Source organism: Leucoraja erinacea, chromosome 1 (assembly GCF_028641065.1).
Source record: "Leucoraja erinacea ecotype New England chromosome 1, Leri_hhj_1, whole genome shotgun sequence".
Taxonomy (NCBI): domain Eukaryota; kingdom Metazoa; phylum Chordata; class Chondrichthyes; order Rajiformes; family Rajidae; genus Leucoraja; species Leucoraja erinaceus.
Genome location: NC_073377.1, coordinates 96,330,181 through 96,455,684, shown reverse-complemented (window position 1 = coordinate 96,455,684; position 125,504 = coordinate 96,330,181). Strand labels below are relative to the sequence as shown.

Sequence of the window (125,504 nt, the reverse complement as noted above, 5' to 3'; positions counted from 1 at the left end):
TCTCGTGTGCAGCTGCTGATTCCCATGCTGATGGCTTCTGCAATGGGTTTGAGAACCTAGTCGTCACACCAGGTGTACCGGCCCTGCCCAAGTGCCTTTGGGCAACAGCTCAGGATGTGTTCCAACGTCCCCTTGCCTGAGCATTGCGGGCAATCTGGAGATTCCGCTTTGCCCCAGATGAAGAGGTTCGATGGGCTGGGCAGGACATCATACACTGCCTGGACCAGGAACGTGATGCGCTGTGGTTCAGCCTGCCAGAGCTCAGTCCATGTGACTTTTCAGTCCATGGCCTGCTCCCACCTTGTCCAGGCTCCCTGCTGCCTCAATCCAACTGCTCTGGTACACCTCTCCTCCTCCTCTGCTGCCCTCACTTCCTCCTGGACCAGCCTGCGCCTCTCCTCCCCCTTTGCCTTGTCAAACTGGGGAGTTGGGAAGATTCCCAGACTAGCTCTTCCCCGAGTCACTGCTCCCACGAGGACTCTGTGGCGTATCCGAGACTCTGCTTGCCTGCTCTCCACAAAGCACGGCTTCACTGGCTCTCCACTTCCTCCCAGTTTTCACCTCCACCCCTGCTTGAGCCACCTTGGGGTCGCTGGAGTCCCTGTACATCATCACCTCTCTGGCCCGAGTCACCTTGATCTCCTCCTCCAGGGACTTCAGGGGCAGCTGGAGCTTGGTGTTATTTCCATAAAGGGCGACGCTGCTAAGGCTCCTGGGCAGTCCCATCCACCTCCTGAGGAAGCTGCTGACTTTCCTCTCCAATCTCTCTACGATGGGGATTGGGACTGTAGACAAGCAGTGGCCAGAGTATCATTGGCAGGATACCATGCTGGTAAATCCATGCCTTGAACTTGCCGGGAAGCCCCGACTGGTCCACTGCTCTCAACCAGCTCCTGACAGGTTGCCTGGACAGATGCTGTATCGTTCAGGCTGCTGTTAAACACCTTGCCAAGACTCTTCACTGGCCTTTCGGAGACAGTTGGGATTGGTGTCCCTTCAATGCTGAAGCGGAACCTGTCCATGACTTTGCCCTTCTTCAGCACCAGTGACCTTGATTTTCCTGGCTTAAACCTCATCCTTGCCCATCCAATCAGCTTCTCCAACCCCTGCAGGATCCACCTGCCTCCTGGCACTGACTCAGTGGTGACAGTCAGACAGTTGGCACATTCCTGACTTGGTCCGAGGGCCCCGGCACTCTGGCTCAGCAGACTTGACGATCATGTTCATCGCCAAGGCAAAAAGGATCACAGAGATGGTGCAGCCTGTGATGATCCCAACCTCCAGTCTGTGCCACTCTGATGTTACTGACCCTGATGAGACTCTCATGCTGAACTGGTTGTAATAGTCCAGGATGAGATCTGCCACTTGGCCCGGCACATGATGCTTGGCCATGACTGTCTGGATCAGCTTGTGCGGGATGGAGCCATAGACGTTGGCCAGGTCAACCCAGAGCACTGTCAGGTCTCCCTTGTTCTCTCTGGCTTCTCTGATGAGCTGGGTCACCACTCCCGTGTGCTCTGGACACCCTGGCACTCCAGATAAGCCTCACTTTTGCACTGAGCTGTCGATGTAGCCATTGCTGGAGAGGAAGTTGGTCAGCCGCCTCGCCACTATGCTGAAGAAGATCTTGCCTTCAACGCTTAGCAAAGAGATGATCCTGAAGTGATCGATTTTCTTGGAATCTTCTTCCTTTGGGATCCAGGCTCCTTCAGCAAATCGCCACTGCTGCGCCACTTTCCCTCTCCTCCAGATGACTTTCAGGATCTTCCACAGCCATTTCAGTAACAAGGGGCAGTTCTTGTAGACCCTGTAGGGGACTCTGCTCGGGCCAGGGGCTGAGCCAGCTCTTGCTCTCTTCACAACGTCCTGGACCTCTTTCAGGATTGGCTCTCTACTATCAAACTCCATGATGGGTGGAGGTGGTTTTATCAGGATGTTGCACTGACCCAGCTCCTGCTGCCTGACTGGGTCACTGTAGGTCGTCTGGATGTGCCGGTCGATCTCCTCCTTAGAGCAAGCCAAACTCCCACTGCGCTTCTGCCCGAGTAGTTGTTTGGTGAAGCCGAAGGGGTTGGCTATGAATGATGCTCCTCGCTTCCTGGCTCTTTCCATCCGGCGTCTTTGGTGCCACTCAGCTCTACGGAGGGTCATCAGCTTCTTCCTCAGGATGGTTCGCAGCTCAACCAAGCGGGGAAGTTGTTCTTCCCTGGCCTCTTTACACGGCTTCTTGAGGGACTTCAGCTCCTGCCGGATCTTGTAGATCTTTGTTGCTCGTTGGTTCATGGTGAAAGGTGTTCTGGCCGGCTTCTTCTCCACTGCTCCAAACCTTTACACAGCTAGGCTGATGATGACTGTCGTCATCGTTCGCAGCCTTCGGTCCACGTCTCCCTTCGCAGTGGCAAAACGTTAGTGAATAACTTGCAAGTTTTCAACAAAGTAACTGACAATATTCGTTGTTCCTGGTAAAGACATACAAGGAAAATGTGAGAGAGCGATTTTAGTTAACAAAGATCTTGAAGAAATACAAAACATAGCTAAAGTTGTCAAAGGTAGTTGTAATGCACAAGATATCGACATGAATATAGAGTGTGTAGTTTGCTTTGGGTATGTGACAGTGACCTCAGCTGAGGTAGAAAGAAGGCTTTCACAACTGAAGCATATTGTCTGACAGACGGCATAGTTTAACACCAGATAATTTGGAAAAAATTATAGTAATTATGTGCAACTAGGCAACTTTGGTAATTTAAAGTAGTATACCTTTAGTATCATTTTAACCATATTTTGGTGGTAGAAATACATGCCTTGTTATGCCTTTTTTGTCAATAAATGCCTTTTTCATGCCTTTTTTGTAATTTTATTTTGCCTTTTTGCCTGCCTATTTCAGAGTTTTTTTAGTGCCTAAACATCCTGGCTCTAATTATTATATTTAACTTGGGGATTTAGTTACCAATTTTCCTAAACTGGATTGGTATTTGACTGCAGTGCAGCAGATAACGTAGAGGTAAATGCTCTGCAAATGTGCAACAAATTATTATTTGGCCTTTTTTTAAAACAAATTGTGTGATTTCCACGTGCCTATAAGAATGGCAGAAATTAGTGGCTATGTGCACTCTGTTTTGTCATGCAAATGAACAACTAATTAGTAGATTAATTCACAAAAATGCCTTTCCCTTCATCCATTTACACCCGTTTTAATCTGAACCTGGTGAAACTTCAACAGGTTGAACGTTCAATGTTTGTCACTTGTAATATTCAAACTAAACCAATGTTTGATGTTGTTGCATGTGGTTTGCTGGAAGGTTATGTGGACTTTACTGGGACAAATCACATCGTACATCTGCTTAAAATCTAGAAGGAACCGGTATCATGACTTTGTTTTGCAGAAGATGATGGCTGTGATAAATCTGCTCATGCTATATACAGTAATTTCAATTCTCCTTTCTCTGTATGAGACACTCCTGATGTTATTTTAGCCCACGCAGCCCACGCAGTACAATAACTCTGACAAACGCAAGTCAAGTCAAGTCACTTTATTTCTATAGCACATTTAAAAAACAACTCTCGTTGGCCAAAGTGCTTCACATTGGTGGAGGTACTAACATTATACAACATTGGTGCATAGGTTACGTACATACATGAATACATACATATTAGCCCTCAGTCAGAGGACGTCAAAAAAGGCTTGAGAGTGAAGATGAGTTTTAAGTCTCGACTTAAAGGAGTCGATGGAGGGGGCAGTTCTGATGGGAAGAGGGATGCTGTTCCACAGCCTAGGAGCTGCAACCGCAAAGGCGCGGTCACCCCTGAGCTTATGCCTAGACCGCGGGATGTTCAGTAACCCCAAGTCGGCTGATCTGAGGGACCTGGACGTGGAGTGGTGGGTTAGCAGACTATTGATGTAGGTGGGGGCAAGCCCGTTAAGGGCTTTGTAGACATAAAGGAGGATCTTGAAATTTATTCGGAACTGCACAGGGAGCCAGTGGAGAGGGGCCAGGTTCGGGGTGATGTGGTCCCTTTTTCGGGTGCCCGTCAGGAGTCTCGCTGCGGCGTTTTGGACCAGTTGCAGGCTGGACAGGGAAGATTGGCAGCCAGTGTAAAGGGAGTTGCAGTAATTGAGGAGGGAGGAGATAAATGTGTGGATGATCTCTTCAAGGTCATCAAACTGGAGGAATTGTTTTATTTTAGCTATCGTCCAAAGCTGGAAGAAGTTAGCTTTCACCACGGCATTGACTTGTTTGTCAAATTTCAGTGCTGAGTCAAATATCACAACAAAGTTTTTGATGTGAGGTTTGAGTAGTGGGCTAAGGCTTCCAAGGCTGCCTGCTATCATTTTGATTGAGTCCGAGGGGCCGAGAAGGATGACCTCAGACTTACTCTCATTCAGTTGGAGGAAGTTCTGGGCCATCCAACACTTTATATCCTCGAGGCAACGGATAAGGTTAAGCAGATTTGATTGGTTTTTGGGTTTCAGGGGGAGATAGAGTTGGGTATCGTCTGCGTAGCAATGGAAGGAAATGCCGTGCCTTTGAATAACTTGGCCTAAGGGGAGCATATACAGGGAGAGGAGAATGGAACCTTGTGGAACCCCGCAGCAGAGGCCAGCTGGGGGGGAGAAAGAGTTGCCTATGTTGATAAACTCCTACCTTTGAGGGAGGAGATGAACCAGCTCAGGGCCGTGCCATCAATACCAACCCCGTACTGGAGACGGTCAATTAGGATGGTGTGGTCGACAGTATCAAATGCTGCACTGAGGTCGAGAAGGAGCAGGAGGTGCAAGGGCACGACCTTCTCCTGCAAAGGCTTGTTGGAGAGGTTGATGATACTGGCTGCCATCCTTGGTGGTAGTATCACCCGGCCGTCGGGGCACCTGCGTACGATGACTGACCAACACCCAGCAGCACTTCTTCCTCCAGCACGCACGGCAACTAGTGCTGTCATGTTTGTGATAGGCCAATTTCTGTCCCTCGAGAAGGGAACAGAAGGGTTTTTGGAGGAAAAGCCCGTCCTCCTTGGTTTGCCTATCGCATTCCTCGTCGAGCATTGCAGCAGCTGCCTCATGTGATGCGGCTGTCTCCCCGTTTCGCCGGTGCGTTCAGGTCGAGATCACCGGCTTTGATTTGCGTGTTGCTTTCAATGGTGGCTGCCGCCCAAATATTGACCCCTCCTCGGGTGGAGTTGGGCAGGCAGTCCTTCTTGCTGGTCGCTTTCGGGAAGCCATTCTATTCCTCCGTTTAGCGACTCTGTAAACACAAAAGACACTTACCTGGAGTCTGGTCTTTATGCTGCCGCTGGAGAGCCTGGCTCCAGCTGCTGCCGCTGTTGCGCTGCTGACGTAATGCCGCGCCTGCGCGCTGGGTGGGTTCTTCACGTAGTCACTCACGTGACTCCGAAGTAAAATCACAACAGGAAGATTGCAATTTAAAAATATAGTTAGAAAGAATATGCAAAAAAAAATTAGACCTCAACTTTACTTACAAAAATCGAATTCATGGTGGTGAGCGAATCACTGTCCCGTATTCATAGGGCACATTAATGGGACTGTTCCACTAACCGTGATCCTGGAATATATGTCATTTTTGAAAACATTACCAGTGATTTCATATTTTTTGCCCGTACTAAATAAGCACAACCTAGAATAGATTTCACAGACACAACAGATGGGCGGCATGGTAGCGAAGCAGTGGAGTTGCTGCCTTACAGTGCCACGGACCCAGGTTCAATCCTGACTACAGGTGCTGTCTCTATAGAGTTTGTATGTTCTCCCCGTGATCTGCATGGATTTTTCTCTGGGTGCTCCGGTTTCCTCCCACCCTTCAAAGACGTACAGGTTTATAGGTAAATCAGCTTTGGTAAAAATGGCAAGTTGTCCATCGTGTGCTAGGATAGTGTTAGTGTATGGGGTGATCGCTGGTCGGCATTGTCTCGTTGGATCAAAGGGCCTGTTTTTGCACTGTATCAAAGTCTAAAGTAAAATAGTAAGATTAAACGAGAACTTACCAGTTTGAAGTTTGATCTGTATTTTATGAGGAGTTACGATGAGGGATTACGTGAAGAACCCGCCCCAGGACGCATGTGCGGCATACTTCAAAGCAGCGGTGTGGAATCACAGATAGACACAAGTATTTGAAGTAACATAGTAAAGAAAATAGAGACATCAATTTATCAGTTTGATCCATATAATGAGGGTGGGAGCGGAGGGCACGTAATCCCTCATCGTAACTCCTCATAAAATACAGATCAAACTTCAAACTGGTAAGTTCTCGTTTAATCTTACTATTTTACTTCGGAGTCACGTGAGTGACTACGTGAAGATTTCAAAGCTCTGTGATTTCAAACCGTGTAACAGCTATTACTACCACCACTGCCGAAGTCTTTGAGGGAGAAAGTGTGTTATCGTAATCAACCAATGAATCTGTTTATAGAAAAACACAATGGTATTTTTACAATAACAATGAAGAAATTTAAATGCTCCCCTGGGCTAATTTAAATATTTGCAGATCGGAATCTTTCCTGCAAATAAAAACAGGTTTTGTCAACAGTTTATAATAAATTCTTACTCTGAACGTTTTACCCCCACCATTCTGCTGTAGCCAGGATGTGGTTTATAGGCACGTCCATTCTTTTGCCGTTGACGTGGAAGCTTGTCCTGTGGAATGAAAACTTTGTACATGTTAGTTTTATCCCAGGAGCTTTAGTACCTGCTTGAGCCATCCCAAAAAAGGCTCGTTACCCGACCACAAGGTTATTTGTGACCAACCCACAAGGCTTTTCATCTCCCTCGAATATTTAGGTTGTGTCTATGTAAGGTAATAGGGTCATGGCACATTACCGTGTTTTCTGGCGGGTAAGCCCGGATTTTATGACTGGATTAGGTGTTCCTGGTCTGGTTTGACCATTCCCTGGCCAAAGATAGAGATCTGGTCTGAAGCTATGAGCATGGTGTCCAGTTGCAATAGGAGTAGTGACTGGACCCTCTGTGCTGCTCCGAGTGCCCTCAACATATGTGTTTAGAGCATAGATGGTTCAGGTTGAGGGATCTGGCTGGTGGGTATCCCCTGAGGTATGGCAGTACCACTGTGACATCCCATATATGGGTGTACCTGGTCTAGGGGTTTAGAGTTGTATACCCTTCATAGATTTACCACCAGCCAGTGTGACCCCATGGCCTGTTGTCCTGTAGCTGTTTTGAAAAAACAGGCAGGGCAATTCTAGCTGTGTTGATGATACTGTAGCCGAATCCTTCATCATGTGAAGGTTCACCAGGAATTCCAGTTCGTAGTACCTGTATCGGTTGAGTAGGTTTTCCCTGTATCCTTGCAGTACTTCTCTTGATGCTGGACAAGTGCTGTAGTCCAGTGGATGTTCAGAGGGATGCTGACATGGTGTCGACGGTTCGGTATAACAATCCCAGTCCCAGATGTGGCTTGTGCAGAATCTGCAACCCAGGAGCTTGAATTTCCCATGGCACAGATGACTTGTGCCCGGCTCCGAGTGTTAATAATTCTGGGTCACTGGGGAATACCATCGAAGTTTCAACAACCATGTCATGGAGTATTGGGAACCATGGCTGCGTAAGTCCGTCAGGTACTATCAAAATACCTGAAGCAGAGTCCTTTTGTACTGTGCGTAGTCCTCGACTGATGAGGCAGAAGGGAAGAAATACATAGAAATAATTTCACCAATCCAGCGCGAACGCATTTGCTGCCCCAGGGTCTGGTTCCCACGCGACATACATAGGACATCACCCAAACACCTGGTGATTTAGCGTTGATGCAGATAATCGATATCTGGCGTGTCATATAGCTTGATAGTTTTATTAAAACTTTTTTATAAAAAACATCTAATCGATGTTGTCATTAAATTTATGTGACCTGGTGTCTGTCACTGTATTTAGCTTACCTGGCAGGTAAGTTGCTGATAGTCAAATACATCTTTGGACACACCATACCAAATTGTTTTGACCAACTTGTCGCATGATACCGACTTTATGCCGCCCATATGGTTAATGTAGGCCACCACCGTAGTGTAGTCTATTTATAACCGTACATGCAAGTGCTTTAAATCCATAAAATTCACCCAAACATTTTTAGATAATTAATGCCCAGTATAAGTGTTAACCCCACCACTGTCTTTCTGATATTACTTCAGTGGGTAACTTCATGAGACGCTCAATGACAACCTATATGTCGTTTTTTGATACCAAGGTCTGAATCATGTAGACAGAAATGCTACCATTTTCCCAATTACTCTGTTACTTGTCGAGTAGTTGGTAGTTTGTTGACCATTAATTTGTTGCATGTTTGTGCCAATTCAACTATGTTGTCTCTTGGCAACATTATAGTCACGTAGACTGAATTAATATGAAACCCAAGATAGTCCAGGAAAGAGCTCTATATGCTGGTAGGAACCAGACCCACCTACCTCCATGGTTATTGGCGGTTTTGTCTTTTCTGTTTTCTGAGTGCTTTGTTCTGACGACGTGCTGGCGACGTTGGGGGGAGGCGCATTTTCCAGGGGGTCCGCGGCGGGCCCTGATCTAAAAGATCTTTGGGGATAATGCGGCCCCAAGCGTTCACCAGTCCCATATTCTAGACGTCGACTGGTGGATGCCGTGGGGTGCTGCTGCTTGGGTATCGGAGGTCGTGGTTTGCTCGTCCCGGGGCCTGCCCTCATGATGCCGAAGGTTTTTGATGCCTCTTCCATCTCCTTCAGCTTTTTGTTCAGATCTCTCCCAAATAGCAGTGAGTCTGCCTCCGCAGCTGGGGCTTTACACAAGCCTGCAAATTTTGGGATTGAGGGCAGGTCTTATATTTCCCTCCGGAGATTGTTTAGTTCGAATTGTGTGGTACACCTTAATACCAGCACTTCCTGCTGGTATGTGTTCATCTTCGTTGTCTCCACAGAACGAGCATAGGCTGCGATAGCTGACGTCAGGAGCCTTAGGATCCGCTGTAGCTTGAGTTTTTGTGCCCGCATAAGGGCCCCCACATTTTTCCAGATTTTGCTGTTGAGGCTTTTTTCCCTTAAGGGCCTCACAGTTCTCTGGTGCTGTATGTTCTTGCAGCACCTCGGCGAGCACCTTCTTCAGTAGAGGTTTGTTGGATAGGTGATTAATACTGGCTGCCATTTTTTGGCTCCGGCCTGTGCTCCAGCCCGTGGGGTTGCTACGAAGCGGTCCACCACACCCAACAGCTGTTCCTGATCCTGCACCCCATGCATACTCCCGATTTCGTCCGCCTGCCCCATTTCCCGACCAGCCCTGCCCTGGTCACCAATGCTAGCCTCCTGCTCCAGCCCGTGGTATGAGGTAGCAAAGGGCAGTGCCTGACACGACACTATGGAGGAGGTACCTGTCCTGTCTCGCCGGGAGCGCTGCTGTTCCCGGTGGACCATCTCCTCCAGGAGCTGCTAAATGCAGCTCAGGCGGCTGTCTCTCTTCTGCTTTGGTGGAGACATGTCCCCCTCCGACGAATTGGAGACGACCGGCCGTTTGGCTTCCTGGCCGCTTTCCCAGTCCGCCGTGCAGGCTCTGGCGAGACTGGGCTTGGCTCGGTCTCAGGGATAGCGAAACCGCTCTGAGAGCGACGCTGCCGCCGGTTGCTGCCCCGCTGGTAGAGTTGGAGCGGGGCAGTTTTTCTTTGAGAGTTTTCTGCGTTGTGTTCCTGAAAAGCCTGCAAAAAACACAACTGCAACTCACCTCTCCAATGCCCAAGAGCCGCTCCTGCAGCTCAGGCGGCTGTCTCTCCCCCTCCTGGGTGGAGAGACGTCCCCGTCCGATGTTGGAAACCACCGGCCGGTTTTGCATACATCCAGCCCGCTGCTCAGGCGCTAGCGGGCTGGGCTCGGTCGCGGTGTCGGGTTAGCGGACCGCCCGCTAAGCGGTCCTACCGCCTGTTGCTGTCCCCGCAATGAGACGCTCCTCCGTCGAGCAGGCAGGTGCAGCGTTTTCCCCAGCCCGCTGCTGAAGTGCTGACGGGCTTGGTGCAGTGTCGGGAGCGGGGCGCTGGTTAGCGGTCCTGCCGCGGTGCGCTCTCTCTCTCCTGCACTCGGGCTGCTGTTAGAGTGCAGCGCACTCCATGCCAACACTGCGTAGTGGGTCCCCCCTTCATCGGCTCCGAATGGTCGGAAGCCGCCGCCCGCCCGCCTGCCTGCCTCACCTGGCCAGCTACTCAAAGGGCGAGCGAGGACTGAGGGGAACCTCCAACGAGTGCAAGCGCCGTCTTCTCCGTTGTCGCCCCTGTGGAGTGGTACCGGCACCGGCACAGCTCCCAGTCCATGGTCCGCCGTGTGTGCGGTCCTGGTGGCGTCTTTCCCCCCCCTCCCGCGAACGGAACACTCCTTCCCCGGAGTCCAAGGGGGCCGCTTGCATGCCCTACGGGGAACAAGCAGACACGAGGGGCTGTTAAAATAAAGGTAAGTACTTACCTAAAGCTTAGTTTTTCAGATTGTAGCGGGAGCCCTGTCTCCCGCCTGCCGCTGTTGCCTGCTGAAACGTAATGCCGCACATGCGTCCTGAGGCGGGTTCTTCATGTAGTCACTCACGTGACTCCGAAGTAAAATCTAAAGACAGGGTCTCAGCAGTGAATATATAAGGTTTATGCTGAACCTATCTCACATATGCCATGTTTGTAGAAACTTACAAAATTCTTAAGGGGTTGGACAGGCTAGATGCAGGAAGATTATTCCCGATGTTGGTGAAGTCTGGCTGGCAAACAGGAAGCAAAGAGTAGGGGTAAACGGGTCCTTTTCACAATGGCAGGCAGTGACTAGTGGCGTACTGCAAGGCTCAGTGCTGGGACCCCAGCTATTTACAATATATATTAATGATCTGGATGAGGGAATTGAAGGCAACATCTCCAAGTTTGCGGATGGCACTAAGCTGGGGGGCAATGTTAGCTGTGAGGAGGATGCTAGGAGACTGCAAGGTGACTTGGATAGGTTGGGTGAGTGGGCAAATGTTTGGCAGATGCAGTATAATGTGGATAAATGTGAGGTTATCCACTTTGGTGGCAAAAACAGGAAAGCAGACTATTATCTAAATGGTGGCCGATTAGGAAAAGGTGAGATGCAACGAGACCTGGGTGTCATGGTACACCAGTCATTGAAAGTAGGCATGCAGGTGCAGCAGGCAGTGAAGAAAGCGAATGGTATGTTAGCTTTCATAGCAAAAGGATTTGAGTATAGGAGCAGGGAGGTTCTACTGCAGTTGTACAGGGTCTTGATGAGACCACACCTGGAGTATTGCGTACAGTTTTAGTCTCCAAATCTGAGGAAGGACATTATTACCATAGAGGGAGTGCAGAGAAGGTTTACCAGACTGATTCCTGGGATGTCAGGACTTTCATATGAAGAAAGACTGGATAGACTCGGCTTATACTCGCTAGAATTTAGGAGATTGAGGGGGGATCTTATAGAAACTAACAAAATTCTTAAGGGTTTGGACAGGCTAGATGCAGGAAGATTGTTCCCAATGTTGGGGAAGTCCAGGACAAGGGGTCACAGCTTAAGGATAAGGGGGAAATTCTTTAAGACCGAGATGAGAAAAACATGTTTCACACAGAGAGTGGTGAATCTCTGGAACTCTCTGCCACAGAGAGTAGTTGTGGGCAGTTCATTGGCTATATTTAAGAGGGAGTTAGATGTGGCCCTTGTGGCTAAAGGGATCAGGGGGCATGGGGAGAAGGCAGGTACGGGATACTGAGTTGAATGATCAGCGATGATCATATTGAATGGTGGTGCAGGCTCGAAGGGCCGAATGGCCTACTCCTGCACCTATTTTCTATGTTCAATGCTGTGCAGAATTGGTTTCATGGGAGTGTGTTTTTCAGACTGGAGCCCTGTGACTAGTGGTGTTCCTCGGGGATCGGCGCTGGGCCCATTGCTGCTTGTGGTTTATGTGAACAATATTGATGAGAAGTTACAAGGCATGATTAGTAAGTTTGCAGATGACTCTAAAGTGTATGGTATAGTAGAATGGTCCCGACCCGAAACATCACCTGTCCATTTCCCCTCACAGATTCTGCCTGACCCACTGAGTTATTCCAAAGATTTGTCTGAATCGTCTTGGGAAACCATTGATGACGGTGCAATGTTCCTGCTTTGATCTGGCCCACAATTGTGTTCAGCCCCTTGTGAATTCAGCATGAGTAGGCTGGGCTTCCAGGCTTGGGACCCGGTAGTTATCCTATTTAAGGGCAGACCGTGCAGTGTTTGTTGCAGCGGCCGCTGAGCAAGATGCCCGCGATACGGCTGCTGGTGTTGTTGGGCTTGTTGGCGGCGGCAGCACAGGGCGACTGGTCTCCCCCGCTTTTCAACCTGAGCCTGGATACGCCGCCCTCCCAACGCTGGGAACCGCTGCTCAACAAATACAGCCCCGCACGTCTGAAGCACGATATGGATCAAGTGGTCCGGTGGGTAAGCAGTTCACGCTCCGCTGGCACAGACAGATCGAACCCTAACTAATACTTAGTTGGAGGGACAAGCGAAATATAATGCTGATAGGTCTAAGGTGTCCCACTTTAGGAGGGCTGATACATTAGGATATGTGCAATGAGTGGTAGCAACATTGGCAATATCGTATCCACAAGGAACGTTGTTGTACAAGTGGAAAAACTCGCTTGAATGCAACATCGCAGCTGGATAAAAGATAGACACAACGTGCCGGAGTAACTCAGTGGGTCGGGCAGCAGATGTGGAGAAAAAGGATGGTGTCATTTCGTTAGAAGGGTCCCGATCCGAACCATCTCTCCAGAAATGCTGCCTGATCCGCTGAGTTACTCCGGCACTTTGTGTCTATCTTTGGTATGAACTAGCATCTGCAGTTATTTGTTTTTACTTAGCACAGCTAGATGTAGTGGTTAGGAAGATGGTGATACAAGAAGCTGCAACTGTTGTCATCTTGGGCAAAACACGAAGCGCTGGAGGAACTCAGAGGGTCAGGCAGCTTCCGTGGAGGGAATGGAGGGGGGACGTTTCCTATTGGGACCCTTCTTCAGACCGATGATGAAGAATGGCCATTCCAAAGGAGGGTCGCGGCCTGAAATGTCGCAGTCCATTGCCTGACCCACCGAGCTCTTACCCACCGACCACTTGATGATTAGATCAGCCTCAAGGTGGGTTGCAACGTGGACTGAATCCTTGCTTTCATTAACCGAGGCTTAGAAGAGTCGCCAGGTTATGGTAAACCGTTCTAAAGCATTGCAGTAAAACCACATTGATCCAACATTCTTGAGACTTCAGTGGCACCCGAACAAGCAGATTTTCCGGAACGGACACAAAACTGCTGGAGTAACTCAGCGAGCCAGGCTGCATGTCCGGAGAACGTGGATAGGTGGTGTTTCGGGTCGGGGGCCCATCTTCAGGATAAGGGTGAAATCTTTTAGGACCGAGATGAGAAAAACATTTTTCACACAGAGAGTGGTGAATCTGTGGAATTCTCTGCCACAGAAGGTAGTTGAGGCCAGTTCTTTGGCTATATTTAAGAGAGAATTAGATGTGGCCCTTGTGACTAAAGGGATCAGGGGGTATGGAGAGAAGGCAGGTACAGGATACTGAGTTGGATGATCAGCCATGATCATATTGAATGGCGGTGCAGGCTCGAAGGGCCGAATGGCCTACTCCTGCACCTATTTTCTATGTTTCCATGTTTCAGAGTCTGAGCCGTGCTACCGGAGAGTACGAGTTTCTGGATGCCTGACCCGCTGAGTTACTCCATCACTTTGTGTCCTTTTGTCTAAACCAGCATCTGCAGTTCCTTAGAAACATAGAAATTAGGTGCAGGAGTAGGCCATTCGGCCCTTCGAGCCTGCACCGCCATTCAATATGATCATGGCTGATCATCCAACTCAGTATCCCGTACCTGCCTTCTCTCCATACCCTCTGATCCCCTTAGCCATAAGGGCCACATCTAACTCCCTCTTAAATATAGCCAATGAACTGGCCCCAAGGAAGACCCTCTGTGGCAGAGGGGAGTTTCCAGAGATTCATAACACTCTCTGTGACCCCGTGTCCTGGACTTCCCTAACATCGGGAACAATCTTCCTGCATCTAGCCTGTCCAACCCCTTAAGAATTTTGTAAGTTTCTATAAGATCCCCTCTCAATCTTCTAAATTCTAGAGAGTATAAACCAAAGTCTATCCTGTCTATGGTCGCTTCATAAGACAGTCCCGGTGGCATGGTGACCCAGGACATCAAGTCTGGTGAACTGGAAAACGGGATTAGTTGGCATGGACAGTGTTGACTGAAGGGCCTGTCTCTGCAGTATGAAGCAATAATGAAAACATAACATACAGAAGAGCCAGGGTGTGCAGGGAGCACAGGCAGAACATGGGGCAGAGGCTGTATGTGTGGGGAACTAGTGCTACTTCCCCAACTCTACCCCCACTCTATATCTCCGTCTCACCACACAGACCAAACTCTCCACCATTGACTACAACTCCCGGGCCATTCCTTCCTCTCCCCGCTCCCATCGGAAGAAGAACCAGAAGCTTAAAAGCGCGCATCAGCAGAATCAGGAATGCATCCTTTCCCCGTGTTATCAGGTTTCTGAATGTCCCTTCCATAAGCTGGGAGGCCGACCGATTCTCCTCTACCTCATGTGTTTAAGAAGGAACTGCAGATGCTGGAGAATCGAAGGTTACACAAAAAAGCTGGAGAAACTCAGCGGGTGCAGCAGCATCTATGGAGCGAAGGAAATAGGCAACGTTTCGGGACGAAACGTTGCCTATTTCCTTCGCTCCATAGATGCTGCTGCACCCGCTGAGTTTCTCCAGCTTTTTTGTGTAACTTCCTCTACTTCATTGTGGCCATTGGACTTTGTCTCTGGAATTCAGCGCTAAAAATGTTGAGAACGACAAGCTCTGCATTACGTTTCTGTCCCGATCTATGTACTTGAGTTTGGTTTACTTCCTAAACCTAATGTTGTTTGTATCGGGCAGTTAGTTGTGCATCGTCGTGGCGAGTTTGTCGGCAGCAAGCATCTTACTGACGCTTACCGGAACGCTCGTAGTTTAATTTAAAATTGTGAAATGAAAGCGAGAAGATAAACTGAGCAGTTGAAGAAGGGTCTCGACCCGAAACGTCACCCATTCCTTCTATCCAGAGATGCTGCCTGTCCTGCTGAGTTACTCCAGCACTTTTGTATCTGTCTTCGGTGTAATCCAGCATCTGCAGTTCCTTCCTACACGAATTGGTATTTACACTAATTAGTGAATTTATTAAAAGGGAACATAAATGTAGCATGAGAATTTGAATAATTTACCTACATCGAAATGAATTCTTCAAGATGGTTAATTCATGGTCAGTATTTTTATGTTAGAAAGGAAGGATGGCGCCACCACATCGCTCTGGCAATGTTTCAGAACCTATTCACATTTATAATCTGTACTACAACGTCCTGCAAGATGCTGATTGCTCTGAATGAGTTCAGAGTTTGTGATCAATCATTTGTAATTGTTCACCATATTCCCCCAACTCCTTGCATCACATCTAAAATACGGGTTTAATTACCTACATGCCAGCCAATAGAAATAAACATTTCCTATTTATTCACTTTTATTGATCATGTTGAACAGTCCCAGAAAGATGGATTGAAAATATTATCATTCCCAGGTGATCATCGCTGTAGTTTATTCTGTCAATATAATATTTTCTGCTTCTAGACTTGTTTAGTAAATTCACACTGCTTCATTTCAATATATGGTCTAAAATGGCACACAAACATTCACCAACTTTAACAAATTCACCATCATCACTTTACTTTTATATTCAGTGCCCTATATCTAAAATTCACAATAAGTATTCACATATTATGACTTGTCACCTGAATCCTGCTTTTAAAGACCAGTGCAACCATAGTTCTTTATCTACTCCTTAACCGTGCTGGAGACTATGGGACCCATTTGTCCGCTTTTCATTTGTTTCATTAAACAGCTCTTGATCCACCTAGTTTAGTTTATTAGTTTTGTTATTGTCACGTGTACCGGGGTGCAGCTGTTGTTGAGTGCTAACCAGTCAATGGAAAGACAATACATGATTATAATCGGGCTAAATTCTATCTATTTTAGTCATAAGTGATAGGAGTAGAATTAGGCCATTCTGCCCATCAAGTTAACCCTGCCATTCAATTATGGCTGGTCTATCTCTCCCTCCTAGCCCCATTCTCCTGCCTTCTCCCCATAGCCTCAGACACCTGTACTAATCAAGAATGTGTCTATCTCTGCCTTAAAAATATCCACTGACTGGGCCTCCACCGTCATCTGTGGCAAAGAATTCCACAGATTCACCACCCACTAAATAAAGAAATTCCTCCTCATCTCCTTCCTAAAAGAATGTCCTTTAAGTCTGAGGATATGACCTCTAGTCCTCGACTCTCCCACATGCACTCTATCCAAGCCTTTCACTATTCTGTATGTTTCAATGAAGTCCTCCCTCATTCTTCTAAACTCCAGCTAGTACAGGCACAGTGCAGACAAACGCTCATCATATGGTAACCTACTCATTATTGTACACCTACCCTGGACCCTCACCAGAGCCAGCACATCCTTCCTCAGATATTGTGCCCAAAATGGCTCACAATATTCCAAATGTGGCCTGACCAGCGCCTTATAGAGTCTGTGCTTTATTTTGTTTTGAAGGCAACATCAACACACTAACGATATAACATTGTGTGTAGACTAATCTACCCCATGCTGTGCACGGTTTATGTGATTAGACCGAAGAAAACCTCTTGTTTCTTGTTATTTTCATAAATAGCATCTAGTGACCAATCTGTTAAGTTTCATTTACTTGAGTTTTCATTTATTAGGCTATTTTAAGAAAAAGAATGAAAATATGCTTAAATTAATTATATACAATTGCATTACAGCACTGTTGCTCCAATGTGGGCGGTTACAATTATTAATATGTTAGCACCTGTGCTGAGCTACATGTTGCCACAGCCCTATGGCGAAGAAATTGAAGGAATATGTAAATTTCTTGGAGTCACCCTCGGAGAAGGACTTCTTATCAATTATGCCTATGAAGCTCTTGGGTATGTGATCTTTGATATGTTAACGTTAAATAAATACAAGAGAATGAAGTGTGTTTAATTGTCATGCATACGTACTGACAACGGAACAGTGATTTTTTTGCTTGCACCAGCATAGCAGGCCTGTATCACAACACACATAGTTAATATATAATAAACATATCCAATCAATTATTTAACTATTTCTCTTTATCTTTTGAGGATAGTCACACAGTTAATATACTGCTATCAAAATAGATCACAGTATAAACATTTAGGCTCAATTTAGTTTGAATAACTTTTTTGTGTTAACATAAAAACACGATACCATTGTTAGATAATATTAATGGCCTGGGATAAAGTATACTGCAATGTAAATGTTAGGAGAAAAGTGTATTATGAACAAGTAGAGTTTTGGGTTGACCTAGATTTCCAATTAGTATTATATTAACACCAGTATTAACCTATTTCGTATAACTGGATTAACAGCAGTGCTCAGGCAATATTGAATTGAACAATTAAACACCTAATACGTTCTCCCCTCATACTTGCATTTTCATGTTTGCAGGAAAATAATTCAGAGTTTTCAAAATAAAATGAGATCTAGAGCACTCTGAATAAAATGGACACTAAGCTTCCCTGGACAACCTGGTGCACATTTTGCTCTCCCGTCCCAGCATTAGTTGGGCTTGTGTCCCACCTTCTATCCAAACATTTAAAGGTCCCAACATCCTTTGATATCTTTTAATAAAACCCATCGCTTTTGATGTGTTTCCGACTAGTCGTCCTCCTATCTCCTTGTGTTCATGTGCTAAGTGTTATTGCACCCCAAAGAAGGGGTTTAGACATCCCACTAGTGATAAGGGCAACCCTTGATGGCTATGGTCTGAGTTCCAAAGGCAACCACCTTAAGTTTGCTCCAAAGAGCATGTCCGTTTGCTCTGAAATTGTCCAGGACTATCAGGTGTCAGGGGTTATGGGGTGAATGCAGGAAAATGGGGTTAGGGGGGAGAAATAGATCAGCCATGATTGAATGGCGGAGTAGACATGATGGGCCAAATGGCCTAATACGACTCCTATCCCTTATGATCATATTGAGCAACATATGCTACACGTCAGTCACTGTGCCCCGTCAATGGTTTCAGCTTGAAGTCTATTTTTGCTGCGACTACTTGGAGATAAGCAAGGGAACGCCCTTCTCCAAACCTGTTAGGCCTGGCTTGGTGGCCCATGCTTGAAATCTCATGCTTTCTCCACCCATATATTGCACTCACCTCCAACTGGGACAGCTGAATAAGGAAGTCAAGTTTCACTTCTAAATATTTCATTTAGTTTAACATTTTCAATGATATGTTGATCATTTAATGTTTTAATACTGTATATATTTATTCTTAACAGATTTAACTGACTTTGAGTCTCTCTTAATATCAGAGACAAAATATTATTGTTAACTTCGTTAAAAACAGTTCTGACAGGTGATGAGGCAAACCTCCGTCTTCTGTCAAACCCTGTCAGAGTTCTGGAGGCAAGGCTTCAACTATGTGTTGCCTGAGGCCTAGTCACCATTGATGACGTGCAACAGTGGCACAGCAGTAGAGCTGCTGCCTTACCATGCCAGAGACACGAGCAGGGCCGGATTTATGCATAAGCTAGACAAGCTTAAGCTTAGGGCCTCAAGATCTAGGGGGGCATCAGGCCACTGCAGAAAGGTGTAGAAAACCTTTGACATGGTCGTATTTTCTGAGTCTTGTCCTTTTAACAGTCAGGTGTGTTGGAGTCGGTGAGCGGCTGCAAGTTTAACAATGTCAGAACCAGCTCCGACTGTGCCCGACTTGCCTGCTTCAGGGAAGAGATCAGGCTCTGGGCGGGGTAAAGGGTGGGTGGGAATGAGCAGCCACCCGCTACGTGGGCAGAATGGTCCTTTCTATAGTTACCTGATGGGGCCGGTTTCTGATGGGGCCGGTTTCCTGCCCACCGGGATCTCCCGCTGACCCTCGCCACTCCACCGCCCTCCAGCAGGCCGCAGTCGTCGCCTTACCTGCAGCCTGGACTCAGCACCGGGCCTGAAGTTTCCACGCTGCAGACTCCAACTCCTCTGAGTTTGACTGCGCTGGGTCCTGATGCTAGTCCCCCCAACTCTGGTAACCTTAGTAGGATACAGTAGAATCTAAACGTGTCACACTGTCACTGTCGGGTAGTCATGGTCCTCTAGTCATGGGGGTGGGGGATTGGGATGGGGAAACCTCACAAATGAAATAGGGCCTCTCTTCATCTAAATCCAGCTCTGGACACGAGTTTGATTCTGACCGCTGGTGCTTTCTGTGCGGAGTTTGTATGTTCTTTCAGTGATCTCATGGGTTTCCTTGGGGTGGTCCGGTTTCCACCCGTATTCCAAAGATGTGCACGCTTGTAGGTTAATTGGCCCGTAAAAATTGCCCCTAGTGTGTGGGATATAGAAGTAGTGTATGGGTGATCGTTAGTCGGTGTGGACCCGGTGGGCTGACATGCATGCATCTCTAAACTAAATTAAATTAAACTAAACTCTCCAGGGTTCCATCAGTGTGTAAGCAACAAGTGTAGCTGCAGGCCCAATTCTATGATGATACAATAAATCCTCACTTTAATGGACCCCTTTATAATGGATTATAGCGGACGTACTGCCTCGGGGACGGACTGCCTCACGAAGGAATGCACCAGGGAGACCTTCTTCACTCATCGCATGGTCCAGTTGAGGCGACTGTTGTTGCAGCTTGCATTATAACCCCCCCCCCCCCCCCCCCCCCCCCCCAGCCCCCCCCCCTCCACCACCTAGGCACCTAGTTTTAAGGTGAAACAACTCAAATTGCTAGTGCAATTTAGCAGATTGAATCAGTTTGAAGAAGGATCCCGATGTCACCTATCTGTGTTCTCCAGAGATGCTGCCTGAAGAAGGGTCTCGATCCAAATGTCATCCATTCTTTCTCTCCAGAGATGCTGCCTTGACCCGCTGAGTTACTCCAGCATTTTGGGTCTATCTTGTTCTGCCTGACCCACTGATTTACTCCAGCAATTTGCGGCTCTTTTGTGCATTAACCATCATCTGCAGTCCTTTGTTTCAATTACATACAATAATCATACCGTACTTGATTATAATGGACAATCAGTAAAAACGGATATGATTTCCCCCGGGCCCGCGATGGTCCGTTATAATGAGGGTTTACTGTACTGATAGATATGGTCATTTAACTGATGCATTACTCGTGTCACTGTTCTCAGAGCTTGCACTAGCATTGTTGTACAAGACTCAAGAGGAATGATTATCCACAGTAGAAATATGGACTTCCCATTCACTGACATTTTAAGGAATGTCACAATTGACATACAATTTGTAAAGAATGGTCAGGTAAGCGACATATTAAAATTACAACATGTGGCACTTAATACAAATAACAAAATAAATGTTTTAAATTGCCAGAATATCTAGATGTTCTGTGTGGCACCTGCACATTCTCCTGTAAGAAGACTTTGAATATTGTATACCCTCATAATAGGGGCTGCGGGAAACCACCCCAACTCTTCTAAATACATGTTTCCAATTTTCCAATGTTCTGAATATTTCTGTGTTCATCAATAGAAAAGTTAGTTTTTTTTTCAAAAATAAGACATTGGGAAATATAGATTTGTTTTCTTCAAACCTAGAAAGTCAAAAGGTGATCTATAAGAGATCACCAAATTGATGAAGTGGGAAATGCTGTTATGACATGGTGGTCTTTGTAAAAGGTAGCAACACAATACAAATGAAAAACACAATCTATTGCAGGTTGGGAGAAAAATGTTCCTTTGTCTGGGACTTTTGCCAAGTTCTTGAATGTGTCCCGCATTAAAACCAGAGCTTCTTGGTATATTTAAAAGGCAATTATTTGGGTTCTTGAGATAGAAAAATATTTGGAGATTAGAAGTCGTCAAGGTTATTCGTCAGATACACATACGAGATGTGCAGTGAAATGAAAAGTTGATATGGTAGAAGGGGGAGCACTGGTTCTGATCTGAGAGTCTGAATGGTATATTTCTATGCTGATACAAATGTAATTGTATGGTTAATGTTTGAGCTGGGCAGTAATGAGGCTTGGTGGATAAAGCTCTTCCCAGCTTTGTCTCGCAAGATGCCCAAGGTCAAAGTTTGAAGAAATATTCCATGTGAAGCTATTCTTGTCCTTTACAAAACATCTTACAAGCTGCTGATAGAGCTTGACATTTCGCTGCCAGACTCCAGTGAATTTGGGAAAACTTTGCCGCTGAAGACCATCAACAACTGAGAACATCCATTGGGTCCCAGAAGAGTTGGGGTGGTTTCCCGCAGCCCCTATTATGAGGGTGTACAAGTCTTCTTACAGGAGAATGTGCAGGTGCCACACAGACTTCCCCAGAGTTCATGATTGTTACCGGGTTCCTAAAGATGTGAGACGGCAGTACTACCTGCCGTGCAGCTAACATGTAGATTAAGCTCATTTTGAATAGCCTTGATGATATTGATAAGCTTCAGTCAGAAAATTGAAATTTTATATGTGTCTGTGTACAAATTTGTGCAGTCTGAGAAAATGAACACTGTCATTTTATTTAATCTGATCAATTGGTGCACAGTGTTGCTCATTGGGTAATCTGTAAAACCCATGGTCATCTCAGGTTTATTTGTTTGGCATGGCTACCACAAAAATATATAGAAATAAAATGCCCTTTTATGTTGTGAAATTACTTTCACTCGAAAATGGTGTATTAACAGTTTCATAGTAGCAGATTGAGATGGAAATAAAGAAATACCAGGACATTGTGAAACCTAATGTTAACATAAATACCATCTCCCGTGATAATCATTTAAACTACAGTATATGAATATATAATGAATAACTACAGTATATGAATATATTCCTTCGTGCTAATGTTCTGTTTGGCTTTTTGGAATAGCTGATTGCTTGTATCCTACAATTTAACGCTGCCCAAGTGATAACTGTGTGCCCAATTTGTTTTATTTATGCTTTCATTCAGATTGTCTACAAAGGAACAACATTCCTTGGTTTTGTAGGTTTATGGACTGGCCAAAAAGCAAACAAGTTTGCAATTACTGGAAATGACAGAGGTTTGTTGAACTTTGTTATGCTTTCTTGATAAACCTACTCATCAAAATTAGTGTCAGCTTCCTTTGATACATTTGTGGTAACTTGTGTAACAAATGGTGTTAACTTTAAAATGTTTTGGAGTTGCACAAGTTACCCCCTCAAATGCTCAATAGATTTCATTCCATTATATTCTCAAGAGACCATCACACTTTGGACAGGTTGTAAGGATTTCTATTAGTTATAACTAATGGCATTACTCAAAATAAAAATGATGGACTATTTCCAGATACTACAAAGTTTGATCAGATAAACACTGAAACATTGAAAGAGAATGTTCTCTCAAGATTTCCCATCATGAATATAAGCAGCTTTGTGGTGGGGGCTAATGTATTATATCTGAATAAACAAGGTCTGTCTATCTACTATTTAAATACTTCATCATTTAAAAATTAGAGTGATCCTCTTTAACTATTTTATTAACATTAGCTGATAGGTAGGTTTTCCCTATATGTTTCCTTATGTCATTGAAACCATCATAAATCATAACGTTAGATTGTAACCCAGGTCAGTGGTCAATGTATAACATTTCATTGCAACTATTCGGCTGACTGAATCATTATTCTAATGTTAATACTGTAATTGTGTGCATAGATCCACTGTAAACAAAGATATACTCTAATTATGGCTTGAAAATCTATAGTTAGATTTATAATAAATCTATACTTCAATGGCCCAGATGGATTTATGTTCTGTGACATTCTGGGAAATTATTAAAGGTTTGAAGAATACAACAATGTCCCGGCACGCAAATTCTGGGTAATTGTTCTTCTGTAAAACCCCATAGTTTGGTGAGCACAAACTGAATCTCCACAATGTAAGAAAATGTGACAGATATGTCCCAATCAGAACAGGGTTTTTTTGAAAAACTTTGACAGTGGATGGAAGCAAATAAGAACCTTCACTATCCAACAAATGACCAGGATTCTGCTCGGCATCCAAACAAGTTTTATTCATATATTTCTAGTCCTAATAATCCTTTAGGAGACTATGTGTTTTTCAAAGTAGAGTCACACATACATGTTGTGGAAGCCCTAAAAGCAGGATCTCTTTGCAATGCACATGGGTTGCCATATGCAGAAGGTAATTTTTACATTTTGTTATGTAATTTTGCAGCAATATTTTTATTTAAATCGTAATTCAGGGGAACCACATAGTTTGAGTTAATAAACATTATTTTCTTTATTTTTTTATTTTTTTCCATTCTGATGTTTATTGTTGAGACCATGCTAGGTTTTGTATAATTGTGTCCAGTTGATTGGCAAATGCAACAAAAAACGCCTATGCTCCCCAAGCTGTTTAGGTCCAATGTGCTCAGCCTGTTCCCATAACTCCTTATTTCTTGATCTTTGATTTACTTTTCCTTAGATTTGTATTCTGTGATGTAATTTGTACTGTATCCTCCCAATTCAAAATCATTTCAGCAATGTTGATCTGTATTTAGTAATCTATTGTAGTCTTACTTAAGTTTACTTACTAATGAATTCACCATGCATGCCGCCATTTCTCTTCTGTACCTCTTTGCTTAGAAGTACTTGGTAATTCCATTTCTTTATGAAGCATAATATACACAAAATATAAAACTTACAATGATTTAGTAATTTCTGGAGCTTGATTTAGTCATTTCTACAAAATGTAGTAATTTTGCAATTAATTTAATGGAGCTTTAATTTTGTTAGTTTAGTTTAGAGATGCAACGCGGAAACAGGCCTTCAGCCCACCGAGTCCGCACGGACCAGCGATCCCTGCACACTACCGCTATCCTACACACACTAGGGACACTAGGGACAATTTACAATTTTACCAAGGCAATTAACCTACAAACCTGTACGTTTTTGTAGTGTGGGAGGAAACCCACGCAAGTCATGGGGAGAACGTACAAACTCCGTACCGACTGCACCCGTAGTCAGGATTGAACCCAGTTCTCTGGCACTGTAAGACAGCAACTCTATCGCTGCGCCACCGTGCTGTGCCGCTGTGCCAAAATTATCAACAAATTATTAAGTGTTTTAACCAGAATTTTATGCAGAATTATATTGATGTATCCTGATCTACAAGATACCAGTTGATTTAGTTAAATGCTGATTGAGATACTGCTTTGCTTGTCTTCAGAACTAGGTGTCCAGAATAGAATATAGAACAGTATAGTGCAGGAACAGGCTCGTCAGCCCACCATGTCTGCAACGACTATGCTTCCAATCTAATCGTGTTTGCTTTTGCTACTTGCCAGTATTTCATGATGCACAGTCTGGCTGAATTTTCAAACAAGTCTCTGTTTACGTGAAATCTAGAGTCATTGTCGAATAAATTAATTTAGAGGGAAATTAAAGGAAAAAAAGAAAAATTACAGACTTGGCAGGTTTGCTTCAAGAGACTTTATTGCATGATATCATGGAGAGATGGCAGCAGTAAACTACCCACCACTCTGACCACAAGTTCTCAGACCACAGCAGAATTAGCTGACAGTTATACTGTGCAGAGACAAACTTTTGTTTACTTTTGTTAGATACTTTTCTACGAAAATCAACTACATAGTACCAATTATTTCATTTCATTTAATGTTTTATTCAAGCTCAATATCATTGGTGGAACATTGCAATTGCTGTACTTTTAAAGCATTATCCTTCTCCAAGCTGGCTGATTAGAGATGTAAGTAATTTTGTTGCTCTTTGAACATACCTTTTACGTATCTGGCAAAGAGTCATCACACTTTAGTATCATTTGTAATCAAGTGAGAGGACAAACAGGGTCTTAGTTTAACATTTCACCTGAAAGGTGGTACCATGGAGATAAGAAGAGGCCAGGACAAAGCAGGACCTGCAACTGATGACCAAGGAAGAGTGGAGCCCATAATGGCCCGTTATTTGCTGGAGAAGGGGTGATTATGGAAGGATACACAAATGCGAACAGTGGAACTGATTGAAATGAGAGAAATCAATATTCTTACTGTAGGGTTGTAAGCTGCCCAAGCGAAATATGAGATGCCATTCTCCAACTTGCATGTGGCCTCACTCTGTCAATAGAGAAAGGTCAGTATGGGTATAGGATGGTGAGTTAAAAAGTTTGGTTACTGGGGAATCATGTAGGCCAAGGTATACTGAGCATACGTGTTCAATGGAACGGCCGCCCAGTCTATGCTTGGTCTCGCTGATATAAAGGAGTCCACACCGGATATAGTAGATGAGGTTGGAGGAGTTGCAAGTCAACCTCTGCCTAACCAGAAAGGATTGTTGGGGACCCTGGTTGGAGTCGGGGGAGGAGATATAAGGACATTTTTTGGCAGAGTAGACTTGATAGGCCGAATGGCCTAATACTGCTCCTATCACTTATGAGATGTAAAGCTAGAATGGGTAGAGAGAAGATACACGAGGATGTTGCCAGGACTCGAGGGTATGAGCTACAGGAAGATGTTGAGCAGGCTGGGACTCTATTCCTTGTAGCGCAAAGCATGAGGGGTGATCTTACAGAGGAGCTTAAAATCATGATAGGAATAGATCGGGTAAAGGTACAGAGTCTCTTGCCCAGAGTAAGGAAATCGAGTACCAGAGGATATAGGCTTAAGGTGAAGGGGAATAGATATAATAGCAAATTAATTGGTAACTTTTCCACACGAATGGGCAGTGGGTGCATGGAATGATCTACCAGAGGAGATAGTTGAGGCAGGGACTATTGTAATGTTTAGAAATATTTAGACGGGTACATGGATAGGACAGGTTTGGAGAGATAAGGACCAAATGCAAGCAGGTGGGACATGTTGGTCAGTGTGGGTAAGTTCCACGCTGTTTGACTCTGTGACTCTATGACTCTATGAATAATAACAAAGAGTTTATGTTTCTTGTTTGTTCAGACTCTCGCACAAGCTGCGGACTTCCAAGAAGCTTTGGAGATGTTGGCGTACACTCCGATCACTTCAAATGTGTACTTCATTTTAAGTGGGGTGAAACCAGATGAAGGCACCATTATTACAAGAAACATCAAAGGTCCTGCTAACATCTGGCCTTTGATGTCTTCCAAAGGAGAGTAAGTGACCAATACAAACAAAACATGCCGAGATAGTCCGCAGGTCAAGTCGTGTGTGTGGAGAAAGACAAAATACAAAGAACATCCAGAGAATCCTCTTCCTGCATGGTTTAGAGAGCACAGCTTAAGGTGCAAGGAGCAAAGTTTAAAGGAGATGTGTGGATGAACTTTTTTACAGAGGGTTGTAAACACCTGGAATACACTGCCAGGGACAATTGTTGAGGCTGAGACGACAGCGGCATTCAAGAGACTTTGGACAGGGTTAAGGAGATGCTGGGAATGGAGGGATATAGATTATTTGCAGGGAGTTTAGAGTTTTTCGTGTCATTATGCTCAGAGCAGACATTGTGAGCCACAGAGGTTACACAAAAAAGCTGGAGAAACTCAGCGGGTGCAGCAGCATCTATGGATCCTGTTTGGGTTAGTTTTTATTTTAGTTTAGAGATACAGCGCGGAAACAGGCCCTTCAGGGCACCGAGTCCGCACCGACCAGAAATCCCCGCACACTAATGCTACCCCACACGTACTCGTTACAATTAACTTACAAACCTGGACGTCTTTGGAGTGTTGGGGGATACCACAGATCCCGGAGAAAACCCACGTAGGTCACCGGGAGAACGTACAAACTCCGTATAGATTGCACCCGTGATCAGGATCAAACCCAGGTCGCTGGTGCTGTACGGCATACCACCATGCCATCTTGTTCCTGTGCTGTACTCTTTTTTAATAAGTATTGATAAAGAACCACCAGCAAGATGTAATATTTTGGCCTGGAATAGCTTCTGAAAGTATGTGTTGATTCTTGCCAAGAAATCCCTTCACAAGACTCTACAATAAACAGGACCCGTAAAATTCAAATTGAGCAGAACCCACTGCAATTTCACACACATCTCTATGTGTCAGTAAACCTACCTGTAACTTCAGCTCCTGACCCTTTTCACAATGACATTTGGACAGGTGCATGGATATGATAGATTTAGACGGATATGGGGCCAAACATGGGCAGGCGGGACCAGTATAGATGGGGCATCTTAAGTCATATGGTCATAAGTGATAGGAGCAGAATTAGACCATTCGGCCCATCAACTCTACTCTGCCATTCAATCATGGCTGATTTATCTCTCCCTCCTAACCCCATTCTCCTGCCTTCTCCCCATAACCCCTGACACCCGTACAAATCCAGAATCTATTTATCTCTGCTTTAAAAAATTGACTTGGCTTCCACAGCCTTCTGTGGCAAAGAATTCCACAGATTCACCACCGGACTAGGCCAAAGGGCCTGTTTCCATGCCGTTTGACTCTATGACTTTAGGTATGTTTGTATGTACGTAGGTATGTATGTATGTATGACTCAATGATCTGAAAAAAAGTTCTTATTCACACTCTGTGCCACCCAATTTTACTGCTCTTGTTTGCCATATCACTCTGCTGTTTGAAGTACCACCAATCAAATTTTTGCTCTGTAAGATCTCCAGGGGCTTCAGATACTGTCACATGCGCTCCTCTTTGGTTCTGCCATTGTAAGTCATGATCACAGTCAGATCAGTTTTCTTAGCTCAGGGTCATGCCAGGCTGCTTCTGATCTCTCCTGCCATCCCAATGTCACTGCTCACTGCTGCATTTGTAGCTACCCCAGGCTGTTCATGCAAGGAGCCAAAGTTCCAGTTGTTCCTTATGAAGCTTAAGTTTGAAGGTTCAAATAAGGAGAATTTAATGATCAAATTCTGTCTCCCAGCAGGTTAACAGAAATGTAGCTTTGAGTTTTGAAAGATTGAACGATCCAACGGGGTAACAAGCTCTTCGATTCACACTAGTTCCAGTTCCAGGTTATCCCACTTTATCATCCACTTCCTGCACACCGGGTGCAATTTACAGAGGCCAATTCACCTACAAACCCGCACCCGCACAAGAAAAACAGAGCACCTGGGGGAAATCCACTTGGACATAGGGAGAACAGGCATGCAAACTCCACACAGACAGCATGTGAGGTCAGGATCCAGCCTGGGTCTCTGGAGCTGTGAGTCAGCAGCTCTAACCACTGCAACATTGTATTGCCCACTGTTTTCATTCACCTAATCCTGAATGCATCTCACAGTGAAATGATGCTTGCTCCTCCCTCACACAGGTGGTACAGAGTGCAGACAAACTACGACCACTGGAAAGCTCCACCTCCATGGGATGACCGAAGGTGACCATTCCTGTGCCTTTAAACTTACGAAACATTTCAACATTATTTCTCATGCCAGTTTTGATTTAACGTGTTGTGTTGTTTTCTTAAGAACACCCACCATCCATGCTCTCGAAAATACAACACAAAAGAACATCAGTCTCGATACAATGTTCAAGGTGAGTGCCTGTGGAATCTAATTATTTCATCAGTTCCCCTCAACTAACCCTCTGCTCCATCTGTCACAACTTATCCTCACCCGTAACGACTCTTTTAACTCCATTCTATTCAAGTCAAAGGTGTAGCGAGCCATGTGTATTGACATGCGCCTCAGCTAGATCTGCCTCTTTGTTGGTTACATGGAACAGAGAGACATAGAGTCTTCCAGCGTGGAAACGGGTCCTTTGGCCCAACCTGCCCACACCAACCAGCACTAGTCCCACCTACTTGCATTTGGCACATATCCCTCTAAACCCATCCTATCCATGAACCTGCCTATGTTACACTTACACAGATGGTACAGAGTGCAAACAAAAAACCATGACCCAAGGTGAACTGTGCCTTTAAACTTATGAAACATTACGTGTCATTTTTCTTTTAAAATGTGTTGTTTTCTTAAGAACACCACAGATACACTGAGTCTCTTGCCCAGAGCAGGGGAATCGAGGTGAAGGTGGAAATATATAATAGGAAACTAAATGGTAACGCAGCCAGGTTGGACTAGTGTAGATAGGTCATGCTGGTCGGTGTGGGCAAGTTGGGCCGATGGGTCTGTTTCCACGCTCTATGGCACTATGACTAATTCAACGGGCCTGGCAACATCTCTGGATGAGATTGTTAGTCGATGTTTTATGATGGGACTCTTCTTCAGAGTTATTCAGATGCAGCCTGATTTGCTGATTTACTCCAGCACGTAGTGTTCAAAGTAAGATTCCACCGTTCCTGTCTCGCCATTTCAGGGAAGTCTTTCGTGATAGGTTATTGACATGAAACATTGATGTTGCCTGACCTGCTGAGCAATTCTAGCAGTTTATGTTTTCAGTTTAGTTTGCAATCACCTGCAGATAATTTTTCTTTCTGTTTTCCATTCTTTTCCTTACATGATATCTTCCTGCCCCTAGTATAATATTATTAATATGCTTATGCTTACTCACTTCTTATTTATCAGTTCTGAAGAATCTATATGTAAACCTTACTGTAACTTGGTTCATTTAGAGATGATGCCTTATTCTTTGTGTAAGGTTTTCAGCATCTTCAACATTTAATTTTAATTTTAAATGTAACTAGACCAGGTGCAGACCCGTTGGGTCTGTTCCCCCAATGCAGGTTCGCGCGGGGGGGGTGGGTGGCATGCGGCGTCACACACACTAACCACCCCCACACACACACTAACCACCCCCACACACACACTAACTACCCCCCTTTATATTATATTAATATTATTAATTTGCTCCTTTTACCCCATGAGAGCCCTATCCACTGACGCGTAGTCCCCAACTCGCAAGCACGTCTGGGGAGGGGGAAGGGTGAGGGCAGAGACACAATGGGGAGAGACAGAGAGAGAGGCAGAGACAGAAGGGCAGAGAGAGAAAGAGCGAGACACGTAGGGAGAGATAGGCAGATGGGAAAGAGACAAAGAGTGAGAGATAGAGAGACAGGGAGAAAGAAAGAAGAGAGAGAGATGGAGAGAGAGAGGGGGGGGAGGGGAGGGGGAGGTGGAGGGGAGGGGGGGGGGGGAGGAAGGGTAGGGGGAGAAGGAGTGAGGGGGAGAGGGGGAGAGGGGAGGGGGAGAGAGAGAGAGGGGGGAGGAGGAGGGAGAGAGGGGGTAAGAGGAGGGGGGAAGGGGTGTGGAGAGGTGGGGAGGGTGGGAGAGGGGGAGGTAGGGGAGGGGGGGGAGAGAGGAGGGAGGGGGGAGAGGAGAGGAGGGGAGAAGGAGTGGATTTCTGAACTCATGTTAAGTCCCTACCGAAATTGTGAAAATCTTCGCGTTTTTGCGTCTGGTTTTCGATAAGAGACGTTTCATAGCAAAATAACAGACAGACACACACACACACACACACACACACACACACACAGATACACACACACACACACACCACACACACACAGACAGGAATAGATACTAGACCAAGTGGGGAGTTGGGTCCTAGCATCACACAGGAGGGGGGTCACACAACGAATGGAGAGGGGGTACCAATTCCAATATTGAGGAGAGTGGGGGGGGGGGGATTTCTGTTGCGCTAGTACTATTTGTTATTTGATTTCTGAACACACCCTCCACCACACCACACACACTACTCACACACAGAACACACAAACTCTTCGCACACACACACACACACACACTCATTTTCGAGGACATAACGTTTCATATGCAAATTCACTCACACACACACACACACACACACACACACACACACACACACACACACACACACACACACACACACACACACACACACACACACACACACACACACACACACACACACACACACACACACACACACACACACACACACACACACACACACACACACACACACACACACAGTTTTAATAGATACTAGACCAAGTGGGACCCGTTGGGTCCTAGCATCACACGGGAGGGCTGGTCACACAACGCAATATTCCACCTCTCCACCAATTCCAATATTGCTGGCCAGTGGGGGGGGGGGGGAGGTAAGCTGCGCTAGTTTGTACTAGTTCATACACAGACTCTCTCTCTCACACACACACACACACACACACACACACCCACCGACACACCCACACACACACACTCACACACACACACAGATCACTCACACACACTCACCCAATACTAAAATGGCAATTCACTCACACACACACACACACACACACACACACACACACACACACACACACACACACACACACACACACACACACACACACACACACACACACACACACACACACACACACACTCACACACACACACACACACACACACACACACACACACACACACACACACACACACACACACACACACACACAAACACACACACACACTCATTCACTCACACACACTCACCCAATACTAAAATGGCAAGTAACCTCAGAACGTGTTGAATATACAGTGTGTAAAACAAATGTTTAAAGCCTCCTGTAGAGGCTGCTGGTGCTGAAGCAAAAACATGCTTTAAATATCATCCAACAAACACACTCACCATAGACAGAGCAGTCAGCTCTCTTGAATTATTCAACGCCGCCTGCTTTCGTCACCATCTCGCTTCTTGCCACGAACCGGAAATTACGCACTCAGCACCAGCATGCCGCTAACCGGAAATTACGTAATCGGCGCCATCTTGCAACTAAGCGAAAATCATAGCGCCAATTTTGAAATTAAACACAGTCCTGATCTAATAAAATGTTTATTCATGCTTTATCCATCCGAAAACTGTTGCAAGCAAGCCCTTTAAAAACAAAGCCAATTGGACAAAAATATTTTGCAAGCCAACAAAACACGTTTGCTGAAAGCCCTGTAAAAAAGCCAACCCAATTGGGCAAAAACATTTTGTAAGCCAACAAAACACATTTGCTGAAAGCCCTTTAAAAAGCCAACCCAATTGGGCAAACACTTTGCAAACAACAAACACATTTGCTGAAAACCACATCCCGGGGACTCACCGTGGAGTAGACGTGCGTTCAGTATTATTCGCAGCTCAGAGAGCTGTGACCCTCTTGCTTCCATCGTCTGGCAGAGACTGAGTGAGCCACGGCACCTCCTGGTTTTATAGTCCCTCCCTCCTGCCGCCAGCGGGGGCAGCAGAGAGAATGGCGAATTTTTAAAAAACATTAATATCTCTCTGATTTTTCATCGATGGGAAAAATCCTCTGGTCCAGCCTGGCAGAGGGGGGTTCTGAGCAAGGTGGCCAAAAATGACGGCCATAAGTGGTGGCGTTCTCTCGTAAATCACATCACAGTAGTCAAAAGCGGTCGACATCTTGGTTTTTAGTAATATAGATATGATATTATATGATTTTATGTTTTCTAATGGCGGCATTTTTTAATTGTAGATTCTTTCTACCAGACCCATGTTAAATAGGTGAGTATTCTCTTTAAACCCCCTTGGAAAATGTTGAAAGAGATTTTTTTGCTCCGTTACCTGTATATTTGACAATTACACTTTCCTGATTCTCTTGACTCCTGAGATGCTGATGAGTGATGTTTGGAACATTGCAACAAACTAGAGCCACACCAACCCCTCCCCCTGCCTCTAACCTTCTAACCTTCAGCGTAGATACCTTTATCATAAAATAGGGATGTGGCATTGTGTCATTGCCTGATTTTCTTAGCTGTTTTATAAAGCTCCATAAACTATGACTTTCATAAAAAGACCTGTGTAGCATTGTATTAGAGTGATCATCTTGCTAGACCACTTTCCCTCTCCAGTGTGGTCTTTCCACATTACATCACAGTCCACCACTGCTGCTTTGGTCCATTCTGTACGGAGACTATTTAATTTAACCTGCAGAAAATCTTTTCTGAAGTTCCCAACAAACAGATCTTCAAGATTGTATGAACTTGCTATCATATAACAATTAGAACACTATCATACAACTTCACAATTGAAGGTTTGACCAGTGATTGAAAAATATGCTGGTTATTGTTTAGTTTAGTTTAGAGATACAGCTCAGAAACAGGCCCTTCATCCCACTGGGTCTGTGCTGACCAGCGATCCCCGCACATCAACACTATCCTACACACACTGGAAACAATTTACAATTTTACCAAAGCCAAACCTGTAAGTCTTTGGAGTGTGGGAGGAAACTGGAGCACCCGGAGAAAACTCACGGGGAGATCGTACAAACTCCATACAGACACCACCTGTAGTCAGGATTGGACCTTGGGTCCATGGCACTGTAAGGCAGCAACTCTACTGTTTCGTCACCATGCCGTCCATCTGTTGTGTCTGTTCTAGATTGTACTTATTTAGTACGGGCATAAAAGATGAAATCACTGGTAATGTTTTCAAAAACGTCACATGTATTCCAGGATCACGGTTTATACAACATTGATGTGCGCTGCAGAGCCCTATGAATACAGAACAGTGATTCGCTCACCACTTCCAATGGTAGAATACATTATTGGTAGGAAAAGTTGAGATCTAATTTTATTATGCATTTTCTTACTAGCTATATTTTATTTTTATTTTTTTAATTATTATTATTTTTTAAATTTAAGATTGTAATTTAAAAAAAAAAATTTTAGTTGCTATTGCTATTGGTTTATTCAATAAAATTGGTTCAGTCACACTGGTTCAGGAACCCCAACAGTTTTGAACATATTGCATATGAGAGTATGAATTCAATGCATGTGAACAGAGCACCCAGAATAATTTGCATGTGACCCTTTCCACCATAAATCTCAAATTGTGGAGTACAGAGGCAAACTATATTTTAAATCGTAATCTTCCTGTTGTGATTAATGAGCAGAAGTCATTGAACAAGAAAAAATTATACTGCTGCGCTGAAGTGGAAGAGAAAGCTTTCAAGGAATATCAAGATGCTCTTTATTAAACTTTCTGCGTAACGCGACTTTCTTTTATAGATGCGGCACGTATTTCATATTGGTGCAGTTTGGATTACAGTGCTCAACTCCAAATGTTTTACACAGCTTTTCATTTGAAAAATCAACCCACCTGCTCACATCTAGTTAAGACATTTTTATGTACTTTCTTCAATATAAATTAAACATTCAAAAATAACATGGTTTTTTGGGGCTAATTAACAGATGTTTACAGAGGTAGATTTGGAATAACAAAAATGATCGCAGCTAGGTCATTGACAGCATTTCACAGAATTAACAAAGCCAAATCAGCTGGAAGATACGGAATTTCTATGAACAATTTTATTAAATCTGAATGTGTAAAGAATGTTTGAATAAAGGAAGTTGGGTCCCGCAATATCCACAGGGAGATGTAGGTAACAAGTTTCAGGTCATAAGACTACCAAGGCCTGAAACCACCAAGTTTGAGAGGGCAAATAAAATGTAAATGTTGTTTTTTTAAATATCTATATTTTTCTAGGTGATTTGCAAGAAATGATTTACAAGAATGCTACAATGACATAGTTATCGATCGTTATTATCAGGATATGAAGATACTGGACATGAACGTATAGAGACTCGTCACTCTAATTTGTCAAAACTCTTTCTCAACCAATGTCGGGTCGACGTACCGGTTCATTTTATGAAATTTGCCCATTTGATAATTGTTGAAAAGGTATCTGTCTAAAATAATAAAGATGAGTTTAAAAGAATATCTTCAAGGCACAGAGGTTGGTGAAGTTACATGCATTTCACATGGATGCAGTTGGGGTAGGTAAAGTGCTGAAATCCAAACGGATAGAATTTCAGTGTGCATGAAGGAACTGCAGACACTGGTTTCAACCGAAGATAGACACAAAAAAACTGGATCGACTCCTTCTCTCCAGAGATGCTGCCTGTCCCGCTGAGTTACTCCAGCTTTTTGTGTCTATCTTCGATAGAATTTCAGAACAGCATGCCTGGAGAGTTCAAGGATGGTGGAAAGATAAGAAGAAACATGGAGGAAGGTTTCTGCAGCAGTTGAGCCTGAGGTTGGGGGCAGAGAAAAGGCTCTTGCAGCTGCAGATTCAATTCCAGTAACAAATATTAATTTCCTGAACAATTTGTAAATATGTTTTGAAATTAGTCTGAAAGATTATAGACAAGTTTAAAAATTGCAGTGTTATAATGGGCAGGCATTATATGTATCAGCAAAAATGTATCCCACTGATGAAAATCATGTAATTATGTTTTCTTTTCCCTTTCATAAGTATGTGCCTGATTTTATATTTTTCTGATGATGCTTAATAAACATTTTCTCAAGCATTTGACTGAAGTTCAATAAATGACATTCCTTTATTTTACAAAAGATCTTTGAATTTTTTCATTGCAGATGTTTTTTTCCTGGTAAAATTAGGCAATTAGAAAGCTGATTTTGAAATCAAGCCCTGGTGAGTTGTCCAAACAACTGACCATTACCTCTGCAGTCGTGTGACAAAACAACCAATTGTAAATCTGAGAGGTCAGCATATGCAGAAGTTCTACTTCTTGTGAAACATTTGATCTCAAAAGGAATTTCATTTCTGAAGTGGCCAAGAGGTTGCGGCAATGAGCAGGTGAAGCAGAGATGTTGGAGATGAGGGGGAGGTGGGCTGTGTTGGTGGCGTAAAATGAAACATCACTTTGACACCCTGTGGACATTGGGAAGCTCTGCAATTTTTTAAGTCAGCACTATGAGACTCTCAAGGTCCATCAAATGAAATGCACAAAACCCTCGCCTCATCCAAAGGAGAAAGCATTCAGGGATGTATATCCTGTGATAATGCATGAATACAAGACAGAAACAGCAGCAGGAATAGCCCATCCAGTCACTTGAGAATGTTCTTCGGGTCGAGACCCTTCTTCAGACTGGGTCTCAACCCGAACTGTTACCCATTCCTTCTCCTCAGAGATGCTGCCTGTCCTGCTCCAGCATTTTGTTAAGGTAAAGACAAAAGTGCTGGAGCAACTCAGCAGGTGAGGCAGCATCTATGGAACGAAGGAAAGAGGCAACGTTTCGGGTCGAGACCCTTCTTCAGACTCATTTTGGCATTTCGTTTCTATCTTCGATGTAAACCAACATCTGCAGTTCCTTCCTGAACCGTGTAAACTTTGATTCCCCTGATTGAACATCTGTCCATCCCAGCCACAACCATTTCCAATGATTCAGCCTCCACACATCTCTCAGCCGTAGAAAATTCCAAATGTACTCAACCTTTTAAGAAAAGAAAAACCTCCTTCATCTCCTTCTTAATCTGAGACGCACCCCAGTTTTGGAATTCCTCCTAAGGTGAACATCATCTCTGCATTTAACTATTAACCTCCTCATAGAACATAGAACATAGAGTGGTACTGGGTCATTTTGCCCACTATAGCTCCACCCACCCGAATTAATCTCATCTGCCTGCATTTGGTCCATGTACCTCTATTCACTGCCTGTTCACCTTCCTGTCTAAATACCTCTTCAATGCTGCAATCATAACTGCTTCCATGATCTTTCCTGGCAGAATGTTACAGGTACCTACAAATCTCTGTAAAAAATCTTACTTTGCACATTGCCACGAAATTTCCCCCCTCACCTTAAACTTATGCCGCCTGTTATTTAACATTTCCACTTTGAGGAAAAACTCTGACTTTCTACCTATTCCTCACAATTTTATGCACTTCTATCAGGTCATTGCTCAGCCTCCAGACTTTCCATGGAGGTAATATTCTCTAATCCAAGCAACCTTCTTGTGTACCTCTTCTGCACACTCTCCAAAGCCTCCACATCCTGTCTGCAGTGGTACAACTGGAACTGCATGCTATAATAGTAAGATTAAACGAGAACTTACCAGTTTGAAGCGCAGGTGCGGCATGCTTCCAAGCAGCGGTGTGGAATCACAGACAGACACGTATTTGAAGTAACATAGTAAAGAACAAAGAGACATCAGTTTATCGGTTTGATCCATGTAATGAGGGTGGGAGCGGAGGGCATGTAATCCCTCATCGTAACTCCTCATAAAATACAGATCAAACTTCAAACTGGTAAGTTCTCGTTTAATCTTACTATTTTACTTCGGAGTCACGTGAGTGACTTCGTGAAGATTTCAAAGCTCTGTGATTTCAAACCGTGTAACAGTTTTACTCACTCACTACCGAAAGCTCTTGAGGAAGGAAGTGTTATTGTAATCAACCAATGAATCTGTTTTGAAAACAAAACGGTATTTATTAACAATAACAAAAGAAAAATAGCTCCCCCGGGCTTTAAATTAAACATTTGCAGTTTCTAAAATGCTGACTGCAAATATATCAGGTTCCACCAACGGCTTATTATAAAATGTTCGGAATGTGGCTTCCCGTGACCATCCTGCTTTGTTGAGGATTAAGTCCACAGGCACATCCATTCTGGCTGCCGATGATGTGGATGCTGCCCTGGTGGAATGAGATTTAAATAGATTAATGTTAATTCCAGCAGCTTCCAAAACCTGTTTCAACCACCTTGAAATGGTTTGACTTGTTACCCTGCCATGTGGTTTCCTGTGGCTGACCCATAAGGCTCTCTCACTTCCTCTGATGTTATGGGTTGTGTCTATGTAAATATTTATGTGGGTCACCACACACAATCGTGGCTCTAGTGGGTATGCCCGGAATGCCACTAGCGTGTTGGATGTTCCTGGCCTGGACTGTTTTATCAGACCTTGAATAGTGAATGTGATCTGATCCGATGTAGTGTCCATGTTGTCCAGTCGAAGTTTATGTAAGGACTGGACCCTCTGTGCAGATACTAGCGCCATGAGCATGAGTGTTTTTAAAGTCAACTGCTCTAAGCTGAGAGATCTAGCTGGTGGTCTGTCCCGAAGGTATGTGAGTACAATACTGACATCCCAGATTTTTGTATATCTAGGGGTGGGGGGCTTGCTGTTAAATATGCCCCTCATCAGTTTTACCACCAGCGGATGGGCTCCCATGGCCTGATGTCCCGCAGGTTTGAGGTAATTTGAAAGAGCACTACGTGCCGTGTTGATGGCACTGTAGCTCAAATCTTCACGATGATGTAAGTCTGCCAGGAATTCCAGAACATCCGCTACTGTGGCTGTTTTATAAGCAATCCCGGTTTTCTGGCAGTACGTTTCCCATTTCCTGATGCAGGTTAGGTACTGCCTCTTCGTGGATATCCGTAGGGATGCTGACATGGTGGCGATGGTTTGTTCCGATAGCCCCAGATCCAGGTAAGGTCGGTCTAAAATCTGCAACCCAGGAGATTCATATCTTTGTGGCATGGGTGGCTGATGCCTGATACTGGGTGAGTCAGTAACCCTGGATGACTGGGGAATACCATAGGTGTTTCCACCACCATGTCCTGGAGAATTGGGAACCATGGCTGTGTAGGCCAGTCGGGCACCACCAAAAGTCCAGACGCTGAATCCGTCTGGATTTTTCGAAGCACCCGACTAATGAGGCAGAAGGGGGGAAAGCATAAAACACAAACTTTCCCCAATCTAACGTAAAAGCGTCTACCGCTGCTGCCTCCGGATCTGGTTCCCACGCGACATAGACTGGTAGTTGGTGATTCAGTCTTGATGCAAATAAATCTATATCTGGCTTCCCATATTGCTTTACAATTTTAGCAAATGTTTTAGGATTTAACATCCATTCGATGTTATCATTGAATTTCCGTGACCTGGTGTCCGCCACTATGTTTAGCTTACCTGGTAGATAGGTAGCTGAAAGCCAAATATGTCTTTCGACACACCATTGCCAAATCATATTAACCAATTTGTCGCATGATAAAGATTTGATGCCGCCCATATGGTTAATATAAGCCACCACCGTTGTATTATCTATTTCTAATCTAACATGCAAGTGACGCATATCAGACGCATATGCTTTCAAACCATAAAAGGCGCCCAACATTTCCAAAGTGTTAATGCCCAGTGTAGATAGTAATGAGGATTCTGAGTTAGTCCATCTACCACCTGTGCTGGATATGGAGTTAGTTGCTCCCCAGCCTTGAGCACTAGCATCGGTTTGGAGTACTAACGTAGGATTAGTGATAACTATAGGACTATAACCGTGCCAAATATATTGAATCCACCACTGTAGCTCTGCTATTGCTTCAGGGGGTATAGTCATGATCCGATCATAATGACCTCTGTGCCATTTTAATGCTATTATCTTTGCTCTTTGCAAATTTTGATAGTGCAAAGGTCCAAATTGGATAGCTGGAAATGCTGCTACCATTTTGCCAATTACTGCTGCCACTTGTCGAATAGTTGGCTTTTTCTTTATTTTTAAGTTTTCACATGATTGTGTTAATGCAATCATTTTTTCCCTTGGCATGGTAATCGTCATTTGGACTGAGTTAATTGTGAACCCCAAGTAGTCCATAATTGTGGATGGATTTAACTTGGATTTATCTGGATGTAAGACAAAGCCTAGAGTTTCTAGGAGCTGTTTTGTAGCTGATACTGCTGCTACAGCCAATTCCATAGTTTTCCCAACTATGAGGATGTCGTCCAAATATGCCATGACTATATGGTTTTGTTTCCTTAACATTGCCATGGCTGGCTTCAATATTTTAGTGAATAGTCTTGGAGCTGAAGTAAGCCCATTAGGCAGTGCTTTATACTGCCAAAGCTCCCCCATCCAGATAAATTTAAGATATCTGCTATAATCTTTATGTATCGGTACTAGATAGTAAGCATCTTTGAGATCGATGCTGGCCATATAGTATCCTTTGAAAATCAATTGTCTAGCAGTCGCAAATGTTTCCATTTTGAAATGTATATACTTAACAAATACATTCAAGGATGTTAAGTCAATGATGATGCGACATCCACCATCCTTTTTACATTTAGTAAATATGTTGGAAACAAATTCCAAGGGCTCATGAATAGTTTTTCCTATGACCCCTTTGTTTATAAGCCTTACCAGTTCAGCTTGTCCCTCCAGTTGTTGTTTGTTGGAGAGTACAAATGTCCTCTTAGGCATGTGTTGAACTGGCGGTATATTCGAAATAAACTCTATTTTATAACCTTGAATACTATTAAGTATATATTTATCATCTGTGATCCTCCCCCATGCTTTTTTAAATAAGTGTAACCTTCCCCCTGTTAGTAATTCACCCTTATTCACAATATGCGGGTAGGAACCAGATCCACCTACCTCCATGGTTATTGGCGGGGTTGAGGTTTTCTCTTTTTGGATGTTTTCTGTCGACGAGCTGGCGATGTTGGGGGGAGGCGCATTTTCCAGGGGGTCCGCTGCAGGCCCTGACCTAAAAAAGGTTTCTGGGAATAGTGCGGCCCCAAGCTTTGACCAGTCGCATATGGATGATGCCGACTGGTGGATGCAGCGGTGTGCTGCCGCCTTGGTGTTATGAAGAGCTTCGGTATAGGTGCTGGAGGTGTTGCCCTCATGAGGCTAAAGGTTTTTGAAGCCTCCTCCATTTCTTTCAGTTGCTTATTTAAGTCTTTCCCAAAAAGAAATGAGTCGGTCTCTACAGTGGGAGCTTTGCACAATCCTGCAAATTTAGGATTCAGTGCCGGCCTAATGTTATCTCTCCTGAGATTGTTCAGCTCGTATTGCGTCGTGCACATGAGTGCCAAGACATCCTGTTGATGAGCTGTCATTTCTGTGGTCTCGACTCCCCGTGCGTATGCTGTTATCGCCGCCGTCAGGAGGCGCAGTACGCGCTGGAGTTTGACCTCCTGTGTGCGAATAGGTCCACCCACGTTACCCCATATCTGAGGGTTGAGGCTCTTGACCTTCAGGGCTTCACAGTTATCCGGGGCGATGTGCTCGTCCAGCACTTGGGCGAGCACCTTTTCCTGCAGTGGCTTGTTGGATAGATGATTTATACTTGCAGCCATTCTTGGCTGCAGTGGTGCTCCAACCCGTGGGGTAGCAACGAATCGGGTTACTACCCCTAGCAGCTCTTCCTGCACACCCTGCTCTTTCTCGGTACCTTCCGCCTGCCCCATATTCAGACCAGCCTGCTCCTGGTCACCGATGCTGACCTCCCAGTCCTGGTCCGAGGTCGCAAAGGCGGGTGCCGGACTCAGCACCATGGAGGGGGCGCCTGTCCTCTCTGACCGAGAGCGCTGCTGCTCCCGGTAGACTATCCCCTCCAGCAGCTGCATGATGCAGCTTAAGCGGCTGTCTCTCCCCCGCTTCGGGGTGGACACGTCCTCCTCCGACGAATCGGAATCGACCGGCCGGTTAGTTTTACGGGTGGCTTTCCCAGCCCGCCGTGTAGGCTCTGGCGTGACTGGGCCCGGCTCGGTCTGAGGAATCTCAAACCGCTGTTCCAGCGGTAGTGCCGCTGGCTGCTGCCCCGCTGGAATAGACTCCTCTGGCGGAGTTAAAGCTCGGGCAGCTCTAGTCGCGAGTTTCTTACGTTGGGACATGTTTTCCAAAAACAAAACCAACTCCTACTCGCTCCGTTCCCAACGCACCCTTCACTTACCTGAAAGTGCGCTTTTAAAGTGCAGCTGGAGAGCCTGACTCCAGCTGCCGCCGCTGTTGCACTTGCTGGCGTAATGCCGCACCTGCGCCCTGAGCGGGCTTCTTCACGAAGTCACTATGTTTGAAATACCCTGGGATTCTCTTCAATCCTACTTGCCAAGACATTTCATGGCCCCTTTTAGTCTTCCTAATTCCATGCTTAATGTCTTTCCCGTTTCTTTAATATTCCTCGAGGGCCTTGTCCAATTTCAGATCCTAAAGCTTGCATGTGCTTCCTTGTTCTTTTTGACTAAACTAGCAATATCTCTAGTTATCCATAGTTCCCAAACCTGTCCATCCTTATCATTCATTCAAGTTCCTGAGGGCTTATTTGTCATATGGACTAGATATGAATGTGAACAATGACATTGATATTTGCTGGAGCTATACATGCACCTTAAATGCAACAGCATTAATTCCCTAACAGAAAGAGCAGATGAGACGGAATCATTACACATATACAAGGTATTAGATCAAGTTCAAATGGTTAAAGAGATCAAGGGATATGGAGACAAAGCAGGAACTGGTTGTTCGGCTACACATGGCGACTGAATGGCGGGTTGGGCTTGGAGCCCAGAATGATTTTCATTCTGCGGATGTGGAATGAGCTGCCTGTGGGTGTGATGGAGGCAGGTGATGTGGTGCACTGTGCGATGCCTATAATGGAGAAAGTTTTGTGAGATTACACACTAAGGACAGATGTGTAAAGAGTAGCCCTGCCACCTATAGCTGCCATGAACACGATGGGCTGAATGGTTTTCTTCTACATTGTGACCATTCTACCATGGACTCCCCAGCCAGGGGAATTATTCTTTAGAAACATAGAAACATAGAAAGTAGGTGCGAGAGCAGACCATCAGGTCCATCGAGCCCGCACCGCCACTCGCTCATGGCTGAACACTAAACAGACACACTTACCCACAAACAGTAGACACAAGACACAGAACACAAGACACTGCCCTCCCCTTTATACCGCTATCACCCCTCTCCACCCCAAGAACCTCGTGATCTCCTGGGGGAGGCAAAAAACCGGATAAAAACCCAGGTCCAATTCGGGAAAAAAATCCGGGAAATTCCTCTCCGACCCCAATCTAGGCGATCGACACTTGTCCAGGAGATCACTCAGGTCTTACTATACTAACCATACCTAGGTCCATATCCCTGCCCTCTCCCCGTAGCCCCTTATCCCCTTGGCAGCTAAAAAACCATCTATTTTAGTCTTAAATATATTTAAAGTTTCTGCTTCCACTGCTCCCTGGGGCAGTGAATTCCATAAATTAACCACCCTCTGGGTGAAGAAGTTCTTCCTCATCTCAGTTTTAAAAGAGCCCCCCCTTATTCTGCAACTATGTCCCCTAGTTCTAGTTTCCCCGATCATTGGGAACATCCTCGGGGCATCCACCCAATCAAGGCCCCTCACGATCTTATATGTTTCAATGAGATCGCCTCTCATTCTTCTAAACTCCAAAGAGTAGAGTTCCAGCCTACTTAACCTTTCCTCATATGTCAATCCCCTCATTGCAGGAATTAATCTTGTAAACCTTCGCTGTACTGCCTCCAGGGCTAGTACATCCTTTCTTAAGTATGGACCCCAGAACTGTACACAGTATTCCAAATGTGGTCTCACTAATACTGTGTACAGCTGCAGCAAGACCTCCGTGTTTTTATACTCAATCCCCCTAGCAATAAAGGCCAAAACTCCATTGGCCTTCCTGATTGCTTGCTGCACCTGCATACTAACTTTCAGTGATTCATGTACTAATACCCCTAGATCCCTTTGCGTTGCATTACAACGCAGCTCCTCCTCATTTAGAAAATAACTTGCCCTATCATTTTTTTTTCCCAAAGTGAATGACTTCACATTTATTAGTATTAAATTTCATCTGCCAAGTTGTTGCCCACTCACCTAGCTTATCTATATCCTTTTGCAGACTCTTCCTATCCTCCTCATCCCCTACTTTTCCTCCCATTTTTGTATCGTCCGCAAATTTTGATATATTACACTTGGTTCCCTCCTCCAAATCATTTATATAAATTGTGAACAACTGGGGTCCCAGCACCGACCCTTGCGGAACCCCGCTAGTTACCGGTTGCCATCCCGAGTATGAACCATTTATCCCCACTCTCTGCTTCCTATTTGTTAGCCAATCCTCTACCCATGCTAATATATTACCCCCAATCCCATAATTTTTTATTTTTAGCAATAGTCTCTTATGTGGCACCTTGTCAAAAGCCTTTTGGAAGTCCAAGTATACCACATCCACCGGTTCCCCTTTATCCACCCGGGTTGTTACTTCCTCAAAGAATTCGAGCAGATTCGTTAAACAGGACTTCCCCTTCACAAAACCATGCTGGTTCTGTCCGATGAAGTCATGTTTATCCAAGTGTCCCGTTAGTGTTTCTTTAATAATTGTCTCTAACATTTTACCCACCACCGATGTTAGACTAACCGGTCTATAGTTACCCGCCTTCTGTTTACTTCCTTTTTTAAATATAGGTGTTACATTGGCCATTTTCCAATCCACTGGGACCGTTCCTGCCTCCAGGGAGTTTTGGAAAATTATCACCAATGCATCCACAATCCCCACCGCTATCTCCCTCAAGACCCTTGGATGTAATCCATCAGGCCCAGGGGATTTATCCTCCTTCAGTCTCATTAATTTCCCTAATACCACCTCCTTGGTGATCTTAATAGTATTTAGCTCCTCCATTCCTACCGCCCCCTGTTTATCCAGCGTTGGAATATTTTTTGTGTCTTCTATGGTGAAGACTGATACAAAATACTCGTTTAATGCCTTTGCCATTTCCATGTTCCCCACCAACAACTCTCCAGCCTCCCCCTCCAATGGACCAACGTTCACCTTAGCCACCCTTTTTCTTTTTATATAGCTATAAAAACTCTTACTATTAGTTTTTATGTTGTTCGCTAAATTCCTTTCATAGTCTATTTTCCCCGTCTTAATTAATCTCTTAGTTACTTTTTGCTGACCTTTAAATGCTTCCCAATCCTCTACCCTCCCACTATCTCTGGCTACCTTATATGCCCTTGCCTTCAGCCGAATACTATCCTTTATAGTTTTACTGAGCCATGGCTGACTGTTCTTACCCTTACCCCTTTTTTTCTTCATAGGAATAAATTTTTCTTGAAGGTTATACAGTATACCCTTAAACGTACACCACTGCTCATGTACCGTCTTATTCTTGAGTCTGCTATCCCAGTCAACTTTGATCAGCTCAGTCCTCATACCTTCATAATCCCCCTTATTTAGACTAAGCACCCTAGCCTGAGTTTCAACCTGCTCCCCTTCTATTTGAATATGGAATTCGACCATATTGTGGTCACTTGTTCCCAACGAGTCCCTAACTATGACATTTTTAATTAATCCTGCTTCATTACACAGGACCAGATCCAAGATTGCCTCCCCCCTTGTCGGTTCTGTGACATACTGTTCTAGGAACCCGTCTCTAATACATTCTATAAACGCTTCCTCTAGTCTACCCTGCCCAGTTTGGTTTGCCCAATTAATATGAAAATTGAAGTCCCCCATGATTACAGCAGTTCCCTTTTTACATGCGTCAACTATTTGCAGATTTATGTTCTGACTAACAGCATCACAGCTATTTGGAGGTCTATAAATTACACCCACTAGTGTTTTTTTTCCCCTTATTATTCTCTATCTGTACCCAAGCTGTTTCACTATCCTGATCCTTCAACGCAATATCCTTCCTCTCTATTGCCGTTATTCCCTCCCTTATTAAAAGGGCCACCCCTCCTCCCTTTCTTTCCTGTCTATCTTTCCTAATTGTCGAGTACCCCTCTATATTTAACTCCCAGTCCTGATCCCCTTGCAGCCATGTCTCCGTAATGGCCACGATATCATAACTATATATACTTAATTGCACCGTTAATTCATTTATCTTATTACGAATACTCCGTGCATTTAGATAAAGCACTTTCAGATGATTTTTACTACCCTTCCTTTCCGTTTTTGCCCCTTTTACATCTAAAGCTTTATCTTCACACATTCTGTCTCCTGTCACATTTTGACTTTCCGCTTCCCCACTGATACCCTGCTCTATTTCCTCTACCCCTGCCGTTATTACCCCCCTTGATACCTCCCCCCCGCTACTTAGTTTAAAGACCTCTCTACTGCCCTAGTTATATGATTTGCCAGGACCCCAGTCCCAGCACCGTTCAGGTGAAGTCCGTCCTTACAGAACAGATCCCCCCTGTCCCAGTACTGGTGCCAGTGGCCCAAGAAACCAAACCCATTATTCCCACACCAGTCTTTGAGCCACGCATTTAGCTTTTTAATTTTACGTACCCTCGCCGATTTGGCCCGTGGCTCAGGTAGCAATCCGGAGATCAGTACCCTCGAGGTTCTGCTTTTTAATTTATTCCCTAACTGCTCAAACTCCTTCAGCAGATCCTCCTTCCTCGTCCTTCCTATGTCATTGGTCCCCACATGGACCACGACCACTGGATCCTCCCCCTCCCTCTGCAAATTTCTCTCCAGCATCGCAGAGATATCCTTAACCCTAGCACCGGGTAGGCAACACAGCCTTCGGGACATGTTCTGCTGGCCGCAGAGAACCTTATCTACCCCCCGAATAATACTATCCCCTATCACTACGGCATTTCTTCTAACTCCCCCCTCTTGAATGGCCTCCTGATCCACGGTGCTGCAGCCAGGTTGCTCATCCCTCCCACAGCCCCTGATCCCGTCCTTACATTGAGTAAGAGCCTCGGTCATGCTCGTCAGGGACAAGGGCTGTGGTTCCTGCCGCATCTCCTCCTGGTTCCCCCTACCTGCCTCGCTTATGGCCACACCTTCCTTTCCTTGCTCACTGCCTACTGAATTAGTTAAACTGGTCGGTGTGACCATCCCCTGGCACAAAACATCCAGGTAATACTCCCCCTCCCTGATGTACCGCAGCGTATGAAGTTGGGTCTCCAGCTCATCAATGCGGAGCTGGAGTTCCTCTAGCCTCAAACACTTACTGCAGCTGTAGGGATCTTCTACATCAATGGTGTCGACAAATTCCCACATCTCGCAGTATTGGCACATCTCCTGACCGCCCATCTTATATAAGTAATTAACTGGTCCTATTTAAGAATCCCCTACTGTATTGATACACCCCTTATTTATATAATCCTACCTCCTATAAATGGGAAAGTACTCACCCCAGCCGTAAATTACCTACTGGTTTGGCTGTCTAGTGGTAATTCCGTCCGCTCTTCCTGTCTGGTCCACTGCTCCCTTGCAGTGCGTGGCAAACCTCTTTGCCTCTCCCAGAATCCTTAGCCTCTCAAGCGTATTGCGTGGTCTCCTCTCCTCAGCCTCCTCTCCGAAGACTCTCGAGCCAAAGACTCACACTTTTCTCACAGGGCACTTTCCTCACTAGGCCGCTCACTCACTGCCGCTCGCAAAGAGCTGTCCTGTTTCTGTAGACACAAGGAACTGCAGATGCTAGTTGGCAAAAAAAAAGACACAAGTGCTGGAGTAAGTCAACAGTTCAGTCAGCACCTGTGGGAAACATGGATAGGTGACGTTTCGAATCGGGACTCTTCTTCAGATTCTGCAGAAGAGTTCCCACCCGAAACATCGCCTCTCCATGTTTTCAACAGATGCTGCCTGACCTGCTGAGTTACTCCAACACTTTGAATGATTCTTCCTCTTGAGCTCTGCAACAAAGGCCAACACAACTTTAGCATCCCTTTTCACTTGCTACCACTGCATGTTGGCATTCTGAGACCAGTGTACAAAACTAACTCTCTTCTCAATAACTCGTCTGTCATAAAACACTCTGCCCTTGTGCAGCAAGGAGACTAACAACATTTTTCATGAGCCACACAGCTTCCTAAATGCTGAAGTGAGATGAAAGAAATCTCTGAGGTTGAACAGCTGTTGTAAAGTTATGAGAGGAAAATCTAAAACGGATGGGGTGAGGGTGGTGATGACGAGGGTTCAATGCAAGAAATGACATGAGATGAAGAGAGACAGGAATTAAAAAGACTGCCTTGCATTGGCCGGGAATCGAACCCGAGCCTCCCGCGTGGCAGGCGAGAATTCTACCACTGAACCACCAATGCAACAGGATAGAAACTACTCATTGCCTCCTTATTCAACATTTGTATACACGATCTCAACAGTTAAGAGAAACCTGAACTTGAATCCCCCAGACATTGATGGCTACGGCCACGTGATAGTAAATGGAATTAGCAAAGGTGGGTTCTTGATGATCGGCATGAAGATGTTGGGTTGCAGGACGTGTCCCTGTGCTGTGTGACTCGATATCCCGCCGACTCTGTGACTAAAACCCTCTCATAACGAACGCCAACTCACTGACCTCTAACATTTGCAGTTTCAGTCATATTCAGTGAGGGGTTTGCAGCAAAAAAGAAAGCTTTACTCATGAATGCAAATATTGAATAAGGAGGCAGTGAGCAGTTTCTATCCTGTTGCATTGGTGGTTTTCGGGTGGTAGAATTTGCGCCCGCCACGGTTCAATGGTAGAATTCTCTTCCTGGTCCCGGAATGCTGAGACCCTGTACAAGAAGGGACAGAGCCGGCTGTACTATCTGAGAAGGCTCCGCTCCTTCCTTCAGCGTCTGCAACAAGATGCTGCAGATGTTCTACCAATCGCTGGTAGCCAGTACCATCTTCGCTGTCGAGCGCTGGGGCAGCAGGGCGAAGGCTGCAGACGCCCATAGGGTTGACAAGCTCAACAGGAAGGCTGGCTCCGTCTGGGGGGTGCAGTGGGATTCATGGGAGGTGACCTTGGAGGGGAGGATGCTCCTCAAACTGTGGAGCATCTAGGACAATACAGCTCACCCCTCCATGACGCACTGGTCAACTTGAGGAGTACCTTCTGCAACAGACTGGTTCCACCAAGGTGCAGTATAGAATGCAACAAGAGACCCTTCTTCCCTGTGACAATCAAACTGTACAACAACTCCCCCTTCTGTCGTGGGGTAGACTGACCTTATTTCCCCCCCTTCCCCCTCCCCAAATCTTTGCACATCCCACGCGTCACTTTAATTTCATGTTTCATGTATCTTGTATTTTACGACTGTTGGCAGATCGACTTCCCACCCGGGATAAATAAAGTTCTATTGTATCGTATCGTATGATGTGCTGAATGCAGAGGCTGGTGGCAGCGATTTGTTTCTGATGAAGTGAGATGAAAGAAAAATGTGAGGTTTAGCTGCTGTTTTAAATCTGCAAGAAGAAAACGTAAAACAGATGGGGTGAGGGTGGGGATGAAGAGTGTAAAATGCAAGAAAGGACATGGGATGATTACAGGCAGAAATGAAAAATAATGTTTTGCATTGGCCAGGAATCGAACCCGGGCCTCCCGCGTGGCAGGCGAGAATTCTACCACTGAACCACCAATGCAACAGGATAGAATCCATTCACTGTCTCCTTGTTCAATATACACATTCACATGTAAGGCCATTTTTTTTAATGAATGAATGAATAAATATATAAATACATTTTATTAGTCTAGTATGTATAGATACAAGGGATTTACCTTGGTGCTTTGCTTGCAAGTAACAACACAATATACAGTAGACAATTAAAAATAAAACATTATTATTTATGTGAAGAATGAAAAAAAACGCCAGAGCACTAGGAGGCTACACACTTTTGGCTGTGTAGGCTGGGAAAGCACATCGCGGTCCCGCTGACACTCAGCATAGGAGCACCGCAAGGCTGCGTACTCTCCCCTCTCCTCTACTCTCTCTACATCAACGACTGCACCTCCACATACTCCTCTGTCAAGCTTCTCAAGTTTGCAGACGACACAACCCTGTCAGGTCCCCACTTTCCCAGCCTCACATGCTGCTTCCTGTCTGTCAGGAAGTTGGTGATCCACTGACAGAGGGGTTTAGGCACAGTCAACTGGGAGAGTTTGGAGTGTAATAGCTCTGGCACAATGGTGTTGAATGCAGAGCTAAAATCCACAAACAAAATCCTTGCATAGGTCCAGTGGCGGTCTAGGTGCCGGAGGATGAAATGCAGGCCCAGGTTGACTGCGTCATCCACTGATCTACTGGCCCGGTTTGCAAACTGCAGGGGGTCCAGCAGGGGGTTTGTGATATTTTTCAGGTGGACCAGCACAAGTCTTTCAATGGTCTTCATGATTACAGTGCGACAGGCCTGTCGTCATTAAGAACAGTAATTCGTGGCTTTTGGTTACGGGAACAATAGTGGAGGCTTTGAAACAGGCAGGGACAGTACAGGTTTGCAGGGACTGGTTGAAAATGTCTGTGTAGACTGGTGCCAGTTGTTCAGCACAGTGCTTGAGGCCTGCATCCCCGCTCCTGTAGGCCTCATCTTTACACTGGTGGAGCCGTCTGAGTTCTGCTGTAAACCAGGGCTTGCCGTTGTTGAACCTGATCCTAGTGGGAATGCAACTGTCCTCACAAAAGCTGAATATGATGTCACAGTGTCTGTATATTCATCGAGGCATGTGGTTGCTTCCCTGAACACATTCCCTGAACACATCCGTGCAGTCAAAGCAGGATTGTAGGCTCTCAATGCCCTCGCTTGTCCACCTTTTCGTTGTTCTGACCACAGGCTTAGCAGCTTTTAGTTTCTGCCTGTAGGTCGGAATAAGGTGAACTAGACAATGATCAGAGAGTTCCAGAGTTACACGGGGAACAGAGCGATATGCGTTCTTGATTGTACTTTAACAATGATCGAGTGTTCTCTTCCCTCTGGTGGAGCAGGTAACGTGATGTCTGTATTTTGGAAGCTCTCAGCTGAGGTTAGCCTTGTTAAAATCCCCCAAAACAATGACCATGGACTCCAGGAAGTCGCTCTCTACTCTCATTACCTGGTCAGCGAGTTGCGTTTGCGCCTCACGTTCGTAGGCTTGGGGAGGATGTAAACTCCACCAAGAATAAAAGAGGTCAATTCCCTCAGAGAATAAAAGGGTTTGCAATTTAGAGGAGAACAGAAGTTAGACACTGTACAATGATGTCTCTGGACCAGCCCTGGTTAGTATAGAAGCGTATAAGATGCTGGAAAGACTTAATAAGTCAGGCAGCATCTGCGAAGGAAACTGGACATTAGGCATTTGCACCTCCTCTCACTCCATCTACTGCATTTGGTGATCATATTATGGCCTCCTTTCACGGCGAGACCAAGCGTAGGCCAGGCAACCATTTCACCACTCGATCCTGGTGGATCTCCCGGTTGTTAGCCATTTTAACTCTCCCTCCTATTCCCACACTGACATTTCTGTCCTGAGCCTCCTCCATTGCCAGATTGAGGCGACATACAAAATGGAGGTATAGCACCTCATAGTCTTCTTGGATATCTTACAACCCAATAATATGAATACATTTTAGGTAACTAACCTATAAACAACCTTCTTAAACATAGAAACATAGAAATTAGGTGCAGGAGTAGGCAATTTGGCCCTACAAACCAGCACCGTCATTCAATATGATCATGGCTGATCATCCAAAATCAGTACCCCGTTCCTGCTTTCTCCCTATATCCATTGATTCCGTTAGTACTAAGAGCAATATCTAACTCTCTTGAAAACATCCAGTGAATTGTCATCCACTGCCTACTGTGGCATAGAATTCCACAGATTCACAACTCTCTAGGAGAAATAGTTTTTCCTCATCTCAGTCTTAAATGACTTACCCCTTATTCTTAAACTGTGACCTCCCTGTTCTGGACTCCCCCCACATCGACAACATTTTTCCTGCATCTAGCCTGACGAATCCCTTAATAAGTTTATGTTTCTATAAGATGCCCTTTCATCCTTCAAAATTCCAGTGATTATAACTATTATTTCATCATACGTCAGATACCTTTTCTCCTTTTCTGCCCTGTGTCCCACCTGGTTGCGCCTCCATTTCTCCTTTTTCCCTTCACCTTGTCCCTTTCCCCCTATATTCCTTTCTCTGGCTTCACGTTTCACTCCTATACTCTCCTTGTCTCCTTATCTCAGTTCCTTTTGGCTTTTCATCTCTGGCCTCCAACCATTGCCAAACAAACCCCCCTCACCTGTATCCACCTATCACTTGCCAGGCTTTTTCCCGCCCACACCTCTGTTCCAGCTTTTTCTCTCTCCCCCACCCCCCATCTGAAGAAGGGCCCAAACCTGAAACGTCACCTATCCATGTTCTCCTGAGATGCTGCCTGACCTACTGAGTTACTCCTGCACTTTGTGCCATTTTTTGTAAACCAGCATCTGCAGTTTCTTGTGTCTAAAGTAGACATTTCAGGTCAGGACCCAGTATCTGGACTGCTTTTGTGCTTTATGACGGAACCAACTAGTACAGCTACTGCTGACTTGTAGTTCACAGTCAGTTCATCTTCTTCAATTACACTACACCCCTATCCCTTGAACTGTAGACAGGGTAAGCAATAAGAAACGTTCACCATGATCTGGGTATTCAAGACCAGAGGACATAGGTTAAAGGTGAAGAGTAAAATATTTAGAGAGGAGCTGAGGAGGGTTTTTTCACGCAGAGGGTGGTTGCAATGTGGACAAACCGCCTGCGAAATTACTGGAGGCAGAGTCTCGCTCAACATTCAAGGGGAATCTGAACAAACACTCATGAGCCAGCGCTGTTTCCTGAATGCTGAAATGAGATGATAGAAAACTGATGTTGAGCAGCTGATTTAAAGTTGCAAGATGTAAACGTTAAACAGATGGGGTGAGGGAGGGGGTGAAGAGGTTTAAAAGCAAGAAAGGACATGGGATGACCACAGGCAGGAATGAAAAAGAATGTTTTGCATTGGCCGGGAATCGAACCCGGGCCTCCCGCGTGGCAGGCGAGAATTCTACCACTGAACCACCAATGCAACAGGATGGAAACTGCTCATTACCTCCTTATTCAATAACTGCATTCACAAGGAAGGTTATTTATTTACAGAAACAAACTGCTAGGAAAACATAGCAAGCCAGGCAGCATCTGTAAAGGGAACTGGACATTAGACATTTGCACCTCCTCCCACCTCATCGACTGCATTTGGTGCTCCAAATGTGGTCTCCTTTACATCAGCAAGATCAAGTGTGGCTATGGCGACCATTTCACTGATCACATCACATTCACCAAGGCCTACTGGATCTCCCGGTTGCTAACTATATTAACTCCCCTTCCCATTCCAACACTGACCTTTCTATCCTGGGCCTCCTTCATTACCAGAATGAGGCTACACGCAAACTAGAGGAACCGCACATCACATTCCCTTAGAATAGCTTGCAACCTAATGGTATGAATATTGACCTCTTGCTTTAGGTAACTAACATACAAACATCCCCATAAGATCATAAGACAATGTCATAGGAGCAGAATTAGGCCATTCAGCCCATCGAGTCTACTCTGCCATTCAATCATGGCTGTTCTATTTTTCATCCCATTCCCATTCCCCTGCCTACTCCCCATAACCTTTGACACCCTTCCCCACTTTGTGGTCCCATGTTGCCATTTCCCCCACTGTGCACCACCTGGATGCGCATCCATTTCTCCTTTAACCCTTCACCCTGTCTCCTTCCAGGTAAGTACCATTCTCTGGCTTTGTGTTTCATACCTCTTCTCTCCTTATCTCACTACCTTCTGTCTTTTCACTGCTGGTCTTTGTTAAAAAGAACATTTTGCATTGGCCGGGAATCGAACCCGGGCCTCCCGCGTGGCAGGCGAGAATTCTACCACTGAACCACCAATGCAACAGATGAAAGAATTTACTCACTGCCTCCGTATTCAATATTCAACATTCACAACTAAGGCTATTACTTTATAGACAGCAAACTGCTGGAAATAACTAGCAAGCCAGGCAGCACCTAGAAAGGACAGTAGGCATTTCAGGGCTACGTTTTTTGATCAGAGGGCATAGGTTTTTGTCACTCAGATGGTGGTTGCAATCTGGCCACACCGCCTGAGAAAGTACTGGAGGCAAACATTTAAGAGAAACTTGAATAAACACTTGAATCCCCCATATATTGAAGGCCACGGCCACGTGACAGTAAATGGAATTAGTAAAGATAGGTTCTTGATGGTCGGCATGAAGATGTTGGACTGCAGGACGTGTCTCTGTGCTGTGTGACTCGATATGTCAAGTCAACCCGCCAACCCTATGACTCGGTCCCTACTCCTGAACTGAAATCCTCTCGTAACAAACGCCAACGCACCTTTTGCCTCCCATCCAACTGACTAACATATATATTAGCTTGAGGCCAGTGCACGAAGACAGCTTGACCTCTGAAGACCAACTGCATTTATTTACCACTCCAGCAATAAAATCCATTTTTTGCAGCAAGGTGACTAACTTCACATTTTTCACGTGTTGGTGGCTTGTGATTGTGGACTTTGGAAGGGGTAGGATAGGGACCCAAAATCCCGTTTATATCAACAGTGCAAAGAATCGTGCAAAGGATCAAAAACTTCAAATTCCTGGGCGTGCACATTTCTGAATATCTTTCCTGGTCCAAGCACACTGATGCAATTATAAAGAAAGCACATTAGTGCCCCTACTTCTTGAGAAGATTACAGAGAGTCCTCTTCAATAATAGTGGATATGGATGGCAGATATATAATAGTGGTTGGAGAGTTAAACGGAGAAAAAGTGATCCTCCTAAATGTTTATGGGCCTAACTTCGATAACCCTACTTTTTTCAACAAAACATTTAATAAAATTCCTGAATTTGCACAATACAAATTAATAATTGGAGGAGACTTCAATTGTACATTAGACCCATACTTAGATAGATCATCAAGGCAAAAAAAAACAAAATCCAATTCAAGTGTATTTTTAAATTCATTTATTAATACCACTAATATTAAGGATATCTGGAGAATAGAAAACCCAACCGGACGGGAATATTCATTTTATTCACCAGTACACAAATCATACTCAAGAATAGATTACTTTTTAGTTGACTCTACGTTTATTCCATTTATTTATAATTCAAAATATCACAACATCATAATTTCAGATCACGCACCAGTAACATTTATGATTAAATTAAATGGAATGTCCGAGAAACAAACATATTGGAGACTTAACCCACAAATCTTGAACGAAAGATCATGCCAGGAATATATTACTAAACAAATCCAAATATTTTTTGAGGTAAATGACAACCCTGACACACCTGCTTCCCTTATGTGGGAGACGTTTAAAGCGTATGCGCGAGGTACATTAATCTCTGCACAAGCATTTTATAATAAAGATAACAGGATTAAACAACAAGCACTGGAAAGTGAAATTAAGTTACTAGATATAGAAAACGCGAGAACGCCATCTACGTTAAAACATAATAAAATTGCTGTACTGAAATATAAATTAAATAAAATGTACTCAGAACAAGTAATAAAACTTTACCAAAAAACTAAACAATTACAGTTTGAATTTGGAGACAAGCCACAAAAACTATTAGCACGCCAGTTGCGAAAAATGGAAGGGGAAAAAATAATTCATAAAATTAGAACAGAGACAGGAGAATTATTAAAAATGCCCAAAGATATAAATGATAGATTTCTACAATACTATCATGACCTTTATTCAACTAAAACGGTAGCACAACCAGAAGGAATAGCAGATTTTTTAATAAAATGTAATTTAAAAGGTTTAGATGTAAATGATAGAGAATTATTAGAAAGGGAAATTACGATAAAGGATATTGAGGAGTCTATTGGCTCTCTAAAAAATGGTAAGGCAATAGGGCCAGACGGTTTAGGTTCAGAATTTTACAAAAAATTTCATGATCTGCTGAGCCCACGCTTGCAAAGACTATATGATTACATTTACACTCAACAGAAACTCCCAGACACCTTAAATGAGTCTATAATAACGCTTATTCCTAAAGCCGACAAAGATCCGGAAGATCCGGGATCATACAGAGCAATTGCACTTCTGAACACAGACCAGAAAATACTAACTAAAATACTAGCACGTAGATTAAGTACAGTGATAAATAAAATTAATACACCCTGACCAAACAGGTTTTATTCAGAAACGGTATTCATATTATAATCTAAGAAGATTATTTAATATTATATATACCAAGAGAATTATTAATGAAGATTTAGCAATAATCTCACTTGACGCTGAAAAAGCATTTGATCAGGTCGAATGGCCTTATTTATTTTCGGTGATGGAAAAGATGCAGCTAGGGGAGAAATTTTGCACATGGATAAAACTACTATACACAAATCCTACGGCTAGAATACTTACCAACCAAAGACTTTCATCTAAATTCAGTCTATCTAGAGGTTGTAGACAAGGATGCCCGTTATCTCCATTACTATTTGCACTTGCAATTGAGCCACTTGCAGAAAGAATTAGGGGGCATCCGGAAATATATGGGTATAACACTAAAGACACAGTGAATAAAATTTCTTTATATGCAGATGACGTATTAATTTACATCACTAAACCAGAAATTAGTATCCCAAACCTATTAAAACTAATAAACCAATTTGGTGCACTTTCAGGATACAAAATAAATTGGAATAAAAGTGAAATTATGCCAATAAGGGAACATAACAAACAGATAATACAACAATTCCCATTTAAAGTAGTAAATGAAAAATTTAAATATCTAGGTATCTACGTAACTAAGATATATACATCATTATTTAAAGCGAATTTCCCTCCATTATTGAATAAATTACATAAGAATATCCAATACTGGAAAACATTACCTATCTCAATGGTTGGCAAAATTAATGCCATAAAAATGATTTTTTTACCACAAATATTATACCTTTTTCAGACGATTCCGATATACCTGGCAAAAAACTTCTTTAAAAAATTGGACTCTATTGTTAATGATTTTATCTGGGATTATAAGAATCATAGGATAAGCAAAAGACACTTGTGTAAATCAAAAAATAATGGAGGCTTGGTTTTACCTAACTTTTTGTTTTATTTCTGGGCAGTTAATATTAAAAATATGAACTTCTGGTTGGGAAAAATAGACCAGCAACCAGACTGGTTAAAAATGGAAAAGGAAGATTGTATGCCTTATGACATTGGTTCGATATTATTTGCTACGTCCAAATTAAACAAGAAAATTTACAGGGAAAACCCTATAATATTTAGTGCTATAAAAATTTGGAAACAATTAAAAAATACATTAAAATTAGATAACTTATCTCTTTCTCTTCCAATCGTGAATAATTCATTGTTTAAGCTTCATGTTTAGACGGGGGTTTTACACAATGGAAGAATAATGGAATTAAAAATATGGGACACCTTTACAAGGAAGGCTCTTTTTTGACATTTCAGGAGTTGCAACAGGTTTATGGACTTCGAGGGAATGATTATTTCAGATATCTTCAACTTAGAAATTATGTTAAATCAAATTCTAAAAACTTTCGAAATAGAAACCCAGAGATTCTTGACGAATGTTGGAATAAGCATCCTAATACAGAAAAATTAATATCTTTTATATATAATATCTTATTAGACAGTGACATCCCTATGACGGACTTACATAGACAAGCATGGGAAAAAGAATTAAATCAGGTAATAACGAAAGACACTTGGGAAGAAAGTTTACAACACATACATCAGTGTTCATTAAACGCCAGACACTCTCTAATACAATTTAAAGTAATACATAGGTTACATTACGCCAAAACAAAATTACATAAAATTTTTCAACATATCTCACCTATATGTGATAAATGTCAACATTCAGAAGCTACGTTATCGCACATGTTTACAAGCTGTACAAAAATTAAAAATTTTTGGGTAAATATTTTTAGTATAATATCCAAAGTAACCAAAACACAACTGGAACCAAACTCAAAATTAATAATACTCGGAATATTAGAATTAAATCAAACACTTAGAATAACACAAAGAAACTTTATCGATTACAGTTTAATAACAGGAAAAAAATTAATCCTAAAATTTTGGAAAGGCCCTACGGCCCCCACAATCAGAATGTGGATTATAGAAATGACGGAGACCTTAAACGTGGAAAGAATTAGACTTGCCCTGTTGGACAAACAGGAATTATTCGTTGGAACATGGTCTCCTTTTATTGAGTACTTAAAGGGTCAGAATAGTTCAGCACAGGAACCTGACTAGCACCCGGACTAAAGATTGGATGAAATACTACACTTTGAAATATACGAACATATCTCGAATGATGTCTTTAAACTTAAACAAACTTTTCCATTCTTCCTTAATTACCTTTTTCACACCTCTCTCCTTTTTTTTTTTTTTTTTTTTTTTTATTTTTTTTTCCCTTCCCTTTTTTTTTTTTCCTTTTATTTTCCCCCTCTTTTTCCCTCTTCTTTCCCTCTATTTCACCTATCCTTTTAGTTCTATCTAGTTATAAAAAAAAAAACGAAGAAAAATGTAAAAAATATTGGAGACAATGTAATAATAACTGTCAATGTTATCATTTTAAAAATGTAAGACAGTAATGATGTAATAGACTATGTACTTATCTCCAATAATAATAAAAATATAAATAAAAAAATAAAAAAAGATTACAGAGAGTCGCTATGTCAAGGAGGACTCGAACTTCTACAGATGCACCTTAGAGAGCATGTTGACCAGTTGCATCGTGGCTTGGTTCGGCAACTTGAGCGCCCAGGAGCGGAAAAGAATGCAGAAAGTTGTGACCACTGCCCAGTCCATCACCGGCTTTGACCTCCCCACCACTGAAGGGATCTATCGCAGTCGCTGTCTCGAAAGGGGAAGAAGGTACAGGAGCCTGAAACCTGGTACATCCAGCTTCAGGAACAACTTCTTCCCCACAGCCATCAGGCTATTAAACACAACATCAAATAAGCTCTGACAATAACAGTCTATTATTATTATTATTGCACTATATCTGTTTATTTATTGTGTATCTATGGTCTATAGACACACTGAACTTTTATCTTCCGTTTTGTATTATGTTTACATATTCTGTTGTGCTGCAGCAAGTAAGAAATTCATTGTCCTATCTGGGGCACATGACAATAAAACTCTCTAGACTTGACTTGGCTCTTGACTCTTCCTAAATGCTGATGTGAGGTGAAAGAAAGCTGTGAAGTTGAAGAGCTGTCATAATGTGACAAGAGGAAAACACAGAGAAACCAGGCAACAGATGGGGTGAGGGTGTGGATGAAGAGGGTTAAATGCAAGAAAGAACATGGGATGAATACAGGCAGGAATGCAAAGTAATGTTTTGCATTGGCCGGGAATCAAACCCGGGCCTCCCACGTGGCAGGCGAGAATTCTACCATCAATGCAACAGGAGAACCACCAATGCAACAGGAGAGCAACTATTCACTGGCTCCTTATTCCATACTTGCATACAATAGTAAAGGGCCTGTCCCACTTGGGCGTCATTTGCGCATAATTTACGCGACATCATTTACGGGTCGCGAAGCACGACGTGCGTGTCATGCCGCGCACGTGATGCGCGTCTGGTGCGTGGTGATGTAGGCAGTGACGCGCGGTTGCGCGCGACGATCCAGGATTTTGTGATGTACAAAACCTTCGCTCGCCATTTGGGTGATGCGCAAATGACACCCAAGTGGGACAGGCCCTTAAGGACTTTAATTCCCAGAAAATGCACCTCTGATGGGGACTCAAGAAACTGCAGATCTTTGAAACTTGAGTAGAACATAGATGCAGTACTAGATGAGACGTTGTTCCTCAAGCTTGTGCTTGTCCCCATTGTAACAGCGCTGGAGGCAACAGACCAGTGGCTCAGTGTGGGCTGTGAGGGAGAGATGCAGTGGAGGGCAGAGGGAGGCTTCTGCAAAACAATCTCCAAACTACATTTTGTAGTCGAAGTATCTGAATCACCAAGACATAGCGGCCTTGCAGATCAAGAGCGGATTAATCAGATTAGTGTAGATAGGGCTTGAAGGTTGGCATGTATATGGGTGAGTCAAAGGGCCTGTCACTGATCTGTATGATTGTATAACCCTGTGACATGGTCTCCACTCCTGAACTCATATCCTCACTAACACACCTTTTGCCTCCCTTCCCACCTTGTGTATTTGCAAGGTGGCTTTCCCACACCAGTGTGCAATGACAACTAGATTCCTGTAAAGATCAACAATACCCACTCGCTCACCTTGCATAAAGTACTCTGTACTCTGCAGCAAAGTGCCTAACGATATTTTTTATGTGTTGGTGCTGCAATGATGAGGTGAGATGAATGAAAGTTGTGAGATTGAGCTGCTGTTTCAAAGTTGTAGAAGGAAAAGATTAAGCAGATGGGGTGAGCGTGGGACAAAGAGGGTTAAAAGCAAAGAAGATGGGATGAACTCAGGCAGGAATTTAAAATAATGTTTTGCATTGGCCATGAATTGAACCCGGGCCTCCACGTGTGGCAGGCGAGAATTCGATCATGGAACCACCAATGCAACAGCATAGAAACTACTCACTTTCTTCTTATTCTATATTTTCTTTCATAAGTAACGCCATTTCTTTGGCAAAAACAAACTGCTGGAAAAACTGAGCAAGCCTTGCAGCATCTATGAAGGAAACTGGACATTAGATATTTGCATCTCCTCTTGCCTCATCTACTGCATTCAGTGCTCCTAATATGGCGTCCTTACATCGGCGAGACCAAATGTAGACCAAGCAATCATTCAATGATCTCTCACGCTACGTCCGTCAAGGCCTACTGGTTCCCCAGTTACTAACCATTTTAACTCCCCTTCCCATTCCAATACCAATCATTCACTCCATTGCCAGAATGAGGCCATACACAAACTGGAGAAACAATACCTCATATTCAGCTTGGGTAGCTTACAATCCAATGGCATGAACGCTGACCTCCTATTTTAGGTAACTAACCTACAAAAAAACTCATAAGACCACAAGATATAGGAACATACGCCATTCAGCTTGTAAATACTGTCGTCTAAAGCTTACCCCCCTAGTCTAGTTCATTGAAAAACACTGACTCAAGCACTGGACCAACTAAATTTCATTTTTAGAAAGAACAGCCAATTCCACTATACGATACCTAAACCACTGCGGGTTCAATCCTTGTCTCTGCCTGGCCAAGCCCTTCGTCTCGTGCAAGCAGACACTGCCCAAAAGGTCTCGCAGTCCCAAGCGCCCTTCCAGAAGATCGACACCAATCTAAAATGGGGCTACCTTTCATAGGTCCATGAACCTTGAGGGGCCGAACTACATAGGGGGGGTCCCTTTGCAACCCAATCAAACATATTAACTACATCAATACATTATTGACAGTTCCCCAAACCAATTACAGAGCATCTAAAACAATGTTTCTTGCAAAAGCTTCTGGAAGGAAGCTAATCAACTGAATAATGCAACATTTACCCTGGAACACAAAACAATTCTGCTGGGGCTTAATACTTTGGCCAATCAACAAACAGCAGGGTAAGTATCTAGCAACATTATTTACATTATTTACAATTCCTTTGCAGCAATCCAATCATATCAATGCATTTAAGTTTATTTACAGAGTTTTAATACATATTATTAATTAGGGGGAAATGAGGAAAACACCTGGATCTTTCACCATCCTGCATATCAATCTGAGGCTCAGTTCTGCTCCCACCTCTCTATCAATTAAACTTGCAACCCCCCCCCCCCCCCCCCCCACACACACCCCCCCTTCCCCACTCTACTAACTTGACATGTTGTATGTGTTGAGGCTCCTTCCTAAAGGCTGAAGTGAGATGAAAGAGAGCCGAGGCTGACCAGCTGTCGTAAAGTTACGAGCAAAATACTAAACAGATGGGGTAAGGGTGGGGATGAAGAGGGTTAAATGCAAGATAGAAGATAGGAAGGCAGGAATGAAAAAGAATGTTTTGCATTGGCCGGGAATCGAACCCGGGCCTCCCGCGTGGCAGGCGAGAATTCTACCACTGAACCACCAATGCAATAGATTAAAAACTGTTCACTGCCTCCTTATTCAATATTTGCATTCACAAGTCAGGTTTTTTTTTGCAGAAAATGCTCCTCTGAAGGAGACTCAAGGAATTGCAGATGTTGGAATCTTGAGTAGAACATAAAGTGCACGAGTAAATCAGCATCTCTGGAGGACATGGACAGGCAGCATTTCAGGTCGGGACCCTACTCGAGACTGCAGAAGGGTCTCAATCTGAAACATCATCAATCCATGTTTTTAGTTTAGTTTAGAGATACAGCATGGAAACAAGCCTTTCGGCCCACCGAGTCCACACCGACTAGCAATCCCCATACATTAACATTATCCCACAAACACTAGGGACAATTTGCATTTATACCCAGCCAATTAAGTTACAAACCTGTACGTCTTTGGAGTGTGGGAGGAAACTGAAGATCTCGATGAAAACCCACGCAGCCACGGGGAGAACGTACAAACTCCGTACAGACATGCACCGTAGTCAGGAACGAACCCGGGTTTCTGGAACTGTAAGGCAGTAGCTCTAGAGCTACCAGAGACATCTCATCCCCAGAGATGCTGCCTAGTCTTTACAACAGGTGGACAGTGACGCAGCGGTAGAGGTGCTGCCTTACAGCGTCGGAGGCTGGAGTTTGATCCCGATTACGGGTGCTGTCTGTATGGAGTTTGTATGTCCTCCCTGTAACCGCGTGGGTTTTCTCTGAGATCTTCGGTTTCCAAAGGCGTACAGGTTTGTAGGTTAATTGACTTGGTATATATTTAAATTATCCCTAGTGTGTGTTGGATAGGGTTAATGTGCAGGGATCACTGGTCCGTGCGGGCTATCTCTAAAATGAAATAATCTGCTGATTTACTCCAGCATTTTGTGTTATAAACCACTTCAGGAATTTCTCAGAGCTCCCCCTCTGTAATTCCTGCTGTTTTACCATGTTCTGAACATGACTCACTATCTTCACCCATGTGGCACTCACCAGGCAGGAATTAAAAAATAATGCTTTGCATTGGCCGGGAATCGAACCCGGGCCTCCCGCGTGGCAGGCGAGAATTCTACCACTGAACCACCAATGCAACAGGATGGAAAGTACTCACTGCCTCCCTATTCAACATTTGCATTCACACGTAAGGTGATTTTTTTTTACAGAATACAATCTGTTGGAGAAACTCAGCAGGCCAGGCAGCAGGAGGAAATTCAGCGGTCAGGGTTTTGGGTCAACATCATTCACCGGCACTGCTTTCATGTTTTTTGACAAAAAACAACAAGAACTGTTGCTGCTCGTTTGACCTTTAACTTTAACTGTTAACTTAACTGTAACTTAACTTTAACTGTTGCTGCTCGTTTGACTGCTCTGCTATTTATCAATAGTCTGAAGAAGGGGTTCGGCCCCAAACGTTGCCTATTTCCTTCCCTCCATAGATGCTGCCGCACCCGCTGAGTTTCTCCAGCATTTTTGTCTACCTGCTATTTATCAATGTCACCAGGATGTTACTACCATTTGCGGGCTTGAATTATAGGCAGAGGCTGGAAAGGCTGTGATTTACTTATTTGGAGCTTCCTTTCAATTACAACTTCCCGAAGACTTTTGACAGGTACAGCGGGTTCACCGATTTCCCGGCAACTTTGGTTCCAGAGCATTTCTGGATTTCCAGTTTTGCCAGAACAGAGAGGTACGGGAATGTCCAGGGGCCGAGGTACCGGCCGTGGAAGTCGGCAATCGGAACAGATCTCTGCCACACGGGGCAAATTCGACCCACGGTCAACGAGGAAGTCCCGATGAGGTCGCGATCGCTTCCTCACCTGGCCAAGGCGCCACATTTTCAGTGGGACCTCCGGGAGCGGGGGGTTTAAAGACGCTCTCGGAATTTTGTCCGGATTAAAGGATGTGCTGGACCAGCAGTTGCTGGAAAATCAGTGGTAGATCTGTATTTCGATTTAGGACATGCGTCAAATGCAACCTAATGGAACCAGCCCAGAATGCCAACTTGGTCAGCAATGCACAAGTTGGGCTCAAAGGTCTGTTTCCATACTACGACTCTATGAATCTAATATTTGGGTGTTCCGAGGTCGGCTCTGGGAAGCAGCACCCTAGAGCACAGAGGCTGAGCAGTGGCCGTGTGAGGTGAGGGACGTGGCTCAATGTGTCCGTGACGAGGAGTCTGGAGGACTGCAGCAAGCAGTCTGTGGCTCGAGTAGACCAGGCACCGCTCCAAGAGGCAGAGTGTGTGCATCGGACACGGCCAGCAGCAGCATGGAATGGTGACTGGAGTTGAAGGGAATGTCGTTCAACACGAGAACAAGTTCAGTCGGGTGAAGAACTCGTTGGGCCTCTATTCCAGGAAGAAGTTGAAGGCCGTCGGACCATCTTGATGTTCCCCACCCCGCATTAGAACCAGGTGTAAACATGATGGGCCAAATGGCATTCCTCTGTGCTGTGCCCATTGTAGCATGCCATGATCTGGATTTAGCATTTGAAATCATCCTCCTTGCATCCAGCACATTGTAAGTATCACATAGATCTCCTCTTGTGGCTTTTAGGTGGGATGAATACAGGCAGGAATGAAAAAGAATGTTTTGCATTGGCCGGGAATCGAACCCGGGCCTCCCGCGTGGCAGGCGAGAATTCTACCACTGAACCACCAATGCAACAGGGTGATAACTGCTCACTGCCTCCTTATTCAATACTTGCATTCACAAGTATACTGCTACACAACATCAAATTATTCTCACAGGCCAGTGCATGATGATTTGGGAAGCAGTCAGCTATTTTATTATCCACGCACAATCTCTTACAAGATTACTCATACAAACAAGACACGAACGTCCAGAGGGGAATCTCAAATCCAAAAAAGCAGGTGCAGCAGTAGGGTTGCTGCCTTACAGCGACAGAGACCTGGGTTCGATCCTGACTACAGGTGTTGTCAGTATGGAATTTGTAGTTTTCACTGGGTTTTCTCTTAAGTGCTCCGTTTCCTCCCAGAAAACAAAGACAATTGTAAATTGTCCCTAGTGTGTGTAGAGGCACTGTACACTGTCTGTACCGAACATGACGCCAAAACCATATCCTATCTACTTGCATATAATCCAAATCCCTCCATTCCCTGCATATCCAAGTGGTCCTGTCTGTTGTCATCTCCTTGCTGCCGGTCGTGACTCAGCCTGAAGGTGAAATCCCAGCCCTCTGCAGCTTGTATTTAGGCAGACAAACGCTGGAATAACTCAGCGGGTCAGGCTGCATCTCTGGAGAGAATGAATGGGTGACGTTTCGGGTCAAGATCCTTGACATATTTGGGCGCCAGACTTCCATGGTGAGCACGATCACTCTGAGCCGCTTCTGGTTCTGGTTCCACATTTAGTTATTTCCTTATTCTTTTGCCTAATCACTCTTGCGATACTGCTTCTTTGCTTCTAATTTCTCAAATTTAGCTTCTGCAGCAAGATGAGATATTCAACAGAGTTCAGTATTCAATATTCACATTCAATAGCATGAAGTGCCGCAGCACAAGGTTGTGTGTTCGCCTGTTGCAGGTTTGAGCAAGACGGAGCGACTGGGACAAATCCTTGACCACCAGCGCCACTGTATGGTCAAGACTGGACTGCTGGGATAGAAGTCCAAGACAGCTGGAGCTTCTAGTGAGGCTAAGACTGAGTGGCTGGGGCAAACCTGAGGTGCCAGAACCTCTTCCTGCTCACAGATGATGGGGTGACTGAACCCCCACACACATACACACACACACACAAACACGGAAGCAAAGACTGGCCACCAGGATTATCCAGAGACTGCCAGCGCCACTTCTTCAAGCCCAAAGCTGAGCCGCCAGGAATAAACCTGTGTGTGTAGGAAGGAACTGCAAATGCTGGTTTAAACCATAGATAGGTACAAAATGCTGGAGTAAATCAGCGGGTCAGGCAGCATCTCTGGAGAGTAGGAATAGGTGACGTTTCGGGTCTGAAGAATGGTCTCGACCTGATACGTGACTATCTTTGGAAGAAACCTGTGCTGTCAGCACCTCCTCTTGAGGCAAGGATGAACTGCAGTAAGAAGCCTGAGATGGCCACGCCTCCAGGCCGAAGCTGCTGGGACGAGCCTGAAATCGCCAGCGCTATCACATGTGCTCTGACAGCGAGGAACCTCACCCCACTGTAAATAGAATATATCATGTGAGTTCACCCTACTGCGAGTGTCAGTGTAGTCACTGCCAAATCCAGCGTCATCCCCAACGCCACATCATCAATTGTATGGTTTCATTCAGCTGGAGGGGGATAGGGTAGATTTGTTTCAAGTAGCAGACAAGTACAACATATACGGAAATATTGTTCATCAATTCCTCTAAATTTTAGGAGATTTGATGTGTTTAGGTTTAGTTTAGTTTATTTTGTTTATTGTCACGTGTACTGAGGTACAGTGAAAAGCTTTTTTTGTGTGCTAACCAGGAAACAGAAATACAACACATGATTACAATCAGGTCATACACTGTGTGCAGATAGATACATGATACCGAGAATAACATTTCACACGGGGAGGTTGGTTTGTGTGATGGTCTGGGCTGCTGAATACTCTCTCCAACTTCCACAGATGCATGGTAATGTCGCAACACGGCATGGTTTGGTAAATTGAATGTCCGGGAACAAAGCATGCTGCAGAAAGTGTTGAACATAGCCAGGGTGGTGTGGATCCTGGACGATATTAGCGGCCTTCTTGTGTCAGCACCTCCTGTAAACCCCTTACGATGGTGGCGACGTTAGTACCCATGATTGTCACGTGCACTGAGCCAACGTGTCCATGTACGTGTACTTGTACGTGTCCGTGTACGTGTCCGTGTACGTGTCCGTGTACGTGTCCATGTACGTGTACGTGTACGTGTACGTGTACGTGTCCGTGTACTTGTACGTGTACGTGTCCGTGTACGTGTCCGTGTACGTGTACGTGTATGTGTACGTGTCCGTGTACGTGTACGTGTATGTGTACGTGTCCATGTACGTGTACGTGTATGTGTACGTGTCCGTGTCCGTGTACTTGTACGTGTCCGTGTACTTGTACGTGTATGTGTACGTGTACGTGTATGTGTACGTGTCCATGTACGTGTACGTGTCCGTGTACGTGTCCGTGTACGTGTCCGTGTACGTGTACGTGAACTTGTACGTGTACGTGTATGTGTACTTGTACGTGTTCGTGTACGTGTACGTGTCCGTGTACGTGTACGTGTACGTGTCCGTGTACGTGTCCGTGTACGTGTCCGTGTCCGTGTACGTGTATGTGTACTTGTACGTGTACGTGTACGTGTCTGTGTCCATGTACGTGTACGTGTACGTGTCTGTGTCCGTGTACGTGTCCGTGTACGTGTCCAACGTTCAACACTTTCTGCAGCATTCTTTGTCCCTGGACATTCAAATTAACAAACTATGTGGTCTTGCAACCAGTCAATGGACTTCACCGTGGAAGTTGGAGAGAGTATTCAGCAGCCCAGACCATCACACAAACCAACCTCCCTCTGCTAAACGTTATTCCCTGTATCATGTATCTGTGCATTGTGTATGGCCTGATTGTAATCGTGTGTTGTCCTTCTGCTAACTGGATAGCACGCAACAAAAGCTTTTCACTGTAGCTCAGTACATGTGACAATCATGGGGACTGACGTCCCCATCATCTAAGGGATTTACAGGAGGTGACAATAGACAATAGACAATAGCTGCTGACACAAGAAGGCAACTAATACCATCCAAGATCAACACCACCCCAGCTATGCTCTTGATGACTTGTAGGACCTAATTTACCGAATGGCCAAATGGCCTAATGACTTGTAGGGCCAAATGGCCTAACTTTATGACCTTCCAACACAGTGAGGAATGCGGATTCTGCCGTGGTGGATGTTTATGTGAAATTGTATTTTACGTGGCTGTGTGTCTGTTGCTTTTTACTTAGTATGCTATATGGTAACTTAAATATCACTGTACCTTAATTGGTACATGTGACAATGAATTTGAACTTAAACTTGATCTTATGACTTATGCTCACCATCAGGAAGAAGGTTCAAGGACCTGAAACATTTTCCAGTGAACCAGGCAAGTTTAAAGGGAGCAGGATGCTGAGCCCCAGTGAGTTTAACGGGAACACAGGAAACAAAACCTGGCAAATGTGTCAATAGCCTCATATTGTAAGTTTCACCTCGCATGTTTCAGCTTGTTGAGGACCACAGTCTAGGATCCTGCTACCTCAGGACTGTGGAGCCAAACGTAGCACCAAGACAGTGTTTAAATTCACCGTTGATACCATGGCTGTTGGAAGAAGAATAGGTAATGATAAAACAGTCCAGGAGAGGGACTGAAGTCTGATTGAATGGTGCCATAACAACAATCCTGCTCTCAACGTCAGCAAGAGCAAGGAGCTGATTGTGATCTTCAGCAGGGAAAAGCTGCGGATTCACACACCTGTCTACATTGACATGACCGCCATGTTCAAGAATAACTTCTTCCCAGCAACCATCAGGTTCTTGAACACTACACAATGTTAACGTTGGAATCCGTGAACTTCTATGGACTACACAGTATTAAGTGAGTGAAACTTTGTCTAATTTATTTTGCCTGCATCTGATCCATATTCCTCCATTCCCTGCATATTAGACAATAGGTGCAGGAGTAAGCCATTTGGCCCTTCGAGCCAGCACCACCATTCAATGTGATCATGGCTGATCATCCCCAATCAGTACCCCTTTCCTGCCTTCTCGCCATATCCCCTGACTCTACTATCTTTAAGAGCCCTATCTAGCTCTCTCTTGAAAGCATCCAGAGAACCTGCCTCCACCGCCCTCAGAGGCAGAGAATTCCACAGACTCACCACTCTCTGTGAGAAAAGGTGTTTCCTCGTCTCCGTTCTAAATGGCTTACTCCTAATTCTTAAATGTTTGTATTCAATTTAAATATTTGTGTGCCTATCTAAAAGCCTCTTAGACATCACTATCGCATCTGCTTCCACCACCACCCCTGGCAACACATTACACACAGCAACCACTCTCTGTATTAAAAGCTTGCCCCACACATCTCCTTTAAACTCTTTCCCTCCGACCTTAAAGCTACCCTCTCTAATCTTTAACATGTCCACCTTGAACGCCTAAAATAATTAAGTTAATTGCCCCAATGATGATGAAACATGTGGAGAATAAATTGGGATGAGTGAAAGGTCTTTGGGAGAGGTTAGACATACTTGGATTGTTTTCTCTGGAGCATCAGAGGTTGAGGGAAGACCTGATAGAAGTATACAACATTATGAGAGTATAGATAGGGTAGACAGTCAAAACCCCTTTCCCAAGGTGGAAATGTCAAAGACTAGAGGCATAAGTTTAAGGAGATGTGCAGGGCAATTTTATTTTACCCACAGTTGTGGATGTCTGAAACATATTGCCAGGGGGAAGGTGGTGCAGGCAGATATGACAGTGACATTTAAGAGACTTTTAGATAGGCATATGGATATGCAGGGTATAGAGTTCAGTTTTGTTAATGTCACATGTACCGAGGTACAGTGAAAAGCTTTTTGCTGCGTGCTAACCAGTCAGCGGAAATACAGTACATTACAATCAATCCATTTACAGTGTATAGATACATGATAAGGGAATAACGTTTAGTGCAAGGTAAAGACAGCAAAGTCCGATCAAGGATAGTCCGTGGGTCATCAAAGAGGTAGATAGTAGTTCAGCACTGCTCTCTGGTTGTGGTAGGATCATTTATTTCCCTGATAACAGCTGGGAAGAGGGATGTGGATCACATACAGGCAAAGGAATTGAGTTCATCTTGGCATCATGTTCGGCATGGACGTAGTGGGCCAAAGGGACTGTTCCTGTGGTGTAGAGTATTATATTTTATGTTGAATCTAAATGGGTACCTTGTAGTTAGTGCTGTTTTGGTGAATTGAAGGACCTGTTTCTGCATGGCATCATTATGACTCCAAGCATTGGTTGATCCATTGATATCTTCCATGTTGCATTTTCGTTAGAGCAGGCAAAGTTTTCTGTAATAAATTTAATATTTCCAAGGCAAAGCAAAATTAAAAACACTTGAACTCCTATCAATATTGTCCCGGCATTCTAGAGTTGCTAAGAATTTCAGAGTCTTACATAATCTGCTTGTTATAATCTGCTATTGACACAATCATCAATAACAACAAATTCTAAAAAAACCTTTAGCAGGGCATATTCAAGCAATTATAACTCCCATCTGTCAAAGGAATATGAAGTATCTCAGTCTGCTGCCTGGTTAGCACGCAACAACGTCTTTTCAAAGTACCGCGATACATGTGACAATAAACTGAACTGAAACTGAAAATAAAAATAAATTCAGAACCTCAGTGACAATCTGAGAAGGATTTTGATTAAATCCATCCCATGGTATTGACGCAAGTTTCACGAGCTCAGACGTGTGTATTAGCTTTAGTCAATGGCATCAGAAAAACGCAAGAGATTTAAATAGAATAAAAGATCCCTCGATAATCCCAATCCACTTGAGTCATGCTCACTTATTTAAACTAATCACATAGGGAGGAGAGGACACTTAGAACAGCTTAAAATAAGTGCTGTACGCCTTTGGTACTCAGCCTATTACGAGGGAGGAGCAGAAATGTAACGTTTCTGTCAAGGGAGCGCTTGAATATCCATTAGATGTTTCCTGACTTGGAATCTGAAATATTTACTCTGACAGGAAACAGACTTCACCGCAGCTGGCATCCAGCACAAGACCTGCTTCATAGCGTCTAACAGATTGGTTTCAGATTCGAGGGATCAGAGCCAGTTTTAAATGCTGACTGTTTCTCACTGGGACGAGGTGCTGTGAAGGAGACAGCGCACTGGAGACTTGTACTGGATCTTAAACCACAGAACAGAAGCAGTCACAACATACTCAGGTAAGGATGGTTCATTTTCTCTTTCTTTCAGTGCTGTATTCTAATTCAGGCCCAGGTTACTACGACTGAATTAGCTGAGCTCTAATTGAGGTTAATAAGGCTTACACTCAGGGGGAGTTTATTTCTGTGCCAGAGGTAAGTCACTAGAATTAGTTTGTTGTTATGTTGTAAAACCTGCTTCAATGCTGATACAATGATTCAAATCCACTGCCCTAGATTCACTTGGTTATTCCTCCTTTTCTTCTCCCCCTGAGTTGCAATTGATCACTACCCCATGCTTGAGTCACATTAACATCCAGAAGTGTAGCATTTATTGTTCCATCGTTGATATAGTGAAGGATATATAGCAGGTATTAAACCATTCATTCTTCTGGGTGGTTATGTTACTGAGTCAAGTCTCTCCATTATCCAATGCTAACATTCAGACATGTTTGGAAAGACTACATTTTATTTCGAACAGTGCATCCACCAGCGAGTATCCCACTCTCTCTATTTACACTTCCCCAGAGCTTTCCTCCCTGGAGTTCAATGGTTTTCCCACAGTGAAACCTGCTTTTCAGACACTTGGGCAGCGGATGGCGTGAGTGGGTGGAGAGGAGCGGGATGTGCGATTGAGGCATCTACACAATATTGATGGATAATCAGGGTGGGAGATTAGGGAATGTCGGGCTGGGAGAATGAGGAATGTGAGGGTGGGAGATCAGAGATTGTGGGGATAGAAGTTCCGGGATAGTGGGGTGGGAGATCAGGGGTTGTTTGATGGGATTTCAGGGAGTGTCATGCTGGGAGATCATGGAGTGAGATCAGTAAAACTAGGAATGGATCAGGGATTGTGGTGGTGGGAGGTCAGGAAATGTTGGGTTGGGAGAGTGAGGAATGTGAGTTCAGGGATTGTGGAATTAGGAGTTCTGGGATAGTGGTGTGTGAAATCAGATGTGATGGGTGATGGGAGATCAAGGAATTGGGATTGGGAGATCAGGGAATGTTACATTGGGAGATCAGGGAATTTGGAATGAGAGATTAGTAAATCAAGGGATGGGAAAGCAAGGAATGTGCTGGGTGAGAGGTCAGGGAATTTGGTGGTGGAGGATCAGGAAATGTTGAGCTGAGTGAATGGAGATCAAGGAAAGCATATCTGGGAAATTGTAGCATTGGGATGGGAAATACTACGTGGGAGATCAGAGAATGTGCATTGTGAAATAAGGGGTTGTGGGGTTGGGAGTTCAGGGAATGTTGGCTGGGAGATCAAGGAGTGGGAGTTTGGGTGGTCATGGTAAATTAACGCTTGTGGTGTTTGGATATGGGGAATTGTAGGGTTGGGAGGTCAGGGAATATGAGGTTGGGCAGTTGGGGAATAGGTGGAAGATCAAGGAATGTTGGATTGTGAGATCGGACAATATGTGGGTGGGTGGTCAGAGAATGTGGTGGAGGGGGATCTGGGAATATGGGATTGGGGTTCAGACATTGTGTGTGTGGGGGTGGGAGATCAAGCAATGTGGGGATGGGAGATTAGGTAATTGGGGATAGGGAGATCAGGAAATTTGGGATGAGTGATCGGTAAATCTAACAATGGGAGGTCAGGGAATGTGAGGGTGGGAGGTCAGGGAATTTGGTGGTGGGGGATCGGGGAATGGCAGGCTGGGAGAAAGAGGACTGTGAGGGGATATTATGGAATATGGACTAGGAGGAAATGGGGGGTCATGACAGAAGCCTCCTCGTGGTGATCCTCGGAAACAACGACACGATGCACTCTGTGACGGGTCGGGTGACCAACTCTGTCAACGTGTTGGACGAGGACTGAAGCTAACAGTGAGCTACACGTTGTCTGACACACGAGCAAACTAGGAGGAAATGGAATTTGGGGTGGGAAAACAGGGAATGTGCATTTGAAAAACAGGAAATGTGGGAGTGGGATGTCAGGGAATGTCTGTTAGGAGATCAGGAAATGTGGTTGGGAGTTCATGGAATGTGAATTGGATCAGGGCTTGTGGCGGTGGGAAATTATGGAATATCGTGGTGGAATGTCAGGAATGTTGGGGTGGAAGATCATGGAATGTGGGAGTGTGAGATGGGGGAATTCCTGGAGGGAGGTCAAGGATTGTGGGGTTGGATTTTGGGAATGTGTTGGTTCAAGATCAGGGAATGTGCAATGGGAAATCAGGGATTGTAGGAATGGAAAATCAGTGATTATGGTGGGAATGTGCAGTTGGGAGAGCAGGGTATATGGAGTGAGAGATTCGGGATTATGGGGAGGAAGATCAGGGAATGATCCATATCCCTCCATTCCCTTTACATTCATGTGCCTATCTAAAAACCTTTTAAACATTCTATCTGCTTCAGCCGTTACCTCTGGCAGGAGATCTCCCCTCAACCTCTGATGCTCCAGACAAAACAATCCTCTATTTACAGTGCTTCTTCACCTAGCCATCAAGCCAAGGTGCGCTTGAGCTTGGCTCCCAGGGGCAGCGATGGTTGTGCTGCTAAGAATGCCGCTGGCAATCTGATGGGATGGGGTAAGAGGGTTGAGGGGTGATGAGGGTATGTTTGCGGCTTTCAACATCAATGAAAGACTGTTGGGTGGGAGATCAGGGAATGTCAGACAGGGAGATCGAGGGATGAGAGGATGGGAGATCAGGGAATATGGGAGTGCGAGTAACACAATGTTACTCCAGCACTTTATGTCTTTGTTTGTAAATCAGCATCTGTAATTCTTTGTGTCTGCCTTAAGTATTACTGGCCATTCACAATATAAGGTCCCTACCTCACTGCCACTGAATAGCACAGATTGCTGACAACATGTGGGAGTGGGATGTCAGGAAATGTCTGTTAGGAGATCAGGAAATGTGGTTGGGAGTTCATGGAATTCTTGTACAGAGGAGATTTACTAGAATGTTGCCTGGGTTTCAGCAACTAAGTTACAGAGAAAGGTTGAACAAGTTAGGGCTTTATTCTTTGGAGCGCAGAAGGTTAAGGGGGGACTTGATAGAGGTTTTTAAAATGATGAGAGGGATAGACAGAGTTCACGTGGAAAAGCTTTTCCCACTGAGAGTAGGGAAGATTCAAACAAGGGGACATGACATGAGAATTAAGGGACTGAAGTTTAGGGGTAACATGAGGGGGAACTTCTTTACTCAGAGAGTGGTAGCTGTGTGGAATGAGCTTCCAGTGAAGGTGGTGGAGGCAGGTTCGTTTTTATCATTTAAAAATAAATTGGATAGTTTCATATGGATGGGGAATGGAGGGTTATCGGTCTGAGCGCATGGTATATGGGACTAGGGGAGCGTGATTATGTGTTCGGCACGGACTAGAAGGGTCGAGATGGTCTGTTTCCGTGCTGTAAATGTTATATGGTTAGCATGGATTATAAACATCTAACGACTGCATCACACAGTGAGAACTGTACATTTATCTAACTGCCTGCTCCACCGTGAGGACATGCTGGGCTACTTGCTCGTGATCCCAAAGCTCGCATTCTAGTTTTAACTATTCCATTCCCCTTTTCCCAATATCGACAAGAAAATGATCTTAGCACAAAACAAATCTGAAGTCAAGCACTAATCCCGGCACTCTGCCCGCCAGGAGTGTTGTCCACTGATCCTGTTCATCATTAAAGAGTTAGTTGGTGGCCCCTAACATTTCCACAAGAGGCTTCTGTTCACTGCTGCAAGAACATCAAGAATAACATCCATGTGGAAGGAACTGAAAATCCAATTATAGCCGATTGGGTCAGGATTTGGGAAATGTCCAAAGCTTACATGCAACCACATAAAAATAAAGATCCAGAATACATTCAGGCTCCAATGTCTGTGCTAATATGATGCCAATTTAAACTAATCTCTGCTGCCTGCATGTGATCCATAATCCCTCTATTCCCTTGTGGCCATCTGCCTACCCAAAATCCTCAATCACCACTATCGTATATGCCTCCTCCACCACCCCTGGCAAAATATCTCCTCTCAACCTCTAACGTTTCAGAGAAAACATTTGTCCAAACTCTCCTTACAGCTAATGCCTGCTAATCCAGGAAATATTCTGGTAAACCTGCACCCTTTCCATATTCCCCAAGTCCTTCTTGTAATGTGGCAACAAGAACTGCACGTAATACTCCAAATGCAGCAAGCACAGTTTCAGGGCCAGATTTAGATGAAGAGAGGCCCTAAGCTGTTCCACTTATGAGGCCCCCTCCGCGTTGGTTTTCAGCGCTGGCGGCGAGGCAGTGACCGAACAGCCATGGCGGCCAAATCTCCCACAATTCAAAGCGAGGGAGAAAGTGCCCAGCGCCGACCAGTTGCCGTTGCAGCACGCATGCGTAGGGCGGCCGATGATGTGCTGGCCGTGGTTGTGCGCATGTGCAGGGGGGAAGGACGTGCAGGCCGCAGCAATGCGCATGTGCAAGGCGGCCTGCCGTGTCGGCGGATGAGGAGCGAGCGGAGCTTGGCGGCCCGGACACGGATAGCAGCGAGAGATGGAGAGAGAGAGATAGAGAGGGGGGCCCGCCCAGAGTTGAAGGGTAGGTGTCCTGCCTTGACCGGAGGCCCCCTAGACCTCGAGGCCCTAGGCTTAAACTTGTCTAGCTTATAGGTAAATCCGGCCCTGCACAGTTTATAAAGCTACAAAATGAATACCTGACTCTTATACTCTATGCCCCAACTGATGAAGGCAAGCATACCATAAACCTTCTTTACTACTCTATCCAATTTCAGGGAGTCATCGGCTTGGAATCCAAGATCCCTCTGTGCATCAATGCAGTTGTGGATCTTGCCATTAACTATAGATCGACACAAAAAGCTGGAGTAACTCAGCGGGACAGGCATCATCTCCGGAGAGAAGGAATGGGTGATGTTTCAGGTCGAGACCCTTCCTCAAGATCATTACCATTAACTATATTATTTCCCCTTACATTTGACCCCCCAAAGTGCAACACCTCACACTTGTTTGGCTTGAATTCCACCTGTCATTTCTTCGCTCGTAACTTCAACTGATCTATAACCCGCTATATACTTTGATAGCCTTCTTAACTGTTTGCAATTCCACCAATTTTGTCTGCTATCTTCAAATGTAAACACCACCCCATCTACATTTGGTTTACAAAACCCAGTCTGAAGAATGTTTAAGAAGGAAATGCAGATGCTGGAAAATCGAAGGTACACAAAAATGCTGGAGAAACTCAGCGGGTGCAGCAGCATCTATGGAGCAAAAGAAATAGGCAACGTTTCAGGCCGAAACGTTGACTTTTTCCTTCGCTCGATAGATGCTGCTGCACCCGCTGAGTTTCTCCAGCATTTTTGTGTACCTCCAATCTGAAGAATGGTCTCGACCCGACAGGTCACCTATTCCTTTTCTCTAGAAAAGCAGCCTGACCAGCTGATTTTATCCAGCATTTCGTGTTTATCTTCCATCTACATTTACGTTATTTGGGTGAATGGAATAGTTGGTCTTCCTGTTATGAGCACCTTCTTGGTTTCTGGAGCAGGAATTCTGACCTTCCAAAGTACCCGCCCATTCACAGTTAGATAAGTAGTAGCCTTATTTTATTATTATTTGGCAAAAGTAAAATTTTGTTAGATAGGAAAACACTGCAGATGCTATAACTCAACAGGTGAGGGAGAATTGTTGTTTTAGTTTATAGTTTACTTTATTGTCATGTGCACTGAGGTACATTGAAAAGCTTTTGTTGCGTGCTAACCAGCCAGCAGAAAGGCAATGCATGATTACAATCGAGCCATCCACAGGTACAGCCACAGGTACAGATATATGATGAAGGGAATGCCGTTTAGGGCAAGATAAAGTCCAGTAAAGTCCGATTAAAGATAGTCCAAGGGTCTCCAATGAGGCAGATAGTAGCACAGGACAGAACATAGAGGAGAATTAGTGCTGAAAGTTGATAACTTTTCATCAGGTCTAACTTTATCTTCTTATAGATGTTCTCTGTTTTCTGAACAATTTTGGTCCCGTTTCAATTCCATTCACTGCTTTCATTTGATGATATAATAAAACTGGTGCTTATGATTTCATTATGAGATGAAGGACCATTTTACTTTCCATGAGTTCTAAGTGTCTAATTGGCGTTTACTCCAATTTTGAATCCTGGCGAAGAACTGGCCCCACGTAATTAACTCGTACAATTGAATCCACGTTGCTAAGATACGGCTGCAATCTTGAGGTGTAGGTGAGAACCCAATTGGCATGCTGCCAATCAATCAAAAATAATTAGTAAACACTGCCAGAACATCAGCAGCATTCGCACTTGGAAATATATTAAATCAAGCCTGCAGTTAATTATAATGTTAAACATCCGGGAAATCGTCAAAACCCAAAATAACAACCCCTTTGGACGGAATTTCTCTCAGCCTTTTTTCCCCATTTCCCATTTAACTTCAGGAGGAACACTCTTTAAAGGCGAGTGAACAGAGTATTTGTCGAGCTGCAGCTAAAGTCACAAAGAGACGAGGAGATGAAATATCTCCCTAATATGTTCATACGTTCATAAGTTATAGGAGCGGAATTAATCCATTCGGCACAACAAGTCAGCTCTGCCATTCAATCATGGCTGATCTATCTTTCCCTTTCAACCCCATTCTCCTGCCTTCTCCCCATAACCCCTGACACCCGTACTAATCAAGAATCTGTCTATGTCTGCCGTAAAAATATCTATTGACTTGGCCAAATGTTGAAATGGCGTAGCAGGTCAAATTTCCATCGAAAATTAGTCATTTTCACTGGAACTGGAAAAACTTGAGGAGAGCTTGTTGTCTTATGGCCTGCAAAATGATATTGCATTATTTGCTTCCTACCTGGATAGTAGGAAGGTTCTCTCCACTCTGGACAGCCCCTGCTATTAAGACAGCATGTGACCCAGAACCCTATACAGTGAAAACCAAAGATCTTAGAGCGAAGCAAGATAGGTTACTCTCACGCAAACGTGAGGTACGCTCATGGGCGGATTCATGGGTGATTACAGGACACATTTTAGCAAGCTGACTCCGCCATCTTGTTCCGCCATCTTGCTCCGCTTTCTTGCTCCCGCCTTCTTGCTATAAGATCTTTGGTGAAAACATCTGAAGAGATCCGCCTTCCCACCATTGCAAGCACAGCACTAGGAGATGGTGGTTACTATGGGGCATGGCTCTCCCATCCCTATAATTATTCAGCACACAAAGAACATGTGTAGGTACAGGCACAAGCATAATATATATGTACTTACTATGGCCCGACAAAACAGTCAAAATTGAGGCTAACTGTGGATACCTCTGATTTCTAAACTCAATTAAAGAAAGTTCATCAACCTGAAATGTTAATTCTATTTCGCTTCATTGTCTGACCTGCCAGGCATTTCTGGCATTTTCTGTTATTTGATCAAATTCTTTCTCCACTCTGCTCGAATTGAATTGTTTTCCTCACTCTCACCCCCTGAAATTTCAGAGCAGATAGTCAGATAGAGTGCTGGAGTAACTCAGTGGGTCAGGCAGCGTCTCTGGAGAAAAAGGATGGGTAACATTTTGGGTCGGGACCATTCTTCAGACTAAAAGTAGAAGGGTGCATGGCCGTCTGAAGGGGGGGTGCATTGCGTGCGACCGCACCCCCATTTTTTCCCTTAAGAAAAAAATCACCCCCAAAAAAAAAAAAAAAAAAAAAAATCGGAAAAAAAAAATCGGAAAAGAAAAATCAACGTTTCCACTTTGGAAACGGCCAGTTCTCTGTTCTCTCGTCCCCAGGTGGGAGTGGCTGAATCTGAACCCAACGGCTATAACCCCAACACCAGTCGCTGCTGCGGCGGAGCCCGCTCCCCTCGCCTCCCCCCGCTGCCAGGGCCCAAGCCATCTTCACCCACACCACCCCCGCTGACCCGCGCTGGGCCCGCGCCACCCCCGCTGGGCCCAAGCCACCCCCGCTGGACTCATGCCACCCCTGCTGAGCCTACGCCATCCCCGCTGGGCTCACTCCACTCCTGCTGCGTCCACGCCATCCCCGCTGACCCCCTGCTGGGCCCACGCCACCCCTGCTGACCCCTGCTGGGTTCACGCCCCCGCCACCCTCTCTGGGCCCATGCCAACTGTGCCCACGCCACCTGGGCATCTTCTGGGCCCGCACCACCTTCATCTTTGCCCCCCCCCTGCAAGAAAGAGGGGGGATGTGAGAGGGGGGAGGGGGAGAGAGATGGGGAGGGGAGAGGGAAAGGGGGATTATCTTGAGTGAGATTGCAAAATTAAGGTAGGTTTTATAGCTATTATATTTTCTCCTCCATATGAATAATATTAAACAATATCAAATAATATCAAACAATTGGAACTGCTTTCTTTTCCTTGATAACAATACTGAAAAATATGAATTCCATAGTTTGTGACATAAATACACATTTTAATGGGATCATTATATACAGATGTAACATTTCCATTTTGAGATCGGGGGGAGGTGGGCGCTGGGGGCAAATATGCGTCAAGCCGATAGCCTAATCGTTAAAGAGTTAAAAGATAGCCTAATCGATAAAGCGCTGAGAAGAGGAATCTGAGCTGCCAAGGAAAGATACTCTGAGAAGTTGAGGAGCAAGTTCTCAGCTAATGACTCTTCTTCAGTTTGGAAGGGCATGCAAGAAATCACCAGCTATAAGAGGAAAGCCCCCCGCTCTTTGGACAATCGTCAGCTGACAAACAACCTGAATGAGTTTTACTGCAGGCTTGAAAATCAGAAACATAACCCTGAAACTGCCTCCCAAACAAAAACAGCCAGACCCCAGTCTGCAAAGAATGGACCCTGCACCCTCTCCTTCCCATTCACCACTTCACACCTACTTAAGGCAAGACTCCAGTATGAAAAGAGTGGAACCTTTCCCACCCCACCCAACCACTTCACACCCACTCACAGCCTGACCTCAGTCTGCAAAGACTGGGCCCTTCTACACCCACCCCACTCCAATCACCACTTCACACCCAATGACTGCACCTCCACAGACACCTCTGTCAAGCTTCTCAAGTTTGTGGATGACACACCCTGATTGGACTGATCCAGGATGGGGATCTCTGTACTCTTTTCAGTTTGACATCTTTCCTATAACATGGTGCCCAGAACTGAACACAATATTATAAATGCGGTCTCACCAACGTCTTATACAACTGCAACATGACCTCCCAACTTTTATACTCAATACTCTGACTGATGAGGGCCAAAGTGCCAAAATACTTTTTGACCACCTGATATACCTGCGACACGACCTTCAAGGAACCATGCAACCATCAACCATTCCTCTGCCCACCTGGCTAATTGATCCAGATCCTACTTCAATCTTTCACAACCATCTTCACTATCTGCAAACTTCTCACTTCTGTATCATCAGCAAACTTGCTAATCTTGCCTGTTCTGTGATGTTTCAGAGTGCTGGAGTAACTCAGCGGGTCAGGCTGAGTATAGAAGTTGGGAGGCCATTTTGCAGTTGCATAAGAAGTTGGTGAGGCCGCATTCAGAGTATTGTGTTCAGTTCTGGGCATCATGTTATAGGAAAGATGTCATCAAACTGGAAAGGGTACAGTGAAGATGTCTAGTCCTGGCTACAGTACAATGTAGCCAGGACTAGAGGGCCAGAGCTATTGGGAGAGGTTGAGTAGGCTGGGACTCTATTTCATGGAGCACAGGAGGGATGATCTAATAGAGGTGTATAAAATCATGATTTGAATAGATATGGTTGAGTCTTTTGCCCAGAGTAAGTGAATCGAGGAGCAGAGGACATAAGTTTAAGGTGAAGGGCAAAAGATTTAAGAATCTGAGGGTTATGTTTTTCACACAAAGGGTGATAGGTGTATGGAACAAGCTGCCAGAGGAGGTAGTTGTGGCAGGGACTATCGCAACATTTAAGAAACAGTTAGACAGGTACATGGATAGGACAGATTCAGAGGGATATGGATCAAACGTGGGCAGGTGGGACTAGTGCAGATGGGACATGCAGGGCCAAAGGGCATGTTTCCACACTGTATCACTCTATGACTATCGTTCCCTCTCAAACCCATTTCCTGCCTTCTCCCCATTACCTCTGACACCCGTATCAATCAAGAATCTATCAATCTCCTCCTGAAAAATGTCCATTAACTTGACCTCCACAGCTGTCTGTGGCAATGAATTCCACAGTTCACCACCCTCTGACTTAAGAAATTCCTGCTCATCTCCTTCCTAAAGGAGTATCTTTTAATTCTGAGGCTGTGGCCACTGGTCCTAGACTCTCCCACTAGTGGAAACATCCTCTCCAAATCCACTCCATCCAGGTTTTTACCAGGCTGGGACAGACGGCAACAGCTTCACACCGTGTCCCAAAGCTTGTGTCCTGTCCTGCATCACCCAAGGCAGCAGAGACGTTATAGGAGAGGGCAAGCACCGTAACAAAGTAGCTCACGATGGTTTGGGTAACATTCAGAAATGTCTATGCATGGCACATCATGAATATTACTGAAGAACGGTCTTGCCCCGAACTATAATCTATACCTTTTCTCCACAGATGCTACCTGACTCACTGAGTTACTCCAGCTCCAGCACTCTGTGACACATCACCTATCCATGTTCTCCACAGATGCTGCCTGACCCGCTGAGTTACTCCAGCACTGTGTGAAACATCGCCTATTCATATTCTCCGCAGATGCTGCCTGACCCGCTGAGTTACTCCAGCACTTTATGACTATTTCCCTTCACCCATCTGCCCAAGCTCACTCTCCGCCCTCCTTTCCTATGTTCCTTTCCACCCATAAACCTCTCCCTGCCTTTACATTTCACTCCTCTTTCAAATTTGCTCTACTTATACACATGCATTTTTCTTCTTCACTTTTTAGTCATAGAATGATGCAGTGTGGAAACAGGCCCTTCAGCCCAACTTGCCCACACCGACCAACATGTCCCATCTATACTAGTCCCACTCACACGCGTTTGGCCCATATCCATCAAAATCTGTCCTATCCGTGTACGTGTCCAAATGTCTCTTAAACATTAGGATAGTCCCAGCCTTAACTACCTCCTCTGGCAGCTCGTTACATACACCCAGCACCCTTTGTGTGAAAAAGCTACCTCAGATTCCTGTTAATTTCTGAAATATTGGTCATAAATTTGGTGCAAAAATGCTCCAAAACAAGGCTCAGAATGGATCAGAGAGCATCTAAAACCCCTGAGCTTCCAGGGCCCTTAAGAGGGCCCTGGATCCCGGCATCGAGGGACTTCACGCTTCGCGCTCGTGATGCGTGCAGTGCACACATTATTTCACATTAGGTATTTTGTAATCCTGTCATGCCACCCCCCTTTTTGTAAAGCTTCCTACGGGACTGGGGTGGGAGCTGGAGTTAAGAAAAGGCCAGAGCAAAGCAGGGCTGGCAAGGAAAGGTGGGGCCCATAATGACCCATTGTAGGCTGGGGAAGAGGTGATAACAAGGGATACTAGTAGGACAACTAGGATAGAGAAGGGAGGGAAGGCAGGGGTTACTTGAAATTGGAGACGTCAACAATTTTAGAATTGTCCAGTTTCACTCTTAATATTCCTTGTGTAAACTAAATGCCCTAAATGTTAGACCTTTTGAAGTATTTTTCCAATGCTGAAGTTCACTCTATGTCTCTTTGCTTAGTCTTTGCTTATGCATTCTGTGCCAAGGACATGATGTAGGCGCTAGCATGTTCCATTGCACAGTGATTTATATATGTAAAAATAAACTATTTCTTGAAGATTTAGAAAGATAGAGAGACTTAGATTTAGCTCTTAGGGCTAAGGGAATGAAGGGATATGGGAAAAAATCCGGAACGGGGTACTGATTTTGGATGATCAGCCATTATCATATTGAATGGCTCGAAGGGCCGAAAGGCCTACTCTTGCACCTATTTTCTATGTTTCTAGGGCGAAAGAAGAAAAAAGATTTTGGAAGAACACAAAATCATGGGATGTGGTAATTCTAGAGTTAAATTTAAATCAACGAAGAAGGTAACAAAAGGTAAGGATGGATATTACTTACACAGCTGTTGCTCATATGGCATAATGGAAATACAGTATTGTTGCTTTTAGAAGACATATCTATCGCACAGTTAATATTAGAGCACAATTTACTCTTTGAGTACTATTTTATCCTTATTAACTAATTTTCATTAAGTTTGGTGTTTCCGTTACAATATAGTACAATTGCAACCCCTAACTTGATTAGCATAAATTTCAACACTTTATGTGTTGCAAATCTTTATCTTCATAATTTTATATCTCCCCACACAGAATGTCCTGCGACACCGCAATTCCTTACAAATTCAATTAAAATGTAGCCATTGTGGATTTAAATTATAACATCACTTTAGTGGATTCCCCTCTACCACTTATCTGCACTAGAAGTAATCTATTAGAGGGGGAGAGGGAGGTAGGACAAGCAGGAACAATATACATAGAGATGATAGTTCCATTCAAATATATTTGACAATATGTAAATGTTTAGTTTAGTTTAGTTTAGAGATACAGCGTGGAAACAGGCCCTTTGGCCCACCGGGTCTGTGCAGACCAGGAATCCCCACCCATTCACACTATCCTACACACACTAGGGACAATTTATAATTTTTATCAACCCAATTAACCCACAAACCTGTACGTCTTTGGGTTGTGGGATGAAACCCGAGATCCCGGAAAAAACCCACGCTGGTCTCGGGGAGAGCATAAAAACTCCGCACAGATAGCACCCATAGTCAAGATCGAACCAGGGTCTCTGGCACTGTAAGGCAACAACTCTACTGCTGTGCCACACACCACCCCTCTGATGCTCACCATTGGTCTTGCTCAGCCTCCTCTTGTTTCTTCCAGATGAGCAGCAATTTTAATACTTCTGCATTTCCCCTTTAATGGGGCAGGCTTTTAGTTTACTGAATGTAAACAAGTTCTATGTATTTGTTGAGATGTTAGATTGATCAACATGGTTTATCAATGTCAACCACCTGGGAGTCCTGAATGGTGGACCAAAATGAACAGAACTAGTGTATCCAGCTGTGGGTCAGCTCATTCCAAGAACAACTCAAAGCGGAAATCTACATTCTGGCTTGGTATACAGATCACTGTGTATCATAATAATCTTATTCAGGCACAAGAAGGGTGTGATTCAAATCTGGAAGTGCAAGCCCCAAAAGGAAATAGTTATGAATTGTAAACTAATATGAAAAGATCAAATGCCATCCACTTGAACTAAATCTATAAGATAGTTGATGGAAATGTTTTGCAAATAAATGTGCCAATGTAAAGGTTTTCAATGCTGATCAGATGGAAGATCTAGATCAGATCTAGACAAATGGCAGAAGTGCACCACTATATACAGATGTGGGGCTCCTCAACCCTTGTCAATAAACCAGCTATCTGGGCCATAGCAAATGGAGAGTGTACATAAAGGACACAAAAAACATTTTTAGGAAGGAATACCTACACCATCCAAGTGGGTTTAGAAGCCAGCTTTGGAAGCTCTTAACTATGATAATTATACATTGCTACATATACTAAACACAAACCTGGTATGTGCGGGTACATAGCTCCTTGAAAATGGTGCCTCAGCTAGATAGGCTTTCATCAATGAGTATTGAGTATTGAGTATAGAAGTTGGTATGTTACATGGATAAGACAGGTTTGGAGGGATATGGACCAAGCATTGGAAAGTGGGACTAGTGTAGCTGGGACATTGTTGGCCAGTGTGGGCGGGTTGGGCTGAAGGGCCTGTTTCCTCACTGTATCACTCTATGACTCTTTGTTACAATTGTACAAGTTTGGAGTATTGTGTTCAGTTTTGGTCCTTGCTATAGGAAGGATGTTGTTAAGCTGAAAAGAGTGCAGGGACGATTTAGGAGAATGTTGTCAGGACGAGGGCCTGAGCTATATGGAAAAGTTGGGCTGGCTAGCACTTTATTCCTTCCAGCACAGGAAGAAGAGGCATGATATTATAGAGTTGTATAAGATTATGAGGGGAATTGATAGAGTAGATGCACAAAGTCTTAATTTCAGAGTAGAGGAATCAAAAACCAGTGGACATAGGATTAAGGTGAGAGGGAAATATGTAATAAGATCCTGAAGAACAGCTTTTTCACACAGAGGGTAGTGGGTATATGGAACGAGCTGCCAGAGAAGGTAGTTGAGGCAAGTACAATAACAACATTTAAAAGATATTTGGACAGATATTGTATATGGATAGGAGAGGTTTAGAGGGACACAGGTCACAGGCTGGTGGGTCTAGTGTCGATGGGGCATTTTGGTCAGCATGGGCAAGATGGGCCAAAGATCCTGTTTACAGGCTATATGACTGACTCTAAACTGATCAAAAGACATTGAACTATATATACAATAATATTGGTCATTTTTTGTATGTGCTTTCATTGTACATTGTGCCTTGTACATTGTGCCTTGTACATTGTGCCTTGTATATTGTGCCTTGTACATTGTGCCTTGTACATTGTGCCTTGTACATTGTGCCTTGTACATTGTGCCTTGTACATTGTGCCTTGTATATTGTGCCTTGTACATTGTGCCTTGTACATTGTGCCTTGTACATTGTGCCTTGTACATTGTGCCTTGTACATTGTGCCTTGTACATTGTGCCTTGTACATTGTGCCTTGTACATTGTACATTGTGCCTTGTACATTGTGCCTTGTACATTGTGCCTTGTATATTGTGCCTTGTATATTGTGCCTTGTATATTGTGCCTTGTACCTTGTATTGTGCCTTGTATATTGTGCCTTGTACATTGTGCCTTGTACATTGTGCCTTGTACATTGTGCCTTGTACATTGTGCCTTGTACCTTGTACATTGTGCCTTGTACATTGTGCCTTGTACATTGTACATTGTGCCTTGTACATTGTGCGTGTTGTACATTGTACATTGTGCCTTGTACATTGTGCCTAATTGTTTGAATGACATCACATTTCTGCTTCTTTGTCCTAGAACATCACCAATGCACAGCTGGGACAGGTAAGAAATAATAACAATGATCCCATTGATTCCTTTAAACGATTCATATAAATATTAGATTTGTATTCATCTTCTGTCTTTACCCTTAACTTAACGTTGATCAGATGCACAGTAGTGTAGGTTCGACAAGATACATAGTCCTCATGCACTGCCTTGCAAGTTGTAACACCAAAAATGGTGCTACAGTTATATAGATTCAAGGCTAGATCTAACGAAGGCCCAAGTTATGAACTATGCCTCATTGCACATAAACATTTGGGTTGCAGCATTGTTTAAAAATAAGTAGAGTGCACTTAAAATATTGTACGATATAATCATTTTTAATCACCCAGTTATGGTACTTCAAGGACATCTTAGAATCATCAGTTGTAGAAAAAAAAAGTCATATTGCAGCTTTAATGGACTTTGGTTACACCATATTTGGAGCGATCATTCACCCTATCTATTCATAGAAACATAGAAACATAGAAATTAGGTGCAGGAGTAGGCCATTCGGTACTTCGAGCCTGCACCGCCATTCAATATGATCATGGCTGATCATCCAACTCAGTATCCCGTACCTGCCTTCTTTCCATACCCTCTGATCCCCTTAGCCACAAGGGCCACATCTAACGCCCTCTTAAATATAGCCAATGAACTGGCCTCAACTACCCTCTGTGGCAGAGAGTTCCAGAGATCCACCACTCTCTGTGTGAAAAAAGTTCTTCTCATCTTGGTTTTAAAGGATTTCCCCCTTATCCTTAAGCTGTGACCCCTTGTCCTAGACTTCCCCAACATTCCCGCAGCTGCCTGTCCAGGTAAGAAGAATTTTAAAGTAATCCCATAAGATCCCCTTCAATCTCCATAAATTCTAGAGATTTGTATTAAACCAAGTCTTTACCCATAAGCCAGTCCGTTGATCAGATGAATCAGTCTGGTGAAGGTTCTCAAGCATCCCTCTATGGCAATAATGTCACTTCCTTGCAGATTTGGAGAGCCAAAAATGGTGTACGCAATACTCCAGGTGTGGTCTCACCAAGACCCAAGTACAACTGCAGTAGAACCTCCCTGCTCCTATACTCAAATCCTTTTGCTATGAAAGCTAACATACCATTCGCTTTCTTCACTGCCTGCTGCACCTGCATGCCTACTTTCAATGACTGGTGTACCATGACACCCAGGTCTCGCTGCATCACCAATTTTCCTAATCGGCCACCATTTAGATAATAGTCTGCTTTCCTGTTTTTGCCACCAAAATGGATAACCTCACATTTATCCACATTATACTGCATCTGCCAAACATTTGCCCACTCACCCAGCCTATCCGTCACCTTGCAAACATAGAAACATCCTCCTCAGGTGCTAACACTAGGCCCCCAGCTTAGTGTCGATCCGCAAACCATTCAATATGCCTCAAATGGCTCATCCAGATCATTAATATATATTGTAAATAGCTTCTCTCCATAGCCCTCTGATCCTTGCGGTAGCCCACTAGTCACATGCCCTCCATCTTAAAAGGACCCGTTTACTGGCCTCACTCCCTTGTGGCAGAGAGTTCCAGAGATTCACCACTCTCTGCCAGCTCATCTCGTTCTCTATCCACATCAATACTGAACCCCTGCATCCGTGTGCTTTAAGTTTGTATACTAATCTCTTATGTGGAAACCTTGTCGAAAGCCTTCTGGAAGTCCAGATACACCACATCCACTGGTTCCCCTCATGATTTTATACACCTCTATAAGATCACCTCTCAGCATCCTGAGGTCCACAGAATAAAAAGTCTAGCCCGCCCAACCTCTCCCTGACAGTAGACATAGGGACTCGAGTCCAGGTGACATTCTTGTAAATCCCTCTCTGGCAATTTTCCTTCCTCAGATTTAAAGACCAACTGTAGGCTTCTGCGTCCAGGTGTGGTACCACCATGTGGTTGTAAAGTAGGTAGAGCCCCCTATTCTTTACTCAAATCCATTGGCGCAGCAGCAGAGTTGCTTCGCTTTCTTTACTGCAGCGCCGGCACCCCATGCCTACCATGCCGACTACAGGTACTGTGACACTCAGGTCTTTGTACTGTTCTCCCCGTGGCCTAATCGGCCACAATTTAGATAAGATGCTTCGGTTTTTGCCACCAAAAGAAACATAGAAACTAGAAACATAGAAATTAGGTGCAGGAGTAGGCCATTCGGCCCTTCGAGCCTGCACCGCCATTCAATATGATCATGGCAGATCATCCAACTCAGTATCCCGTACCTGCCTTCTCTCTATACCCTCTGATCCCCTTAGCCACGAGGGCCACATCTAACTCCAGATCATTAATATATAGCCAATGAACTGGCCTCGACTAACCTCTGCGGCAGAGAGTTCCAGAGATTCACTGCCCGCTCTGTGAAAAAAACCCGTTTTTCTCATCTCTTTGCTTAAAGGTTTTCCAGCCAGTTCTAAGCTGTGACCCCTTACTGGACTTCCCCAACATCGGTGAGCAAGTTTCCTGCATCTAGCCTGTCCAACCCCTTAAAAATTTTGTAAGTTTCTATAAGATCCCCTCTCAATCTCCTAAATTCTAGAGAGTATAAACCAAGTATATCCAGTCTTTCTTCATAAGACAGTCCTAACATCCCAGGAATCAGTCTGGTGAACCTTCTCTGCACTCCCTAGTATGGTATCGAGTCCAATACTTGTAAATTCCTCAGATTTTTCCACCAAAACTGTAAAAGTACTCCAGTTGTGGGCTTCTGTGTCAAGACCCTGTACAACTGTAAAGTAGGCAGAGCCCCTGTATCCTATGGGCAAATCACGGTGGCGCAGCAGCTAGAGTTGCTGCATTACAGCGAATTCAGCGCTGGAGACCCAGCTTCCATGCCGACTACAGGTGCTGTCTGTTACGGAGTTTGTACGTTCTCCCCGTGGCCTGTGTGGGTTTTCTCCGAGATCTTCGGTTTCCTCCAACACTCCAAAGACGTACAGGTTTGTAGGTTAATTGGCTTGGTAAATGTAAAAATTGTCCCTAATGTGTGTGGGACAGTGTTAATATGCAGGGATTGCTGGTCGGCACGGACCCGGTGGGTCGAAGGGCCTGTTTCTGTGCTGTATCTCTAAAATTAAAACTTAAAACTAAAACTAAAACAAGGGACTGCAGAGACCTGAATCTTGAGCAAAAACCAAAATGCTGGGGGAGCGCAGTGGGCTAGGCATGTCTGTGGACGGAAATAGTCAGTCGATTTTTTGGGCCAAGACCCTTCCCTTCGATATTATTTTCCGTTCCAACAGGATCATGTTTTGACTGCACATATACATATATAGACAGAGATGGCTGTCCATGCACCATATATTTACTTCTCCCCTCTGTGCAGATCTGGGTGTGCCGACTCTGCAGAGAGGACTTTGTACACTCTTGAGCAAATGTCACCTGTCCCACATCACTATGTACTTGCTTTCCCTCTTTTTAATGTCTATTCGAGGTTTCCCTTTGAGATACCAATTCAGTCATGGGAAATGGCCAAAAAAATGACAAAGACTGGTGAGAGCCTTTTGGTCAGCCTATAGGTCCACCTTAGAAATCAACCAACACCGTAGATTGGTATCCAGGAAGAACGTGATAGCGGTTTTCATTCCCTTTTTACAAAGGAAACATGATTACACAAGCATTTGATAAGATTGTGGTAGAATTATAAGAACACAGAGTATGGGGAAGGAAGAAGTTCACTTGGTGTACTGTCAAAGACCTGAATAGAACTTTGAGCTAAAATCTATTTCAAACAGATGATAAAAATATCTCTCCCCTTTGCTGAGAATTTTGGGCTGGGTAATTGGTCCAACCACACTTCCATTCAAGAATGATGGGTGATTTTGACATTTGTTTTCTGGACTGGAGGCCTGTGGCCCGTGGTGTGCATACAGTGATCGGTGCCAGGACTACTGCTGTTTGTTCTCCTTATCAATGATTTAGATGAGCATATACAAGGCATGGCTAGTAATGATAAATACAGGTACAACTATAAATATCATGGTGAATGTCGAACAGCACATTTATGCAAGATTGTAGTGCAATTAGAAGTAGAGCGATGAACATTAAAACACATAACGGAATAGCTGAATGAGATAAGAGTGAGAGTAGGTGGTAGCTCCTCCAGGTAGGGGTGTGAAAAAGGTGATAGCAGTGGGGAAGAAAATGTTCTTAAGTCTGGATGTTCAAGGAAAAACAAGAGAGAAAAGGGATGATCAGAGTAGCAGACGTCCTTGATTCTACTTCCAGCCTTCCTGATGCAACACACTGTGAAGATGAACTGGTGTTGTGGAACTAATCTTGGAAATGTGTTTGAAATCTAGAAATCCCGTAAGATGTTCCAAGCTGATCTTTACCCTGGTCCCAGATCATGCCACAACTAATGATAGTAAATCATTAGTAAAATAAATGATCGCTAAAACAATTAAATTAATCTGTCGCAGTCTGACTATTCAATCAAGTTAGCAATAAATTATCTCCTCGATCTCTTGGTCATTTTCATTAAATTCACCTTGGTAGAGAAGCTATGATTCACTTCACAGATGCCAATAGTGGTTGACATGAGGACAGCTCAGATGTCGTGGTGCTCTGTTGTCCCTGAACACGAGCAGTTGAGGGGTCGTCTCTGTAATGCACAGTCCATCAGCAGTTGCCTTTCTGCTCTCTTCGAGAGCTTCAAAGTTGACTCTTTGCAACAACGGTCCTGTTAATGTTTTGTGGCCACATTGATGGACATATGGATTTGGTGATTGTCAGTCCAGCAGTTACCTGTGTCATGTAGGTAATGCAGCTTCTTCAGGCCGTCTTGCTTGGCCAATAATATAGTCTAACAGGTGCCAGTGTTTGGAAAGGGGCGTTGCATGTCCACTTGTGCTTCTGGTGTAAAATCAACTTCAATGTACTGTACAAGTGTAGCCGTTGGACAATTGTAAGAGTGTTTAGAGATATGGCTTGGAAATAGACCCTTGGTCCCACTGGAACCACTACAACCATCGATCACTCGTTCATACTATTTCTATGTTATCCCACTCTCTCATCCACTCCCTGTGTACTAGGGTCATACGAGATAGGAGCAGAATTAGGCCATTCGGCCCATCGTCTCCACCGCCATTCAATTATGGCTGATCTATCTCTCCCTCCTAACCCTATTCTCCTGCCTTCTCCCCATAACCTCTGAAACCCATACTAATCAAGAATCTATTTATCTCTGCCTTAAATATATCCACTGGCTTTGCCTCGACAGCCTTCTGTGGCAATGAATGACATAGATTCACCACCAGATTCACCATGCCTGACTAAAGACTCATCGGACCACTCAAAATGATAAAGGAGCAGATGGCACGGTGTGGAGAACAACCTGCCTGATAGTCGGCCTATGTATCACTCACGACCCCAGCTGCCAAGCTACAGGACTGGGTCAAAGGCTGCTCCATCCCTTGCACACAGGCACACCCTTGCAACTTTTTCTCCATTGCGTATTTCTTAATCATTCGCCACTTCAACCTTAGTAAAAATCATGAATTAGTTAGAATACCGTTACATTTTGTTTGTAATTTTTGCGTTTCTGCTCCTAAGTCCTATGGTCACTACAGTGGGAAATTAAAAGAGTTGCTGGATATTAGTTCTTCAGGATTGGGGATTTGCACTGGTCCCCATGCATGTGGGTGAACTATGGCTGGCAGGGAGGAGTAGAAAGGCAAGTAGTCTCTGTGCCATGCCTCTTGCAGCCTCCTGCTAGTGGGGATCCTGTAGCTGGTGACCACACCCACATGATAATATATCCTGTAAAGAGCAGGGCTGAAAGCACTTTGGACAAAGTCACCTTTCACTGCTACCCCATCAGAACGAGGAGAATACAAGAGAGGGTGTTGAGTGTTTAACTATCATATGCACTGGGACTGGAACTGGAACAATGCAATTCTTACTTGCTGCACATTTACAGGCCCGTTAACACAATAACGCAACATAGAACTTCAATGGTACACAAAAATGCTGGCAATGGAGGAGACCCAGAGTGAGCAACACCGGAAATTGGAGGAACAGCACCTCATATTCCGCCTGGGTTGCTTGCGTCCGGATGGCATGAACGTTGAATTCTCCCAGTTTTGCTAGCCCTTGCTGTCTCCTCCCCTTCCTTAACCCCCGAGTTGTCTCCTCCCATCCCCCCACCCTCGGGCTCCTCCCCCTCCCTTTTTCCTTCCTTCTCCCCCCCACCCCCCATCAGTCTGACGAAGGGTTTCGGCCCGAAACGTCGCCTATTTCCTTCGCTCCATAGATGCTGCTGCACCCGCTGAGTTTCTCCAGCATTTTTGTGTACCTTCGATCTTCCAGCATTTGCAGTTCCTTCTTGAACACAAAGAACTTCAATGTTCTGTTTCAGGACATATGACAATAAAACTCTCGATTCTTGAAATAAAGTATACAAGATACAAGCAGCCACCGTGCATTATCTTCCAACTGCTTGTATCGTGTTTGTGTATTTTGCTCTTCACAGCTATCAGGGCAGCCATTCTCATCCAGCGGTGGTATCGGCAGTACGCGGCACGGATGGAGGTACGCAGGCGGTGTACCTGGACCATTTTCCAATCCATCGAATATGCAGGGGAGCAGGACCAGATCAAGGTAAGGATGAGGAGACTCCGCTTTTGGAAAACTCCTACCGCTAGGATCATTCCAGGCACGGTGCCTCTTACACACATCTCACAGTACCCAGTCTCAAAGTGCATATAGATTGTGATATTTGCACTAGCTAGCAGTGCAGGGGGAAATTAAATACATCCATTTGACCCTGATGGCATATCAGGACCATTTGGGAGCTTTTTGAAAATAGCAATGTGAGACATACACTAACCAAGCATACGTACAAAACTTAATTTAATAATTTGGACGTCAAGGTGGCGCAGCGGGAAAGTTGCTGCCTTACAACGGCAGAGACCCGGGTTCGATCCTGACTAGGGGTGCTGTCTGTACGGAGTTCGTATGTTCTTCCCATGACTGTTTAGGTTTTCTTCAGGTGCTTCAGTTTTCTCCCACAGTCCAAAGACATACAAGTTAATTGCCTTAGATAATGATTGTAAATTGTCCCTAGTGTAGTACAAATAAATTGTGTGTAGGATATGGGGATCACTGGTCGGCGCAGACTCGGTGGGCCAAAGGGCCTGTTTTCGCACTGTATCTCTAAACTAAACTAAATTGAACTTACATTAGAAAGCACTGACCTTGGCTCCCTCTAATTGTCCGACCGAAAAGGCTAATGAATATACAATGTGAAAAGCACATTCGATCTATGGTGTCTAATGATTTTAGCAAAGGCAATTGTGATTAGCTTCAGTCATATAGAGATGAACTTGCCAGAGTTCCAGATCCTATTTGCTATCCATGGCTCCGTTTTGGGAGTGCATGTTTCAGCAGCAAATAGAAAACATAGAAAAATAGATGCAGGAGTAGGCCATTCGGCCCTTCGAGCCAGCACCACCATTCAATATGATCATGGCTGATCATCTAACATCAGTACCCTGTTCCTGCTTTCTCCCCATATCCCTTGATTTCTTTAGCCCTAAGAGCTAAATCTACCTCTCTCTTGAAAACATCCAGTGAATTGGCCTCCACTGCCCTCTGTGGCAGAGAATTCCACAGATTCACAACTCTCTGGGTGAAAAAGATTTTCCTCATCTCAGTCCTAAATGGTCTACCCCTTAGTCTTAAACTGTGACCCCTGGTTCTGGACTCTCCCAACATCGGGAACATTTTTCCTGTCCAATCCCTTATTAATTTTATGTTTCTTTAAGATCCCTTCTCATCCTTCTAAATTTCAGTGCATACAAGCCCTGTCGATCCATTCTTTCATCATATGTCAGATATCTTTTCCCTTTTCTGCCCTGCGCAATAATGTCCCAATGAGAGTAAATTTCGGTTCAAATGTACACTCAACCCGAAACGTCACCTATTCTTTCACTCCATAGATGCTGCCTCTCCAGCATTTTTGTCTACCTTCTCCATGAGATGGTCACTTGCTGAAATGACTTTGGTTGAGACCCCGCTATTTTTAAATTGAGCTATGCACCTATGTACCTATGAGCTACGAGTATAGAAGTTGTGAGGTCATGGTGCAGTTGTATAAGACATTGGTGAGACTGCATTTAGAGTATTGTGTTCAGTTCTGGGCACCATGTTTTAGGAAAGATGTCAAGCTGGAAAAGGTGCAGAGAAGATTTACGAGGATATTGCCAGGACTAGAGGGTCTGAGCTGTAGAGAGAGATTGAGTAGACTGGGACTATTCTCTGGAACAAAGGAAGATGAGGGGAGATATTATCGAGGTGTATAAAATCATGAGAGGAATAGATTAGATGCACAGAGTTTCTTGCCTGGAGTAGGTGAATCGAGGACCAGAGGACATAGGTTTAAGATGGAGGGGAAAAGATTTAATAGGAATCTGAGGAGTAACATTTTCACACAAAGGGTGGTGAATATCTGGAACAAGCTGCCAGAGGAGGTAGTTGAGGCTGGGACTATGCCAACGTTTAAGAAGCAGTTGGACAGGTACATGGATAGGACAGGTTTGGAGGGATATGGACCAGGCGCAGGCAGGTGGGACTAGTGTAGCTGGGACATGTTGGCTGGTGTGGGCAAGTTGGGCCGAAGGGCCTGTTTCCACACTGTATCACTCTATGATTCTATGTCATCTTGGGCTATCAGGTCACATTTAGTAGATTCGTATATTACAACTGAATTGTAATATTTAGATTTAGATTTCTAGACCACTGGGGCCTCTTCTAGGGTAGGGTGACCTGTACAAAAGGGACGGGTTACACCTTAACTAGAGGGGGACCCATTCGGCAGGCAGGTTTGCTAGTGCCACACGGGTGGGTTTAAACTAAATAGTGGGGAGGGGGAGTTGACAAATTGGGAGTGTAAGGATGGAGTTAAAGGGGAAGAGAGTACAAGAAAAGTGACAAAAGACACACAAATTAATGGGACGGAAAGTTCAAGAAAGGGATAAGAGAGTAAGGTCAGGTGAAATAGGAACCGGTGTGAGAGGGGAGGTGAATACCGAATTAACAGTAATATTGTTATATATGAATGCGCAAAATTTGGTTCAGACTGAAAGGTCTGAATGACAATAAAGGATACTTGAACTTGAACTTGAAACTGTGAGTGGTTTTACTGACCTGTCAGTGCCCTTAATGTGGTTTGAAAATATAGTTTGGAAATGCTAAAGCTTTGTTGCCCATGGTTTGGAAATGCTAAAGCTGTGTTGCCTAATTAAAGTTACCTTGCCTAATTAAAGTTGCCTTGCCTAATTAAAGTTGCCTTGTCTAATTAAAGTTGCCTTGCCTAATTAAAGTTGCCTTGCCTACTATATAATTAAAAGTCTTAACCACTTCCTGTTTGCGCTATATATTGATTTTAGAAAAAACGCTACCACACACGGCTGTGATTTTTGGCCATCTTAGTCAGAGTCCACCTCCGCTCATCAGGTGCTGAGGATTTTTCCCATCGATGAAAAATAAAAGATTTATTAGTATTTAAAAAATTTTGAGATTCTCTCTCCAGTCAATCATGCCATGAAGGCCGCACCCCTTCTGGTGGGAAGGTGGGGAAAGACTATAAAACCCAGAGGTGTGGGGGTGGCTCAGTCTCTGCAAGATGGAGGAGGGAGAGGCAACGACTCGCTGTCTTTAGTGGTCTTGCACCCTGCTTGAAATGGTATGAAACTGCACTTGAATTTGGTGGCCTTGCACCATGCTTGAAGTGGTAAGAAACTGCACTTGAATTTGGTGGTCTTGCACCCTGCTTGAAATGGAATTTCAAGGAATAGCCGTGAGTCAACTGCCAGCCCACCAGCCGTGAGTGAGTGAGCTGCCAGTACAACAGGCTTGAGTGACTGAGACGCCAGCCCAAGAATCCATTCGCCCACAATGTCCATACTAGCCCTCTGGAAACCAGTCCCTTCAGCCCACAACCCCCGCATTAGTGCTAGAAGGTAACTAAAAAGGCAATACGGGGAGAAACGATGAAGTACGAAGGTAAGCTAACCTAGAATATAAAGGAGGATAGTAAAAGGTGAATTTATTATGGGGAACAAGGAAATGGCAGACGAGTTGAATAGGTACTTTGGGTTCTGTCTTCACTAACAAAGACACAAACAATCTCCCAGATGTACTAGGGGATAGAGGCCCTAGGGTGATGGAGGAACTGAAGGAAATTCGCATTGGTCAGGCAATGGTGTTGGGTAGACTGATGGGACTGAAGGCTGATAAATCCCCAGGGCCTGATGGACGGCATCCCAGGGTACTCGGGGAGGTGGCTCTAGAACTTGTGGACGCATTGGTGATCATTTTCCAATGTTCTACAGATTCTGGATCAGTTCCTGTGGATTGGAGGGTAGCTAATATTTTCCCACCTATCAAGAAAGGAGGGAGAGAGAAAGCAGCGAATTATAGACCAGTTAGCCTGACATCAGTGGTGGGAAAGATGTTGAAGTCGATTATCAACGATGTAATAGCAGTAACGTGATCGGGCCGAGTCAGCATGGATTTACGAAGGGGAAATCATGCTTGACAAATCTTCTGGAATTCTTTGAGGATGTAACAAGAAAAATGGACAAGGGAGAGTCAGTGGATGTATTGTACCTAGACTTTCAGAAAGCCTTTGATAAGGTCTCACACAGGAGATTAGTGGGCAAAATTAGAGCACATGGTATAGGGGGTAGGGTATTGACATGGATAGAAAATTGGTTGGCAGCCAGGAAACAAAGAGTAGGGATTAACGGGTCACTTTCAGAATGGCAGGCGGTGACTAGTGGGGTGCCACAAGGCTTGGTGCTGGGACCGCAGCTATTTACAATATACATTAATGATTTAGATGAAGGAATTAAAAGTAACATTAACAAATTTGCAGATGACACAAAGCTGGGTGGCAGTGGGAACCGTGAAGAGGATGCTATGAGGATGCAGGGTGACTTGGTTCGGTGAGTGAGCAGATGCATGGCGATGCAGTATAATGTGGATAAATGTGAGGTTATCCACATTGGTGGCAAGAACAGGAAGGTAGATTATTATCTGAATGATGTCAGGTTAGGAAAAGCGGAAGTACAACCAGACCTGGGTGTCCATGTACACCAGTCGCTGAAGTGAGCATGCAGGTACAACATGCAGTGAAGAAAGCTTATGGCATGTTGGCCTTCATAACGAGAAGAGTTGAGTATAGGAGCAGAGGTCCTTCTGCAATTGTACATGGCCCTGGGGACGACAACTTGGTACCACCTCCAGTTTAAATTCCATTTGGAATATTTTGGAGGACCAAGAAACCAAGATGAACCAAGAACTGTGTGCAGTTTTGCTCTCCTAATTTGAGGAAGGACATTCTTGCTATTGAGGAAGTGCAGCGTAGGTTCACGTGGTTAATTCCTGGGATGGCAGGACTATCATATGATGAAAGAATGGAGCGACTGGGCTTGTATTCACTGGAATATAGGATGAGATGGGATCTTATCGAAACATATAAAATTATTAAGGGATTGGACATTAGATGTAGGAAACATGTTCCCGATGCTGGGGGAGTCCAGAAACAGGGGCCACAGTTTAAGAATAAGGGGTGGGCCATTTAGAACTGAGATGAGGAAAAAAGGTTTTCACCCAGAGTTGTGAATTTGTGGAGGCCGTTTCACTGGATTGTATTGTATTGTATATCTTTATTGTCATTTCCTGAGTATTCGCATACCCAGAGGAAACAAAAAAACGTTGCTCAACCAGTGTCCATTCAGTGTGCATGAAAAAATAAATAGAAATAAAAATACATGTATCATGAACAAATTTAACACTCTACTAAACATTCAACAGCCGTTCCGACCGGCAGCGGCACAACAGTGGCTCTGCTGCAGTGTGGGGGTTTGTGCGCGATACTTGGCAGGGGGCAAAGTCCATTTAACAGTCTTATAGCCTGTGGGAAAGGGCTGAGGAGCATCCTGCTGGTTTTGCAGCTAATGCTCCTGTACCTCTTCCCAGATGGGAGGATGGAGAAAATGTCATGCGGTGGGTGGTAAGGGTCTTTGATGATGGAGATGGCTCTGTTGATACATCTCTTCCTGTATATGTCCAGCAGGAAGGGGAGTGGAGCACCAATAATCCTGCTTGCGGTCTTCACTATCCTGTCTAGTTGGTGCCGTTCGTACGCCTTGCAGCTCCCGAACCAGGAAGTGATGCCGTAGGTTTGTGCTCTCGACAGTCCCCAAGATAAAAAGTCCGTAGGTGTGTAGTGGGGCTCTCCTAATTTAGGAAGTCATTCTTGCTAGAGGGTGAAAGTCGCTGCTGGGCTCTCTTGACCAGTGCTGTGGTGTTGGCCGTGGACGTCAGGACATCAGTCAGATGACCTAGGAATTCATGCTGCTGACCTTTTACATCAGCTGGAATATAGGATGAGGTGTATGGGTTTGTTTATCGAAACCTATAAAACCATCTCCCTAGTTTTTCCCACGTTAAGAATGAGGTTGTGGGATTTGCACCAACCTGTGAGCAGCTCCACCTCCATCCTGTACAGATACACTTTGGATACACTCAAAAGAGAGTTAGATAGAGCTCTTCGGGCTCTGGGGAGGGATATGGGGAGAAGTCAGTAAGGGGGTACTGATTCTGGATGATCAGCCATGATCACATTGGCGGTGCTGGCTCGAAGGGCCGAATGGCCTATTCCTGCACCTAAAGCGAATGGTATGTTAGCTTTCATTGCAAAAGGATTTGCGTATAGGAGCAGGGAGGTTCTACTGCAGTTGTACAGGGTCTTGGTGAGACCATACCTGGAGTATTGCGTACAGTTTTGCTCTCCAAATCTGAGGAAGGACATTCTTGCCATAGAGGGAGTGCAGAGAAGGTTCACCAGACTGATTCCTGGGATGTCAGGACTGTCTTATGAAGAAAGACTGGATAGACTTGGTTTATACTCTCTAGAATTTAGGAGACTGAGAGGGGATCTTATAGAAACTTGCAAAATTCTTAAGGGGTTGGACAGGCTAGATGCAGGAAGATTGCTCCCGATGTTGGGGAAGTCCAGGACAAGGGGTCACAGCTTAAGGATAAGGGGGAAATCCTTTAAAACTGAGATGAGAAGAACTTTTTTCACACAGAGAGTGGTGAATCTCTGGAACTCTCTGCCACAGAGGGTAGTCGAGGCCAGTTCATTGGTTATATTTAAGAGGGAGTTAGATGTGGCCCTTGTGGCTAAGGGGATCAGAGGGTATGGAGAGAAGGCAGGTACGGGATACTGAGTTGGATGATCAGCCATGATCATATTGAATGGCGTTGCAGGCTCGAAGGGCCGAATGGCCTACTACTGCACCTAATTTGTTTTTATGTTTCTATGTTTCTATTGTCTATGTATCTACTGTATGTATCTAAGTATCTATGCTCTTTTCATTCAGAGCCCCGTTTCCAGCAGCAATGATTTTTTTAATTTTGTTTTGCAGCTCCATAACTTCTTCAGCTGTTTGATGGACCATTTTACTCCGGCTAGTGGCAATGAGCGTAAGTTTATCTAGAACTGCTGATCAACATGCCATCAAAAAATTTTCTGTAACGGAAATCTAAATATTTTCAGTCCTATTTCATCCAATAACAATGTGCAAAAATCATTGGCAAACTGGCAGGGAACAAAGGGAAAGGATAATTGCACAAAGCTGGAGGAAGGATCAATGCTGGGATCACTGTTATTCATAATTCTAACCTAAACTATCCAGTCCCAAAATCTGCAGAGAATACCAAACATAGAAGTGAGTGATGATGATGATGATGAAAAATGCAAAATAATACTTGATGATATTAAAAAGAGAGAAATGTCTAAATATTCTTATCTTGAAACTTTCTGACTGGGCAGATGACCATGTAAGTCAGTATCCTGGTGAGCTCATATTAATGCTGCCTAGTATTCTGTAACTATTCACAGATGTGCCATCTGTATGTGATATGTATTTCTGCAGTGTCAGCACGAGGACACCGTGAAAGTAGGCTGGTTAAAATGGTCAGACATCATAAACCCACAAATCTTACAGAGGTAATAACTGTGCAGAAAAAATGAATATGGTAGCTGTTGTGTGAGACTTGAGCTTTCTGTGCCTCCTGCCTGATAGGAGCAGTGAGAAGAGGGCATGGCATGGCACGGATGGTGGTGAGCCTTGATGTTTTCAATGGTGGGGAGTGTGTGGCCCATGTAAGGATGCCTATCACAAACCTTGTGCTGTATGTCACAGGATGACCAAAGGTCCTTATGCTGTACCTTTGTCATACTGAAGCTTCCACACAGAGATATGGTAAAATGGGCAGGAAAGTGAATGTTATTCTACATCAAGTTCAGTGAATGGTAGAACAGACTTGAAGGCTGACTGGGGTATCCTAACTGAATGTCGTCAATTCAGTCTGTAGTCATCAGCATTGAGATGAACTAAATGCAGCAATATAAGCAAAGTTCAAGAAGCGAAGTGGCAGGGTTCGCCTCGGTTATTCCAAGAATTTTCATTGAAATAAGGCAGCAGTAATAGTTGCAAAGGAAACACAAGAGGAACAGATGATGGGATCGAGCAAAAAAAAGTGCTGGAGGAACTCGGCAGGTCAGGCAAGAGAGAAAATGGACAGACGGCGTTTCAGGGAAAGGGATTTTCTTCTGGCTGAATAGTTATAGCAGCAAAAATAACTTTTAATGGTGAATTAAGACAGAAATATTCCTCAGGTAACTTAAAACTGACTTGCCTTCCATCACAGTGGGGAATCTGCTGTGGGATGTTTATGTTAACTTTTATGTAGTTGTGTGTCTTGTGTGGTTTTTTTAGTATGGCTGTATGGTAATTCGCATATCACTGTACCTTAATTGGTACATGTGACAATAAAAGACATTTTAAATCTCTGAAACCTTTGATTTGGTATCAAACAATGCAATTTTCAAAAAACAAAAGATTTGTGCTTTAAGGGTTTAAAAACAACTGCTAAGTCAGAAATGTTCATGTAGAAGTCATAAATCTCAAAATGTACAAGGTAAAGACATCTCTAATTTTTGTCTATTTTGAAGTTAGAGCTCGGAGGTAAATTGAGCCAATTGAAATGTGGAATTAGAACTTGGCGCATTGTACTTGGATCATGGTTGGCAAATGTCATCTTTTACATCTTCTCTGCAGAAGGTTTTATTTCCCACATTATTACTCAGACAGATGAGACATGTAAGGATAATCAGTCCGCCTATGATAACATCGAGGTTTCAGACGCTTACGTTGGCCCCCAACTCTGTTTCCCTCTGACGCCTGCACATGTCACTGCCTTACTAGAAGCCTTCAAAGAAAAACAAGTAAGTGATGATGTATTCACAATCAATGTTCCATAAATATGTTGCTAAATCCCAGTGTCATTGACAAGGAAATTGGATGCCAAGTGTAATGGGCATCAATCTGATATCTCTGCCACAGAAGGCATTGGAGGCCAATTCACTGGATGTTTGCAAGAGAGAGTTAACCCCTGTCTCACAGTGCGAGTCGACCCACGAGTGACCCCGAGTTTAAAACAAATTAAACTTGTGGTAATCACGTAAATTAACGTAGCGGGAACGTCGGAACTCGTGGACGCAACTTAGCGATTCGTGGCGCTAACGGCAGGTACCCAGGAAACTTGTTAACTCTTAAAAATTTTAAACATGTTTAACGATTTCCACGAGTCAAATTTACTCTTGAAGTTAAAATTTGAAACATTTAAACTCGTTGTAAGAATGTAGTGGCCCGTGAGTTTGCCGTGGTGACTTGAGTCTACCGTGGGTTTGACCTGAGTGCCAGAAGTGAAATGTTGAAGATTAGTCAGATCTTAATGGAAAATGAATGAATGGATGGATGGATTTTGTGGTCTGAAATTAACTTGGATACTTTCAATGGGAGAGAGCCTCCGATGAAGCTGAAGGTACAGAGCGAAGATGGGGGCTCAAGCATTGATGGGAAGGGATAACACCGGGCGAGCCGCATGAAAAGTGACCATACTGAGGGAAATCCCACGTATATGAAGCAGAGAGAAACGTGTGTTCTACATAGATTATGTTTGAGCCAACGAGGAGACAATTCTTCAGATAATTATTTTACAATGTGAGGTGACATTATACCATGGTAGATAGACACAAAATGCTGGAGTAACTCAGCGGGGCAGACAGCATCTCTGGAGAAAAGGAATTGGTGCACAACAGGCTTGGGTGACTGAGCCGCCAGCCCAAGAATCCATTTCGCCCACAATGTCCATACTAGCCCTCTGGAAACCAGTCCCTTCAGCCCACAACACCTATACTAGCGCTCCAGAAAGCCCCCCCTCACCCCTATTGGAATTGGTGGAGAGGTGAAATATTGCGTTGGGGGACCAGGCCTCCCGTGTGATGCTGGGACCCAACGGGTCCCACTTAGTCTAGTAATTAATATAGATTCATAGTATTATAACATCATAAACAGGAACAAAAAGGCTATTGCCATGCTTGCCTTTGTATTCAGGAGCTAAAGGGCCTGTCCCACCTGGTTGACCTAATCCGCGAGTTCTGGTGAGTTTGCCCTCGACTCATACTCGTAGCATGGTCGACACGAGTCGTAGGAGGTCTTCGTAACTCTCCATGCTCGAGAGTGGTCTCCGCGTACTCGAGGCCTCAGCTAGGTCGCGGCATTTATTTCAACATGTTAAAAAATGCCTGCGAGTAAAAAAAGGTCGCAATGGAAAAAATCGATACTTTTTTTACTCGTAGGTTTAGTTGTAGTAGATCGGCATGTTAGTCATAGATAATCAAGGGTAGTGGAAGGTAGTCATAGATAGTCTTCATCATAGTTGAAGGGAGGTAGAAGAGAGGTCGAAGGAGATCGAAAGAGGTCGTCTTCACTCTGCACTATCCGGTGTCCAATTTTCCCGGTTAGTTGTAGCTAGTCTCCAACATAGTCAAAGGAGGTCTTCAACATGTCATTTTTTCAAACTCTTCTAAACTCGCCAATTGGTTCTCCAAGTGGGACAGCCTCTTTAGAATACAAGGGGAAGGGGAAAGTTGTGGTCTTCACCATAGTTTAATATGAGCAGTTCTGGGGCTTGGGGTGAATGCAGCTTAGATTTACCAAGGGTTATATAACGAGGGAACATAAAAAAATAATTAGGATAATATTCACAGAATTTCAAGTAATTTTAATTGAAGCTTTCAAAACTTCATGGCAGAGCAAGTGTTGGATAAAAATAAACAATGTCTGCTAGTTTCCTGGCCTGCCTTCCCAGGGTGATATTATGCAACACTTCCTCCACACGGTGCGGCAGAGGTTTGGCCCTTTCTTCTGCAAACAGTAACAGATGAAAGGTCAATTATACAAAAGATGGCATTTAAAGGATTTCGGGCACAGGAAAATAAATGGAATTATGTCACTGATCCACACATGATGTGTGTGTTTGGTGAAAAGGCTCAAAGGGTGGAATGGATTTTCATTTCCCCCTGTTCCTGGCACAGACATCATTGCTGAATTCCAGCAAAAGCTAAATGTGTTCACTTGCACAAGGATGTGTCTTCATGTGAGAGTCTGGTATGTGTGTATGTATGTGGGTGTGTGTGTGTGTGCGTCTGTCTGAGTGCGTCTGTCTGAGTGCGTCTGTCTGAGTGAGTCTGTCTGAGTGAGTGTGTGTGAGTCTAGTAAGTGTGTGTGCATGTGTGTGCGTGTGAGAGTGTGTGCAAATCTGCTGTGTGTGTATATGTGAGTGTGTGTGCATCTGCTGTGTGAGTGTGTGTGTGTGTGTGTGTGTGAATCTATTGTGTGTGAGTGTGAGTATGTCCCGTCTCCTAAATACCTTTTCCCATGAAGACTCTGTACTAAGAACACAAGGACCGATGTTACAGACTCAACCCAAGGCTTCATGTTGATAGCTATAAGGAGTGACAGAATATATTTGATTAGGGACTGAAGGAAAGTGCCTGCGTTTTGTCCGAGAATTGTTTATAATGGTGCATTTTGCCAGGTATTCCTGCAATCACTAAAACACTGACGTTTCTCCCAGCAGCGACTTCATGCTCGCTACGTATTGCAACTTCTGAATGAGACCAGGAAACATCTGGAGCATTTGCCAAACATCAACCAGGTCTCTACCTGCTACAGTAAAGAGATCACCATTTGTGGTAAGCAGTGATGTCCACTGCACAACTTAAGGGAGAACTACACTTTTTTGTGATTTTGGGCCTCGATCCCTGCCATATCGCCATTCTGTCTTTAATTTAGTTTAGTTTAATTTAGTTTAGAGATGCAGCGCAGAAACCGGCCCTTCGACCCACCAGGTCTGTGTCAACCAGCGATCCCCGCATATTGACACTATTCTACACACACTAGGGACAATTTTTACATTTACCAAGCCAATTTACCTATATACCTGTACGTCTTTGGAGTGTGGGAGGAAACAGAAGATCTCAGAGGAAACCCACGCGGTCACGGGGAGAACGTACAAACTCTGTACGGACAGCACCAATAGTCGGGATCGAACCCGGGTCTCCGGCGCTGCAAGTGCTGTGAGGCAGCAACTGTATCACAGCGTCACTGTGCTGCCCATTCTTTACCCTTTGCTAGGACTTTGGGCTGCCAATGCATTGACCATCCAGTCTTGGTGTCATTGGAGTCTAGGTTGTGAGAAGAGCCCCACTGTCAGTTAGGTTGCGTAGAAGTTAATTTAGCCTTTTGTCAAATATAAATATAGCTCCTAAAGTTGGAAATGTTGGAAATTCACATCGTCAGTTGCCAGTGAAAGGAAAGAAGGTATGAAACTTTGGAAAGGATTTATTCTTTTCTGTTCAAATATCATGTAAAATCAAATAATTGTTTCTTCTTCTGTGGAATTCACAGGTGATTTACATGGAAAATTGGACGATTTATTTTTAATATTCTACAAGGTATGATATTTCAAAGCTGATTGCTAATGTACTTGATGCATGCCATTGATTTAAAAATCAGCATGATTCTTTAATATTATTTTAATGAAGTCTATATGAATCTATCCCACCACTATCTACCTTTTTTCCTGATCAGTCTTTAGTTATATTTGGGATTAAAACATCTAAATCATAACTGAATTTAAAATTGATAAAATTCCCAACTACAGAACCATCCAAAGTAATTATTTTATTTACATTTTTCTGAGTGAAATTACAATGAGATTTTCATGAGCTTTTTCTCCCAATGTTAACAGTATACACTTCCGACTAAGTACTCCACCAGATTTTGTATTTGTGTTGTTGAATTGATATAATGGTTCCCTATCACACATCTAATTGAACATAAGACTCAAAGCGTCATGGACTTGTGCAGAACAGAAATGAGTCCTTTGGCCAGCTATTACCATGCCAAACTATTTGCTCATTTACACTGATCCCGTCAGCCTAAAATGGGTCCAGTGTCATACTATGCCTTATCTATTTAAGTGTCTGTCTAAAACATTGTAATTGTATCTGATTCCACCACTTCTCTGGCAGTGCATTCCAGATAGAAACTACTCTCTATGTATAAAACCTTACCCTTCAGATCCCCTTAAAAATCCCTTCCTTGCAACTTAAAACTATGCCTTATCGCTTTTTATTCCTGTACCACGGGGAAATGACTTTGACTATCTACCCTATCTATGCCTCTCATAATCTTATATACATTTCAGGTCACTTCCTTAACATCCTTTTGTTCCAACGAAAAACAATTAATCTCTGCCCATAACGTAAATCCTCCAACCAAGTGGCATCTTGGTGAATTTCCTCTGCACTTTCTCCAATGCAACTACATCCTTCCTCTAGTGTGGCAACCAGAACGACACACAATACTGCAAGTGTGGCCTAGGCAATGATTTGAACAGTTGCAACATTACATCCTATCTCTTATATCCTATCCATATGTGCTACCACATTCAAGGAGCAATGAATTTGCATTATGCCCCTGTCCCATTTAGGAAACCTGAACGGAAACCACTGGAGACTTTGCGCCCCACCCAAGGTTTCCGTGCGGTTCCCGGAGGTTTTGGTCAGTCTCCCTAATGGTCGAAAGTGGTTTCCGCTTCTTCTATGTTCCAGCGATTATTTCGAAAAATTCAAAACTGGCGGCGACTAAAAATAGGTTGCCGTTTTAAAAATCAGTAATTTTTTAGTCGAAGCCGGTTGCGATGCTGGTTGAAGGTGGTTGCCGGAGGTTGCAGGTAGTGCAAGGTCTTACCGGCAACCACCTTCAACCTCCGGCAACCACCTGCAATCTCCGGCAACCACCTGCAACCTCCGGAACGCTCTTTCCTTGACCCCTGTGAACATAATTAGTTGGGATTATAACTGATACCTTCATCAGTGTATTAAACACGAGATGAAGGAAGAGATATTGTTAGTATGGAATGATGAACATTTTGTATGAAAAGGCCAATATTAATTTAAAGAAATTGAATATGGGGGTTTAACATTTGCACATTATGCCACTTTTGAATTACCTGTTTGTGTGATAAATAGCTTGTGTGTTACTACACCGATTGTTATTGATGTAAAATTTTTCTTTGTTAATTTGAACTTTTTCCCTTGACCAGAATGGACTTCCATCCCCAGAGAAGGTGTATGTCTTTAATGGTGACTATGTCGACAGAGGCAAGCACTCTATAGAGATTCTGCTGATCTTGTTTGCTTTTCTACTCGTCTATCCAAAAGGAGTCTACTTAAACAGAGGAAACCATGAAGATCATATCATCAATTTAAGGTGCAAACTCAACAAAAATTCATGCAATGTTATGTTGGATCCCTGTAAAGAGTTTTCAGTGAATCTGTTGACCCAACAGAGCAGTAAGACTTGGCAGTGTCTGCAAGACCAATTGAGCTTTTCTGGGCTGTGTGGGTTCAGTCCGTGTTCCATATCCTGACCACCATTTAGTGACCATCTTTGGAACAATACATAGGCACAGGAGCAGAAGAGAACTGAGCCCATTAATAGAGCTTCATACATACTCTATCGCACACTACTGTGTCAAAGCCTAGATGTGAATAATAGTTACTTAAATAAGGAGCAAAAAGCCAATGGACTACAACACGTAGTCAATAAGCAATGAAAATATGAACCGCTATTGTCTGTTAGAGGTCCTGGGTTTCCCCAGTTCATTTCCGACAGAGGTTAAGCAATACATTTTATTTCCAAAGGGATTCACTGTTTCCTAGCCCTTTGGATGAAAATGTAATTTCTAACTTCCTACCTGGCAGATTTGTTCCAGTTTTACAGTCCATTAAAGTGCTTTTCATTGCTTCCAAATCCCAGGTAGGCCACTTTCACTTTGTCAATAACTTTCTAAACCAGAGAAAACAATTATTGCTATTTATCCTGTCTATTCCTGTCAAGTTACTAAAATGTATCAAATTACCATTTAACTTTTTTTCCAGGTAACACAAATAATCTCTACTTGTAATTTAAAAAATCCCATGGGTTACCTATGGTAGATATTTGGATATTAAGGGAATGAAGGGATATGGAATTAAAGTGGGATTGTGGCCCACTGTTGTTTCCAAACTGTTTTTATTACCATATAACCATATAACAATTACAGCACAGAAACAGGCCATCTCGGCCCTACAAGTCCGTGCCGAACAACTTTTTTCCCTTAGTCCCACCTGCCTGCACTCGTATCATAACCCTCCATTCCCTTCTCATCCATATGCCTATCCAATTTATTTTTAAATGATACCAACAAACCTGCCTTCACCACTTCCACTGGAAGCTCATTCCACACCGCTACCACTCTCTGAGTAAAGAAGTTCCCCCTCATGTTACCCCTAAACTTCTGTCCCTTAATTCTGGATTACTGAATTCTGGATTACTCGGGGTGCAATCCAACAAGGCGTAGATGGGTATGGGTGCGGGATTACAATCCTGTTTATAAATTGCTTCAAACAATTTGAAGTAGGTAATGAGTAGTTGAAAATAGGGCAAATATTGCCAGTAGCCTTCCACTTCTTGAAATCCGTTTCTTTCAATTATAGCAATATTTCACTTTTTCAGATATGGTTTCACGAAGGAAGTGATGCAAAAATACCAGGTAAATATTTGAATTGTTCCTGTGATTTTTCTGCAGAGCATTGATAGTTATCATAGCAGCTCAAATGCTTTACGTTATATGCGTTTCTACCATTGTTTTAGGTGCATGGAAGTAGAATATTGAAATTACTACGGAGTGTTTTCAGTTGGTTGCCTTTAGCCACTGTTATAGATGAGAAGGTGTTGATTATACATGGGGGCATTTCAGAAACAACAGATTTGAATTTTCTGCGCAAGATTGACAGACACAAGGTAAGATAACACTGAAGAGCTGCATCTTTTAAACAAAAACACCTTATTTTGTTTTGTGAAGAATATGGGTATTATTTTCTGTAACGGCATTATTTTTATTGAAATATACTGTTATGCATCAGTCCTTCAACAAAGCTCTTACATGTCCCTAGAACCTCCACCAGGCTTCAAACCTGGATCTTTGTTCTCCTGCAGTTCTGGCCCCCTTACATCCACTAATTTCATGCCGCTGCCATTGGTAGCGGTGTTCTCAACTAATCTGGATCCTGCTCCAGAATTCCTTCTCCAACCTCCTTAAGATCTTTTTGCTCACCAGAGATACCTCTTAAAACCTATCAGAGGCAAAAAGCTGGAGTATCTCAGTGGGACAGGCCGCATCTCTGGAGAGAAGGAATGGGTGACGTTTCAGGTCAAGACCCTTCTTCAGACTGAAAACTAATCATTCCTTCTCTCCAGAGATGCTGCCTGTCCCACTGAATTACTCCAGAATTTTGTGTCTATCTTTCATGTTTTTGGCCATCTGTATTAGAATCTCACTTTGCGGTTCAGTATCCAAAATGTTTGTACTGATACCATTTATGCTCAATACTTTAAATGTAAACCGTTACTATTCGGTGAGGCACATCAAATGCAGACTTCTAAAGAGGCAGAAAGAAGGTAAGATGCAGACACACTGGAAGAATGTTTTTTTCTAATTACAAACTCATCCACTTCTGACAGTACGTTTCAATCCTGAGGCCGCCTGGAAGAAGGAGAATTGAATGGCACAAGCATGCTTCAGGGCAGGAGCAGCTCTGTGGTGAGAGTAGTGAGCAGAACGTGAGGCTCAATCAAACACCAAAGAAGAATACAGACTCAGATGTCCTTCGACTTCATTCTCACACGAACAACACGAGCAAGAGTTCTAGCACGTTATCCGTAAAGAAAAAAGAAATCACGAAGCGAGTGCATCGCTCGGTCGATGAGGAATTAGAAAAATGCCGTAGACAAGTAGGCTTCAGCAACGTGTATGGAGATTCTAAGTCACTGACTGGGTCAGATTCAGACTCAGATGAGCATGAAAGGAGGCAGGTAAGTCCTATCACGTAAATGTTTGCAAATGCAAATTGGTCATAGATTAGCATCAGTGAATGATTGAACTATGTGACTAAAGTGAGAACCTATGAAGTGAAGAGATAATTGTTTCCATAAAAAGTACTTGACAGTAAATAAAAAGCAGCTTACTAGATCATTAAATCAGATGGTTTGAAAGGTCCCCTTCATCTGAACCAACTTTGCCATTTGTTTCGAGATGGGAACACTAACATTCATATGAACTAGGCCAGTCATTATGGCCACACAGGGCATGCATGGTGGACGGGATCTTCCACCATCAACGCGACAGTTCACTTGAAACTTGGCTAACCGTTCCTGACAGCGCCATCCAGCTAATCGGGCGTCATTTACTCCGAGCAGACAGGCCAACAGACTCCGATAAGACCAAAGGTGGGGGTCTGTGCATTTATGTAAATAAAGCATGGTGCACGGACTCCACCATCATCGAGAGTGACTGCAACCTTGAGTTCCTCTTGGTTAGATCCCCCGTTCTGATGCATTCTGATGTGAATGTTGGGGTGTGCCCACCTGCAATCTCTAGTGGCAATTTGATCAACCCATTTGGGCTTGAGAATGGATGTTGTCCCCATGCTCTCTCTCAGCTTCGTGCTAATTGCTGGGTTGGTGCAGGAACGGCTGAAAGAGGACATCGGCACTCAGTTCCGACCATCACCACGCCACCCAGGAAGAACATTGCCTCGATCATTCAGCTTACTTTGTAATACTTTGCCCCCAAAATGGACATTGGAAATCTTGATGGTAAGCTGAAATTTGATTTATCTCAATTTCAATAATATTCCAACTGGGCTAATGGTGGGAGCACATTAAACAGGGTCTGGTGCTTGTTGAAGTGCTTTGCTTTGCTGTCATGCTCACCATTCCAACATTAATCTGAGAAGTGTCTGTATTTTAATGATGCTCTCAAATGTTTTTTGCATTAACTTTAAAATTATCATTTTGTTCTGTTTGCAATAACAGATGTATTAGTAACTCCTAACATCTCAAAAGCAATACCTATTCATTGGGAGCTTTCAAAAACATAATTTGCCTTATTTATTTAGATGTATATATAGTTGTGGGGTGTAGACCTTGCTGGCAAAGCCAGCATTCACAGTCTATTCATATGAGAAGATGGTGGTGAGCCACTTTCTGGAACCACTGCAATTCTTTAAATGAAGATTCGCCCACAATAGTATCAGGCAAGGCACTTCAGGATTTAGATCTGTGACAAGTGAGGTCTACTTCCAGGACACAACATCAGAAAGGATTCCACAAGTGGTGGTGTACCTGTGTGCTTGTAGATTTAAATGCAGGCCAAGATGCTCTACAGTAATCAGCCAAGCAGTTATTGCATCAGCGTGGGACCGGAATGTGCAAACTGCCTGTGGATGTATGTGATGTATGAGATACATTTCACCAGACGAATCAATTGCTAATAAGTGGGATTGTGGAATTGGTCCTAGATTGTGAAATTGCAGGTGTTCCTGGATTGTGGAAGGCCAAATGGCTTCTCTGGCTTTGTAGTTACAGCTTAAAGACATTAATGTTTTTTTTTTTAAAAGCACAACACAAAGAACAATTTCCAATCATTGTTCATCCCCAGTTACCCCGTGAGAACCTTATTCTTGAACCACTGCAATCCCTGTGCTGTCAACACTCCTATAAAAGTGTTGGGGAGGCAATCCTGGGATTTGGGACAACACTGATGAAAGGACGTTAAAAGGGGTTGAGAATCATTTAACAGGTTTGACAGCTCATCTGGCGATTTAAAACATTATTTCTTCTCTCGAGATCGTGGACATTTTATGGAGTGACCCGATGCACCAGGAAGGCTGCATCACAAACTCAGTCAGAGGAGGTGGATGCTACTTTGGACCTGATGTAACAGAGAAGATTCTACGCAAACACAATCTGCAGCTCCTGATCAGGTCCCATGAGTGTAAACAAGAGGGCTACGAGTACTGTCACAACCAAAAGGTATGAACACACATCCATTAAGCCCAATGAAAAAGAAACATCACTGCCAGCCCATCTCAAAGTAAGATACAAAGTGCTTGGGTGACGAAGGTTCCCAACCCAAACAGTCGCTTATCCATGTCTTCCAGAGATGCCGCCTAACCTACTGAGTTACTCCAGCACTTTGTGTCTTATTCAGTCCATCACCTGCAGTTCCTTGCATCACTCTAAGTAATGCTGGTCATAATGCGTCACCACCACAGTCCTGTGTTTAAGAAGGAACTGCAGATGCTGGAAAATCGAAGGTACACAAAAATGCTGGAGAAACTCAGCGGGTGCAGCAGCATCTATGGAGCGAAGGAGATAGGCAACGTTTCGGGCAGCCCGAAACGTTGCCTATTTCCTTCGCTCCATAGATGCTGCTGCACCCCCTGAGTTTCTCCAGCATTTTTGTGTATTATCACAGTCCCGCCAGTTCATAACCAATGGGTTCTGATCTTGACCACTTACAATACCGTCAGGATCAAAATGATCAAGGAACAACATGTCACGCTGGGACACTGCACAAAATAAACTGGAACAAGCATATAAATGAAAAATGAACGAGGGAGGTTTTAGGTACGGTTTCATAAAATTAATCAATGGTATCCAACATGTTCTCTCAAAGGCCAGGAGGGCAGTGACAGAGTAAGTGCTGCTGTGTTCCAGTGACCCAGGCACAACTATGACCGCTGCACATTCTCCCCGAGACCACGTGGCTTCCGTCCCACATCTCAAACACCGGCAGGATAATGGGTAAATTGGATTATGTAAAGTACCTCGAGCAAGGTTCAGCAGTTGGAGAACTCGGTGACAGGGAACTACGGTGGAGGTGAGAATGGGATGGATGGTATAGATGGAGTTGCTGCTAGAGCCAGCACATTATGCTGTGAGAAGTTGTCAATCCCTCATTTCATGGTATATTATGGCAGTGAGTGACTACTGCCCACACAAATGAACTTCCCGAATGCCACAGGGACCAGTTGGATGAGAAATTGCTTGGCCAAGTTACTCCATTGATGATAGCCACAAAATACTGGAGTAACTCAGCGGGACACGCAACGTCTCGGGATAGAAGGAATGGGTGATGGGTCTCAACCGTAAACGTCACCCATTCCTTCTACCCAGAGATGCTGTCTGTCCCGCTGAGGTACTCCAGTATTTTGTTTCTATATTCGATGTAAAGCAGCATCTACAGTTCCTTCTTGTGCATTACTCCATTGATGAATGTGCTTTGTTTGTAAGCCAGTAATTTATTTCATTACATTGTTCTTTTTGTTATTAATGCAGGTCCTGACTATATTTTCTGCTTCAAATTATTACGAAATTGGCAGCAACAGAGGAGCTTATGTGAAGCTCGGGCCTGATCTCATTCCTCACTTCGTGCAGTATCAGGTCAATCAAAGTACACGCAAGCTAACCCTGAGGCAAAGGTGCGTCAAATAAGCCCAACTATAACCTCCTCACAATGGTAGCCAGACAGGAAATAACCGGCATACAATGCAAACAGACTTGTAGCTCTAACTCTCTCAAGGCCGTCCACCATTATGACAAGAACTTTCAAAAATAATCTAAGAATAGAGTTTGGACTGAAAGTGAATCTTCATCATGTGGGATATAGCGGCAGGAAGAGGTGAACAGCAAATGGTTGAAACAGAATTACGTGCCCTTCTCTCTTATATTCCACTTCAGGTGGACGATGCCACAGTAAGGCAGCCACTACCAGGTTTTTGTTGCAGTGTGGTGCCCTACAGAATGGTCACTTCCCTGTTATCTCCCACCATTCATTAAAGAAAATCAAAGGCCAATGAAGGCACCAGCTGTGTTTTGTCTCCTTCCTCACCATTTGATTTTGGTGCTCCATCTCACAGCTGTAAACAAATGGGAATCAGCCTTTTAAAACGATCAGTATTGGCTGCTCAACGCTTTGTGCAAATGGTTAGATAATGAATGGCTGGTGTTTTGCCAGTTGTACCTGAAAGTTGCACATCACGAGCCTCCACTGCAGGATCAAACCTGTATATTCAGCAGCCTCCAGTGTTTCTGGCTACCAGGTGACTCCCTGTACTAAAGGGCTTATCGTAAAGATGGGGTGGGCCCAACATGCTTGCCCCAACACCTTCCCTCACCTCCAACTCCCGCTCACCACCACCAAAGTCAACAGACTTTGGGGCATTCAAGAAAAAAAGCTATATGGGATCAGGAGGGAAACTGGATTTGGAGACAATGACAGTCATGAACATAGTAAATGGTGGAGAAGGTGTACATTTACTCATTTGTTTCTGTTATTTAATATTCCCAAGGTACAGCTTCCTATCTGATTCCATACCCCCCTTTTCCTCAGTGCTCTGCCTTGAATCTCAGCCTTGAATATAACAAACCATTCAGTTATTTGAGGAAAGGAATTCCAAAAATGTAGACATCACTGGTTGAGGAAATGTTATCTCCTCTCAAATCTAAGTACCAAACACATATCTCGAGACTATGCCCTCTAGTGCCAGGTTCTTCAGAAATAAGCCTTAAACTCCCAGCACCTAAGCTGTTATTCTCTTTCAGAAATAGACTCACTGAAATTGTCTCTCCAACTGTACATAGGCCAATCGTGTACAACTCCTAATCATTATGAAATTGGCAGCATATCACTCCAGTAAACATAGGTATCAAATCCACCAAGTCCTCGCCACTCTCAAAGATATGTGACTTATTTTAGGTCCAGGGACCAAAGCTACACAGCGTACTCTAGGTCCTATAGAATTACAGCAAGGCCCTATAGAATTACAGCAAGACTTCCTTACTCCCATATTCTTTTTCTCCTTGCAAAAAGATCCCACATACCTTTTGCCTTTATGAGCAGTGGTTAAATATTCAGTTAACAATTAAAGAAGCCAAAGTCAGCATGGCTTTGTGAAGGAGAGGTCTTGCATGACAATTTGGTGGAATTCTTTGAAGGACAAAGGAGAGGCAGTAATGTTATTTACCTAGATTTTCAGAAAGCCTTTAATGAGGTGCCACACGGGAGGCTGCTAAGGCAGATGAGATCCCATCGTATCAAAGGGCATATACTAGCATGGATATCAGGTTGGCTGGATGGCAGAAGGCAAAGAGTGGCAATAAAGGAGGCTTTTTCTGGTTGGCTGCCAGTGACTTGCAGAGTTCCGCAGGGCTCGGTACTGGGGCCGCTGTTCTTCACTTTGTGTATATTAATGATTTGGATGAGGGGATTGAAGGCTTTGTGGCCAAGTTTGCGGATGTTACGAAAATAGATGGAGGGGCAGGTAGTGTAGAGAAAGCAGGAACTCTGCAGAGGATTTGGATAGATTGGGAGAGTGGGCAGCGAAGTGGCAGATGGAATATAATGCAGCAAAGTGTGGAGTCATAGATTTTGATAGTAGGAATAAAGACATAGACTATTTTCTAAATGGGGAGAGAATCCAAAAACTGGAGGTGCAAAGGGACTTGGGAATGCTGGTGCACGATTCCCAAAAAGTTAATCTGCAAGTCAAATTGGTAGTAAAGAAAGGAAACGCAATGCTAGTATTTATTTCAAGAGGGCTTGTATACAAAAACAGGGATGTAATGCTGAGGCTCTATAAGATGCTGGTCAGGCAACATTTGGAATATTGTGAGCAATTTTGGGCATCGTATCTGAAGAAGGACGTCCTGGCTCTGGAGAGGGTCCAGAGGAGATTTACACGAATGATCCCAGGAATTAGTAGATTAACATATGCTGAGCGTTTGTCGGCACTGGGCCTGTACTCGCTGGTTTAGAAGAATGAGGGGGGACCTCATTGAAACATACAGCATAGTGAAAGGCTTGGATAGAGTGGGTGTGGAGAGGATGTTTCCACTTTGGGAGAGTCTAGGACTGGAGGTCCTAGCCTCAGAATTGAAGGACGTTCTTTTGGGAAGGAGATGAGGAGGAATTTATTTAGTCAGAGGGTGGTGAATCTGGAATTCTTTGCCATAGAAGGCTGTGGAGGCCAAGTCAGTGGATATACAGTATTTAAGGCAGTGATAGATAAATTCTTGATTAATGTGGGTGTCAGAGGCTATGCAGAGAAGGCAGGAGAATGGGTTTAATAGGGAGATATAGATCAGCCATGATTGAATGGCGGAGTAGACTTGATGGGCCCAATTGGCCTAATTCTGCTCCAATCACTTAAGTTCTTATGATTAACTGCCTGCATTTCAAGTAGAAGTATTACAAATGTGCACATTGTATTTGTCTTTTAATTAATTTGAATTTGTTTAATTCTTATCTCAGACTCCTAACGACACTTTACCTCCAAATTTCTGTGTGCTCATAGATTGTTGACCTGGACTGTTAAGTTTCTCACTGAGTTGCCTGACCTGTTTTCCAGGATTTTCTGCTTTTAAGATTTCCAGTGTACACTGTGTTTTTGATTCTCTGCATAATTTGACACATTTGGACCAATGATTTGCTAAGGCTTTTGTTTTAAATGTAGGGTGAGCAGAGTTGAGAGGTCAGCACTGGGAGCTTTACGGGAGAAAATATTTGCCCACAAATCGGACCTCATTAGTGTTTTTGAGCATTATGACAAGAATAAAACAGGTAAGGTCCACTTGTAGATGAAGGGCAACTTTAATTTTTAGTCCAGAGATACAGCATGGAAATAGGCCCTTTGGCTCATGAGTCCATGCTGACTATCAATCACCCATTCATACACTAGCTCTATGTTATCCCACTTTATCGTACACTCCCAACACACTAGCGACCCTACAAATCTGCACATTTATTTAGGATGTAGGAAGCAAACCAGAGAACCGGGAGGAAACCCATGCGGTCACAGGGCGAACATACAAACTCCACACAGACAGCACCTGAGACCAGGATTGAACCCAGGTCTCTGGCTTTGTGAGACTGCAGCTCTACTAATGCCACCCTAAAGTGAAATCCCCTATTCCAGATAAACTGAAATCCCCGAAGATTGAAGCCCCAAATAATTAATAATTATTGTAAAGGATGGCAGTCAATCACCCATTTTGAGACTGCAAACCACTAGAACTTGTCAGTTTCATGGTGGTTATTAGAGCCAACTTTTCAGAAATCCGCATGGGGGGCTGTGTTGTAGTGGTGTGTCAACACACTAGGTGGCACTCTTAAGACTGGGCACTACTTGGCTTAGATGTTGGAAAAATGTCAGTAATTGACACATCTTATTTACATGACAACGAACAATTAGCTGACCCTCAAGAAATTAATATTTGGTGTAGCATTTTAAGTGCTGCCAACAGCCATTTGATAGACACAAAATGCTGGAGTAACTCAGTGGGACTGGCAGCATCTCTGAATGGAAGGAATGGGTGACGTTTCGGAGGGTCTCGACCCAAAACATCACCCATTCCTTTCATGTAGAGATGCTGCCTGTCCCGCTGAGTTACTCTAACATTTTGTGTCTATCTTCGGTGTAAACCAGCATCTGCAGTTCCTTCCTACATACAACAGCCATTCGATGTAGGTTTTACAGCATTATTGCTAACTGGATCATTAAACAATGCATTGAATTAAACTTAGTTTTCACAAAATAAGGTTTTAATAGTGAATTTCCAGGCTTTGTAGTCGTCTGAAAGCACATTCCAGCACCTTTTTCCATGATTAATGCAATGTTTTCCATTTTATTTTTACGATGTATTTTGAAGTGATGAAAAATAATCGCCTAACTCAAAACCTTCAAGGATAGTTGCTGTAAGTGTATCTGAAGGATGCATATTGCTCCAAGAATGAAAAGACAGTGCAGCAGGTGATCCACTGACTTTTGTGCTCCATCCTCCAAAGATTACAGACATAAACCAAATGAGTACAGATAAACAGCGAGAGTTCCCCTACCACATTCATGTCAGTTATTGCACCCTTTGCCTGAACTTAGAGGATAACATCTGATGGAGTTGGTACAAAACTGATTCCGAATAAGTATTGTCTTCTAATATCTAGGTAACATTTCCTTGAATGACTGGGCAAATGCTCTGGAATCCGTCTTGGCTCTGGGTCTGCCTTGGCGCGTTTTACGATCCCAACTTGTGCCCAGTGCTCCTAATGGGCTTCTGAATTTTCACCTATGGTTCGATGACCTTGCGATAGAGAGACCCAATGCACAGGTAAGGGAAATAAATGTCACAATGTGTTTTTACCATGCATAAATGCATCTGCAGCAACAATGCAATGAACATGCAATGGTTTATTATGTCTATCAATACATGATCCTGACATAATGTATTAGGCCAGAGAACAGGAACTTTTTTTTTAGTTTGGTTTAGAGATACAGTGCGGAAACAGGCCCTTCGACCCACCGAGTCCGCACCGAACACATTAACACTATCCTACACACACTACAGATAATTTACATTACATCAGGGAGCAGAGCTGAACTGCTATCTACCTCTTTGATGACCCTCGGATTTCCCGCTGATGGCTGCCACGGTGTACTGCTCCTTGCTGTTTTGTATGAGTTTGTTCGTTTGTGTCGTCTGTGAAAACCCTACAAAGATTACTTTCACGAGAGAGGTATTCATTAACATCGGCCACACAGTGCCTCCAAACATCGTTCCAGATTTCTCTCACTCGCTGGATTATTTGGACATACTCGTCGGTGGGGCTGTGGCTGCGTTCAGGGTCTTGAGACGGAGGAGGACCCGTGGGAAGCGTTCTGGAGCACTCACCCAACTACGGCGACAAGGATCACACACACCACTCCCGAGCATATTCCTGGCAAACGTACGTTCTCTCAAGAACAAAGTGGACGAACTGCAACTCCTGCGTTGGACAAACAAGGACTTCCCTCGAGCGGCTGCCCTGTGCTTCACCGAGACCTGGTTGTGTGAGTCGACCCTGGACAGCGCGATGCAACTGGCTGGCTTCCAACTTCACAAGTGGACAGTGAAGTGGAGGCAGCGGGGAAATCAAGAGGACGTGGAATTTGCTTCTATACCAACCAGGATTGGTGCAGTGACATCACTGTACTGTCAAATTTCTGCTATCCCAACCAAGAATCCTTCTTTATAAACGGCAAACCCTTCTACTCTCCGATGGAATTTAACTCCTTTATTCTCGCTGGAGTTTACATTCCCCCCCCCCATGCCAGCGTACGTGAGGCGCAAACGCAACTTGCTGACCAGGTAATGAGGGTAGAGAGTGACTTCCCAGACTCCATGGTCATTGTTTTGGGGGACTTTAACAAAGCTAACCTCACCCCAACCAACACTTCACACCCACTCACAGCCTGACCTCAGTCTGCAAAGATTGGGCCCTTCTACACCCACTCCTCCCCATTCACCACTTCACATATAGTTAAAGCAAGACTCCAGTCTGAAAAGACTGGACCCTTTCCCACCCATCCCTCTCCAATCACCATTTCACACCCAATTACCCACACCCTCCATGCTGCACAACATCACTTCTCCATCATCAACAATAAAAATAGAGGAGGTGGAGAGGGTTTCCAAAAGACAGAAAAGCCGGAAATCTCCTCTCAAGCTCTGTGGTGAACAACTGGCACCAGTCTACACAGACATTTTCAACCAGTCCCTGCAAACCTGTACTGTCCCTGCCTGCTTCAAAGTCTCCACTATTGTCCCTGTACCCAAAAAGGCAAGGATTACTGGTCTTAATGACTACAGGCCTGTCGCACTGACCTCTGTAGTCATGAAGACCCTTGAAAGGCTTGTGCTGGCCAAGCTGAAAAATATCACAAACACAGCTGGACCCTCTGCAGTTTGCTTATAGAAACATAGAAATTAGGTGCAGGAGTAGGCCATTCGGCCCTTCGAGCCTGCACCACCATTCAATATGATCATGGCTGATCATCCAACTCAGTATCCCGTACCTGCCTTCTCTCCATACCCCCTGATCCCCTTAGCCACAAGGGCCACATCTAACTCCCTCTTAAATATAGCCAATGAACTGGCCTTGACTACCCTCTGTGGCAGAGAGTTCCAGAGATTCACCACTCTCTTTGTGAAAAAAGTTCTTCTCATCTCGGTTTTAAAGGATTTCCCCCTTATCCTTAAGCTGTGACCCCTTGTCCTGGACTTCCCTAACATCGGGAACAATCTTCCTGCATCTAGCCTGTCCAACCCCTTAAGAATTTTGTAAGTTTCTATAAGATCCCCTCTCAATCTCCTAAATTCTAGAGAGTATAAAACAAGTCTATCCAGTCTTTCTTCATAAGACAGTCCTGACATCCCAGGAATCAGTCTGGTGAACCATCTCTGCACTCCCTCTATGGCAATAATGTCCTTCCTCAGATTTGGAGTCCAAAACTGTACGCAATACTCCAGGTGTGGTCTCACCAAGACCCTGTACAACTGCAGTAGAACCTCCCTGCTCCTATACTCAAATCCTTTTGCAATGAAAGCTAACATACCATTCGCTTTCTTTACTGCCTGCTGCACCTGCATGCCTACCTTCAATGACTGGTGTACCATGACACCCAGGTCTCGCTGCATCTCCCCCTTTCCCAATCGGCCACCATTTAGATAATAGTTTGCTTTCCCGTTTTTGCCACCAAAATGGATAACCTCACATTTATCCACATTATACTGCATCTGCCAAACATTTGCCCACTCACCCAGCCTATCCAAGTCACCTTGCAGTCTCCTCACACCTCCTTATCGGGCCAATAGATCTGTGACGCAGTCAACCTGGCCCTGCACTTCATCCTCCAGCACCTAGACCGGCAGGGGACCTATGCAACAATTTTGTTTAGCTCAGCATTTTAGCTCTGCATTCAACACCATTGTGCCAGAGCTACTACACTCCAAACTTTCTGAGTTGACTGTGCCTCAACCCTTCTGTCGGTGGATCACCAGCTTCCTGACAGACAGGACGCAGCATGTGAGTCTGGGAAAGCACATCTTGGACCCGCAAACCCTCAGCATAGGAGCACTGCAACGCTGCGTACTCACTCCTCTCCTCTACTCTCTCTACACCAATGATTGCACCGCCACTGACTCCTCAGTCAAGCTTCTCAAATTTGCAGACGACACAACCCTGATTGGACTGATCCAGGATGGGGAGGAATCTGCCTACAGACAGGAAGTGTCACAGCTGGCATCCTGGTGCCATCGCAGGAACATAGAGCTCAATGCTCTTAACACGGTGGAATTGATTGTAGACTTTAGGAGAGCTCCCCCTCCCCTCACCCCACTCACCATCAACAACACCACAGACACATATGTAGTGTTTTAAGTTCCTGGGAACCATCATCTCCAAGGACCTTAAGTGGGGGGCTACCATTGACTCCACAGTCAAAAAGGCACAACAGAGGATGTACTTCCTATGGCAGCTGAGGAAGCACAATCTGCCACAGGCAATGATATACGGCCATCATAGAGTCTGTCCTCGCCTTCTCCATCATGGTTTGGCTCAGCCACCAAGCGCGACACCTGGAGGCTGCAGCAAATCGTCCGATCAGCAGAGAAGATTATTGGCTGCAACCTTCCCTCATCAACGAACTGTACACTGCAAGGGTCAGGAAGCGAGCGGGTAAGATCATCTCTGACCCCTCTCACCCTGGCCACAAACTCTTTAAATCACTTCCCTCTGGAAGGCGACTCCGGACTGTCAAAGCTGCCACAGCCAGACATAAAAATAGTCTTTTTTTTTCCACGAGAGGTAGCTCTACTCAATAACCAGAAATCTATAGCCTCCTTTTTCTCTGGTATTTTGTTTAGTTCACATGTTTAATCAATAATGTTTTATTATTAATGTTTAATGTTTTATGTATCATTCTTAACTGTCACTGCATGTCAAGTTGTCACTTGTGGGCGGAGCACCAAGACAAATTCCTTGTATGTGAATACTTGGCCAATAAACTTATCCATTCAAATGAAATGAGCGATCAGGTAATTTGCTTTTGCAGGAAAAGGCTAGAGATATTGCCAAATATAAAAAATATTGCTTTCAAATTATTATTGTCTGGGCTGTACTAAGAGCAGTTCTGCAACATCAGCAACTATGTCATAGGGATGGATGAGCTCAGGAGATATTCTGAAGGGTAACTAAAACTTGCTTCAGATTTTGAGGGAACAAGAACAAAGCAGTAAAGGGAATCGCAAATCCAGAGCTTAGGCGTGGATGACCACATTAAATGTCAGGGCCCTGAGGAGTGCTGCAGAACAGAGGGATCCAGCAATGTAGCTACATAGTTCCTTGAAAGTGGCGTCACAGGTAGATAGGGTTGTCAAGAAGACTTTAGGTACTTAGCCTTCATCAGTCAGGGTATTGGGTACAGAAGTTGGGATGTTATGTTACAGATGTGCAAAATTCTGGTGAAGTCGCATTTGAAATATTGGGTTCAGTGTTGTTCACCCTGCTGTGGGGGAAAGATGTTGTCCAGCTGGAAAGAGTGCAAAGGAGATTTATCAGGATATTCCCAGGACTTCAAGGCCTGAGCGGCTGGGCAGGCTAAGACTTTATCCCTGGAGTGCAGGAGGCTGAGTGGCAATCTTATGGAGTTGTACAAAATCTTCAGGAGAATAGGTAGGGTTTAGTTGGACAAAAGGGGTAGGAACAGAATTAGGCCATTCGGCCCATCACGTCTACTCTGCCATTCAATCATGGCTGGTCTATCTCTCCTTCCTAGCTGCATTCTCCTGCCTTCTCCCCAGAACCTCTGACACCCATACTAATCAAGAATCTATCTCTGCCTTAAAAATATATTTTGACTTGGCCTCCACAGTTATGGAAATCGTCAAGCAAGAGTCCACAAAACATGAAATTGTAAATGGGAGATCTTGTAAAGCAGTGTGGCTCTGCCAGATCATAGGTTGAGTGTGAACAGGCCATTGTCTCTTTGTGATATGGGCTGCAGCAAAAACTGAAATGTATAGGTGGTGATATACAAATCATAGTAGGCTCCGGAGGTGATAATGACATGGATGAAGTTTTCACAGCAAACGGGTTGTTAGATGAGAAGGCAAATGGTCTTAGCAGGAATTATCATGGTCAAACAATACACCGATCGGGCTTACACAGAATTGGTCTCAAACCCAAGGCAGTTACCAGGAAGGGGAAGGGAGAATGGAATCAGTCATATATGGAATTTTTGGCAGAGGCAGAAAAATGATTTCAGTATTCAGGGTTTCACCAAAGAACATAACACCTCATCTAGGAATAAACCTAGAAATAAAAGCAAGTAGAAGGAATTGAGAGGCTTAGTGTGTTTACAGTACTTTTGAAAATGAATGCATGCTTATACCATTCGGAGTTTACCAAGAAAGCTATTAACATGGTTAACAGGGAAGTTTGCAGCTGAGTCAGTAGCTCATCTTCCAGACAATTTCACTTGTAATAACTGATCACCAGGCTGAAGCTTTTCCAAAACAAAACTACCCTTGTTTTCTTGCAGTACATACAACCCAGCTTACTAGAAACGCTTTACAAAAGCAGGTCTGAGCTGGAGACTATTTTTGGAATTATCGACAGCGACAACTCTGGTAAGTACCAATTTTAGAAAAAGGATTATCTTCCCCCAACTCTGTAGTGTTTGCAAGAAATTTTGCCTCCCACTAGCATGGCCCGCAATAACTCTGGAATTATTACTGTATTAAGTAACTGTTACTTATCAGACTATACAATTCCATAGGACACAAGGAAACTATTTACCTGCAAATTTATAAAATTACCTGCTATTCTATTGCTAGCCAAATTCTCAATTTATGAAATTGAATTTCATTTTCCTAACAAATAAGTAAATTTGTTGTTTTATTCTTTTAATTTCAGGCAAAAAAAATCCCAGCTGATGTTGTAGCAATAGCTGCGATTGTTGGCTAGATAGGGTGTGAGCCCAATACGTTGCAAACTGGTTAATGGGCTTTTAGTGCAGGAAGAGGGGGCTGGGGGTGACTTCTACAAACACCTTCCTCCCATTCGGCCTATCAGGGGACCTCCTGGCTTAAGATCATCTGTTGCCAGCCCTGCTTCCGGCCCTCCACCCCCCTCCTCTACAATCAGTCTGAAGAAGGGCCCCAACCTGAAATGTCACCTATCTATTTTCAACAGAAATGCTGCCATACCCGCTGAGCATTTTGCGTCTATTTTTAATAAAGCCTCATGTTCAGCATGGACATTGTGGCCAAAGGGTTTATTCCTGAGCTACACTGTTTGATTTTCTTTATAGATCAAAAGGTGGAACCGCACACCTTTGTGTGAGTGTGTGTGTGTGTGTGTGTGTGTGCATGTCTAACAAGGTGGGGAATGATGATAGAATTAGCATTAAAATAGTAAAACTTGTGTAATTCGTGAATTAGATTCGAAGCATAATCTGCCCTTTCTCATGTCTGTGACAGGCCAGATATCATTTGAGGAATTTCAAAAAACTTGGCAACTCCTGAGTTCTCACCTGAAGATCGAGATAAGTGATGAGGCGATCAGCGACCTGGCTCGCAGCATGGACTTCAACAAGGACGGAAGCATTGACATCAACGAGTTCCTTGAAGCTTTCCGTCTGGTCGATAAATCCAATTACAAGGACTGAATTAAGAACAGAACTGCTGGAAATACATGTCATGGCACATTGATTATTAACTTCCACATCTACATTTACTTTGTGTCCATCACACCTTTTCTAATGTCACGTTCCATACAATTTCTTTATCATCAGCCAAGTGTTCCTCTTTAATGCCCACACCCCAGTCCATTCAATTTCCTGCATTTATCATTGCACCCATTTCCTCATTATTGGAGAAATGGAATAGGTGACGTTTCGGGTCGAGACCCATTCATCAGACTGAAGGGTGTTGACCCAAAACGTCACCTATTTCTTTTCTCTAGAGACGCTGAGTTACTCCAGCATTTTGTGTCTATCTTTGGTGTAAACCAGCACCTGTAGTCCCTTCTTACAAGTTATTCTTTATTGCATGGCCTGCCTCACCCTAATATTATCCATTTTCTGCAATTATCATTGTACCCATTTCTTCCCCCCCCCCTCCACCTTTAAAGGGTTTTCTTGAACTTCAATCGAGACTATCATCAATTTATCCTTGAACATTTATTGAATCCCAGTTATGAAGTACATCTCACCTTGTCCTTTGGGTAGGAAGGAATGCAGATGCTGGTTTAAACCAAAGATAGATACAAAAAGCTGGAGTAACTCAGCGGGACAGGCAGCATCTTTGGAGAGAAGGAAAGGTGACATTTCGGGTCGAGATCCTTCTTCAGGCTTCAGACTGACAGACGCTACCCGACTCGCTGAGTATTTCCAGTGTTTTCTATTTTTATTTAAGATTGCTAGAATCTACAGTATTTTGCTTTTGTATAATTAATTTCACAATGGACGGACAACTGAACCAAATTGATTAAGTAAACTACATTGTCATATTGACATACAGATACATTTAGATGCGCCTTAAACAAAAGTAAACAAGCACATTGAATCCCAAAAGAGAATTATCAGCCTTGATCCAACAGCATAGGCCTTTTTTTCTAATTTAACATCAAGTTTAGTTCTACATTTATCTTGCTATGTTTATAAAAACATAAAGCAAACACTAATCATTATCTGTGCCTGAAAGGTTTTACTCAAATGTGCCAGTGATTAATTTCTGTATTATTGAGAAAATTCTTTGATTAAAATGAGGTCATTGCAAAGACTTTGTGTGATGTGTGAAACTTGCTTGAATGAGTGGAAACCCAAGTTAAAGCGGGATTCCCAAAACCCTCCATCGTGTTTCATTAATGTGACAAAAAAAGAGATCCAACAGTACTTCAATAGCCACACTGATATATGGACCAGGATCCTTGCAGAGGGTAATATATATCACATCATTCATTTAGTGGATTTTTCCAGATATTCAATGAAAACATTTGATCTGGTGTGAAAAGTGATATTTATCCATTTAACTTCGCAGACCACCCATTTCAAGCCTCAATGAGACAAGAAGTCACCCCAAAACCACATATGGTTATGTCACTTTTCATACATTGTGGTGCTTGGAAAATTGCAATTTCCAATGTTCTCCTACATTGAGAAAGGGCAATGAAACGTGACCACCAGCACGAGATTTAAGTTGGACTCGACCAAAAGCACCGTGATATTATTTAAAAAATGCCTTAGTGAGAACTGCGAGAGGGAATGCAATATTATAGTTTTCAGTATTGGGACACATGTACATATATTAAAAGTTTTGCCTTTGCAATCCTCATGGTCCTCAAAGCAAGAATCAAACAATTGCAACCAGTTGGATAATAACAAAAATAAGCACATTTTATTAGTAGAAAGCTAATGGCAGCCTCACCAACAACCTGTCTCGTCTTTCTTCTTTTGGTGTTTTGGTCTGTGTTTACTTGTACGTCTTCAGTGTACTTTTAGTTTTTATATTATGTGGGGGGGGGGGGGGGGGAGAACCTTTTTTATCTCTTTCCTCGACGGAGATGCAACTTTTTCATCATATCTCCATCTGCACTGCGGAGTTGTCCACATGGCTCCATGAGGACATGTCCACATAGAAAGCACCCAAGATCAGTTTAGAACACAGGTCTAGTGCGAGTGTGGACAGCTTTCTGACTGTTCAGGCGGACAGGGAATGCAGAGAGAATGACAGCGGTCGGTACAACTCTGGTCACATCATGGTGAAGGAGCGTGTGTGTGGCCCGGACATTGAACTGATGGCTGTGGGTCTCCGATTATGCCGTCTGCCCCGGGGATTCTCACACGCCTTTGTTGTTGCTGTTTAAATTTATGTTTAATTTTTATGTGGTTATGTATCTTGTTTTTTTGTATGACTGTTGGCAAATCAAATTCCTTGTATGTTTACATACTTGGCTAGTAAATTAATTACAAATTAATTGTAAAAATTGCAAAGTAGAACGAAAATGGGAAGTGTATTCTGCTCACTAGGCCCATTCATTATACATTGTCACTTTCTATTAAGTTCATTTTGGAATCAGTCCTCCTTACCAAATTAAATGTGTTCTGCATTGTTTTTACATCATTCTCACAGTCCAGTGTGATGCATCATTTGAAATTCATTAGCTGTTCTGATAAATGCCTGTTTCAGGAAAGGGTTACATCT

The 125,504-nt window shown here is 44.0% G+C and overlaps 2 protein-coding genes and 7 non-coding genes across 11 annotated transcripts; 2 read left to right on the top strand and 7 right to left on the bottom strand.

The window, feature by feature from the left end:
• The first annotated feature begins 11,646 nt into the window (after positions 1-11,646).
• LOC129699792 (N-acylethanolamine-hydrolyzing acid amidase-like) lies at positions 11,647-35,226 on the top strand. The gene is made up of 11 exons (XM_055639885.1): positions 11,647-12,410; positions 16,866-17,030; positions 20,262-20,388; positions 22,029-22,119; positions 24,729-24,805; positions 26,004-26,176; positions 28,302-28,364; positions 28,456-28,522; positions 32,391-32,419; positions 33,370-33,464; positions 34,403-35,226. Exons 1-11 carry the CDS (start codon positions 12,235-12,237, stop codon positions 34,444-34,446), a joined length of 1,107 nt encoding a protein of 368 aa, XP_055495860.1. The 5' UTR covers positions 11,647-12,234; the 3' UTR covers positions 34,447-35,226.
• Positions 35,227-47,450: 12,224 nt separating this feature from the next.
• On the bottom strand, positions 47,451-47,521 carry trnag-gcc (transfer RNA glycine (anticodon GCC)). The gene has a single exon. It is a non-coding gene; the product is annotated as a tRNA-Gly (tRNA).
• Positions 47,522-48,756: 1,235 nt separating this feature from the next.
• Positions 48,757-48,827, bottom strand: trnag-gcc (transfer RNA glycine (anticodon GCC)). The gene has a single exon. It is a non-coding gene; the product is annotated as a tRNA-Gly (tRNA).
• A 3,364-nt stretch (positions 48,828-52,191) lies between these two features.
• On the bottom strand, positions 52,192-52,262 carry trnag-gcc (transfer RNA glycine (anticodon GCC)). The gene has a single exon. It is a non-coding gene; the product is annotated as a tRNA-Gly (tRNA).
• Positions 52,263-53,056: 794 nt separating this feature from the next.
• On the bottom strand, positions 53,057-53,127 carry trnag-gcc (transfer RNA glycine (anticodon GCC)). The gene has a single exon. It is a non-coding gene; the product is annotated as a tRNA-Gly (tRNA).
• Positions 53,128-61,211: 8,084 nt separating this feature from the next.
• On the bottom strand, positions 61,212-61,282 carry trnag-gcc (transfer RNA glycine (anticodon GCC)). Its single transcript has one exon. It is a non-coding gene; the product is annotated as a tRNA-Gly (tRNA).
• A 1,002-nt stretch (positions 61,283-62,284) lies between these two features.
• trnag-gcc (transfer RNA glycine (anticodon GCC)) lies at positions 62,285-62,355 on the bottom strand. Its single transcript has one exon. It is a non-coding gene; the product is annotated as a tRNA-Gly (tRNA).
• A 1,502-nt stretch (positions 62,356-63,857) lies between these two features.
• On the bottom strand, positions 63,858-63,928 carry trnag-gcc (transfer RNA glycine (anticodon GCC)). The gene has a single exon. It is a non-coding gene; the product is annotated as a tRNA-Gly (tRNA).
• Positions 63,929-69,558: 5,630 nt separating this feature from the next.
• On the top strand, positions 69,559-124,841 carry LOC129699780 (serine/threonine-protein phosphatase with EF-hands 2-like). Of its 3 annotated transcripts, none has more exons than XM_055639867.1 (18): positions 69,559-70,172; positions 82,027-82,120; positions 85,080-85,106; positions 91,580-91,707; positions 98,547-98,604; positions 100,245-100,411; positions 103,111-103,225; positions 103,941-103,987; positions 105,643-105,809; positions 107,097-107,133; positions 107,235-107,384; positions 108,105-108,455; positions 110,271-110,456; positions 111,765-111,907; positions 114,941-115,047; positions 116,428-116,591; positions 121,841-121,928; positions 122,781-124,841. In XM_055639867.1, the coding sequence occupies exons 2-18, from the start codon at positions 82,066-82,068 to the stop codon at positions 122,966-122,968; spliced, it is 2,178 nt and encodes a 725-aa protein (XP_055495842.1). In that variant the 5' UTR covers positions 69,559-70,172; positions 82,027-82,065; the 3' UTR covers positions 122,969-124,841. The 3 variants fall into 3 exon arrangements, with proteins under 3 accessions (XP_055495842.1, XP_055495832.1, XP_055495850.1); XM_055639857.1 differs by having other exon boundaries at positions 103,108-103,225; XM_055639875.1 differs by lacking the exons at positions 69,559-70,172; positions 82,027-82,120; positions 85,080-85,106 and having other exon boundaries at positions 91,677-91,707; positions 100,274-100,411; positions 103,108-103,225.
• The last annotated feature ends 663 nt before the right edge of the window (positions 124,842-125,504 follow it).

What these genes read in the sequence shown, in the direction of transcription:
- LOC129699792 (XM_055639885.1), top strand. Translation starts at nt 12,235, where the DNA reads ATGCCCGCGATACGGCTGCTGGTGTTGTTGGGCTTGTTGGCGGCGGCA. An exon ending in CAAGCTGGCTGATTAGAGAT is followed by an intron (nt 24,806 to 26,003) that starts GTAAGTAATTTT and finishes TTGTTTGTTCAG; the next exon opens with ACTCTCGCACAAGCTGCGGA. An exon ending in TTGATGTCTTCCAAAGGAGA is followed by an intron (nt 26,177 to 28,301) that starts GTAAGTGACCAA and finishes TCCCTCACACAG; the next exon opens with GTGGTACAGAGTGCAGACAA.
- LOC129699780 (XM_055639857.1), top strand. Translation starts at nt 82,066, where the DNA reads ATGGGATGTGGTAATTCTAGAGTTAAATTTAAATCAACGAAGAAGGTA. An exon ending in AAGCTAACCCTGAGGCAAAG is followed by an intron (nt 111,908 to 114,940) that starts GTGCGTCAAATA and finishes TTTTAAATGTAG; the next exon opens with GGTGAGCAGAGTTGAGAGGT. An exon ending in TATCGACAGCGACAACTCTG is followed by an intron (nt 121,929 to 122,780) that starts GTAAGTACCAAT and finishes TGTCTGTGACAG; the next exon opens with GCCAGATATCATTTGAGGAA.